The sequence below is a fragment of the Prionailurus bengalensis genome, chromosome A1 (assembly GCF_016509475.1).
Source record: "Prionailurus bengalensis isolate Pbe53 chromosome A1, Fcat_Pben_1.1_paternal_pri, whole genome shotgun sequence".
Taxonomy (NCBI): domain Eukaryota; kingdom Metazoa; phylum Chordata; class Mammalia; order Carnivora; family Felidae; genus Prionailurus; species Prionailurus bengalensis.
In genome coordinates, this window is record NC_057343.1 from 196,735,626 (window position 1) to 196,858,893 (window position 123,268).

The 123,268-nt window shown below is 47.2% G+C and overlaps 4 protein-coding genes and 1 pseudogene across 5 annotated transcripts; 2 read left to right on the top strand and 3 right to left on the bottom strand.

The window, feature by feature from the left end:
* The first annotated feature begins 3,262 nt into the window (after window positions 1–3,262).
* On the top strand, window positions 3,263–29,595 carry SLC36A3 (solute carrier family 36 member 3). Of its 2 annotated transcripts, XM_043599903.1 has the most exons (11): window positions 3,263–4,315; window positions 7,652–7,742; window positions 10,202–10,290; window positions 13,386–13,481; window positions 18,158–18,242; window positions 19,671–19,889; window positions 21,785–21,883; window positions 22,268–22,434; window positions 25,339–25,508; window positions 28,858–29,112; window positions 29,257–29,595. In XM_043599903.1, the coding sequence occupies exons 1-11, from the start codon at window positions 4,194–4,196 to the stop codon at window positions 29,343–29,345; spliced, it is 1,482 nt and encodes a 493-aa protein (XP_043455838.1). In that variant the 5' UTR covers window positions 3,263–4,193; the 3' UTR covers window positions 29,346–29,595. The 2 variants fall into 2 exon arrangements, with proteins under 2 accessions (XP_043455838.1, XP_043455754.1); XM_043599819.1 differs by lacking the exon at window positions 29,257–29,595 and having other exon boundaries at window positions 3,266–4,315; window positions 28,858–29,215.
* LOC122494646 lies at window positions 13,494–15,565 on the bottom strand (annotated as a pseudogene).
* Window positions 29,596–38,396: 8,801 nt separating the features above from the next.
* Window positions 38,397–52,941, bottom strand: GM2A (GM2 ganglioside activator). The gene is made up of 4 exons (XM_043600141.1): window positions 52,642–52,941; window positions 47,038–47,190; window positions 40,459–40,641; window positions 38,397–40,074 (listed from the first exon to the last, which is right to left on the bottom strand). Exons 1-4 carry the CDS (start codon window positions 52,729–52,731, stop codon window positions 39,919–39,921), a joined length of 582 nt encoding a protein of 193 aa, XP_043456076.1. The 5' UTR covers window positions 52,732–52,941; the 3' UTR covers window positions 38,397–39,918.
* Window positions 52,942–59,049: 6,108 nt separating this feature from the next.
* On the top strand, window positions 59,050–106,774 carry CCDC69 (coiled-coil domain containing 69). The gene is made up of 10 exons (XM_043573871.1): window positions 59,050–59,124; window positions 72,829–73,128; window positions 87,360–87,429; window positions 89,944–90,050; window positions 90,576–90,663; window positions 100,127–100,200; window positions 101,186–101,287; window positions 101,758–101,877; window positions 102,798–102,895; window positions 103,639–106,774. Exons 1-10 carry the CDS (start codon window positions 59,050–59,052, stop codon window positions 103,814–103,816), a joined length of 1,212 nt encoding a protein of 403 aa, XP_043429806.1. The 3' UTR covers window positions 103,817–106,774.
* A 534-nt stretch (window positions 106,775–107,308) lies between these two features.
* On the bottom strand, window positions 107,309–116,288 carry LOC122494782 (platelet-derived growth factor receptor-like protein). The gene is made up of 5 exons (XM_043600258.1): window positions 116,127–116,288; window positions 109,981–110,323; window positions 109,057–109,208; window positions 108,515–108,808; window positions 107,309–108,060 (listed from the first exon to the last, which is right to left on the bottom strand). Exons 1-5 carry the CDS (start codon window positions 116,182–116,184, stop codon window positions 107,906–107,908), a joined length of 1,002 nt encoding a protein of 333 aa, XP_043456193.1. The 5' UTR covers window positions 116,185–116,288; the 3' UTR covers window positions 107,309–107,905.
* Between the last annotated feature and the right edge of the window lie 6,980 nt (window positions 116,289–123,268).

Consider the following 123,268-nt stretch of genomic DNA (forward strand, 5'->3'; position numbering starts at 1 on the left):
AGGTACTTCATGAGCACTAGCCTTGCTCAGGTGGGAGGAGGGCCAGCAGGCCACACCCACATCCCATAGTCTGTCTGCAGAGTTCCTGTTGGGAGGCAGGACACTCTTAGCCTATGCAATGGTACACAACCTACCTGGCCAGGGAGCTGGCTCATCACTTCCACCCTGTACTTCTCTGTTTCATCACCAGACCCAAAGCCCTCCCACTGACTGGCTCAGAGCTGCGGCAAAGCGTCCTTCCTCTCCCTGAGCTCGCCTGTCCCACCATATTCCACCATCACCCCAACCAACCTTGCTAAGTTTAAGATTGTCCTGTTATTAAAGAACTGTCACACTCCTTGTCCAGGCACAAGCCCCTACAATGTAAGATGCTCAGGCTAATCTTATCACTTAGGCTAATCTGGCTAAAGCTCAACTTTGCAAAGAAAAAAAAAAATTTAGGGGCGCCTGGGTGGCTTGGTCGGTTAAGTGTCTCACTTCAACCTAGGTCATGATCTTGCGATTCGTGAGTTCAAGCCTCACGTCAGGCTCGGTGCTGACAGCTCGGAGCCTGGAGCCTGCTTCCAGATTCTGTGTCTCCCTCTCTCTGCCCCTCCCCTGCTCATGCTCTGTCTCTGTTTCTCAAAAATAAATAAATGTTAAAAAAAATGTTTTTGAAGAAAAAAATTTAGTAACATAGATGTAACTGATCAAAGTAAGCTAGTGAGACTCGTTAGTCATTGTCGGCAACACTAAAAAATACCAAGTATTAGAACTGTGTCTGAGTGTGAGGATATTAAGGGGTTTTTTTTTGTTTGTTTATTGGTACTGGTTTGCACACACACACACACACATACACACACACACAGGCTCTCCACCCTCTCCTCATCCCAACTGATTCTTTTAAGTTTCAGAGCTTGTGCTTGAATCAAGAATCATAGAAAACCCTTTCTTCCTTCCCTCACTGAGCACTTACTGTGTTTTACATGGGATTATCTCCCGATTAATCCTTACAACCACCCTATGAGGTATGTACTGTCATTGTCCCTATTTTCAGGTAAGGAAACAGGCTTAGAGATATGAAGTGACTTGTAGGTGATCAAGCATGCAGTGACAGTTGGGTTTAGGACTCACACAGTTGTGCACAACACCTTTGTAGGGCCCAAGAGAGGGCGCAAATGGTGGTGGTCAAAATGAAAGAGAGCAAAAACGTGTCCAGTAAAACAAGCCAGTCACCAAAAGACAAATGATGCATTGTGTCAGTTTTATGAGGTACCGGGAGTAGTCAGACTCATAAAAACTCAGAAGGGCGGGGGTGGGCTGGTGGGTGGAACAGGCGGCTGTTGAATGGGTACAGACGTTCCGTTCTGCGAGAAGAAAAGAGGGTTGGAGATCAGTTGCACAAGGCTGGGGATCATTTAGCATTACTGAACTGCACACTTAAAAATGGTTAAGAGGGTCAATTCAATGTTGCGTGTATCACAGCATTTTTTTTTTTATTACGCATTAAGTTGGTGGCGAGCTGTGTGCAAGTGCTCACGTGTGCGTGAACGAAGCACATCCAAGTGTTCACAGTTGTCTTCCCTGGATGGTGGCTGTGATTCTGTCTTCTTTTGGTAGTTTTGAGTTGTGTTTTGCTTGCTTTAAAATGAGCATGGTTTTTGTTATAACCTCTCTCTGTCTAGTTTTCTGGTTTCGTGTCATCTCCCTACTTTCCACTGAAGCGCAGACTCCTTGAAAGTGCTCCTTGCTAGCTTGCAGTGCCTGACAGGGTAGGCATACTCTAAGAAGTATTAAAGCAGCAAATACGTGCTGTAGAGGAAGGGAATTCTCAATGCGAGAACAAGCCTTTAGCGCATCAGAGGAGGGAGAAGTCTTATTCGACATTCAGAGGAAGGGAGAAGCCCTAAGAGTCAATTTTGCGGCCATACCCAGTTGCCATGGGCAGCACCTGGCCGCCATGATCTTCATACATAGCCTGTCTAGACCATCGCGAATGAACAAGCCAAGTACGGCGTGCCCGCAAGTGCGTTTTCGAGACAAGGCTTGCGTGCCCCAACTCCTTCCTTCCCGTTGTGTCAAAATTCGTGAGGTCCTCTTGACCCTTCCCCTCCTTCTATACCCTTCTATACCCCTTCTTCACACCCATCAGCACATCCTCTAAAAGTACACAGACTGGGGTGCCTCTTAAAAGTGCCTTTTAAAAGTACACAGACTGGGGTGCCTGGGTGGCTCAGCTGGGTGAGCACAACTTCAGCTCAGGTCACGATCTCACGGCTTGTGAGGTCGAGCCCTGCATCGGGCTCTCTGCTATCAGCGCAGAGCCCACTTCGGATCCTCTGTCTCCCTCTCTCTCTGCCTCTCCCCCCACTCACACTCTCTCTCAAACATGAATCAACATTTAAAAAATTAAATAAAAATAAAAGTACCCAGACTTCAGGCACTTATCATCCCTTAGCTACCGCCCTGGTCTAAACCGCACTGTTGACTAGCACCGGGCTCATTGCAGTGGCCTCCTAATTATCTCCCCGCTTTGGCCCTTGCCCTCCTTCCATCTGCTCCCAACAAATGGCCTGGAGAGATCCTGTTAAAATGCAAGTCACATCACTTCCCTTCTCAAACCCTCCATGATTCCTCATCTCAGAGTAAAAATTAAAGGCATTACAGTGGCCTACAAGTTCCTGCCCGTCCCATTCCACCCCCTTCCATTACTTCCACTTACGTTAAGTGCATCTCTGGTGTGACCATGTAATTTCTCATCCAAACCAGAAAAGAGGCACTGTTGGTAACTATGACCAGCCAATAGACACACACCAACACAGTCCTGGGCAAACCAGACATATGCCCACTCTACTCATCTCCCGTCTCCTCTGTGCATGCTGAGCCAGCCACATGGCCTTCCTACCATTCCCGAAACACCCAGGCCCTCTCCTGCCTCAGGACCTTTGTACTTACTCTTCCCTCTGCTTTAAGTTTCGCACCCAAGACATACATGAGGCATGCTCCCTCATCCCGTTCAGCCCTTTACCCAGGTGTCACTTTCTCAGTGAGGCTCTCTCTGACCACCCACTCTAGAATTGCAACCCCCCCCCCAGGGTGCCTGGGAGGCTCAGTTGGTTAAGCATCTGACTCTTGATTTCAGTTCAGGTCATGATCCCACAATTTGTCAGTTTGAGCCCCATATCGGCTCTGTGCTGACAACGCAGAACCTGCTTGGGATTCTCTCTCTCCCCCTCTCTTTCTCCCCCACTCACGCATGCACACTCTCTCAAAATAAATAAACATTTTTTAAAACTTATTTTAAAAAAAAAGAATTGCAACCCTCCCCCCAGCCAGCCCTTCCCATTCCCCTTTACTGCATCATTTTTCTCTATAGTACTTATTACCAACAATACATACTTGACATATTTATTATCTGTCTCCTCACTAGACTGTAGTCCCATGAGGGCAGAGATTGTAGTATGTTTCTACCCTAATGTATTCCCAGCAGGCGGAACAGTGCCTAGTATATCTTAGATGCCCAATAGATATATTTTAATAGACAGGTAGATATTATTGAATAAATGATTTTTTTTTTAAGTTTACTTTTGTACTCCATTCCAAATAGGCGCAGTCCACACACCCTTCCTGTACAGGAATTCTGAGCAGGTAGCACTGGGGCCCGGGAAGAGCCACTCTTCACTCCCGCCCTGGGTTGGGCCACACCTGCATCCTGGGACTGCGTCCTTATTGGCTGGGCAGCCTCCATTGTGAGGTAGCTCTGGACTCCTCCTCGCAGAGGTAGATGGGCACGGAGCCTGGCCCCACATCCAGGCACCAGGACCTGCAGTCCAATGGTGCCTTCCTCCTCCCGGGCACACTGTTCACTTTGCCCTATAACGTTAAGGGCTGAACTGAGAGGGACCGGAAGCCCAGAGGAGTCCTGGCGTGTGGCCGACCGATCGTGAAGGGCACTGAGGGTCATGCCGAGATGAGACTCTCATAAGTGCCCCCAAAGCCAGGTGAGGCCCAGTCAGCATCAGCTTCTCCTGCCACCAGCGCTCCACTGATCCGCACACTTGGGCGTCAGTCTGGGTCAGGCACCCTCGGGAAACGGGAACCAGTGTCTTGGGCCTGCAGCCCTGGTTTCTCTGGAGAAAAACCCATGGGAGGCTGGTTCAAGGCTGTTACAGGCCTTTCCCCTGAGCTGCCACCCCCGTCCCACCTTGTTGAAGATGTCACTGCTTGGAAGGGACTTCCACAGCTCCTTGGATGATGGGTCCAAGTCACTTTTGGAGAGGAACAGCAATGTCACTGCAGAGAACGTCCATCCTGCTGAGGAAGCCAGCGGCTTATCGTAAGTGGCTGTCTTGCCCTTCTAGATCTGAGGTCAAGTGCGGCTGCCTTCACAGCTCTGGGCCACATCTGCCCACTTCTGTCTTCCTAACACCTGCACCCCCATGGAACAGGAGACTCATGGAGGAAACAGGAAAGCAGAAACTAAGAAGGTTGATCCGTGCGGCTCTGGGTATTACACGTGCTTCCCGGTTGTCACCGAGAACCCAGATAGGGGAGCCATCGCCAGCATGAGCTTGATTCTAGGAACGCTTTTCTGTCGTAGGCTGGCTGCTCACTCTTCCAGTCTCCTCTGCTCTCCTCTCTTGCTACATCCACTAGTATTTATTCTCTCCCTCCCTCTCCCCTATAAACCCTCCTGGCCCCATGTCCCTACTTTCATTGCTATAAACTCAGACACATGGAACTTTTTCTTAGAACTTTATTGCCAGTTAGACTCTTATCTACTAATCAGATCAGATAACAACCTTGGGCGTAATGAGGTTGTAAGTGACCGTACCTAGTGTTGATAAGGATGTCAGGAAATGTCCTTGCTCTAGACCTTTTAGGAAGAATTAAGCTGGGACCTTTCCAGATAGCAATGTTGTAATGTATGTCAAATCCTAACACGTATTTATATAAAACATACAAATGCTACTCCTGAAACTAATACTACACTGTATGTTAACTAACTTGAATTTAAATAAATAAATTTAAAATAAACCATGCAAATACTTATTTGGTATATGCTTCCTTTGGAAGTACACACATGCACACACACACACACACACACACACACACACAACTGGCTGCAGTGGCTCCTTAGGGGTAAAAGAATTGGGAAACTGAGAGGCAGAGAGATTTATATGCACTATGTAAGGTTTCTTGGTTCTCATTTTTGTTTTACCTTTTGAGTTTCCTACTGTGTGTTACTTAGGTATTTTTAAGTGTAGATATAAATAAGTATATCCTTTGATGGATAAATACCACTTCTAGGAATTTTTCCAAATGAGATAATAACACAAGTGTGCATGATAATTTTATTGAAGCACCAATGATAATATTGACAATTTGGAAACAATAGGAGATTATTTAAATAAAATGTGATACCTATATACACAGCCATTACAAGTGATGAAGAAAGCCTATGTTGGTGGAAAGCGTGAAGGACACACTATTCATAAAATTAATATAAGATACAGTATTATAATGGCTCTCCTTGTGTAAACTTGAGTGCATTTCAAAACAGACAGAAATGCCCAGAGGAATGTTAGCCAAAATACTAACAGTGGTTACTTCCAGTTAGTGGAATTTCACTATTTTGTTTTTATAAAGGCAATGTGTCATTTTTCAAGGAAAAATAAAGTTATGCTTTTTAAAATCCCAACATGTATTTTACTCTCCAAGTCCCTGATCTAGGATGCTGTTAGCTAGGGCACATCGTTTCTCCAAAAGTTGGTCTCACTTTTTCCAAGAGATCTGATTCAACTTGGACAAGATGCTGCCGTAGGAAAGAAATGGGAGATGGAAGGACAGAGGGCAGGAAGCGGGGAGACAGAGCACATCTTTTGGAGACACTACTATCAAGTAATTGATGAAAGATAAAAAGTGGTGTTTTGTTTTGCTTTTTGCTTTGACATATTTTCCAATGATTGCAGTTATCAAGAAATAAAGTTTATAAAAATGGCCTCTTGGAAGTGAATGTATAACAGGTGCTCCCCCCCCCCCCACCATCCTCAGGTGAATAGACTGAACTAATGAAGATGCAAGAAGTCAGGGGGGGTGGTCCCAACCCTCTCCCAGGTCGGTGTTGAACTGGCCCTGACTCCCTAACCACTGAGACAAAGACCTAGAGACATGAGCACAGTCTCTAAGGGACTAGCTGTGTGACCATGCTAGGCTGCCTCTAGACAGTTCCAAGACTGCACAAGGAGGTACCTCCAAAGGCCTCCTCAAGGCACCATATTCTACAAGGAAGGGACACGTTCACCTGCTTCAACCAGCCCTTTCTTATCTGTTTTCTATCCACCCAGCTCTACTTCCCCTTCAAGGAGGCCCTTCTAGCAGGTAGGCACCATAACGTCAGACCAAAGGTGGTAGTGTCGCTGATGAGGACAAGAATGGTGATGATGATGGTGGTGGTGATGGTGATGATGCCTCACATCTTAGAAGCACTTCACGATTCCAAGATTCATCATGTCATTACCTCTTCTGATTCTTACCACTTCCCTGGGCGGTAGGAAGGGCAATAATTATTCCCTCTATCTTTCTTTTTTGGCAGATGAAGAAACAGAAGATGTAAGCAGCTAAGGGTCTTTCCAAAGTAGTAACCGAATTTCATAGGTTAATGGCAGAGCTAGAACTCAGAAATCAGTGCTCCTTACCTCTGAGTTCATTGCTCTTGCACTCAGCTTTTCATTTCAGTTCCTTCTTGATTCTCTTCTCATGATCCTGCCCCACCTTCCACCCCCCCCCCACCCCCCTGCAGTGAATGGGTGGTACCTTAGCAGAAACTGCCACCACAGGCATGGAGAGCATTTAGAACCCTGGTACCCAGCACCCTACGAGACACATAGTTAGCGTTCTGTATGCACAATAACAATTGTTACTAAATGGCATCCAATGCAGAGCATGGAACAGTTCACAGGAATATTGGTTGAGTAAACGGATGAAGGAATGAACTAGAACCAGTAAATACTCCATATAGCAGAAGTTATGTTTTTTTTTTCTAGTGAATGAATTAATAAACTGGCACCAATAATTACTCTATAAATTAAGAAAGTCATTAATTATTTCATTGTCCATCTAGATGCCAAGGCCTAGTATGTCTCAATAAAAATTATTTTAGGGGCGCCTGGGTGGCTCAGTCGGTTAAGCGTCCAACTTCAACTCAAGTCACGATCTCGCGGTCCGTGAGTTTGAGCCCCACGTCGGGCTCTGGGCTGATGGCTCGGAGCCTGGAGCCTGCTTCAGATTCTTTGTCTCCCTCTCTCTCTGCCCCTCCCCTGTTCATGCTCTGTCTCTCAAAAATAAATAAATGTTAAAAAAAATTAAAAAAATTATTTTAGTGAATAAACTGAAAGAAATCATTAGATGAATTAATGAATAAACTGATACTAGAGGCTTATCCAGAATGGTAGCAATTGTCAACCTTTTCTTTTGAGCCTATTGTGGGTTAAGTATGTGTTGAGTCACCTAAACTAGCACCAGCCCTGGATCAGATGTTCCAGAGTTCACCTCATCGGGTTTTGTCCCTCCTCCCAAAGGGTGGCAGGTGCTGAAGATGCTGGAAGGAGCCTGAGCTTTGGATCACCTTTCCCACCCACTAACCCTCTTGTCTCCCCACTCTTCCCTACAGGAGAATGCAAACTTTGATCCATTTACTGAAATGCAACATTGGCACAGGACTCCTGGGGCTTCCCCTGGCCATGAAAAATGCCGGCTTATTGGTAAGAGGGTCTGTGTGATGGAAACTAGGTTTACCCACTGTTTGGGGTGGGGGGGCGGGGAAGGCAGTAGGTCCCTAAGGTCTTTGCACTGTTTATCAATGGGCAGTTTGGAGATACTCTCTGCAATAGGAAATGTGCTTCTTGGCATCAATCCAGTGGAGTCAAATGGAGTGTGGCTGGAAGGGACAGGCCATTACTCTTTTTTGTCCCCCCAGTTTTATGGAGATATAAATGACACAGAGTACCCTATAAGTTTAAGGTGTACCACATAATGACACATACATATATTGAAAAATGCTTACGATAAGTTTAGTTAACATCATCTCTTCATGTGTATGTATATATATTATATATCATCTATTTTGCAAATTTCAAGCAAGCATACCATACACCTGTGTCAACCATGGTCATCATGTTGCACATTACATCCCCAGTACCTGTTTATCTCCTAACTGGAGGCTTGTACCTTTTGAACCCCTTCATACAACTCCCCCACCCCACCGCTATTCTTAAAGACCCACCATCCTCACACACTGGCACACAAGCTACTTTGCCACAGTCCTTCCCACTCCCTAGAACTATATCCAGCCCATTTTACTCATTTACCTTAGTAGCCTGGTCCCTGCAGATACGTGAGTCTGAGCTCTTGTTCCACACCATTATAGTGGCTGTGAGAACATGGCTTGAGAGACGAGGATGATGAAGGCTTCACCAGTCCCCTGACACCCTGTGTCACCCCACCTCTGTCTCTTTGCTTATGCTGTTCCTTCTCCCTTGGTTCTGCCTTTCGAAATCTGCCTCCTCTGTGAAACTTTACTTTTTCCTATTAAAATTAATGCCACCTTCACCTTGTGTTTTTCTAGAACTTCTATCTACCTCACCTGGAATCCTTACAGCACTCACAAAGATGAGACATAATTTTTTAGTATACCTACCTTCCTCACTTCCCTGAAAGCTCTGAGGGCAGGAACTTTCTGTTGTATTTTTACACCTCCTCACAAAACCTGCTATAGAGACAGGAACACAGGAAGTCCCAATTCATGTCTATTGAATTGGCCAAGTATACGATTTCCTGTTAGATGATGCTAATTCCTCCTTCTCTCCCAGGCCTGGTTAGTGGTCCCCATGTCAAAAGAAGGCATATCAAGACCCTGGCTTCTTCTGATATGACTTCCAATCTGTCGCAGTTCCAACCCAGAGATGAGACTCTCCCCCTTTGAAATCCTCAGGGTTCTAGAACTTCTGGAGAGTATTATTACCACATGGCCCTCAGGCAAACTGCCTTTGTCAGGGTGGTATTTGCTGTTAGCTCTTTTATCCTCTGATTTTTGCCTCCCAAGAGTCATTAGATTATTCCTCCGCCCCCCCCCCCCGACTCCCACCAGAACTTCTGACCAAGATTCATTTAAGAAATGCATATTGGGCACCTACTATGTGCATTCTTAGGTCCTCGGAATGCGCAAGTAAACGAGATCAAAGGAAGTCTCCCTTATACGGAGGCTAGTGAAATCTAGTGAATTCTAGTGAAATCTAGTGGTGTTCTTGATCTCTCATTTGTTTCTTTGTGATAATGTTACATCAGGTCATATCTATAAAGGCACAAATGTCCAGCACAGAGGAGATGAAAGAGTCCTTCTTTATGCCCTTCTGATCATATCTGGGAGATTAGAATTAACAATGAGCTGGCTCTGTTTTTTAATCTCATCACATAAATAAAAAATAGAAACTATGTGAGAATAAGATTTTATTAGCTTGACTGTAGTAATCATTTTGCTATGTAGATGTTTGTCAAATCATCATGTTGTACACCTTAAATATATACAATCTTTAAAAAAAATAAAAGGATTAATGACAAATTAGACATACAGGGGCAAGGATTCTTGACTGGGGACACGTTTGCACATACACCCCCCAAGACATTTATAGTGTCTAAGCTGTCACAACTCATGGGGAGAGAGCGTGCTACTGACACCTTTAATAGAAGCCAAGTAACATACTGAACACCCTACAATGCAAGTAGGGCCTCCACAACGAAGACTCACCTGGAAAATATCACTAATGCCCCTGTTGACAACTCTATGCTAGAGGAAGAGCACCCAGTCATAAGAGGAACCTGGGTCTTCAAGTATCTTGGAGGAGGTGAGGGCCAGGGTGTGAAAAAGGAATGAGGGATCTAGAAGGCAGAACTCAAGGCAGATGAGGAAAAGCATGGGCTGTCTGTGGAGGTGGTGCAATAGTCACGGGCAGAATCCTAGTAGAGATTGGGCAGCCACTTTGCAGTGATGCTAAGAAGTGTTCTAGAAGAACTAGAGTGTCTGGGAGCACAAGGACATTCAGGCAGGGACTTGCATCCCAGGGGCAGCTTTATGATGAGAGGGGCCCAACACCCAGACTGGGAGAGGGCCAGTTATAGGAATGATGTCTACGGCTCACTGTCCCCACTTCTTTTTCCCTTCCAGGTGGGTCCCATCAGCCTGCTGGGCATTGGGGTCCTCACCGTGCACTGCATGGTCATCCTGTTGAACTGCGCCCATCACCTCAGTCAGAGGTGAGAATCCTGCTTCTCTCTCACCCCCGTGTCAGGCCCCATCTGTGTTAAGTTTCCTTTGACCACTGACCCGGTTGACCGGCCACTTCTCCAGCCGCTGCACCTGTTGCTGTAGATTCTATAGAGCTGGTGGAGAGGATGATAAAGTCCCAACTGGAAACTCCTAAGTAAGTCCAGGCCCAGCTCTGCTAACCTGCTGGATGACTTTGTCAAGTTCCTGTACCCTTTGACCCTAACTATCCGTACCTGGCAAGATCAAAAGTGATAAAAGATGCCAGCATGCTCTAAACACTGCCATAAATATGCAAGATACTTAGGATGTCCTTCCTTCCTTCTTATCTCCTCCTGCCCAGCCTCCCCCAGCCCCAAGACACACCTTGTAAGGGTGATTTGTTCTAGGTAAGCCTCTTTTGGGACAATTTAGTAAGAGCAAAAAGCATAGTTGAAATGAATAGTTCGCAGTGGCCAGTGTCATTAATAAAGCATACATACAATACTCAGTGTTTACATATTTGAAATCCCAATGCAAAAAATAAAAAAATCCTGAAACAGAAGTCAAATACAATGAACACAAACAATGCGGAGAGTTTCGTATTTATAAACCAACAAGCCGAGGGTAATTAGTAATTCCTTACAGCCACCTGCCTGGTGGTTCTCTGTCTGCAGCACTTAGGGGCTCCCAAGATCAGAAACTCCCCCCAGGTCAGAGTAGAGAGAGACATCAACTGAAACTCCTCATAAAGCCAAATTATCAAACCCAAATAGGTGTATCTGGAGCATACATGAGTCACACCTAACTTGTAGGCCACTTTCCAGCTCGCAAAACACTTTTAAGAGCACTTAACTTATTCAGCAATTAAATGTATTGCCCAATTACACGTGCCGGGTACATGGCCAGAGCTTTAACGAGCCTTTTATTTACTCTTTACAGTAAACCTCTATGGCAGGCACTATTATTATTCCCATCTCACAGATGAGTAAACTGAGACTCGGTTGAGTTAAATGCCTGGCTCAGGGTCACATGGCAGAGCCGGTCTTCGAAGGCCGGTCTGATCTGACCCCGCTCTAACCATTTTGCGTACCTTCTCTCCCCTCAAGCCTACTGGGACAACTATATCACCATGAAGGTTTCTGACACCTCAGCCATTCACGATGGCCTTTTTCTGATTTTTTTTTTATGACTTGTTTTTTTGTTTTTTTTTTTTCTAATATAGAGGTGACAGACTGATGGCCTAAGAGCTTCCCAGTTTTTGATTTGTTTTGTTTTGGCCTGGAGATTTCACACTGGAAAAAAAAAAAAAAAAGCAAATTCCACCTTCTCCTTGCCAATTAGACAATCTGGCACCTCCGGGGTCTCATTCCGTCATTTCTCAGGGGCACCAAATCCCAAACAATCCCTCTTTGGGCGCCTGGATGGCTCAGTTGATTAAGCATCTGACTTTGGCTCAGGTTGTGATCTCACGGTTTGTGAGTTCAAGTCCCGCTTCAGGTGACCCTGCTTCTCTCTCTCCCTCCATCTCTCTTTCTCTCTGCCCCTCGCTCACTTGCACCCTCTCTCTCTCAAAAAAAAAAAAAATCACTTTCAGAACAGACCGTGGTATATGCTACTGTCTCCACTGTTCCCCCTTCTGGTGCACCAGCCCCTCTCACCATATTACTGATACCTGTCTGGCCCCATAGCTTTTGAATTTGTAACCCTCAGACTAATACGTTTGCCACTCCTATGCAGTGTGACCTCATTTGTATTTGGAATGCCAAGCACAATGAGCAATCATAAAAATAAGGATCGAGCCATGTTTCCAAAGCGTCTCCACATTCATCTGTCCCTGTCCCTTCCCCCAACCCCAGACTGCGTGTGAAAAACACTGAGGCTCAGAAGTCTAAAGAGACTTGCTCAAGGTCTCCTGGCCATCTGAGGGGGTGTGTTGGGATTTAAACCCAAGACCCAAGTCTCGGTCTCCTGCCCTCTCCCAGCTACTCCCCTCAGTCATGCAGTTAGCACTGGGGATCCGTTCCTTGGCTACCTGCTGCTCCCACTTGCTTAGAGATGGTTCCTCAGTAGGGTCTTCCCTGCCCTTAGGAAGGGCCACCTAGGGAAGAGGGATACGACAGACTGGAACTTGGGTGTCACATCCTACAGGGGTGCTGGGCAAAAGCCTAAGTACCACGTTTGCATGGGATCTGGTCTGAGGCAGGCACCTCAAATGTCCCAACATCCTCAGCAGTGGGAAGGAAGGAATAAAGTCCAGAAAAGACCATTACTGGCTTGGCCATACTCACACCCCTCTGCCCCTATTTCCTCCTCCCCCTAACTGGGTTTGCACACCTCACACCTTTCATGTCCCTGCTTTCCTGGTTTACAGACCTAAGTCAATCACAGCTACTGTTAAGTTAAAATTTTTCTTTCACTTAAATATTAGTATTTAAAGAGACAACTATAGGGGCGCCTGAGTGGCTCAGTCAGTGAAGCGTCCAACTTCGGCTCAGGTCATGATCTCACAATTCATTGGTTCAAGCCCTGCATCGGGCTCTGTGCTGACAGCTCAGAGCCTGGAGCTTGCTTCGGATTCTGTGTCTCCTCTCTCTGTACCTCCCCTGCTCACACTCTGTCTCTGTCTCTCTCTCAAAAATAAACATTAAAAAAATTTTTGTTTCAAAGACAACTACAAAAAAGAAGAGAAGGCAGACTCCTGAAAGCTTTTAAAGTGTATTATAAAATATCTCGTGGGGCGCCTGGGTGGCGCAGTCGGTTAGGCGTCCGACTTCAGCCAGGTCACGATCTCGCAGTCCGTGAGTTCGAGCCCCGCGTCAGGCTCTGGGCTGATGGCTCGGAGCCTGGAGCCTGTTTCCGATTCTGTGTCTCCCTCTCTCTCTGCCCCTCTCCCGTTCATGCTCTGTCTCTCTCTGTCCCAAAAAATAAATAAAAACGTTGAAAATAAAATAAAATAAAATAAAATATCTCGTTAATACTATTACTGGGAAATTCCCAGGATGTTCCATGTTAACACACAAATGTATAATAATGACTCACTTTGGGAGTAAATTGCACCTTTAACAAAAACGGTTCCAGTTACACGTTCTTGTCCTTTCCCTAGATGGCAAAAGACTTTTGTGAACTATGGAGAGGCCATGATGTACAGCCTAGAAACCTGCCCAAACGCCTGGCTGAGGACCCACTCGGCGTGGGGCAGGTACTACTCGTTGCTGTCCTACTGGTAGTGGTGGGCGTAGTAATAACAATGATAATCCTCACCTGATCTTCCTTTATTTTTAGTTACACAGGGCTAGGTGAATATGTTCTTACAAACCACCGAACAACCCAGGGAACCTTCCCTGAGAACTCCAGCCCCATCTTGCTCTTCATCCAATACGTATCCACTGATACATCTAGTTAGTAAATATCCCTCTGGACTTTTTCTCTGCATGTGCATGAATATACGTGTGTGAGTGGAAATGTAGATTGCATTTTGCATTTTCTTTTACACTAATTAGAACTTTTTTTTTTTTTTGGAAATTTGCTCTTTCGTCTAACGACATGTCGCTAATTTCTCTCCACGCTGGGACATAGACATCTACCTGATTATATCTATTTTTTGTGACTTAATAAAAACGTGGGATTTGTTAGTCAACTACAGTCACAGTACAATCACTGTATATTTCCCCTCCCGTATTCATCCTGCCAAACACAAAAGGGAGCATGTATCAGTATGGCTTTCGTCATGTGAATCACCACCAGGGGTCACTCCTTGGTCGGTGGAATCCCCTTTCTGAGTATCACAGTTTAGAACGACAGAATTTGAATCTTCTTTCTCAGAAGTCCCTGGCCATGGAATGACACACATGGAATGATCCAGTGGTCCAAGGGGGAGAAAATTGTCAAATTTAAGCAAGGTCCAGTGCTACTTTTCTATGTGATGCTGATACATGGTATCCAGTGCTCTTGTGGGAGTCATCCCTCTAGGATATATAGAGCTGAGCGGGCAGCACAGCCTCTGGAAGGTGCCCCAGTGGGACTTAGCTTCTGCCACTTCCTGTCATTTATATCAAGACAATGGAGATCATCATAAAATTTGTCCCCTGCTAAGCTGCTATGGATGAAGAGCTTTGTCCGTGCTGCCACCACCACATGACCATGCCAGGGGGATGGAGGTTTTCCAAGTGTCTCTGTCTGTGACCAAGTCACAGTGTTTGCCTTCAACATATGCAGCTTCACATCCCGCACGGGCTGGGCACATCTCTCTCTACCTGCAAAGACATACAGCTGGTTTCCGATGGCTATAGATGATGTGTAGAATGTTCTTGGGGATGGCAGGGGACTGGTCACCTCTGGCATGGTCCAAGTCCTAGTTTCGGGATTCAGAACTTACAGGTAATTTTGATTTCCTGACTATTCAGCACTTCTAAACACCCAGATGCTATGTATGAGGTGCCCAAGAGGGAGCAAAGCTGGCATGCTTGTAACAGGGCAAAAGGCCCTCCACGGTGGCTAAATCCCACTGGTATGTTCTCGGATCCATGGTGTGCACATCTGTGAAGCTCCTGTTTGGACCTGGCCCCCCAACAATGAAGACCTTCCCTCTCTTGGCATCACCAATGGGGGCTAAATACGAGCAGCTGTGGCCAACCTGAGGACAGGAGCTGTCTCTAGGGGTGGTGGGGGAGGGGTGGTGTCATGGTGTACCATGTTGCTTTCCTGGGCTTGTCTCCAGGCTTCAACACTGGCATCAACTCCATGGCGTCCTGTGGCAGCTTAAGATGGTCCCAGGCTTACCTGATTATTTTTTAAGGTTCACAATGTTCCTCAGTGGGGATGTGTGCCATAGTTTCATTGAAGCCTTCCCTTAATGGTGAACATTCAGGCTGTCCCTTGCTTGATGAAAGTGCCTGGTACACAAGATGTTTTTCTGTGTCTTAGCTCCTCTGATCATCTCCACAACCTTGTAGGTAGGCAGGGTGGGTCTTTATTGTCCTGGAAATATGAGATGACCAAGGCTCACAAGGAAAAAAATAACACGTCCACAAATAGATATAAGATAGTGGTTGTGCAGAAATTCGACCCAAACCTAACATTTCAGCCTTCCCCAGCAGAGCCCTTCAGGGGGTAGTGAGTCAGTATTATGGCTGCCAAGATCCCTTCTTCAGCCCCTCTCTTGGGACTCTGAGTAGGTCATCGCTCTCTTGACCAGGAGTCACTCTAATGATCAGACAGGTGAGGTCATGGGACAGTAATAATGAATGACTCACAATTGCTCATCCTTTCTCACCAAGATTTATGTTTCTGATGACACCCCAAATAAAACTTGCGAGTAAGAAGCGTCCTTAGAGACCATCGTATCCAGGCAATTCAATGGAGGAACATAAAGCCCAGATAGGGCAATAAAAGTGCCCAATGTTACCTAGGAATTTAGTGGCAGAGCAAGAACTAGAATCCAGAACACCTAGCTTCCACCCATTCCATGCACCATTTCTCTAGAGCCCCAGTAACTGCAAAAGAGTTGGGAAAATATCTTAAGCAATGATTTGTAATTTTTCGTGTGCAAAAGGGATACCTAGGAACTTGATGTAGGCAACAATCGTCAATGGATGCTCGAGCCATTAGGTGAAAGGTAACTGGGAAACTTTATAAAGAAAGACTACACTGACACCACCTGGTCCCAGGTATTAATCTTAGCATCTCATGTTTAGAAATGAGATAACCAGACACAATGTGTCTTATAATGGGATATAGTGGGGACCTGGAAATATGCTTAGCAGAGCAATAAAGAAAGACTCTCAATCTAGTCAAGCCGCTAGATCTAATATCAGTTCACAGGAAACACAGGGGATGGAGAAATATGATAACTGACATTATGAAGAAGTCATCAACCAAATCTAGTAAGTGAAACATACTATAGGATAAATTCTCTGGTGTCTTCAACCCCCACCAAAAAGTTAAAAGTTACAAGGAATAAAAGAAAGCAGAACAAAGGGAATATAGCGGTTCTAAAAACTTAAGAGACATAGTAACAAAATGCAATGTATAGACTTGTTTAGAAATCAGACGGAAGGGGCGCCTGGGTGGCTCAGTCAGTTAAACGTCTGGCTCTTGATTTTGGCTCAGGTCATGATGTCATGGTTTGTGAGACCAAGGCCCACATCAGTCTCAGTTCTACCTCTCCTTTTACCACTCAAGTTCTCTCTCTCTCTCTCTCTCTCCAAAAAATGAATAAATCAGCGGTAAAATAGATGGTTTTGAGGCAATTGGAGAAATCTGAATGTGGGCTGTTATTAAATGACACAAAGAAATTGTTATTAATTTTGCAAGTGATGATAATGGCACGTTGGATATGAACGTCCTTAAAAGCTGCATATGGAATTATTTACAGATGAAGTGCCTTAAGTTCTCTAGTTTGCTACAAATACTCCAACAAAATAAGCATGTGTGTGGTAGGGGTAAAGGGATAGATGGAAGAGGACTGGCAAAAAATTAGTAAGTATTGAAGCTGGAAGGGGCACACGAGGAGTCAGTGGATTATTGTCATTGCTTTTGCATGTGTTTGAAAATTTCCATAATAAAGAGAGAGAGAACATCTCTGTTCTGGTCTCCCATGATGCCACCGAGCTTCTGATTTGATAAGCTGATATGAGAGCCAGGAATCTGTATTTTTTGCATAAACCTCAGGCAATTCTGATACAATTGGTACTACAGAGCAGCTTTGCAAACCACTGCTCTAAACTGATCTAAGGTCCGCAGCCATCCCACGCTGAACACATCTCCAAATTTGGGACAATTGAAGAATCCAAAAAGAGTAATGACAATACAAGATTATGATACATTACATTTAAAAAATTAACGTGCAGTTTTTTGTGATACAAAATAAGAGGAAGAATGTATCTTTCTTAAATGCCAATGGATGAATTTAGAAAAAATGAGAGTTAGAAAAACATCACCCTGCAACCACTGATAAAATAGTTGATTCAGACAAGGATCATCAATGACCATTAAGACCCTTTGGTTTGAGAGGAAGGGGATATTCATACCATGTCGGTTTTACCTCTGGATTATGACAAGAGAAATGTACATCTACAATGGACAGGTCTGACGGCCTTCACCACAGTGGAGCCACAGGATACCATGTGGTTTCCAATATGATGGAAAAAGTACAAAATATCCTTATGTGTTATGCTTGCAAAAATACTTACCTGAATCTAATCATGAGGAAACAATCATCCAAGTCCACAGTGTGGACCATTCTACAACACAATTGGCCTGGACTGTTCTCCAAAAGCCAATGTCACGGAAAACCAAAAAATGTGCGTGTTCTATGTGGATAACCACTAGAAACAAAACCACATGCAATATGTAAACCATGATTAGATCCTGAATCCAAAAAATAACTAACAGCTATAAAAGACATTTTGGAGATAATTGAGCTATCTAAATTATGGACTATGTATTTGAGGATATTGAAGTTGATTTTCTGGATATTATGATCTTAAGAGGGATAGGCTGAGAGAGTCAAGGTTGAAGTGTTAGGATATCGGCAATTGACTTTCAAATGGTTCTGGAAAAAACTGCGTGTGTGAGTGTGTGTGTGTGTGTGTGTGTGTGTGTGTTTGGATGAATACATACATTCATATACACATACATATTTATATAATGCAGTTAAGGCCAAAAGTTAACAAGTGGTATATTTAGTTTAAAGGATATATGAGTGTCCATTATACCTGTCTCTCAATTGTTTCTGTGAACTTGAAAATTTCCAAAATAAAAAAATGTAGGAAAATATCACAAATAACAGCAGAAATGATCACTTCAAAAAATAAAAATAAGTGCATTTTAAAAAGTAATTTGTTTTCTCTCTCTGTCTCTTCTTTTCCGGCTCAGGTACACTGTCAGCTTCTTGCTAATCACCACCCAACTGGGATTCTGCAGTGTTTATTTCATGTTTATGGCAGACAATTTACAACAGGTAAAGAAGCTTCTTCTGGACAGAGTGGGAGAAAAACAGACACCCCTAAGGCTTCTTTAGCAAAAGCCTAGTGTTTGGATCATGGGAGAAAAGTGGCTGCATTTCCACTCCCCGATCAGACTACTTGGGAGTTCTCTCAGTCCTGGGAATCACTTTTGTAAAGGATTACTGAGAAGCCAAAGCAACATCTGAGGAGTGTAACCACGATGGAGGGAGAGGCTTGCAATTATGTCCAATCAAAAATAATTGAGAATTTGTAGCCTGAAACGTGTTGGTGAGATTCACTTAGGTATGGCAGGGTTGTCACACAGAAGGTGACTAACTGAATATAAGACAAGCAAGCTGCAATCTTGCCCTCATTGCATTCCCAAGAGGCATTATGAATCAGTCACAGCATTCTTTCTTGGCTTCATGGGCTAGAGGGAGCATAATCAGTTTTGCGCAAACAGCCAGTATGTTAGGTGAAATAGTCAAGAAGATAGATTCCACTCAGTATTCAGAGCTTTCTGACTTTTAGGGCTCTCTTTAGTTAAAGAAGATATTCTTGTGTTATCAACTCCTGTTCTCTGGGTGAATGAAAGGAAACCATGTGGCAGGAAAGAAGAGGTTGAGTTAGATCACAAAAGGACCCTTCAGCTTTGAGATTTTGATTCTAAGGGTTTCCTATTGTGACAGTCACGGGCACTACAGGTGAGGTTACCAGATTTGACAAATAAAAATATACAACTTGGGGCGCCTGGGTGGCTCAGTTGGTTAAGCGTCCGACTTCAGCTCAGGTCACGATCTCACGGTCTGTGAGTTCGAGCCCCGCGTTGGGCTCTGGGCTGATGGCCCAGAGCCTGCAGCCTGCTTCTGATTCTGTGTCTCCCTCTCTCTCTCTGCCCCTCCCCTGTTCATGCTCTGTCTCTCTCTGTCTCAAAAATAAATAAACGTTAAAAAAAAAAATTAAAAAAAAAAAAAGGGTGAGCCTGCTACATTTGGGCCCATCTAAATGTTTGGGGCGCCTGGGTGGCACAGTCGGTTAAGCGTCCGACTTCAGCCAGGTCACGATCTCGCGGTCCGTGAGTTCGAGCCCCGCGTCAGGCTCTGAGCTGATGGCTCAGAGCCTGGAGCCTGCTTCCGATTCTGTGTCTCCCTCTCTCTCTGCCCCTCCCCCGTTCATGCTCTGTCTCTCTCTGTCCCAAAAATAAATAAACGTTGAAAAAAAAAATTTTTTTTTTTAAATATACAACACACAGTTAAATTGGAATTTCAGATACGTAGCAAATATTTTTTTATTTTTTTACTATTAGTATGTCCTATGGAATATTTGGGACATCCTTTTACTAAAAAGCTGTTTGTTTATTATCTGATGTTGAAACTTCACTGGGCATCCTGTGTTTAATCTGGCAACTCTAAATACACTGCCCCGCATTGTGTCTACATCAGATGGTTGAAGAAGCCCACATGACGTCCAACAACTGCCAACCCAGGAAGTTCCTGGTGCTGGCCCCGATCCTGGACATCCGCTTCTACATGCTGACAATCCTGCCCTTCCTGATGCTGTTGGTGTTTATCCAGAACCTCAAGCTGCTGTCCATCTTCTCATCGCTGGCCAACATCACCACGCTGGGGAGCATGGCTCTGATCTTTGAGTATATCGTTCAGGTCTGTGCCTGAAACCACTGCAGGAGGGGGTTGTGAGACACCCGGGGAAGGTGAGTACCATTATGGGCAGGTGAAGGTGAGGAAGGTAACCTGCTCCGAGCAGCCTCTGCTAAAGGGACATGTGTGAACACTTCTGCCCCACGAGCTGTAAAAGCTAGTCATCATCTTCGTCATGGTCGTCGTCGTCGTCACACTGGGTAACAGTGAGTCATTCAACAATTAGTTATTGAACGCCTTCTGTGATCCAGGCATTGTGCAAATGGGGCTGGGATTCACTGGTAAGCGAAACTGATGGGGCTACCTGCCTTCATGGAGGTTACATTCATTCACGGAGATAAACCTCAACAAATAACCAACAAAAATTGTAACAATGGTAGGTTGACAAGGGACGCATATATGATAAAGAAATTTTCTTTCCTTGGTGCCAGGTTCTTTATATGTATTAGCTCATTGACTCTTTATGACGATACTATTTTGCAAGTACTACCCTTATCCTCAGTGTACAGACAAGGAAACTGATAAACTGAAAGTAATTTTTCTGCGAATTCCAACCAGTTTACCTCCCAAGCCCATGCTTTGCTATTAACACAGGCCCTGAAATTCTACCATTATAGCTTCATTTCTTTGAATCGGAAAGTCTTTGGGGCTATGTTACTTTCCTATTGCTGCTGTAACAAATCATCACAGATCTAGCCGTTCAAAACAACACAAATTTATCTTAGAGTTCTGTAGGTCTCACTGGAATAAAATCAAGGTGTCAGCCCGACTGGGTTTCTTTCTGGAAGCTTATGGGGAGAATCTGTTTTCTGGCCTGCTCCAGCTTCTAAAGGCTGTCCACATGCCTTGGGCTCATGGCCCCCTTCCTTCTCCAAAGCTAGGAATGTAAGGCTGAATCTTTCCCCTGCCACCATCTCTCTAGTTCTGTCTTCTGATTCCCTTTTCCACTTTTAAAGACCCTTGTGATTACATTGGACCCACGCAGATAATCCAGGATAATCTCTTTATTTCAAGGTCAGCTGATTAGCAACCTTAATTCGGTCTGAAAACTTAATGCTCCCTTGCCATGTAATGTAACATATTCAGAGTTTCCAGGGACTAGGATATAGACATCTTTGGGAAAGAGCCACTGTTCTGCCCGTCACAGGAGTCTATTGAATAATCATTCCCACTGCACCTGTACCAGCTACTAGACGGCACAGCCCTGGGAGCAGTGGTGAGAAAGAGGCGTTGGAGAACATGAAGACAAGAGACCTGAATTCTTATCTGGGTCATGCCCCTAACTTGCAGAATAGCCTCGGGCAACTCCCTTCCCCTCCCTCGCTCCCACTTTCCCCACATGTAAAGATGTGGGAAATCAAAATGTGGTAAATATAGACAATGTATTCCTCAAGAAGGGATGAACTTCTGATCTGTACTTCAACATGAATGAACTTTAAAGACACCGGGCTCAGCGAAATAAGCCAGTCACAAAAAAACAGATACATGATTTCACTTATATGAGGTGATGGGGGCGAGTGCAGCTGGGCAATAGGGGGTTACTATTTCATGAATAATACAAAGTTTAAGTTTGGGAGGATAAAAAAGTTCTGGAGATGGGTGGTGATGACGGTTGTAGCTCAGTGGGAAGGTACTTAATACCGCTGGATTGTACCCTTACATGTTTATAAAACGGTAAATTTTAGGCCATATATAATTTACTACAATAAAAAATAAAGAACTTCTTTTAAAAACAGGAAGGCTGATTCATCTCTAGCTATCTCTAGCTACCGTGTCTCTGTTGATGACACGTATGGCCCAGCTTTCTACCAGCTTTCTATCAACTCTCTACCAGGCAACGTTTGGGGATGACGTCTACGCCATGGCAAAACGAAGGTCCTTCTTCTACTTCCTTTCAGGAGATTCCAGATCCCAGCAACCTCCCCTTGATGGCAAGCTGGAAGACCTTCCTGCTGTTCTTTGGTACAGCCATCTTCACATTTGAAGGTGTTGGTATGGTAAGATGGATGAGGGCTCTGTGCGGCTGGTCCCTGTTGCCCTCTAGGGAAGCCAGCTTTTCCAGATATCCAGAAGTATTTATGAAGTGCAGAATGTGATCTTCTCCTGATGGGAGGGAAAATCAGGACCCACCCGCTGGGCACCAACTGCTCCATGCACCACACTAAGCCTTGAAGACTGAATGCGAATTTACTCACTAGCCTCGATGGAGTAGGGCACTCCTGGCCATAGAAAATAGAAAATAAAAAGGGGTGTGGCCCTTCTTGACCCTGGGCCACCTGGAAAAGGATGTCTGTGTCTGTGGGGGAACCTACTCCTTCACAAGGTGCCACATTTCTTACTAATTTTTTTTTTCTTTCTTTCTCAATCTCCTTTCCCCTCAGGTCTTGCCTCTCAAAAATCAGATGAGGGATCCACAGCAGTTTCCTTTTGTTCTGTACTTGGGGATGTCCCTTGTCATCACCCTCTACATCTGCCTGGGGACACTGGGCTACATGAAGTTTGGGTCAAGCACCCAAGCCAGCATCACCCTCAACTTGCCCAACTGCTGGTACGCCCATCCTTGCCTGCCTGGGGGGAGAAGGGGAGGTGAGTCATGGGATCTGAGCCTCAGCAACAGAACGTGGCATCCCCTAGGGTTATCGTTAGCACCAGATATTAACTGCTAATATTAGTATTATAATAACAGGTAGGTGTGATAATCCAGACATTGTACGTTGTCTCATTGAGTCCTCACAACAGCCCTACGAGTTACCATTATTATCATCAGCTCCATTTAATGGATGAGGAAGTTGCTCTTTGGAGAGGCTGTGTGCAACTTCCCCAGCTCACAATGTGTGTGAGAAGCTGAAACTTGAAACTGAATCTGTCCGACTCTGTGGTTTAAAGACCCTAAAATGAAACGATCTGGGAGTGTTTGGGAAACACAAACAGCAACAACAAAAAGTATAACTCCAAAACGATGACTGGAGGTCCTGGCCACAGATCACTACTCAGGCCCCCGGTTCCAGAAATGGGCCTAGGCTGCCATTGCTGTGCTCCAGCGGGGATTTAGTTTTGGAGTTTTTACATTTGATCGCTCATTTTTTTATGCATGCGTTCATTCATTCTTCCAGGTACCAATCTGGGGGGGGCTGGCACATAGCATCATCGAGCGTGAGCTATCCTCATTATTCCGGCACTATAGTGAGTGCATTGTGACTAGGCAGTCAGTATAGCCAGGTGTTTCACAGCAAAGGTTTCAAAACTAAGTAAAGGAATTTGCATCCTGGTTCTCATGTGACCCTGGACAAGCTGCCTCATCTTGCAGACCTCATTCCCATCCTCAGTAAAATGAGGATAATACTAATGCCTATTTGTCTAGGCTTGGTTACGCTCCAGTAATAAACAACTCCAAAATCTCTGTGGCTGCATACACACACACGCTTGATTCTATGCTCAAGTTGCCCGCCCCTTACGGGGTGGCTGGGGCTCAGCTCTGCACCATCCCCTCCCCAGGACACAGAATGCTGAGACAGCCACTCCCTGAAACGTTGCCATGGCAGAAAGCAGTGAATCATGCCCTTCACCATGGAGCTGCTAAAGGTTCCCTGGGAAGTGACATACATCTCTTCTGCTTGCACTTCCTTGGCCAAAACAGCTCCCAGGGCCACACCTCACTCCCGGGGGCGAAGAAGTGAAATTCTTCCAGTTGTCTGGAAGAACTGGAAGCACTGGTGAACAGCAGAAACAAATGACTGTCACATGATCTCGAAGAGTGATTGTGAGGATTAACTGGTTTAATGCACATAAAATGCTTAGAAAAGCATCTGGCACAGAGTAAGTACTCATCGAGTATTAGCGACGATCATCGCTGTGTCTTCCCGCAGCCTTGTTCTTTCATGGGGAGCGGAATGACGGGGCATTCATTTCCCACAAGGCCACAGTTGTAAAATGAGACAAATATCACCAGCCCACCCACCTCATTGTGCGGTGGTGGAATAAGGCATGGGATAATAATATGGGATTTCTTTGAAGTCACGACTTACATTACACCAGTAAGACATCATTCTAACACTCTGTTCCTGGTCAGGGCAGTTCGGGCTGCCGCTAGCTACATTGGGCAGGGCACTTTCCTTACGGGGACCTCGGCTGGAAAACGTAGCCCATGAGCACGTCACACCTGCTCTGAACCTGGCAGGCCATCAGCTTCCCCAGAGGAGTCTTAGACAAGCACCCCTTCCCAATAAGAGAAAGACCCACAGCCCAAGAAAACGATGGGCATGAGCACACAGTTCACAGGCAGATTTTTTGAATGGCATTTTATACATTTGAAAAGATCATTTGTTTCCTTCATAATAACAGAAATGCCAGGAAAAAAAAAAAAAAAACCCAGAATGGCAAAGACCAGCACACAGGCTGTGTTTTGGCAAGGATGTGGGGAAGCAAGTACTTCTATACGCTAGGACAACACAGGGGCAGTAGGTCAGTAGCTCTGAAAAGTTTAAATCGCATATACTTTTAGCCAGCATTTATACTTCTCAGGTTGTATGCTAAATGTGCATAGATATCTGTGTGCAAGGGTATACTTCCCAGCATTCTTTACCAGCAAAAGACGGGAAATAATCTAAATATCCATGATTTGAAGACTCGTCAAAAAAATTATAGTATATGCTATAGGAATACCAAGCATCTATTAAATAGAAGCCACATCTGTGTGGACGACTAGGAAACAATCTCCAAGGGGTGCCTGCGTGGCTCAGTGGGGTTAAGCGTCCAACTCTTGATCTCAGCTCAGGTCATGGCCTCCCAGGTCGTGGGACTGAGCCCTATATAGGGCTCTGTGCAAATGGCTCAGAGCCTACTTGGGATTCTCTCTCTCCTTCTCTCAGCCCCTCCCCCCGCTTGTGCAGAGTCTGCTTGGGATTCTTTCTCTCTCTGTCTCTCAAAATAAATAAAATTTAAAAAAAAGAAAGAACGCAATCTCCAAGAAATATCTAATGAACAAAAACGGAGCTTAGCATTATATAGAGGACGCGACCACGTGTGTGTAAGCGTGTATACATTTGGTATAAGCTTGTATATACACTGATTATTTCTGAAAGAGCTACAAGAAAACTGTTAGAGGAGTTGTCTATGGAAAGAAAAACTGGAGGCTGGGAGTTAAGGGTGGGAGGGAAGCTTTTCACTGCATGACTTTTGAACTAGAAACTTTATACAGATACACTTTTTTTAAGAAGTAAAAGAATAAAAGGCACAGATTCCTGAGCCGTAGGCCAGTTGAATCAGAATCTCCAGGAACGTGCACTTTTAGAAGCTTCCCAGGTGGCTCTAATGGCGGGTCGAGCCCGAGTCAATGGAAGTTAGCCAGTTCCGTGACTCAGTGACAAGGTACCAGCTTCTGAGCAATGAGCGAGTCTTGAATGGCCCTTCCCGGAGCCACATTACATTTCACGTCCTATCCATCTCTCTGCAGGCCATACCAGTCGGTCAAGCTGCTCTACTCCATTGGCATCTTCTTCACCTACGCCCTCCAGTTCCACGTGCCGGCCGACATCATCCTCCCCTTCGCCGTCTCCCAGGTGTCAGAGAGGTGGACGCTGTTTGTAGACCTGTCTGTCCGCATAGCCTTGGTCTGTCTGACCTGTGAGTAGGATAAAAGGGCACCCTTTGCCCAAAGCTGTGCCTGTGAGCCACACTGGCGTCTGTCCCACTATCACTGGCTCTGCCACTTACCTTCTTTGCGACCTTGTGCAAGACACGTCGCCTCCCTGAACCTCAACTTTCCACCTGAAAAACGGGCTTACTTAAAATTTTTTTTTCCAACGTTTATTTATTTTTTGGGGGACAGAGAGAGACAGAGCATGAACGGGGGAGGGGCAGAGAGAGAGGGAAACCCAGAATCGGAAACAGGCTCCAGGCTCTGAGCCATCAGCCTAGAGCCTGACGCGGGGCTCGAACTCACAGACGGCGAGATTGTGACCTGGCTGAAGTCGGACGCTTAACCGACTGCGCCACCCAGGCGCCCCAAAACGGGCTTACTTAGAACCATCACATGTTGCAGACATCTCTGCTGCCTACACATGGAAAGTAGACACTGGCTGGTTTATGGGAGAAAAAAAAATACCATTCATTCAATCACGCTCCTATATGCCTGCTGTATGTATGCCAGGCACCATACTGACATTGTCAAATACTCATGACAGCCTAGCGACGTAATATCACCAACAGGAGGAACTGTGGCCCAGAGAAGTTGGGTAACACACTCGGATGATAGAGCTGCTAAGTGACAGAGCTGGGGTTTGAGCCACAGGTCGTGTAGTACCTAAGTCTGTTTTCCATCACGTGCCATATTCCTTCCTATCCTAAATTAAGATCGAGACACTTATCTAAAGTGGTGTCGAACTGCAGGGGAAAACAAGAGGCTGATTTGTTATAGTCTTAGCGATCATTTTTGGGATGCAATCTTTTCTCCTCTCCCCCTCTGATCTTCCTTCCTTAATGCTTCCTTCCATTCATTTATTCACTCTTTCATCCTACATTAGGTGCTGTTGTAGATGTTTGGGAAACATCATGAACAGGCTGGGGAATGTTTTCTCTGAAGCATGTCCAGAGAAAGGAAATGAGAAAAGGTGCCCCATGAGGAAAGGGAAAAAGAACTAGGGATGTTTTTCCTAGAGAAGCAAAGCCTTGGGGAATTTCTGTATCTGTCCTTAAGGGATATCTGTCTTTAAACACCTGTGGGATACTGTGCAAGAGAGAGAGAAAATGAAGTCTTAAAGACTCCAGGAGTCAGAGTTTAAAGTTGAGGAAATCCAGTCTCGGTTCAGGGTCAGGAGAAATTGTGTAAGTCTAGGAGCCTTCTAGCAGAAGAATATGCTATCCGATGTTACGCTTCACATAAATGGAGTTCTATTGGCAGAAACAGCACTCCTGCTCGATTTAAGGTATCACAGAGTTTCCAGTATATACCCAGGACATTTGGGCCCTGTAGCTCTATTGTGTTGAGATCATTCCTAGTAGGAATGGTCTAAGTTGAAGAGAAAAACTGAGGCCACTTGAGATCAGGGAAGGCAGTGCTAGACAGAGCTGACCTTCTAATGATATGCACTGCTTCTGTTATACCATGGGTGACCACTTCCTCCTCCTTTATTCATCTGTCAGTTCCATTATTCCTTATTCATTCAACAGTCATTTGTTGAGCACCTACTATTGTGCTAGGCACCCGGGATACAATAATGAATAATAAAGCAGACATGGCGCCTGCCCTCATGAGGCTTACCGTCGAGTAAGAAACATATGCAAGGAAATAATTATAGTGCGTTGTGATCAGTGTTAAGAGGGTACATAATGATGTAACATATGATGGTTAAGATCATAAGAAGAGGATGCCCTAAAAGCACACAAAGGTCCTATGCTTTAGCCTAGGCCAGGTCAGGAAGTCCTCTCCGGTGGAATGATGGTTCAGTTAAGACCTAAGAGACAAGTAGGAGGTAGAGGAGGAGTAAAGAATGTACCATGTGTAGGAAGCACGCTATGCGCGGATCTGAGGTAAGTACTTATGGCCTCTTTGGAGAACTAAAAGCAGCGGGGAGTGATAAGACACGAAGCCAGAGGATCTGGAAGGGCCCAAGTCATCAGGGACCTTGTGCTAAAGAGACTGGGCAATGGGGAACCGTGAAAGATCTGTGAGCAGTGGGTTGGCATGACCAGATATGAACCTTCTAGAGAACTCCTGCAGTCTATCTTGCATTATAGCTTTACTATAACATATTTTCTCTGCCCTGTCAGTGTGAGCTCTCCGGGAGGACACTGAGCTTTCTCTGTGCCTTCTCCAGTAAGCAATTTATTAAATACCTGGGGAGGGAAAATTGGACAGGACCATCCCATCAGAGGGGTGATGAATTCTCAACTGCAAGAGTTGATGAGTCTCTCTCATTCTCTGTTTGGATGTGTTGCAGCAATTTCAGAAAGAGGTGATATTTTCTTCAGATCCAGGAAGCTAGTATGGGTGCTTCCCAGGGCAGTTTTTTCCCTAATTTGTTCATAGGAAAATCATATGGTTGTACAAAGTGAAGTCACATGAACTGTATGTTTGTTCACTCAAACATTATTGAAATTGGACTCGCCTGGAGGAAGAGAAGGGAATGAAAGAGAAGAGAAGAGGAGGGAGCAGACATCTAAGATTCTGACAACAAATCCATCTCTCACTTTTTATTCATTCTTGCTTGTAGACAGTAGCTGTATTTTGTAGAGTAGTATAGATTCACAGTAGATTCAGTGTCTGAGTAAGAGTTAAATGTTTATTGAGCACTTACTATATACCAAGTTCTTTCATATACAAGGGAGGCAGCATAGTGGAGCAGAAAGAGGCTTAGATAGGCATTTCAATGGATTCTCATCTCAGAGAATGTATGACCTTGGCCACATCTCATTCCCTCTAGACCTCTAGATTTCCCCATCTCTTTAATGAGAACGTAATAATAGATAAGTGGTAGAGGAGACTTTCTAACAACTATGATATGTGAAAAACCCAAAGGAGGGGTGCCACCCAGGTGCCTGGGTGGCTTAGTCAGTGAAGTGTCAGACTCTTGATTTCAGCTCAGGTCAAGATCTCACAGTTCATGGGCTCAAACCCCGTGCCGAGCTCCACGCTGACAGCATGGAGCCTGTTTGGGATTCTCTCTCTCTCTTCCACTTGTGCTCTCTCTTGCTTAAAATAAATAGATAAGCTTAAAAAAAAATAAAAGGAGAGCACCTACATTGGTCTTTAAAACAGAGGTGGGAGTCCAGAGCCACAGTGCCTGACCTACTGTTCACGTCCTCGATGGGATCTTTTCCCACTATTCCCATTTTCCCATCGTTTCCCACCATCATTTCCCAAAATGGTCGGTCAGGCATCTGTGGGGTTATCAGGCTCCAAAGAAATGGTTTGTTTCTGAGCTCCCTTCTTGCAGGAACACTCAGTGATTCTAAATTTCTTCTCTCGTTGCAGGTGTCTCAGCCATCCTCATCCCCCGCCTGGACCTGGTCATCTCCTTTGTGGGCTCCGTGAGCAGCAGCGCCCTGGCCCTCATCATCCCGCCCCTCCTGGAGCTCATCACCTTTTATCCTGAAGACATGAGCTGTGTCACCATTGCAAAGGACATCATGATCAGCATCCTGGGCCTTTTGGGGTGTGTATTCGGGACATACCAAGCCCTCTATGAGTTGATCCAACCCATCGGCCATTCCGTAGCCAACGCCACAGGTGTCTATGCATAATTATCTATTTTTATTCTAATCGCCCTCCCCTCCTCCCACCCGCAACTTGACTTCCGTTGTGGATGTTATATACGTTTGTCAAACCCCAACATCTCTATATTAATTAGCGGCATCTTTATCTTTCCGGGAGAAATGGACCTGACACAAGTCAGTACTCATACCCCTCAGGGTATGCCTTTTTTGGTTTGGGATTGCTTCGGAGGTCTTTTGTACCTATGAACCAAACCCTCATCCGACCGTTTGTACCATCAGCCTCATTTACTGGGGAAAGGAATGCCATTCACTCATGACATTCCTGGAATGCATAGATGGAAACGCAAAAGCGATTGTTTTCTCTAATCTGCAGTTGCTGCCCTTAAGGCATAAGATTTAGAAAAGTGGATATTGGGGGAAGGGGGATTTTCTATTCACATATTCTTCTTTTTTTTAAGTTTGTTTATTTTGAGGGGGGGAGAGAGATAGAGAGAGAGAGAGAGAATCTCAAGCAGGCTTGATGCTGTTAGCGCTGAGCCCAACACGGGGCTTAGTCCCACGAACTGTGAGATCATTACCTGGGCCAAGATCAAGAGTTGGATGCTTAACCAACTGAGCCACCCAGGCTCAGATGTTGTTCTAAGTGGAAGAGTCACAGACAGAACAAAAACAGAACTTAGCAGTAATTTTACCCAACCATTTGGCCCTGCCACTAATTTCCCGTGGTATCTTGGTCAAGTTCCCTCACTCACTCTCTCTGACACCGTTTTCCCATCTATGAAATGAAGGACTAGACGGATCTGTTAAGGATTCATCTAGATCTGACATTCTGAAAGAGGAAAAAAAATTAATTTATCTTTCAACCACGTGTGAAAATCAAGGTGTTTGCCATCAGCAAGACATGCTATTGCCCCGGAGATACGTGCCTACCAGAAGTAGGGTAGGGATACAAATTTATTTCTTAGCAATCTGTCGTTACGGTAACTTCCCTACGTAGAAGCACATCACCTTTCTTTTTCTTCTCTGATATCTTAAGTCCACTTACAGCCATTTAGGCTGAAGAGGCTGAGCGATTTGTGTGAAGGAGAAGGATTTCATCATGTGCAAGGACTATCGACCTACTTAAAAAAAAATACCTAGTTTGGGGAAGGGTTTTGAAAAATAGACAATCTTATACTCTGCAGATGGGGGTATACATTGTTATGGCTTTTCTGAAGGGCAATTTTACAATACATAAGTCTTCAAATGTGTAGCCCTCTGACCCATTAAACCTGGGAATTTATCCTAAGAATATTTTGTGTTTGTAAAACTTTATGCAAAAGGAGAGCTTGTATTTTGATAATAGTAAAAAGTTGGAAACAAACATCCAACGTTAGGTTAAATTATGATTTATCCCAAATAAAATGGTATGATGCCCCCAAACATTACAAAAATTCAGCTATTGATATACAAATATATTTGTGGTTGATCAGTAGGGAAAATCTGTTTTATTAAAAATAGTATGTGAGATAGGGGTGCCTGGGTGGCTCAGTCGGTTGAGCATCCGACTTCAGCTCGGGTCATGATCTCACAGTCTGTGAGTTCTAGCCCTGTGTCGGGCTCTGTGCTGACAGCTCAGAGCCTGGGGCCTGTTTCAGATTCTGTGTCTCCCTCTCTCTCTGACCCTCCCCCATTCATGCTCTGTCTCTCTCTGTCTCAAAAATAAATAAAACGTTAAAAAAAAATTTTTTTAAATAGTATGTGAGATACATAAAAACATTTATATACATGTATATATATATATATATATATATGTATATATAATGGAATATTACTCAGCCTTCAAAAAGAATGAAACCTTGCCACTTGCAACAACATGGATTGAACTAAAGTGTATTATGCTAAGTGAAATAAGTCAGTCAGAGAAAGACATATGATTTCACTTATATGTGGAATTTAGGAAACAGATGAATATGTGGGAAGGGGGAAAAAAAGAGAGAGGGAAGCAAACCATGAGAGACTCTTAATGATAGAGAACAAACTGAGAGTTGATGGAGGGAGGTGGGTGGGGAACGTGCTAAGTGGGTGGTGGGCATTAAGGAGGGATCTTGTTATATAAGGAGTGCTGGGTGTTATGTGTAAGTGACGAATCACTAAATTCTATTCCTGAACCAATATTACACTATATGTGAACTAACTAGAATGTAAATAAAATAATAAAAATTAATACTTGGAGGAAACAAAAGAAATCATCTCTTACACCAAGACCACACACACACACACACACAAAATCCAGGGTTGGTTTAACATTTGAAATCAGTGTAATTCACCGTTATTAACAAACTAGAAAAGAAAAAATAAATGATCGTCTCAATGGACACGGAAAGGCATTTGGTGAAATCCAACATCTATCCTTAATCTAAAACTCCCAGCAACTAGGAATACAAGGGGATTTCACAACCAGTAAAAAGCATCTATGAAAACCTACAGCTAATGTCATACTTGACGGAAAAAACGGAATACTTTCCCTGTAAGATCAGAAGCAAATCAGAGACTTCTGTTCAATATTGTGCCAGATATCCAGACAATGAAATTAGGCAAGAAGAAGAAGTAAACAGCATCCAGATTGGAAAGGAAGAAATAACTGTTTCTATGAAGATGGCATAATACCAACGCAGAAAATCCAATGGAATCTGCAAAATGCTACTACTAATTGGTTTACAAAGCTTCAGGATACAAGGTCAATATACAAAATCCAACTGTATTTCTCTATACTAGTTGCAAACAATCAGAAGTTGCACTTATGATTGCATCAAAAATATGCAGTAATTGGGGGTAACTCTCATGGCAGATATGAAACACCTGTTAAAAACTATAATATATAATCTTCATAAAGACTAATATATTGCTAAAAGAAATTAACACCTAAATAAGTGGAGAAATACACCTTGTTCATGACTCAGAAGACTCTGGGGTTCAGATATCAATTCTCACCAAAGTCAGCAGGCTTTTGTGTGTGTGTGTGTGTGTGTGTGTGTGTGTATAAGTTGATCAGCTGATTCTAAAATTCATTTGAAAATGTAAAGGACCTAGAATAGCCAAAATATCTTTTAAGAAGAACAAAGTTGGTGTGCTAATGTTGCCTGATTTCAAGAATTATAACAAAGATAGGGGCTGGGTGGCTTGGTCGCTTAAGTGTCCGACTTCAGCTCAGGTTATGATCTCACGGTTCATGAGTTCGAGCCCCACATCGGGCTGTCTGCTGTTGGTGCAGAACCCACTTCAGATCCTCTGTCTCCCTCTCTCTGCCCCTCCCACACTCTCGCACCCACGCATTCTCTCCTTCTCTCTCAAAAATAAATATTTTTTAAAAAAGAAAACGGATGAACATAAGGGAAGGGAAGGAAAAATATGATAAAAGCAGAGAGGAAGGCAACCCATATGAGACTCTTAAATACAGAGAACAAACAGGGTTGTTGGAGGGGAAGTGAGTGGGGGGGATGGGCTAAATGGGTGATGGGCATTTAAAAGGGCACTTGCAGGGATGGGCACCTGATGTCATATGTAAGGATGAAGCACTGGGTTATACTCCTGAAACCAACACTACACAGTATGTTAACTAACTTGACTTTAAATAAATTAATTTAAAAAAACAACACTCATATCCAGAATACATGAAGAACTCTCAAAGCCTAGCGGTAAGAAAACAACTTCATCTTTTTAAATAGGCAAAGGTTTGAACAGACCTGTTACCAAAGAAGATATATGGATGGTAAATAAACATATGAAAATAATGTTCAACATCAGTCGTAATTAGGGAAATCCAAATAAAAACCATAATGAGATACCACTATGTATTTGTTAGAAAGGCTGACCCTATTAAAAGACCGACCATAGTGGTGTTGGCAAGGATATGGAGGAACTGGAACTCCCCTAAGAGAAAAGGAAGCATATAGCTATAAAACGACTTGTACAAGCTACACGTTCTTGTACAAGCTACAATAAAGCTACATGTTCATGGTAGCTTTATCATAGTTGAAAATGCCACCTGCTCTGTAGGGACAGAAAGCATATCTAGTTGCTTAAAGGGGAAAGGGGAGGCAGAATGAGCAGCAAGTATTACAAAAGGGCATGCGGAAACTCTTCGAAGTGATGGATAATGTGTTCCCAATTTTGGGAAGATGGTTTCCCAATTCTGTGTGTCTATTTCAAAACTTACCAAGTATAGTCTCTAAGCTACACGCAGTTTAATGGTTATCAACTATACCTCAATACAGCTGTTAAAAATAAAATGTGAAGCATGATTCCATTTTGGCTCTTTTTTAAAAAGAAGTCATATGCATATAGTCAAGGAATTTTGAAGGGTATGCAGAACACAAAACATTTTGGGAATTTTCACCAAGTCGATTGACTTAAGAGTGAAATTTTATGCTTTTCTTTTCTTCTTTCTTTCTTTCTTTCTTTCTTTCATCTTTCTTTTTCTTACCTCTGTTATTGCATTTTTAACAGTGATGTATTGATTTTGGGGCGCCTGGGTGGCTCAGTTGGTTAGGCGACCAACTTCGGCTCAGGTCATAATCTCGCAGTTTGTGAGTTCAAGCCCCACGTCAGGCTCTGTGCTGACAGCTCAGAGCCTGGAGCCTGCTTCGGATTCTGTGTCTCCCCTTCTCTCTGCCCCTCCCCTGCTCACGCTCTGTGTCTCTCTGTCTCTCAGTAATAAATAAACGTTTAAAAAAAAAAAACGTGATGTATTGATTTTATAACTAAAGCAACTTCATGTGAGGGGAAAATGTAACGATTATTTGTGTCACTCTAATGGAAACACCATTTTAAAGAAACGTTTTATTGTGAGTTGTAGCAGTATATATGGAAAAGTATATAAAGCATAAGTCTATAGTGTAATGAACATGTATAGGTAACGTCACTCTTCAAAGCCACCCTCTATTACGTGATTGATGCTATGGAATCCCAGGAATCCCAGCTGGAGTTAGAGCCCTCATCCTCAGTGAATCATTATTTTTTTACCAACGGTCCAATGTCAAGCAACGACCTCTTGGAGGAGATGTAAAGTAGCTATGAAAGAGAGGGAGGTAGAGAGGAGCATCCCATCACTAAATAAGAAAGCTATAAGCCAATAATAAAATCGTTGCTCTTTTGGGACCCAGACCATGCATGAGTGTGGAGAAGGTGAGGCTTTGGGGAATATATGGAAACCTTCGCATAGAATATAGAAGAATAGGGGCGCCTGGGTGGCGCAGTCGGTTAAGCGTCCGACTTCAGCCAGGTCACGATCTCGCGGACCGTGAGTTCGAGCCCCGAGTCGGGCTCTGGGCTGATGGCTCAGAGCCTGGAGCCTGTTTCCGATTCTGTGTCTCCCTCTCTCTCTGCCCCTCCCCCGTTCATGCTCTGTCTCTCTCTGTCCCAAAAATAAATAAACGTTGAAAAAAAAATTTGAAAAAAAAAAAGAATATAGAAGAATAAAATGCAGGTAAGACCATGGTTTATGATTTCGGGGTGGGGAAGGGGATGGTCATACACCTTGTTGAGATTTTAATGGAAGCTACGGACCCTCCATAAAATTCACATAAGCGCATACATGCTAAATTTTACATGCAATTTCAGAGACAGTCACAAAGTCCATGACGTTAATAGACCCTGTGTTGCAAAATACCTCTGGAAAAAGGAATGTAAGATTTTCTGCTTCTCAGAGCATTGAACGACCTACATACAGACAGGTAGCCAATCTAACTGGCAGAGGCTTGAATGCAAAACAGAGTGCTGCAAAATCAGATTAGGGAGGTAAACTACCAGACAAGGAACCCCAGGCCACCACGTGACTCATACAACACACACTTTCTGATGGCAACTGGCACTCTGAGATCACAGGACCCAAACTGGTCATTCCAGTTGCTACAACGTAGGCTGAATTCTCCACTGCCATATGCCTTGGACCTGGTTATTGGCTGGAGGGGGGATTCCTGTCCCCCAGGACCCTCACAAATATTTCCCATTGCAGTTCTCTGCTGGACAAATATGATCAATCTTAAAATGATGGAGCTGGACTATGATTGGGGTGTAGAGTGGAAAGATATGCAACATCATTTTAAAGAGAGGCTTAATTTGGATCTTCAGCAAGCCCATTGAAAGAAAGAACTGGGATTGCTACATAGAGCCCAAGCTGAGATTGCTAAGCAGTACAAGTCCCCCCTGGGCGAGTGTGGAGGCAGCAGCAGAAGTCACCCGTGTGAAGCTGAGGCATTCAGAGTTGGCTCCAAGTGAACATTAGTGACATAAGTGCAATGGTTTTCTTTTTTAAGTTTATTTATTTTGAGAGAGAGAGAGTGCACACGCACAAGCGGGGGACAGGCAGAGAGAGGGACAGAGAGAGAATCCCAAACAAGCTCTGCACAGTCAGTGCAGAGCCCGAAGCAGGGCTCAAACCCATGAACCTCGAGATCATGACCTGAGCCAAAATCAGGAGTCAGAAGGCTGACTGAGCCACCCAGGCGCCCCAGTGCAATGGTTTATAAGCCACAGTGCCCCCTTGGAAATGACACTAAAAGGCAAATTCCTAAGGTTGGACAAGATTTGCTATTGGCAAACAATGTCCAGGCTGATCCAGCCAACATAGGAGCCTGCCCTCAAGCAATTTCCTGAGTTTAAAGATCAAAGAAAAGTGGGTGGGGGCAGAACTTTTACCTGGTACGCCAATACCACTTGAAAGTGAAATAGAGATGATAGGACTCTCGAAAGGGAAACTCTTCAGGACGACTCGAACTTAGGAAGCCAGACTTAAAGTTCAGGGGGGTAAGCCACCAGACACAGAAGCTCAGGCACCGTGTGACGAGTATAACACACTCTCTGATTGCAACCAGCACCCTGAGATCACTGACAGGACCCAAGTGGTCATTCTAGTTGCAACAACGTAGGATAAATTCTCTGCTGTCTGTGCTTCTTTGGCAAAATCTGGGACCTGGCAATTGAGACCCAACTGGACCCAGTTGCAAGGCCCCAGGTGATCTGAATCCTCCCCACCCTCCCCCACCCTCATCCCTGCCCACTCCAGCTTCATCTTGCACCTGTAGCAAATTTTCCTTCCAGTCTTAATGGTCCTTGTCCATCTCCCTAAAAGCACCATGTTCCCCCTTTGCTGCAGAGGTTCCATATATGCTGTTCCTCTCTTTACCTACTTAATTCCTCATTTTTCAGATGTCAGCTATCACTTCCCCCACGAAAACCCTCTCTGACTTCAGGCACCGACCCAGATTCTGCAGTCTCCCTTAACCTCCATTTTGGAACACATCACATATTTGCATAAATGTTTGTCTCCCTTCCTGGACTGAAGTTCCATGAGCTAGTTCTCAAAAATGGAAACTTCAGCAATATATTTTTACAAACTTTTATCTTGAAAAAGACTTTAAGGTGGCAAAAACAGTACAGAGTTCCCAATATACCTTGCACCTAGCTTTCACTAATGTTAACATCTTCCATAACCCTAGTGCAATGACCAAAGCCAAGTCATTTACAGTGGTGAAATTCTGAACTCCACTCATCTCGTGGTTGATTTTCATCCTGCTCTGGCTATGAGGAACATTATTATGGTTCTAAGAGCCACAGTTACACAAAAAGCTATAGTCAGAACTGTCCCACCCCCTTCATCCTTTACACCCTATCGTTTCTCCTTCTTGTCACAATATTCCTACCTACCCCCTGTACATAACTAATCTCTTTAGTTTCTGGCTTATCTTAGTTTCTACAAATGAGCAAACGCATTTGTATTTATTTCTACCCAACCCTTCTTTCTTACATGAAAAGTAGCACATTACACTTCTCTGTACTGTGCCTTTGCACTTAACGATATATCCTGGAAATAACTCAAAATGGATTCAAAGATCTTCCTCCTTCTTTTCTATAGCAAATAGTACTCGGTGTGGACATGCTATGTTCAGTCACTTTCTCATAGACATTTGCATTTCCAAGATTTGCAATCACAACGCTGCAGTGAATCATCTCATGCAGGTGTATTTTCGTCTTGTTGGAGATGTATCGTAAGAGGAAATTCCCAGTGCTGGCATGTTGGGTCAAAGAGCAAGCACTTTTTTTTAAGTTTGTTCATTGACTTTTGAGAGAGGCAGCAGGGGAGGGGCAGAGAGAGTGGGCAGGATCTAAAGCAGGCTGTGTGCTGACAGCTTAGAGCCCGATGCCGGGCTTGAACGCAGGAACCATGAGACCATGACCTGAGCCGAAGTCAGATGCTTCACCGACTGAGCCACCCAGGCGCCCCAAGAGTGGCGCTTTTGAAGTTTAGTTAGGTTGTCAAGGGTCATACTACTTTGCACTCCCACCAACTGTGAAGGGCCTGTTGCCCTATAGTTTTCCCAGAAGTGTGGTTGTATTTGTGTTTTCATCAGCCTGAAAAGTGATTCTTTCAGTATTGTTTTGATTTACATTTCTCTCATCATGGGCAAGTTTGCACATTTTTCATGCGCAATTTTTACATGGGCCATTTTTACATCTTAGTGTATGTGAGATAGAGAAGAGTTGTTTATTTAGGTCTTTTCTCAATTTTTTCCGTCAGGTTTTTAGTCCTTTAACTGTTTAATTCTTTATATAGTAGAAATATCAGCCCTTTGTCCATATGTGCTATAAATATTTTCTTCCAGTCTTTTGACTTTATGGTATTTCTTGCTGAGGGAATTTTCTAGGTCTATGTAGTCACATGTATCCATCTTTTACCATCTCTGGAGTTTTCACCTGTTTTTAGTACAGGTATGGTTTCATCTTCTGACTTTTAGACCCTGGATCCCTTTGGAGTTTATTCTGCATACGGTGTGAAGTGTGAATCTAATTTCAACTTTTTCCAAGTGGCTTCCCAGTCGGCACAGCACCATTTCTTAAAAATTCTCTCTTGCCTATGATTTAAGATTTCTTGCCTCCTCCCGAGAACTGGGGGAGCATTTGACCCAAGAGCCTGGCATGAAATGGAAACATTAACCAAGCTCATGAGACTCCATTCTGAGATCTGAACTAAAGAACAACTGTGAGAATAAGACCAAAAAAGGCCAACAAGGGAAAAGGCTGGAGAGGTCACCGAGTGACAGGAAAGCAAAAAAGCAAACCAAGGAAAGTTGGATGGTGATGATGCAGAACGAAGCAGAAATACCAAGCAGCTCAAGAGGCAGAAACAGAAGAGACGGTCCCCGGGATCGCCTGGGCTCCGCGACAAACCTCCCTGGCAGGAACAGCTCACCACAGACAAGCTGCTAAAATGCCGAGATGTGCTCCATGGACAAATACACGGCCAAGACAAAGGAGGAATTGTCAGCAAGTTAAAAAGGTTTATTGCCATTCCGGGCTTCAAATGAGCCCAGAAACTGGGGGTGATCTGTGGGTCAGTAAGTTGTCATGGAGGACGGGACGATGGACGAATCCAGGCACCTGATGTGAGGCCACCGTTCTTCGCTGGATCCTTGCTCTACAGAGCAGCTGCTGGTGGGTTCCAGCTCTTTCAGTGTCTGCCCCACTCACCCTGACAGCGCTCCCAGGCTGGGGCAGGCTGCCTCACGATCCCCGCGGCTCACAGCTCGGAGAGGCTGCGTCCCCGTCCCCTAGCGCTGGAAGAGGCTGCTCCGTGGGTCAGACACTATCGGTTTGTACACATGGAGGGAGGGAGAGACGGTACAGGACGAGCGGTCTCAAGACTGAAAGGGCAGGGGGAATGCAGGTTTGTACATCAGAGGTCACAAACTGGCCATCCGGGGCCAGATTTCCCCACTGACAAGTCTGTTTGGCCCTTTTGGCGTGCACAGTGTCTTAAAAAATAATTAGTTGCCAATATTTAAAAACTCTAAGATTTCATATAAAAGTCTGGATTTCTGGCCTCGCCGGGGGGTTTGGGGGGGGGGGATGGAATTGAGAATATTTGGCAATACTGGGCCCACAACATTCTCTGGTGACACCAAGTGGCCATAGTTCCATAGCAGCTGCCCCTAAGGGCTGAATGCACTCTTTCTGACTCATCCCAGGCCCCATCATCCCTGATAATATCCCAGCTCAAGACTGGACATCAGCTGCCTTGTAACAATGCATATGTGCTGCTGTAAAAAGGGAAAAAAACATGCTGGAAGCAATATGTTCCTGGTGGTCCTGGTCGCTTGTGCTTGGCCCTGTAGGCACCTGAGTTTGTAACCTATCTTAAATACATAGGAGCATTCTTAAATACCTCTCCCAGTGAAGCCTTCTGCTACATGCCCTGCCTCTCCAGGATACGCTATGTCCCACCGTTCACTGAGTAAATCTAGAAAAGAATACTGAATTAATCATAGGAGTTAATGGAGGAACCGACGGAGATGAACTACTGCAGCCCCTTCGTTGTAACAGGGGATTAGAGTAAAACACCAACTGTTAATACTCTCATTCTGTTTTGGAGTCAGTGACAAAAAAAAAAAAAAATTTAAAGAAAATCACGAAGGTACTTCAGGAAACCAAGATGGGGTCAGTCTGAGCTTGAGGGTACAAAATATATTGGTCCCGTTCCTTGACTGTTTAGAAACAGAGTTAAGCTCTTAGAAAGCCACAGGGTTGAGGAGGGAAATGGAGCGGCCAGCATGGCAGGTGCCGCGGGCTATCAAGCACTGCCCAGCTCCTCCCTAGGTTGGGGCTGCCTGGCCGCGTCTAAAATGTCGGTGGCACAGAATGATTTTCAGCAAGGGTAGTGGTGTCGTTGCAGAAATGGGCTTGAAGGGGGACAGAGAGTCAGACTTGGACCTTGGCAAATGCAAGACAGAAGAAGAGGGCCATCTTCCTCACACCCCTTCATTCTGCTGTGGCTGGTGCCACATTATTTGCCCTTCAGAGAGGCAGAGATCTTGACACAGCCCAGACGCTCCCCACCGCTGCTGAGGACCGTCTTGATGCGGTAGTGCCCAGAGCTAAGCCAGCCGGGCACCTCCAGCTGGGGCAGGGTGAAATCACTCTCCGGCAGTGAGTAGACGCCCTGCAGGAAAACCCAGGGGTCACAGGTCAGTGGCAGCCTCCTGATGGGACTCTCCTGCAGTTGCCTGTCGGACTGCAGCCACGAACCTGCTCCTCCTCCCACTCTCCCGACAAGCACGCAAGATTAGAGATCACCATAGCCCTACAGAGCACGAAGTGTGATCGCTAAAGGGCAGGGGAGGGCACACTTCAGTGCAAGTCTCCCGGTTCGAACACAGGTGGAGAAACCAAGGCTTCCGGAAGATAAGCGGTTTGGGATAGATCACACCCACTTACATCCACAGACATCTAGGTCTGCAGGAGGAGAAGGCAAGAACCCTTCTCTCCAGACCCCATGTCTTTACTCCAGCCCCAGAAATGATGCTCTCCCTCCCTGAGTACGTACTGCTTTGAAGGGACAGTGGCAGGGAAGCCCATAGGTGTGCAGGGGCTCTGGGCAGGGCTCTCCAGGGGGAATTACAGTGTCAATTATTTGGCAGAAGTCTTCATAGGTACAGCTGCCAATTTGTTCCACACATGGGACTTTGGCCCAGAAGCCAGCCACTTCTTTTTCCACAGTTAGCTCCACCTGGCGAGACAGAGTTTGAAAAACCATAAATCCCAAGGCAAACATACCAGCTCCTCTACATCTTTGAAAGGTCAGCATTTCATTTTAATCACAGAATCTCTAACTAGATGGGGTCTTGGAGATATTCGGATTCAGAAATGACAATACTGCGGCACATGTTCCATTGCTAACCTTTTCCTGTGCCTGAGGCAGATATTAATAATTGCTGTGATTTTTTTTTTTTCTCCCTGTTGACTGAACCACCGTCTTAGGTTTCTTTAGATAGTCATTTCCACTGGTTAAAGCGAACACTCGAGTTGAAATGCATTCGTCCTTGAACTGCTAACTGGCTAATTGGCATTGCTTCCTCGATCTCCCTTCTCGGCCCAACCCTGGCTTTACAACCCTCCTCTGTGGAGAACTTCAGGCGGTACCACCAGCCGATCAGAGCTGGTGACCAACATGAAACTGATTCGCTATTCTTGGATCAAACTTTCTCTGTCAAGCCATAAAGGACAGAATTTGAAACAAGAGAAATTCATAGGGAGATCACTTTGGGATTGATGTAAGGAAGATCTTACCAACCACAGCTAGGGTGCAACAGACAGAACTACCACGAGAAGTGGCGGGCTCCCTGGACCCAGCCACGGAAGGACCCCTGAGCCCAGAGAGAAGCTAGATGAGAAGATCTGTGATGCGTTTCACACCTCCACGCCATCATGATTGAACTCCTGTTCTAGAGCTTGCGGCTGACCCAGAAGTGGCCAGACCTCCAGGTGGACATGCCAGCTGAGCCTGGCCCATGCTAAACATTCACTAAGTGAGTAGTCTCTCTGGACCATGTTCGTGCCCCACCAAATGTATCAAGGGAAAACAGAAAAGGGCTGAAGGAAGCGAGCTCATTCAAGCATCTGATTCCGTATGGGCAGGAAACTACAACTTTAGGATCCCTTTCAGCTCTGACATTGTAGCATTCTATGTTCCTCAGCCTCAAGGCTTGCTTGATTTAGGGCTTTTGTTTCTAATAGACAAACCCTGGTGGGCACTTATTCCCCCAGAGCCTGCTGGGTTTTTTAGGCTGGCTCCCCAGGCTGTCAGCTATCCAACTTCCCCAGAGGTCAGGACCCAGTCCCAGGCCTAAGGGAGACGTCAATATAGCCTGTGGACAAACTCAAACTACTTCTCTGGCTGACCTCAGGCCGCTCTGCTGACACACACATTATCCCGCATGGTCCCCTCCCGGCCTTCTTTTCTGCTCTCCTGCCAAACCTGCCCCAGCCCCTTTGCACTGAAAGAGTATTTGGAAAGCTACTCCAGCCATGTCCTAGTGTTGTGCCCTGGTGGGGAGCTACTGCTCGTTTCGCCCTTTCCCTTACCGGCAAAAGCAGGGTATTTTAGAGTGCCTAGCTTTCTCACACCACCCCACCACAGAGTGAGACAATGGCTGTAAATCACTTAGTGGTGGTGCCTGAAATCCAGACGTTAACTCCTGCATGACAACCTGTCCCACCTTCTCTCTTAGCCAGTACCATCTCCCCAGCTCTTGCTTCACCAACACCCCAATGAAAATGGTTGAGCCAGATGTGCCCTGAACAAGATGAGGGGGCCAGCGGGGGCCAAGTCCTGCCTGGGGTGTTCCCCCCCAGGCTGGAAGGCTGTGGGGCTGTACCGCCAGAAGGCACCGTGCCTCCCCCAGCCAGGACAAGCACAGTACAGGAGGTACTCAGCACAGAAGGCAACAGGAGCTTTTGAGGCAGCAGCCATGCCTACCATTTGGGGATTGCAAATCATGGCTCATTTCCCAATCCCTGTTCTCAACCTACTTGCTCCTCTGGCTCAGGAAAGCAAGCAAGGCTGGGCCCTAAGTCCAGCCGTCTCTCCAGTCCAAGACTTCCTTGGCAGTTAGATAGCTCAGATAGATTACCTTAATAAACTTGTGGTCATGGGACCTGTCCTGAAAACAAGACAGACAGAGGCACTGACAGGTAAGCGAGGCAGGATCCCTGCGCCTGCTGGGGCCCGTGGGCAGGTCCCTTCCCCATCAGGCGTCCACTCCTCCAACTTAACAATGGAATATTTGGATCTCATGATCTCAAAGAGACCTACCAGTTCTGACATCCTGAGCATAAAAATTTCTTACAGGTTGAAAAGAAATTATTTCTTTTGGCTTCCACCACAGGGATAGACACACAAAGGCTCTAGATCTAGACACTCTGATAGCAACTGAAAGGGAGCCAACTGAAAGGGAGGCAGTTATAGAGGTCTCAGGCAGGGGCACTGCAGGTACATGACTTTAGTGGGTGGGGGGGGAGTCCAAACCATCCGGACTGAAAGCCATATGTCAAAAAGCCCAAAATAAGCACATATGCCAAACGAAGCAGCAATTTATGATTCCTCAGGATAGGAAAGCTAGGGTCCAGGCTGGAACTTGAGAGAGGACCCTCAGAAGGGACTTAGTATGCCAAATCCAGTGGAGCAAGTCAAAAGAGGAAAAGGGAGTTCCAGGGGTAGGTTCAGTCTTGCCCTTGGCTCATGGAATCTGGGCATCCAGCTTCTAAACACTGAAGCAGGGGCTAAGTCCATCCAGGTCCAAGATGGGACTCTGGATTAAAAAAAAAAAAAATCTACTTCAGCAAGATCAGAGGAAGAGGATGGGCTGGCTCTCCTGCTAGCAGGCTGTGTGGGCCTGGACCACTCGCTCCCTGGGCCTCAGTAACAAGGGGTAGAAGCCACTGATCTCAAGAGGCCTCCAGGTTCATAAGGGGCTACAGTCTGAGCAACTCTCCCAAGGGGGTCTCTGCCAGGCAAGGGAAAGTTCTGGAGCACTCTCCTGCAAATACACCGAGCACTAAGTCCACCTCCTTGCCAAGAAGAGTTCAGGAACAGGGAACACAACAAAAGGACACCAGCCTTGAATGTGCTAATAACTCCAGGACCCGGGGCAGGTCACACCTGAGAGTCTTTACTCCAGCCCCAGAAATGATGCTCTCCCTCCCTGAGTACGTACTGCTTTAAAGGGACAGTGGCTCACACCTGAGAGTCTCCCTTTCCCTGATCTGTAAGATGAGGCTAATCATCTTTTCTCCTACACAAGTGTTCAGAGGCTTTCATTTAATAGCTAATATGCATATACCCTGAAAAGTAAAGGAACAAAACCAAAAATAAATGCGTAAGAGAAATGTAGGGGGAAGGGAAAGGGCCAAGAGAATCTGAGCTCGGTTTTTACAAAGTGCAATGGCCCAAATTTGTAACAGGTAAGGAAAGGGGAGGTCTGTCTTAATGGCCTTTGAAGAAGGCATGAAAAGCAGGCTGGGGGCAGAAGGAGCTCACTGGCTTTTTCCTTCCATGTCAGATGCACAGCATCAGGGAAAAGCCAGCATTCTGTGTAATGGTGAGAGGAGAGCAAGCATCGTGGCACCTGCCAAAGAGCCCTACACTCCACATTCAGCAGAAGGAGCATGGAAATGGCACTTGTGTGACTCTCATAGATTATCTCTTGATAAACAGCTAAAGAAAATGCAATGATCGGGGTACCTGGGTGGCTCAGTCAGTTAAGCCTCTGACCTGCTCTAGTCATGATCTCACAGCTTGTGAGTTCAAGCCCCATGTCAGGCTCTGTGCTGACAACTCAGAGCCTGGAGCCTGCTTCAGATTTTGTGTCTCCCTCTCTCTCTGCCCCTCCCCATGCTCATGCTTTCTCCCTCTCTCAAAAATAAATAAAACATTAGAAAAAGTTGAAAAAGAAAATGCAATGATCTAGCTTGGAGAAGACTTGGAAGGAGGTACAAGGGAAGACAGGGCCCAAGAGCTGTCCACACATCCAGGGCTTCTGTCTGGGGCCACAGGAAAAGACTGACACTAACTGAACCATTAACAAGAGTTGACATGTACCGAGCAGGTCTTGTGCAAAGCACTCTATGTTATTAACACAGTAAATGCCCGTGTGAGAAGTAAGGGAGATGATTCATTTTCAGAAGTACCAAATAAAAGCTGTATTGTCTAATTAACAACAGGTTTACAACCAACTGGAAAATGTACGAACCCCTCCCCCGCCACAGTGGAGTCCCAAACCCTCCGACACTTCGCTTCCTGGTTCTTCCCCTCTCCGTTTCTTGGCTTTGCAATGAACATGCACCAAAGAACTGAAGTCTCTGCATCACCTCAAAGAATGTACATTTGTTCCAATCAGACTACTTTTTGCCTTACATGGGCATAGGCTGTAACCTCTGTAGTGCTCAGCCAATGAGGAATCAGGGGAGGGACTTGCAGGCTAGGAGATAAATTGCCTGCTGTAACCGCCCCAAGTGTGCCTCCCTGAGTGTGCCTCTCCATCAGACACCCGCTCTTGCAAGAACATTCCTTAAAGCCTCGCTGCACTGTGCTCTGAGTCTCCACGCACCCCCTTTGAGTCAGTGAGTTTACTTCTCCAGTCCACAAGCAACCTATGAGGTAGCTGTGACTCAGCCAAGTCTAAGGGCAGTTATAGACACAGATTCCAAATCAGAAACTGTTTATTTTTTTTAACTGTTCAAATATTTTTTAGAGAGAGAGAAAAAAATCTCAAGAAGGCTCCATACTCAGTGCAGAGCCTAAAGTGGGTCTCGATGCCAGAACTGTGAGATCCAAGACCTGAGCCGCAATCAAGAGTCGGACACTCAACTGACTGAGCCACCCAGGCACCTGCAGAAACCTTTTAAAGAATCAAAGCAACACTGGTGCTAGAATATCTGCAAAAGGATAATCTGAAGGGCTTATCAGAATATGGAATAAAGGCACCAATTCAAAGTAGTAAGAAGGATACAATGTATGGTATTTAAAAAGCCTTCATTGTTCTTTAAAAAAAAAAAAGCTACAAATTAAAAAAAAAAAAAAAAAAAGAAGCATGTAAATAGCCACCCCCCAAAATAGGCAACAGGCATGAACAAACTGGCTCTTCCCAGAGTAAACACAAAAGGCAAGAAAACTTATGAAAGACATTTAACCTCATTAGGAATGACATAGAATACTGGAAAACATTTTCAGAAAATGCTCAGTATCAACAAATGTGTGGAAAAAGGCAAATCCCTTGCTGGCTAGGGAATACATGGGCTCAAACATCTGAAGGCACTTGGGCAGTATGTATCTAAAGACCTAAAAAAGTCTCTGTCTAGATAGTCAGAAAAGTACAAAAAGATACATTACAAGGATAATTTCAGCAAAGGTGTTTATACCAGCCAAAAAATAAACAAAAGCCAGACAAACAAACAAAAAACCACCCCGGAAACAAACTAAATGTCTGACAATAGATTTGTTAAGTATATCAGGACAGATCTACAACAGAATATTTCTGCCAAAAAAAAAAAAAAAAAATGATGCCAAACACCATACAAAGAAGTATAGAGGGGCAACCTGTGTGGCTCAGTCATTTAAGCATTTGACTTCGGCTCAGGTCATGATCTCAAGGTTCGGGGGTTCGAGCCCCGCGTTGGGCTCTGGGCTGACAGCTCTGAGCCTGGAGCCTGCTTCAAATTCTGTATCTCCCTCTCTCTCTCCCCCTCCCCGCACAAGCTCTGTCTCTCTCTCTCAAACATAAACATTAAAAGAAAATTTAAAAAGAAACAAACAAACAAACAAACAAACAAACAACATACAGTATGATGCCCCAAAAAGCAAGTTTAACAGCACATGCCACAAAAACCCATTCGTGTGGGGAGGCTGGATGGCTCGGTTGGTTAAACATCCCACTCTTGGTCTTGGCGCAGGTCATGATATCACGGTTCATAGGTTGGAGCCCCATATTGGACTCTGCACTGACAGTGCAGGGGCTGCTTGGGATTCCCTCTCTCTCTCTCTCTCTCTCTCTCTCCCTCCCTCCCTCCCCTGCTCACGCTCTCCCTCTCTCTCTCAAAATAAATAAACATTAACAAAAAAACCATTAGTATAAATGTACATATATTTACAACTGTAGAAAACATTCTGACAATATGTAAATAGCTAATAATGACTCTCATGAGGACTGAGATTACAGGAGGACATTTACAAGAAGCATGGCTTATTTTCATACATACCCATTCAAAATATGTGTGGGGGGACAGTTCCAGAGCCGAGCCTACCAAATGTTAAAAGTGCTTATCCCTGATCACTGGGTAGTGAGATTTCAGGCGAGTTAATTTTACCCCTTTTGACCATGTGTATTTTCTAAAGGGACAACATAGTATTTACTAAGTGATATGTCTGTTTGTCCAAAACAAAACTGCCCAACTGGAGTTATCAGACAGTCTATGAATGTCCACATCCTTTGCTGCTCTGGGATTCCAGGATTGCACAATTACTCACCGTTGCCTGAGCATACATCCATCAGGACCCCTGCCAGCTGGCCCGTGGCACCTTCCCTCCAGCACCCCCTGCCCTGACCCCGCCGCCCACCCCCAAGCTCACCTTTTGAGGACTAGTGAGGGGGACTTCAGTCCGGGCCTCGACGCTAACAGTCAAGTTCCCAGGAAAGGCAATGGGGTCAGGTTCCAGAGTCAGGCTTTTGATCACGGCAGGGTCCTTCCCCTCATCACAGTTATCCCAGGAAAAGCTACTGAGCTGGGATGGCCAGGGACAATCAGACAGAAAGAAAAGAAAGGTCAGAAACAACAACAGAACAGGCTACTGATGGCATGACGTTGGGCAAGGTGCCTCCCCTCCCCGGGCTTTATCTGCAACTCCGTATCTGTAGGCCCAGGATAACGTCTGTACCCATTCTAAAAGACTCGAAAGACATCATCTCCCAAAATATGCTGTCAAGTATAAAGTACAATATACCAGACCTTGAGCTTCATATCCACCCACAGTAGGTACCTTCTCTGATTGCCCACCCCCTGACCCCAACCACCCCTCTCCAGCCAGTCTTGGTATCTCCTTAGAGGGAAGCCCCAGAGGATTCACCTTTGCAGCCCCGTGTCCAGGACCTTATTCAGGTCACACCAGTGCCCAATCCATGGCCAGGAACAATAGGAAACTTAACATAGTGGGAAAGCCCACCCTCAAGGGGTATGCAATTGGCCCAGGGAGAGACTTGGACACACATGGAGAGACCCCCAGTGGGCTGCTTGTTGATGAATCCCAATGAATGAGCTTCACCAGTCTTAACCAGTGCTTCCTTCCTCTCATCCTATTGCCCATGCCCTTCCCCATCTGGGTCACCCTCCCCGCTCTGCTGAGCCACTTCCTCTTCTTTCTCCACATCCCCCAGAGGTCTCCAGATTCCACCATCTTGTCTGGATACACATGACCACTCACTCCCCACTCCCACAGAACCCTGCCTGCTTGTCTATGATCTTTAACATTTCCTACATAGTGCAGACTCTGCTCGCCCACTCACACCCTTCCCAGCCTCCTGAAGACCACCTATGAGATACTTCAAATACTCCCACAATGCACATCCCATCTTGGAAGGAAAATCTACCACCCCCAAGCCCCCAAGCCCATCCTCCTCGTCAACACAGCCAACTGGGCTGAATGGAAACACCTAACCCAAGTTAGGCTGACAGATTCTCTCTGCCTCTGGGAAATTGAGATTAAGGCAAAAATCACTAAGAGGACTTGGGCTTTGTGCTCAACCTTTGGGATGAGGCCAGAACACCTAGACCTGTGACCCACAGCCAAGCCAAAGTTCTGGAAGAGACAAGTACTAACTGATTTCTGGAAAAGGGAACAGAAGTGTCACCCCACCTGACCCACCCACCCATCTCAGTAGACAGTATGGGGTAGAAGTGAAAGGCATGCCTCTGGAGTGAGACAGAAGGTAAATCAAAGATAGTCAAGGGGCACCTGGGTGGCTCAGTCAGTTAAGCGTCAGACTTCAGCTCAGGTCATGATCTCGCAGTTTGTGAGTTCGAGCCCCGCGTCAGGCTCTGTGCTGCCAGCTCAGAGCCTGGAACCTGCTTCAGATTCTGTGTCTCCCTCTCTCTGCCCCTCCCCTGCTCACGCTCTGTCTCTCAATAATAAATAAACGTTAAAAAAATTAAAAAAAAAAAAAAGCTTTAGTCAATAGGTGTAGCTCAACCACCACATTATGTGATTCTATAGGCCAGTTTCCCCTTTGGCACCCCAATTTCCATATCTTCTAAGTGGGGGCTGCATACTTTCTTCTCAGGGCTGTAGTCAGGATGATAGCATGCGCATAGAGCTCTTAACACAATGCCAGGCCCAAAGCATGAGCTGGCTCACTAAACAGCCATTGGATGGCCCAGCCTCCACTTCCCCCCATTAGTTTCATGAGATTCAAGTAAACTTCCCCTCACTTGAGCTTTTGGGCATTGGTTTCTGTCCCTTGGAATGAAACATCATGACATGAGGAAGAAAAGCAAAACAGGGTCTGATTCATGCCTGCATGCCCCACAGCCCCTTACACAAGGTAAGTGCCAATAAATGTTTCCTTCAATATTCATCCCACAAATATTTACGGAGCAATGATCATGGGCCCTGGGCTAAGTCTGTGTTAATAGCGGTAAACAATTAGAAATGTTCTTGCCCTGCCTTGAGGAGCTTACAGTCTAATGCCAATAAATATTACCCACTATGATTAACAGAGAGAATGTTGAGAGTAACGAATGACTTACTTAAATAGGGTGGTAAGGAAATGATACTTAAGCTGGTGGTAAGGAAATGACACTTAAGCTCATCCTGCAGGATGAGGAGTCAGCCATGTAAGTGCAGAGAAAGAATGTTCTTTCCAGGCAGAGGCAACATGGGCAAAGGCCCTGTGGTGGGAAGTTTAGCTGGTCTGGGCACTACAAGAAGGCCATTCGTTGGGCTAGATGTAGTGGATGACTGACACAGATAAGGTTGGAGGGGTGGTGAGGTCATTTAATGTAGGACCTCACAGGTTATAATTGGGACGCTGGATTTACTATAAGTGCAATGGACTCCCATCGCAAGAAAGTGCCACAGTCTGGTTTAGAGTTCAGAATGGATTGGAGAGGGACAAGTCTGGAAGGGGGAGACCAGTCAGGAGGCCACTGTCAAATCAAAGAAATGTCTGCACTTAAGAGTTGGGCTGGAGGGTAAGTTGGAGGCCTAGCCATTTTCCGGGGCTGCTTTCACAGATTCTCAGGCAACCTGAGAACTGATTCCAGGCTCGGGCAGGTGCCCTGAGTATCCTGTCGGAGCTGAGGAACTCCCTCCCTTCTCCTAAGCTCTCTGTCCTTCAGGCTCTGGGGGAGGCATAAGAACTCAGTTTCCTGGTGCCCGACTAGAGGTTTCTATGGCAATGAATTCTGCAGCTGGGTCCAGTCTCATCTGGAAAAGCAGGCGTGAAGGATTAGCAATGCCCACTGAGGGCCAAGCCTGGCACAGGGGTTCCCTCTTACCTGCGCGGGATACATTCCAAGACCCCCAGTGGATGCCTAAAATCACGGAGAGTCCTGAACCCTATATATACTGTGTCTTTTTCTATACATACTTTTTTTTAATGATATATCATACCTATGATATATCTATGATAAAATTTAACTTATAAATTAGGCACAGGAAGAGATTAACAACCTTAATAATAAAATAGAACAATTACAATAACATACCATAGTAACAGTTATGTGAATATGGTCTCTCTCCCTCAAGATATCTTATTGTACTGCACTCACCCTCCTTGTGAAGATCGGTTTGACCAAGTGCCTGTCCAATGAGATGGGAGTGAGGTGCAGGATACAGGCACTGTGATATAGCATTGGGCTACTATTTGAAGAAGGATCATCTGCTTCCAGATTGCGACTGACCGGACTAACGGACACGATGGAAAGCAAAACCATGGAGAAGGAGGTGGCGTGGGGGCGGAACACTACTGTATTTGCCATCCCCAGTAAGGGCAGCTCTGGAGGCAAAAATATGGGTGACTATCACAGACCCGGGTTCCAATCATACCTCAGCCACTCGGCGCTAGCTGAGACCATGGGTTAAGTTACCCACTTGAGGTTCGGTTTCCTCATCTATTAAATGGGCATAAGTCTATCTTCTCACAGGGCTACTGGGAGAATGAGAAGACTGTACAGAATGTAAGATCACCACTCCTCAAGGCTGGCAAACCATGGAAACATGAGACTGAGAAGCTGTCACAGGTCAGAGGAGACTGAGCACTGTGGTGCCCTGGACTGCATCCTGGAACAGGAAGAGGGCATTCATGGGAAAACTGGTAAAACCCAAATAAAGCCTAGAGTTTAGCTAATGGTGATGAGCCAATGTTGATGTCTCAGTTTGGACAAACGCGCAATGGTAACACAAGATGTTGACAGGAGGGGAAACCGGGTGAGGAGTATATGAGAACTCTGTAGTGTCTCTGCAACTTTCCTGTAAATCTAAAACTATTTTCCCAAAACAGCTTATTAGAAAACACACACACACACACACACACACACACACACAGCACAGAGTATGTGCACAATAAATGATGGTCATTATACAGTGTCACAGAGTCTATTAAGCACCTATTATATGCCCAGCATGGGACCAGACATTCTCCCCCCTGTCTAATGTGGGCCACAGCCCAGCGACATGAAACTGGTTCATGCTAGAAGAGGAAATGAAACTCAAGTTTCCAGATGCTTAAATGCTCACTATCACCCCACTGCTTTTATCTGCCCCATGGTCTCAGGCATAGGGGCTCTGAATCACATGAGCCCAGAGAAAAACAGAAAGTGCCACATGTTGTGCAATCTTAAGTGAGGCCCTATCCTCTGTGGGCCTGAGTGAGGTGAGCGAGTTCTCGGATGTCTCAGGGCCTCCCCCAGACCGCTGATCGAAAGCCCTCTGGTCTGGGATGGCATCTATGACCAAGACATATAAGACAATTGGGGATATAGGGCACGTTGGAGCTCTAGCCAGACTCCACCTCAAAGTGGTGGGCCCTGAAGCCAAGAGAAACATTCTCAACCCACATTCACAGACAAATTGTGAATCCTCCAGGCAAATAAGGCCAGGAGGTCCTTATGCCTTCATTCAACAGGCAAAATCAAATAGACCCCTTGCCCCTGGGGCAGGTTGAGGCCAAGCCCACCGGCTTAGATCACTTTCCTTGTTTAAGATTTTCAGAGCCTTTCCATTCATGAAAGCATTTCCCTTCACCCACATCCATCTAAGAAAGGTAGGCTGGTATCACCATGCCCATTTTACAGATGAGGAGACCAAGACTCAAGGAGCCCAAATGCCAGGCCCAGAGATTAGACACATAGGGGGGATGAGAAGTCAAGCCTCAATCCTATTCCACTTTTCCCTACACCACACTGTTCCTCTCCTTGCTCTAAAGCAAATATTTCCAAGGTGGTCGGAGGCAGAGAGGCTGGGACTCTCCTGAACAGCTGCCAGAGATAAGGTGTCTTGTCCATAGCTATGCAGCAAACAGGCAATGGAACTAGGCTTCTCCAGGTCTCAGAATGACAAAACTTCCCATTTTCAAGGGTCTGGAGCATGGGGTGAGTAAGAAGTGAAGGAGGAAGCCTGGAGGCTGGAGACTCTTCATGACCCATAACCACAAGCAGTGGGTCACACGACTGGATCTCTGTCACCAGAAGAACGAGTGTGGGCCTTCCTGACTCACAAACCCACCCACCCATCAGGACAAGCCGAGCCACAGCGCTGTACAGAAGGGGACAGGATGGGTGCCAGGCCTTTTTACCAGGAGTGGAAGGGGGAGGGGGCAGGTAAACAAGGATGAGGCTCTGGGCCTGGGAGCAGTTCATTTAGTCTTGCAGTTCTGCCAAATTTCACCCCGATGTTGGGAAAGAGGGCAGGAGTAGAGACGTGAGGGAGATTAACCCTTCCCCAAAGTCTGGAGCAGAATAAGGCCTAACAGCCCACCCTCACTGTACAGATGGGTTAACCGAAACTCGTAGAGAGAAAAGGACCCACTCAATCTCCCACAGTTAGTGACTCTGGGAAGCTCTGTCACAGAGAAAGAATTCTGGAAACCAGAATAGCCACCCCCATAATCCCACTCCGATCCATACACCCCCAACTGGGCCGGCATGCTGGGAGCAGCCTCGGAAAGGAGAGAGTGCTCACCTGTTTCAGGAAGAGGAACTCAGAGGCCACAGGGCTGGCGAGAAGCAGGACCAAGAGGATCAGGAGCGGAGCCTGTACCTGGGGACTCATGGCAAGCGATAGGTCTGCGCGGGCCTAACTACTAGGTCTGTGTTGGCGGCGGCGCCTTTAAATACTTGCCTTCATTTATTATGCAAAGCGGGGTATTGCTATGCAAAGCTGAGCGCTGCCACTTCCAGGTTTGCCCCTCCCTGTCTGGATCTGAGATTTCAAGGCCTGGTGGTGGACCTCTCTCTCCCGACTCCGCCCCCAAGAGGTTTCTACTTGAGCCCCTCCCACTGCGCAAGAGCGTCAAGCCCCTCCTTCTGACGGGCGTTGGCCCAGCCAGGAGCGTGGAAGGGGCGGGGCTTAGGAGCGGGGCCGGAGCGAGGGGCGGGGCGGGGCGGGGCGGGGCGGGGCTGCTGTTTCCAGACCCAGGCTTTGCCCAGCGCTGCCTTTTTGTTTTCAAACTCACGTGCATTCCTTGAGCAAATGTCACGCTCCCTGTTCCTATTACGCTTTCCTGTATCCGTTTTACGAATTTATGTGTCTTTTGAATAATTATAATCGTAATTGTAATTACTGAGAGTAAGTGCTTTAATGCATGCTAAGCACTGTTAAACATTTAATCCGTATTTTTGCCCCATTTTACCACTCAGGAAACCATACACGGTGAGGTTAGCTTTGCCAAGGTTATAGAGCTAGAAAGGGATAAAGCAAGGATTCTGCTCATATAGCCCATCAGATAAGATTTTTTTTAACTTTTTTTTTTTAACATTTATTTTTGAGACAGAGAGAGACAGAGCATGAACGGGGGAGGGCCAGAGAGAGGGAGACACAGAATCTGAAACAGGCTCCAGGCTCTGAGCTGTCAGCACAGAGCCTGACGCGGGGCTCGAACTCACGGACCACGAGATCATGACCTGAGCTGAAGTCGGCCGCTTAACCCACTGAGCCACCCAGGCGCCCCAGATAAGATTTTTTTTTAAAGGCCTGATAGTAAATATTTTAGGCTTTCAGTCCATATAACCTGTATTACAACTATTTAACTGTGCCATTATAGCTCAGGGCAGACATAGACAACACATCAACTAATGGGCATGTCTGTGTTCCAATAAAACTTTACCCATGAAAATAGCCCACAGGCCATAGTTTGCTGATCCCTGTTTTAAATTTTTTTTAATGTTTATTTATTTTTGAGAGAGAGAGAGAGACAGAATGTGAGCAGCGGAAGGGCAGAGAGAAGGAAACACAGAATTCAAAGCAGGCTCCAGGCTCTGAGCTGTCAGCACAGAGCCTGACACAGGACTCTAATTCAAGAAATGCGAGATCGTGAACTGAGCTGAAGTTGGCAGCACAAACAACTGAGCCACCCAGGCACCTCGCCCCCCCAAATTTAAATTCCAGTTACTTAACACAGTATAATACTAGTTTCAGGTGTACAATGTAGTGATTCAACACTTCTAAACAACACCCAGTGCTCCTCACAGCAGGTGCACTCCTTAACCCCCATCACCTACTTTAACCATCCCTTCACTCACCTTCCCTCTGATAAGCATCGGTTTGTTCTCTATAGGTAAGAGTCTGTTTCTTGGTTTGCCCCTCTCTGTCTTTTTTATTTCCTTTGCTCATTTGTTTTGTTTCTTAAATTCCACATGTAAGTGAAATCATATGGTATTTGTCTTTCTCTGACTGACTTATTTCACTTAGTGTAGTACTCTCTGGCTCCATCCATGTCATTGCGAATGGAAAGATTTCATTTTTTCTGTGGGTAATATTCCATTATATATATATATATATATATACACACACACATATATATATACATATATATGTATATATATATACATATATATGTATATATATATATACATATATACACACACACACACACACACACACACCACATCTTGTTTATCCATTCATCAGTCAGTGGACACTTGGGCTGTTTCCATAATTTGGCTATTGTTGATAATACTACTATAAACATTGGGGTGCATGTATCCCTTCAAATTGGTATTTTTGTATTCTTTGGGTAAATACCTAGTAGTGCAACTGCTAGATCATAGGGTCGTTCTATTTTTAACTTTTAAGGAACATCCATACTGTTTCCTAGAGTGGCTGCACCAGTTTGCATTCCCACCAAGAGTGCAAGAGGGTTCCCCTTTCTCCGCATCCTCACCAATATCAGTTGTTTAGTATTTTTCACAGAGCTAGAACAAACAATCCTAAAATTTGTATAGAACCACGAGCACCCTGGATAGCCAAAGCAATCTTGAAAAAGCCAAGCAAAGCTAGAGGCATCACAATTCCAGACTTCAACTTACCTTATGAAGCTGTAATAATCAAAACAGTATGCTCCTGGCACAAAAATAGACACATAGATTAGCGCAGCACAAAAGAAAACCCAGAAATGAACCCACAATGATACGGTCAACTAATCTTCAACAAAACAGAAAAGACTATCCAATGGGAAAAAGACTGTCTCTTCAACAAACGGTGTTGGGAAAACTGGACAGCAACATGCAAAAGAATAAAACTGGACCACTTTCTTACACCATACACAAAGATAAATGCAAAATGGATTAAAGGCCTAAATTTGAAACTTGAAACCATAAAAATCCTAGAAGAGAACACAGGCAGTAACCTCTTTGACACTGGCTGTAGCACCTTCTTTCTAGATGTATCTCCTAAGGTAAGGGAGACACAAGCAAAAATAAGCTATTGGGACTACATCAAAAGAAAAAGCTTCTGCACAACGAAGGAAACAATCAACAAAACTAAAAAGCAACTGACAGAATGGGAGAAGATATTTGCAAATGACATAGTTGGTAAATGACTAGTATCCAAAATATATAAAGAAGTTATAAAACTCAACACCCAAAAAATGAATAATCCAATTAAAAATGGGCAGAAGACATGAATAGACATTTTTCCAAAGAAGACATACAACTGGCTAGCAGACACATGAAAAGATGGTCAATATCACTCATCATCAGGGAAATGAAAATCAAAACAACAAGGAGATATTACCTCACACCTGTCAGAATGGCTAAAATTAATATATATATATATATATTTTTTTTAAACATTTTTATTTATTTTTGGGACAGAGAGAGACAGAGCATGAACGGGGGAGGGGCAGAGAGAGAGGGAGACACAGAATCAGAAACAGGCTCCAGGCTCTGAGCCGTCAGCCCAGAGCCTGACGCGGGGCTCGAACTCACGGGCCGCGAGATCGTGACCTGGCTGAAGTCGGACACTTAACCGACTGCGCCACCCAGGCGCCCCCTTTTTTTTTTTTTTTTTTTTTAAACATTTTTATTTATTTTTGGGACAGAGAGAGACAGAGCATGAACGGGGGAGGGGCAGAGAGAGAGTATATTTTTTTAATTATACACCTTCCTCCCATTCTGATAAGCTCTCCCCTCTCTCACCTAGAACAGTCTCTTCATCATACACAAGGTTACTTCCAGGCCCCTTGAGGTAGAGGACTTGTCCAATGACACAGAAGCAAAATTAGTACTCACTTCTGCTGGGGTGCCTGGGTGGCTCAGTCAGTTGAGTGTCCAACTCTTGATTTCAGCTCAGGTCACGATCCAGCTCTGGACTGAGCGTGGAGACTGCTTAAGGTTCTCTGTCTCTCGGGGCGCCTGGGTGGTTCAGTCAGTTGAGGATCTGACTCTTGATTTCGGCTCAGGTCATGATCTCACAGTTGAGAGACCCCCTCCTTGAGACACCCCCTCCTTGTACGCTCCCACTTTCTCTCTCTCTCTCAAAAATAAATTAGAAAAAAGAAGATTTATTTTCTCTCTCCCTCTGCCCCTCTCCCCACTCATGCATGCGCTCTCCCTCTAAAATTAAAAAACAAGTTGGGGCGCCTAGGTGGCGCAGTCGGTTAAGCGTCCGACTTCAGCCAGGTCACGATCTCACGGTCCGTGAGTTCGAGCCCGGCGTCAGGCTCTGGGCTGATGGCTCAGAGCCTGAAGCCTGTTTCCGATTCTGTGTCTCCCTCTCTCTCTGCCCCTCCCCTGTTCATGCTCTGTCTCTCTCTGTCCCCCAAAAAATAAATAAACGTTGAAAAAAATAAATTAATTAAATTTAAAAACAAGCAAAAAATTTTTAAAAAGTGAAAAAAAAGAACTCACTTCTAAAGCTGATCCCACAGTGGTATGAGAGATGTCCATGTGGCTGCACTCGGTGGTGGCTGTGTGGGTGATGGGTAGGGGAAATGGGTGCCAGCGCTGGTATCCCCGGGAGCCTCATTGGGAAATAGAGAGGGAGTGTGCACTGACTTTCTTCCAGCATCATTCCTTCTCCATCTTTGTACCTGCCAAAGCCCCTCAACCCCATTACCCACTTCCTCCCCACTCCTCAATACCAGGCACACTCCTTCACACAAGAACTGAATGATCTTGGGCATAAAAAGTTAATGCCACCTTGGAGGATCTCTCAATGAGTGGGCACATTCCTCATGCATGACAGTATCTGACACCTCCATTTGAAGGGCTTTGGAGATGTTGGAAGGCCACAGACACAGTGACTGGAAACCAAGACCATAACCAAAGTGGAAGGCGAAACAGGACAGCGGCTTTTCAGAGCGCTTACTTCATGTCAGGCAGACCCAGGCCTTTGTCCGGTGAGAGAGCATAGCTAAGGACCTTAACCTCTCTGGCATCAGTTTCCTCATCTGCAAAACAAAGATGATGATGATGATGGTGATGATGATGATGATGATGATGATAAACTACTTCTGGTGCTATTCATTCAACAAATAACTTACCGATTTTTTTTTAATTTTGAACACATTTTTTTAATGTTTATTTTTTTTTTGAGAGAGAGAGAGACAGAGTGAGCAGGGGAAGGGTAGAGACAGAGGGAGACACAGAATCAGAAGCAGGCTCCAGGCTCCAACCTGTCAGCACAGAGCCGGACATAAGGCTCAAACTCACAAACTGGGAGATCAGGACCTGAGTGGAAGTCAGGTGCTTACCCGACTGAGACACCCAGGCGCCTGGTAACTTACAGATTTAACAGTTGAACTATATAAAGGCCCCCACCCTTACAATCCTCCCCCATCCCAATAAAGTCTATTCCAGAAAGGCACTCCATCAGTAGATAAGGACATACACAAGATGTTGATGAGGGACCATAAGGCAAGCTGAGGGCAAAATACTAGCTAGCACCCCCACCCCCACCCCCACCCCCAGGTGGGATACATGTGATATTCCTCAGGCACTCCTGGCTGCCCAAGAACAAAGGAAAGGGAAGAAAACAAATGGTTCACTGAGGGAGATCACAGTCCTGCAGGACACAAGTCTCCATCAGTTTACAAATATCTTAGTAGATTACAAGAAAAAGGCAATCCTATCAATAGCCTAATCTCCAGAAACCTACAGTTTCCTGGAGCCCCAACATCACTTTTCCCTCCAAAGTGATATGGGGAACAAAGGCCAGAAGGAAATGGCAGTAAAATCAAATTTCCTTATAACCTGCAGCCCATTGACCAGTACTTGGGGCAAATACAGAGTAGAACATTTCTCCAGGGACCCCCTACTGTCCTAAGGTTAATGCCTTACTAGAGGAAAAACAACCTTAGCTTGACAACAGCAAGGCCTCTGGTATCTTAGGCGTCCTCTTCAGCACATCAAAGTCCTTCTGGAGGCCTCGGGTTTGCCTTTACCTCTCCAACTCCATAGTATATAACGAGTCACCCCTCACAACCCCAGGGCAGGTCTTTCTGCCCACGGGTCCTGTCCCTGAGCTTTAATAAAATCACCTTTTTACACCAAACATGTCTTCAAGAATTCTTTCTTAGCTGTCAGCTCTGAATCCCCACCATTCCAAAACCTCATCAATATCCCCAGAGTAATTATACCAGAAGACAAGAAATACAAAGTGTGGGGGGTTGCCTTCTTGAGTCTGGTAAGAAATCTCTGAGGAGGTGGACTTTGACCACCCTGGAGACAAATGAGAAACATTTGGGCTAAAAGCCAATGTGAAACTTGAACACGGCCAAGACCACCAGGCCATGGTTCCCAGGAGGGCTCTGCACCACTATCATCTAGGGAGCTTTTAAAAATCCCCATCCCCAGGCCCACACTCCAGACCAATTATATCTAAATCTCCAGCATTGGTGTATTTTTTAATTCCAGGCAATTCTAATATGTAGCTAAGATTGACATCCAGTAATGTGATGCACCAGGCAGACAACAGGTGCACACATACATAAAAGCGGCAATTATTAAAACAAGGCTCTTGTCCTTGAAGAAATCACATTCTAAGAGTGATGGGCTGGAAACACTGGAAATTGTCATCACCCTAACGTTCACGGTCATGGGCTTCCTGAAGGAGTAACAGGGTCTGAGCCCCGGAATAACATGGTCCAGGATGACCTATGTCGTGCTAGTGTGTGGTGAGAGTGAATGTCGCTGGGGACCCAGCGTGTGCATAAAGGCTGGAATGGTGAGTTCCCTGAGTGTAATGAGGAGTGCTTACTGACGTGGGGAACAAAGGCAGAAGGAAATGGTAGATGAAATTAAAGTTCCTTATAGCCGGCAGCCCACTGACAGACAAATACTTGAGGCAGGTAGAGTATGACATTCCTCTAGGAACTCCCTACTATCTTACTGTTAAAGTTTTGCTAGGGGGAGAGACAATCTTAGCTAGGCCTCCAGGATCCATGAGTCTTCTTAACATATGAAGATCCTTTTGGAAACTTCCCATTGCCTTTACCTCCCCCAACTCCCAAGTATATAATCCGTCACGCTTCACAATCCTGGGGCAGCTCTTTGTGCCCACGGGTCCTGTCCCCAGTGCTTTAATCAAACCACCTTTTTTGCACTGAAGATGTCTCAAGAATTCTTTCTCGGCCTTCAGCTCCAAACCCCAACGCTTTCCACATCACTTACCACTTCAAATGCCTATGAAGCAGGCACGGAGGCAGATGCAGAGGTCACAGACATGCAACACCAGCCTCAAACATGATTTGTTTGTAAGGTGTGTCTTAGAAATTTACTTAGTTGCCAACAAATAATGAAAACAAGTGATTCCTCATTAAATTGTGAATTTCCAACTTTTTCTGAAAAAATCAGAGAATCTGGACACACCAGCTTGCCCTCCCACAGGGCAACAGTCCATTGAAGCTGAACTGTCATTGACCCTTGAGGTGGGGTCTGGGCTCAGCAGTCTCCATGGCCCCTCTAGGCAACGCATCCCATCTCTCACTTTTGTTACAGCCTGGTCTCTGTGGGGTTTCAATCCAAGCTTAGTCTGGACATCTGGCTTTAAGCCATGGTTATTCTGGTCAGTACCGGATCATTTCAAAAAGAAGGTAAAATCATAGCTCTCATACAGATAGAAAATGAGCACACGTGAGAGATTTTGTTTAACTTGAACTCTACCGAGGGAAACAGATGTTACAACCAGAGCAAAGTCTGAAGAGCAGACACATTTGTAGAACCGGAATATTGAGATAAGTGTACAAATGGGGGCAAGAAAGGGGTGGGGAGATGGCAGAGAGAAGTCATTTATACTCCACAGGACATGCATTTACATGTCCATAGGCAGTGATGACATTCCATTGTTGTCATGAGTTACCTACAACTTTGGAGGCTATGAAAGGCACCGCACCCCCCAGAGAATCAAAAGCAGATATCAGAAGGGGATGCTCTAGGCAAGAAATAGTTTTCCATTGATGGCAAAATTTTTTCTCTAAAGGGTCAATGGCATTTCTGACTTTAGGCGACGCCTTCTAATGGGCCAGCTCCAGGCCGCACCCCTGGGCGGGATTGCAGAGGTGACAGGAGCAGCGCCTGCTTCCCACCTTGCCTGTCTGAAACCTGAGCACCTAGAGGCCTGACAATGCCCTGGGGAGCAGGGGTGGCCTGGTCAGGCAGGCCCTGCTGGGGAAGGTGCCTCCGGAGCCTCGACCAGGCCTACCTGACCTCCTTCACCAGCCTGAGTCTGAGGGCCCAGAGCTGGAGGCCCCTGTACAAAATTGCACGGCTCTGATTCCCAAAGATTTTTATCTTCTTAGAGCCTTTGCTTAGAGCTGTGATCTCCATGCTGGCACACACTGAAGTCACCTGAGGAGCTTTAAGCAAACTACCTGAGAGCTCAGGCCCAGGCTGTGCTCCAGACATCAGCATTTTTTAAAGTCCCCCAGGGGATTCCAAGGTGAAGCCAACAGTGAGAACCACTGGTCTAAAGCCGCTTTTATCTCAGGATAAAATGCAGGCAAAACACTAGGGATCTCGCTAAAAATGCAGATAATGATTCCCCAGGTCTGGGGTGGAGCTCAAGAATTTACACAAGTTCTCCACGAGTTCTCCTGGGAGACCGTGCTGCTGGCCGGGGGACCGCAAGGAGCGTAGCCAGGGTCCAGACTGATGGACGTCTCCACCACTGGGTGGCAGAGATAAGCACAGATAGTCACTATTTCCTCCCTGGGAAGGCATCTGGTGATCTTCCCCCTCCTCCTCGGTTTACTGAAACAGCTGGAAGTACAGAGCCTTGCACTCCCAGGTCCTCGTCTCTGCACCACATTCCCCCTACTGCATGCTGAGGCGGATGGATTTCATGATGCCTGAGGGCTGGTCCACATGCAGCATCCAGCTCCAGGGAGTTGGGTGAGTCCAAGCAGGCTGACCAGAAGCCTGTTCTTGGAAGAGCTTTGCTCCACCGTTCCTACCCTTCCTCCCTCCCGCTTCTCTCCCTGCTCCCCTGCTGGTCTCCAAAGTAGCCCTCAAAGATTGTTTGAGTTGAACAGACCCTGGCTGCAAACTGTCAGTAATTTTCCAACCAAGGAAAATCCCATGGACTTCACAGGAGGTCCAGGCAAGGCTGAAAAGAATCTTAACCCTCTGATAACTCCCAACGGGGGTGGGGGGCGAGGGTGGGAGTATGAGGATCTTGCCCCATCCTAGGACCTCCAGCCTGGACTCTGGGACGGGAGCTAGCAATGCACTGGCACCAGAATTTGGTTAGGCAGCACCATTGTCACAACCTCTTCAAGGGTCCTGTAGCGTTTCCAAAGCATTTCATTAGCTGTCTCGATCATTCCTTCGGCAGAGCAATGCCAGAGTCTCGGGCTCTGGGATGCAAACCTCAATCGGCCTTCACTCTAAGCACTCACCGCTGTCACGCCAGGCATCTCGCACACTGTGGCCTGCAGGGCTGGGCAGAAACCTTGGGTGAAGGTGTCGGCCGCCACCTGTAGTACATTAATCCCGCCGGCAGGGGGCGGCCGTCACCCAATCGGAGCTCCTGTTGGCAGACACCCTGGCCCAGTGGGGACAGATCTGATTTTTCAAGAGAAGCTGGAAATACAGAATTTTATGTGAATTCTTCAAATCGTCACGTATGGGCAGCTAATTCAGATCGTTATAAAAGACCTCGTGAGCTAAAAATAAGTTTGCAAGACAAGATATACCCCCAAAGAGCTGCAGTGGGCAAACTGAAGTTTGACCCCAGAGTGTGGGATCCTGACTTCACTCAAAAATGCCACGGCTTTATATCATTATTCCAACGCCCGCATTTTATGTGTGGGGAGACTGAGTTCAGAGAAAAGAAGGACTTGTCCAGGTTTGTTAGGGCAGAGCCGAGAGTAGGACTCAGGAGTCCTGACATCTGGTGCGGTCTTTCTTGCTTCAGAAGAACACCCACCAGAACCCTGGGGTCCCCAGCGAAGTGCGATCCTGTAGCTTAGAGGGCGTGCGCCGGAGAGCTGGTCCTGGCCAGGGGAGCCCTGACAGGGCTGGGGAGGTCGTCAGAGCCCAAGGGCAGGAGGGGGGGGGGCAGGAGTTTATTTTTAGCTGCCTAGAATGTGCCTGTAAGCCTTATTTAGACATCAGGCGACAGAGTGAGCTGGAGGCAGCAGGGCCAAGGGAGGAGATAGCCCCCTCCCCCTCCTGGGGCTCCTTTTACAACTGCTCTCCCCTGCCTGCCCCCTTATCATCCTTTCTGGGGGCTCTCCGCTGCTCTAAATAGCAGCTCTTGGAGGCGTGGGCGCTCTCCTGCTCCGGCTGGCTGGCTGGCTGGCTGGCTGGCTGGCTGGCTGGCTTTCTCCTCCACCTCCACCCCTCATCCCCTACTCCCCATAGTCCCGTAGAGAAATAAAGCTCTAGAGACCTAGAATGTTTTCTCTTCACCCTTCTGGGGTCACAGATCTCTTGGAGAAGCTGGAGTCATTCATCAGAGTAGGTTAGAGCTCAGGTAGGGAAGACCGATTAACATCTGCCTGATCCAGCTTATGACACGAAGCAAGTTTTTACACTCCCCCAAACTGAGTTTTCACTTTACAGTGGATGGTTCCTGATGATGAAATGTGGTAAAGGATGTGAAGACTTTAGCATATCATAACAAATCATCAGTAAGTGATAGTGATGGTGATTAAAGCTATAGACCAAGATGGAATCACTCATACACACACCATTCAAGAGGTTCATGTAACCTCTGTAGCCCATGGATCCCAATCCATCCAATTAATCCATTCATCATTTCTTGTGGTATAAAACTGACAGAGAAGAAATGGACGTATTTAATGTATATGATTCCATGAGTTTGGACATATGCATAGACCCCTGAAACCATCACCACAATCAAGGTCAATAAACATATCCATCACTTCCAAAAGTTTCCTTTGTGCTTCTTTATTTTTTTGGTTTTTGTTTCGCTCTGTTTTTGTGGTAAGAACACTTAACCTAAGATCCACACCCTGGTAACAATTGAGTGTTGTTAACTATAGGCACTATGTTGTACCACAGAGCTCTAGAAACATCTTTCTCTTCTCTGCTTCTATGACTTTGACTATTTGAGAAACCTTATGTAAGTAGCATCATTCAGTATTTGTCCTCCTGTGACTTATTTCACGAAGCGTTAGTCCTTAAGATTCATCCATGTGTCACAAGTGGCAACATTTCCTTCTATTTTTTTTAAGATTTTTAAAAATGTTTTTCAAATGTATTTTGAGAAAGAGAGAGAGCACGCGCCTGTGTGCACACACACAGATGAGGAGGGGCAGAGAGAGAGAGAGAGAGAGAGAGAGAGAATTCCAAGCAGGCTCCAAGCTGTCGGCCCAGAGCCTGACTCAGGACTCAATCTCACAAATTACAGGATCATGATGAGAGCCGAAATCAAGAGTCAGATGCTTAACAGACTGAGCCACCAGGCACCCCTAAATTTCCTTCTTTTTAAAGGCTAATATTCCACTGTATGTACGTACACACCACATTTTCTTTATCTGTTCATCTGTCAGTGGACATTTGGGCTGTTTCCATATCTTAGCTATGGCGAATAATGTTGTAATAAACATGGGTGTACAGATATCTCTTCAAGATCCTGATTTCCGGGTCACCTTGGTGGCTCAGTCAGTTAAGCACCTGACTTTGGCTTGGGTCACGATCTCCCAGTTTCTGAGTTTGAGCTCCACATCAGGCTCTGTGCTGACAGCTCAGAGCCTGGAGCCTGCTTCAGATTCTGCGTCTCCCTCTCCCTCTCTGCTCCTTCCCTGCTCTCTCTCTATCTCTCTTTCTGTCAAAAATGAATAAACATTTAAAAAAAATTTTTTTTAAGATCTTTATTTCAGTTCTTGTGGATATATATCCAGAAGTGGAATTACTGGATGATTTTACCATATTTTTAACTTTTAAAGGAAACTCCACACTGTTTTCCATAGTGTCCACACCACTTTACATCCCCACCAACAGTGTACTGGAACAAAAGTGTCTTGAATCTCAGTCTTGACTCATCTGAGGAATAACTTCTGTCTCTGAAAAGGGATCAAAACAAAGATTTCTTCCCGTGGCAATGACAATGGACCTGAGCATCCGTTCTTTCGGGACCCGTACCCCAGCAGATCCTTGCATGCTTTCTCCAACCCTCCCTACCAAAGTTAGCTTCTGTTAACATACCTCCCACAATGGGGCACTCACTCCCGGTCAAACCATACCCCCGAATCTTGGGCCAGTTGGCAGTTCTTTCCTCCCAAGGAGGCGGATTCTACATTCCAGTGTTCCTCTACCCACTGCTTCTGGTTTTCTGAGACAACTAGGAGGACTCATCATCTTCGAGTGCTCTAGACGCAAAAGTGTGTCGAGGGGGAGTGGGGTGAGCTGGAGGTTCGACCTCCTTCCAGCCTTGCCCAACGTCCAAGCCCTGCCTGAACTCGGGCTTTTCCAGAAATCCAGGTTCCCGCGGCCGCCACCCTCTGCAGCTGCTTCTTTAAGAAGTGCCAAGGGGCTGGTCCTTGCTACTGTCCTTGGATCCTGTCCAGGGCCCTGATTTAAAAGGTATTGCAACGTTTTTAAAACAAAAAAAACAAACATGTGTTGTAACCCAAGGCCCTGGTAACCACAACAGTGGTGGCTTCTAGCTGCCACCTCCCAGGCTAAGAGGGGAGGAAACAGCTCTCCGCCTACCCGAGGCACCCCTACTCTGCAGTGCCCGCCCGCCGTAGTTACCATATTATATTAGGCTGGGAGCTCCGTGAGGGCAGGGCCTGAGCTGGACCCCGGGGGCTGCAGTCCTGGACCGAAGTGCCTTTTGGACCCTCACCAGTTCTCTTAGGAACCATTCCGGGGGCTACTGGACGGCTCCAGGCCAGTGCTCTCTGTCCACTCTCCACCCGCGCCCCAGAGTGAGCGTTTATAACAGCAGTCTGATGGTGCCTCTCCCGCTGCCCACGGGACAGAGTAAAAGCAGCTTGGCTGGGCCTTCAAGGCCTCTCCTGCCTGTCTGCAACTCCTGTGCTCCCCCCCCCCCCCCCCCCCCCCCCCGTTTGCCAGCCCTCCAGCCATACTGAGGCACTGAGCCGCCCGGAAAACCCACACAGCCCTGGGCCTGAAAGGTCTTCCCCACTCTCTTTCTTCCTTTTTTTTTCTTTATTTTTTTTAAGTGTATTTGTTTATTTTGAGAGAGAGAGAGAGAGAGAGAGAGATTGTGTAAGCGGGGGAGGTGCAGAGAGAGAGGGAGAGAGGGAGAATCCCAAGCAGGGTCTCCACTGTCAGCCCAGAGCCCGACGTGGGGCTCAGACTCATGAACCCGTGTGATCAAGAGGCTCGGGGCCTAACTCCCTGAGCCACCCAGGCGGCCCCTTTTTTTTATTTTACTTTTATACATGTGTAAACTGCAAAATTATCACCACAATATGGTTAGTTACATCCATCACTTTCTTTACAAGAAGAACCCCTGCTTCATCTACGTAGCTGGCGCTCAAACATCACATCCTTGGTGAAGCCTGCTGTGTCCTGCTCTCTCCCAGGTGGAATTCGCTACTCCTGCTTCCTTCGTGGTACTTTTCCATACCCCTTGTTACATTACTTGTCTACCTGGAGCAGAGGCAGTAGCACCTTCTGCAAATGTTTTATTTAGCTTGCATGATGGGGGGGGGGGCTTATACATTAAAAAACAAAATAAGACAGAAACAGATTTCTCGTCTCTCTGTCTCTCTTTTTTTTTTTTAGTTTATTTATTTCTTTTGAGAGAGAGACAGAAAGAGAGAGAGCTCGGGAGAGGGGCAGACAGACAGGGAGAGAGAGAATCCCAAGCAGGCTCCATGCTGTCAGCTCAGAGCCTGACCCAGGGCTCAAGCCACCGTGAGACCATGACCTGAGGCGAAATCCAGAGTCAGATGCCTGGGGCGCCTGGGTGGCTCCCATCGGTTAAGTGTCAGTCTTGGGCTCAGGTCATGATCTCATGGCTTGTGGGGTTGAGCCCCACATCAGACTCTCTGCTGTCAGTGAAGAGCCTGCTTTGGATCCTCTGTCTCCCTCTCTCTCTGCCCTTCCCCCACTTGCTCTCTTTCTCTCAAAAAATAGATAAACATTAAAAAAAAAAAAAAAAAGAGTCAGATGCTTACCTGACTGAGCCATCCAGGGGCTTAGTTTCTCTTGAACACTTGGAAGTCAGGCCCTCCTGATGCCCGTCCACTGTCACATACCCATTGGTGCTCCTTGCAGATGGCTGTGTGATTTCCAATTGGCACCCCCCTCCCCACTGATGTACCTACCCAGCCCTGTAGGCATTTCAGCTTTAAGCCGTGGACCTAGATCATTCCTCTCAGATATTCTGGGTCACTCCCATTTACCAATATTTGACTTCCTTGTCCCCATAAATTCTCGTATCCCAGGAGTTCCAATATGTTGGCAAAGTGTAAACGAATGAATAGAATCGGGTCAATACAAAATACAAACGTCACAAATTCCTTTGTTAAATCATGTGTTCCAATCTTTGACTTGGAAAGCTCAGTGTCCATCCTCACCATTCTCTGACTCTCATCCCAGTTACTTTCCTGCAGGGAAGATGCTCTCACTGGAACAGAGCAAGGAGGGTAGCATCAGGGCTAGGAGGAGCAGAAGGGCAGGGATGGGGCAGTTATCAGCGAGGAAAGGGTGGCTTAAATCTTGATTACATAGCAGTACACATAGGTGGACAAGTCTTCATTGTTCAAATTAAAGAACCGGGCGCCTGGGTGGCTCAGTCATTAAGCATCTGACTTCAGCTCAGGTCATGATCTCATGGTTGTTGAGTTTCAGTCCTACATGGGGTGAGCACGAACCCTGCTTCGGGTGAGCTGGAGCCCTGCTTCAGGTAAAAATATGAGCCCTGATGGGTCCTGCCTGTCTGCCTCTCTGCCCCCCCTTTCTTTCTGCCCCTTGTGGGATATTCTCTCTCTCTCTCTCTCTCTCTCTCTCTCTCTCTCTCTCTCTCTCCTTCTGCCCTTCACTCACTTGCATCCCCCCTCTAAAATAAATAAATAAAAATAAATGAAGCAGAGTGCTAGAAATAAGCATATACAGTGAACAAGGATGTACAGCAAATATGTCTGAAGCTGAAAGGAATTGAGAACATGCAGAACGTCCAAACCGTCCTCTGATAAGGGATATGAGGGGGTCACGTAGGAGGGGCAGGCCAATTACTGACTTAGGTGCCTGGCTATTCATCTCTGATCTGGAAAGACCCCAGCTAATGTTGGAGTCCCGCTCATTCAGTTACATTTAAATCAACAAACGCTCATCAGAGGATCCTATCTAGGACTCAGTCTTAGTTCCTAGATATAAGGTGGCTCAGGGGCTGGTTCAGAACCCACAGCACAGTCCCTTGTGTTTCACACGGGCCTGGTTCAGAACCCACAGCACAGTCCCTTGTGTTTCACACGGAGAGGGCAGTACAGGTAGGGGTGACCTAGACATCAGCCCAGCCAAGGATGTCTCAAACATGGAAAATCGGGCTCACACATAGACTCACTGAGCCCTGGACCTCACTTCCTACCTCATCTCCAAACTCATGTTAAAAAATCACCGTCAGACATCAGGAGGACATAAAGGTCAAGCAACTCAAATATAAGCACACATCCAAATTGCCTGGAGGACTCGTAAAACACAGATACCTGAGTCCCACAGCCAGCATTTCTGATTCAGGTGGTCTGGGGTGGGGCCGAAGAATTTCTAACAACTTCCCAAAAGATGTGAATGCTGCTGATCCCTGAGAACCACTGATATAAAGAAATGTCCACCCCTGTCCATTGCTAATATTTCCAGAACCTAGAGCCCACTTAAAGAAGTGATCTACAATTTTCCTTAGAGAAACTCATCGTGTGACATTTTGCCTTTCCTACTCTGTATTACCGTATTGAGATCCTCGAAGACTTCCATCTGAACTCTATTGGACAGATAAAATGCTAACCAATGATTATTGACATGCATCGACTCTTGGTAAAGAAAATGGTAAAGTGAATCTTGCCTGCCGCCTCTCCCAAGGCAGCCCCAAATCCACAGGTATCCTGGGACAAGGGGCAGCTTTTCACTAATTAGCATTACTCAGGCTCCATTCTCCTTTCCAAAAACTCCCCCATCAATTAGTTCAACACAATTCAGCATAATTTTTTTTAATGTTCATTTATTTTTGAGGGAGACAGAGAGCAAGGGAGGAGCAGAGAGAGAGAGAGACAGAGGATCCGAAGCAGGCTCTGCACTCTTAGTGGGGTTCAAATTCAATAACCGTGAGATCATGACCAAAGCCAAAGTCGGGTGCTTAACCAGCTGAGCCACCCAGGCGCCCCTCAATATAATTTTTTTAAGTTTATTTATTTTGAGAGAGGAGAGAAAGAGAGTGAGCACAGCTGGGGGAGGGGCAGAGGAAAGGAGAGACAGAATTTCAAGCAGTCTCTGCACCTTCAGCTCAGAGGCTGATGTGGGGCTCAAACCCACGAGGAGGACTCCAGATGATTCCTTGAGAAACACTCTAATTGAAGCCAAAGGACTTGGGGTACCTGGTTGGCTCTGTCGGTAGAACACACTAGTCCTCAGGGTCAGGCGTTCGATCACCACCTTGGGGTAGAGCTTACTTAACAACAACAAAAAGCCTAAAGATTCAACAACTTTAGGTTTCCTCCCATTTTTTCTCTTATATATAATTTCAAGAGGAAGCTATCAAAACCAACATTTCCATCAAAGGTCTGGCAAGCCCAGGGTACTTTTCTCAGCAGAGCCTCACTTCCTATCTCCAGAACTGAAGCTGGGGTACACACAGTGTCTCCAAGAGGAAAATATTCTAAGTTCAATGTAACAAACCTTATGAATTGGTTACAAATTGCATTCTGTTGCTAGTGACAAAATGTCAATGGCAGTGGCTTAAACAAAGTTGTTGTTTATTCTATTATGTGAAAAAATTAGGAAGTAGTTGATCAAGGCTGGTATGGAGGCTCGATAAATTCATCAGAGATCAGGTTCGTTCTATCTTTTTACTCAGGGTAATAAAATGGCTGCTGGAAGTCGGCCATCATGTCTGTATTCTGGGCAGGAAAAGGGGGATCCCTCCTCCCAGCTGAGTCATTTCCCTATTAGAAGTTTTCCTGGAAGCCCCAACCAGTAATTTCCCTTGACATATCACCAGTCACCCCCAGATGCCTGGGAAGCTGGGTAAGTAGCCTGTTAGCCCACACGTTGCTGACCCAGAGAATATGATTCTGTAATTAAGGAAGCAGGAAGAATGGAAGTTGAGTAAGGTGTCTGGAAGTCTCTGCCACAATCTACAAAGTTCCAGATGGGGAAGGAGGGAGGAGACGGGAGCCATGTAACCTGCAGTGCATTAGCACACAAACTAGAACTCGGAGGAAAACTGCATGTGTGCTGAGAGAGCTGTGGAACAGGTACCACAAGGTTGTCGGGAGGAGACAGCATTTGAGCTGCTTTTTGATGTTCAGGTGAAACTATAACCCACAGAGACGGACGGTGCAGGAAGTCACTCCAGGCAGACAACACGTTTGGGGACCAACGGAGCTCAATCAGAAGAACCTGAACAAAAAAAGCTTTCAGAGCTTAAAGACATTTAGCAGCCACTGAGTTCAAAGGTTCCTAACCTGAGGGGCATCCGGGTGGCTCAATGGGTCCTACTCTTGATATCAGCTCAGGTCATGGTCTCATAGTTCATGGGTTCCAGCCCCGCGTAGGGCTCTGCTCCCCCCTGAAAAATGAATAAACTTCAAAAGGTTCTTAACCTGAGACGCACACATAGCCTTACTGCAGGGGCTTCAGGGGTCCCTGAATCACTTGAAATCCTTTTTTTTTTTAATGTTTATTTATTTTGAGAGAGAGAGAGAAAGAGTGTGTGTGAGCAGGGGAGGGGCAGAGAGAGAGGGAGAGAGAGAGAATCTGGGGGCTTGATCCCACCCCCCTGGGACCATGACCTGAACTGAAGTCAAGAGTCAGTCGCTTAACCCACTGAGCCACCCAGGCGCCCCTGAATTGCCTGAAATTCTATGCAAAACTTTTTCTACGTGGGTATACTGTCCTTCTCTCATGAAAGATGTTCAGGATAATCCCCATATTATTACTTCCAATCTTTCCCAAAAGAGCGCACCTCGTCCCCCAACTTGAACTCTACACACAACCCAGCCACCAACTCTAATTCCTCATTCCTCAACTCCCCCACCTCCACACTCTACCCTGACTGCACTCATGCTCTTCCCCCCCTCCCCGCCCCCCGCCCCGTAGTGGCTCCTCTCTGCCTCTCCTCTTCCTCTACATATGGCAAGGTAAGTAGTGGTCTCCCCATCACTGGAAGTACAAAAGCATAGACTGCACAAACACCTGCAAGGGACATTGTAAGAGACGTTTGTCTTAGATGCAAGCAGCAGAAGCCGGCCTGGGACTCTAGGACTCCTTTCAGCATGAAGGTCCTTTGGCTGTGCTATTCCTCCTGGAATTCCTCTTCCCTCTCCTTACCCACCACAGTCTCTTACCTTCTTTAATGCTAATAATTTCCCCGAGGAGTACACAACTTAACATTAGCTTTATCACCTGTTTTCTATTGTTCTCCCTCTTTTTCTATGTATAGGTGTAATGTAAGAAAAAGAAAAGGCAGATTATAACTAATTCAAGGACAAGACCTGAGTCTTCTTCCCTTTACGTTCGCTATGCCTTGTCCAAAAGGTGACCGATCATCCCAGTGGGCCCAGGACTGAGGCGACATGGGACCTTCAGAGCTAAAAGTACAGAAACACTGAGCAAACCAGGATGAGTGAGCCACCCCACTTGCCCAAGAAGAGGGCACATCGTACCTGCTCATTGATTGGTAACTACGGTAGACATTTCTGCTGTTGGCCAGTATTTCTGGTTCTCTCCTTCCGGGTATGTATTGTACTTTCCCGCCCCCTTGAAGCAGAGCATGACTATGTGACTTGCTTTGGCCAATAAAATGTGAGTGGATTTCAGGTGTGTCACTTCTGAGCAGAAGCATTTAAGACCCTTTGCACCATTCCCTTCTATATGCTCTCCTCTTGCCCTGGCGAACCCTGAAGGCATAGGGTTGAAATGACTGCATCGTAGGACAGTGCAGAATGTCTGCATACTGCAGGGCCCCCTGCCTCCCCACGTGGAGTGTGAACAAAACTTAGCTTTACTTGTGGTGAGTCACGGCAACTTATGTGTTTCATTACCACAGTAGAACCTAACCTAACCTAACCTAACCTGACTGGTACATCAACCCCTGAAAATTCCATTAGCCAACCTTATTCAAACTCAGGTTGCAAAGCAAAACACAACACAACAAACAAACAAAAACCTTGCATTCTCGTGCATGAGCAGGGGAGGGGCAGAGAGAGAGGGAGAGAGAGAGAGAGAGAGAGAGAGAGAGAGAGAGAGAGAGAATCCCAAGCAGGCTGCATGCTGTCGGTGCAGAGCAGGATATGGGACTCAGTCTCATCAGCCACGAGATCACGACCTGAGCCGAAGTGGCACACGTAACTGACTGAGCCGCCCAAGCACCCTGATAATTTCTATTTCTAACTAAGATATCTGATACTGCAGACACTGCTGATTTGGGGACCGCATTTTGTGAATCACTGTCTTATATTATTCTTCCTTCCATGAGCCTAATATCATCTGGGTCTTTAGTTTCCTTTCTTAGAGCCTGCTACAATTGGTCTTATAGTCTGTGGAGTGGGAATATGTGGTCTCATATTCTTTCCTCACTCACAACTGCGAGCTCCTTTTACGTGGCCATACCTCCCCAAGTGTCTTGGGGCCTTGTATAATTTGCTAATACACACACACACATGCACACTGATTTTCAAAGTTAGGTGTGCTTTTTCTGCACTGCCACTCCCAGAAACCTCAGCTGGTAACAAAGTGAGGGTAAATAAAAGTTCTTTTCCCCGGGCATTGACATGTGATGTCCCTTATTCCCACCGCATCTGCCCATCTGCTCCACAAGGTTGTTGTGATGGGCAACATCTATCCAGGATGGACAGAGTAGTACAGACGCTCGTGAACTGGAAAGAACTATGGACCCAGAAGTGACGAGGCATTACCACGGAACAAAGTATCATTATGTATTTGTAGGGACGTGGCTCGAAGCTTAGGTTCAGGAGTTAGAACTGGAATTTATTTGGGCTCTGGTACTTCCTAGTTTTGTGAGCTAAGGCAAATCACGTCTCTGATCCTCGTCTTCGTAACCTGTAAAGTGGAAGGAATAATACCTTCGTGGCAAGGAGATGGGAAAAAATAAAATAATATGTACAAAGTAGCCAGGGCAGACCCAGCTCCCAGTAAATGGTAGCTGTTGTGTTTACTAAGTCATTGTTTTCATTTTTCTTCCTGGCCTTGTCTCTGCCAAGGGTCGGGGAAAACATCCATTGTTCATAGGGATCTTCTCTGCCCTGGCCCAAAGTTGTCACCATTTACGGAGAGTCTGGTCACTTGCCGCGGGCGGTGCCACCGCGAACCCCGAGGCCCTGCTCTTCGGGTATTTACGGCGCGCGGCCGCCCCAGCTCCGACTCAAGTCTGCGCTTCCAGGTTCAGTTTCAGGGTCTCGCCGGCAGCCCCGGCCGGCGGGCGCGCAGCGGGCGGCGGGGCCCGGGCGGCTGGGTCCTCGGGGGCCCCCGGAGCAGGCAGGCGGCGTCCGGGAGTCCCCGGAGGAGGATGGGCTGCGGACACAGCCGGCCGAGCTGCTGCAAAGCCCCCAAAAAGGTAAAGGGCTCCGGCGGCGAAGTTTGCCTTCAGAGGGGAGGAGGGTGCGGAACCGCTCCGCCGCAGGGACTGTCGGCGCCGCCAGCCCCGCGCCGGTCCCCGCCCCGGGGTGCCAGGCGGAGGACGGCCAGAGGCCGGCGCGGAGGGAGGCGGGGAAAGCTCGGCCGGGCGACACTCTTTCCCCCACCAACCCCCCGGCCCCGGGCTGAGCCGCGCGGGGCAGCCGAGTTTAGCCACACGGCCCCCGGGCCCGGGAAGCGCAGCTAATTCCGGCTGCCTGAGTAGGGAAATGTCTAGTGCTGTGGCAGGTGCCCTCTTCCTTCGGTCTGGGCGCAGCTTCGCTGTGTGGCCACGGACTAGTGACTTGACCTCTCTGGGCCTTCCGCTTTTCCCACCGTTCGGAGGCAGATTATCTCTAAGGCCGCTACTCGCAGAATGGTCCACGGGTTTACAGCAGCGGCACCACCCGGGACCTGTTTGAAATGCAGAATCTCAGGCTCTGCCCCGGACCTGCCAAAATAGAACCTGACTTTTTTTAACGAGATACCGGGTGCTCACAACAGGCTTTAAAGTTTGAGAAGCGCCGGCCTGGAGCCTCCTCGAGGCCCCAAAGCCGGTGCATGTGGGCTGTCCTGGGGGTAGCTGGGAGGGGCCAAAGAGGGAGGAGATCTGCAGCCTGCTGCTGCTTTTCCTTTCCTTCCTGTCCCTCCCCCGAGGGGCCTCGGAGCTGGGTTAGGACCCAGGAGACTCGACTCGGGTTTCTGACAGTGGGTCCAGCTGCCCCTTGAGGTCTGACCAGCCCAGAAGGTCAGAGCCTGGGGCCGGAGGACTGTCCTCGGGGGACAGCCCCGGGCACAGAGAGGGAAGAGGGGACCCTCAAGTTCTAACTTCTCTTCCTACTACTGCCTGCCCTTCTGCCAGGTGGGGACAGGTGGTCCCATAAACTTGATGAGCCTCTGGAGACCTTGAGAGGCTCCAAGCTGCCATAAAATGTAGTTATTTTTCATAAAACTTGAATCTCCCTGCTCTCTGCTCCTGCTTTGCTAAGGCCAGACAAGCTTTCCCTGCCTTGTACCTAGTTCTAGTTCAGGAAGATGAGTTTTCCCCCCAAGTACAATGCCTCTCCCACTTTCCTTGCTCCTCCTTTATTCCTAGTTCAAAAAACCTCACCAAGCTCTGACCCAGAAAGAGTCCCGTCTTCCCTTACTCCCACAGGGAAACTGAGGCTTGCCTGAAGCAGTGGAAACAGAGGGCTGGCTGACAGGGATGGTGGGCAGATAAAGCCGAGCCTGGCTTGCGACCGGAATGAGCTGGTGATAGGTGGATGTCAGTTCTGGCTCTGCCATAAACAGGCTGTGTATCCCCGAGCAAGCCCTCAGCCCTCTCGGGGCCTCAGTTTCTCCCTCTGAGTGGAGAGGAAGAGAGATGAATGGGATGACTTCTAAGGGTCTGAGGGTCCGTGTTCTCTGAACCCGTGTCAGCATCTGAGTCTGCAAAGTGAGCCGAGTGTGATTTCCATCTAAGCAGGGACAGAAGGAGACTGGAAGAGGAGCCCTGGTCTAGGCATGACCCTTCCAACAGTGAGCATGGGTTCCCTTGCCTCCTGGCCCTTCTGAGAGCCTTACCAGCTGTCCCTGTCTGTCCTTGGTACAGCCTGAACTGGACCCTCCCGTCCCAAGCTTTGAAGGGCAAGTCAAGTCTACACAGACTATCCGGGTGGGAAAGGGCCCTGGGTACCGCCTGGGCTGATATACCCAGTACACAGATGGGAGGTTAAGGCCTGGAGAAGGGAAGGAGTAACTTAGAGCGGACCCCGGGTATCCAGCCCCCTAGTCCAGTGCTCTTTGTCCCCACCCCAACTCTGTGCTTCATGTGGCTTCTTAGTGATTCCAAAGCCCTTTGGCATCAAAGCCTTCACTCTGTGGCCTCAGGGCAGTCTGGCCTTCCTTCCCTGCCCCAGCAACACCAGGTCCCTGCCCCTGTGCGGCGGGACTTACAGGCCAGTTCTGTTTAAAGTTCATGCCTGTTTCCATCCCTGCAGGCTGTGCTCCTGCCCAATGTCTTATCCAAGGATGCTCCCAAGGCCATCCTCACAGGCTGTCAGTCCCCTGGGGGGACACGGGGCTCTAAGGATGGGAAGTGCAAAGATGAGCTCAGACTACAGAAGGGTCAGATGGAGGCAACGATGACTCACCCTTAGAGGCAGTTGACAGAGTACTCACGCTCACATCCTGCGGGCCTCGCAAAAGCCCTGGGAGCTAGGCTGAGCTGCAGGGTCTTCACCACTTCACAGGTGAGGACACCAAGGTTCAGAGAGGCGTGATGTGTCCAAAGTCATAGAGCCAGCTGGGGATAAAGCTGTGCAGCTGAGCTTGGTTTGCCGCACCCGGCCTGATGCTCATCGCCAGTACAGAGCAGGTGCTGTGGAAATATTTGAGTGAGCAAATGGGGGCAAACAAGAGCCAGGCTAAGCCAGGGTGAGCCTGGGGTGCAACAATAGTACCTCCTTCAGCCTCAAGAGATACAGGACGGCTCCTTGGATTGGGGCAAAGGATGGTGTGGGGATGCCTTGACTGAGTGCTGAAGGTTTGGGAGGAGTTACAGTCGAGGCAGAGGGAAGAGCCTGAGCCAAGGCTGAACCAGAGCCAAGGCTGAACCATGGTGGGGCTCCTTGGGGAGAGTGGAGGTGACAGGCGGCGAGGAATGAGTCCGGAACCTTCAGCGGGGACTACCCTGGCTACGGACAGGGGCTTGACCACTAGGACCTCTCTGTCCTTCCAAGTTCAGGGATGAGAGGGTTTGCTGAGTTCTGTAGTCTCCTGTGCCTGGTGGCCTTAGCTGAGAGACCCGACCTGAGGCTAAGCCACTGATTGGGACGAGTTGACATCCTGACAAATGCCTGAGTGGGGATCGCTGGCAGCTGGGTGCTCTGGAGCCATCCACACCACATGGTCCTTCCTAAACCCATCTTGACTGAGACCATGGGTGATGTGGTCATGTCCCCAGGAGGCCTTGGGCAGAGGATGGACAGAGGGGAGGGACTAAGGAAACAAATTTTCCATGGACTTGCCTGTAGAAGTGACACGGGAGTACAGAGGGACCTTCCAACCCCGATAGCTTACCAGGGGTGGGGAGGGGCTCCCAGTGCCTCGCAGTGCCCCCCCTGTGTGTGTGCCTGGCATGATGTCAGAACTGCCCAGTGCCCCGGGCTTTGGCTCTGGCCCCAGCACCTCAGCCCTGAGTAGAGTGTCAGAGAACTCACTTGGTCCTGCTCCCACAGCTGGGTCCTCAATGGGTGTCTTTCAGGAGCCCTTCATGAACACTTCCGTGTAGCAGGCCAGGAGAGAGAGAGAGGGAGGGCTGCAGAAGTGATTGACGTGGAAGAGCCCAGGCCTAGGCATAAATAATTCCGAAACAAAACCATGGACGCTAAGGGTGTGGGCTTTAGAGCTGGGTTCACACATTGTTTTCTTCCCTCGGCACAGCAGGCTCTGGGCTAGGTGCTGCTTCAGTCCTGGCTCTGTCGCAGGTCCATGAAGTGACCGTGGAAAGGACGTGGCTTCTTCGTGCCTTGGTTTCTCCATCTGTAAGATAGGCATGAGGTTAGCTGCCAGGTCATAGGGTTGTTCTAGAGATTAGATGAAAGAATGCACGCAGGAGAGTCCCTGATACACAGGCTGGCAAGTAGTGTGCTGTTGATAAGAGGGCGTGTGCATAATGTCAAAAGGGAGACCCAGTTATACTTTAAGGACATCACTGCCTGGATTGGACCCGAAGAAAGCAAACAGGGATGTGAGAGACAGGGGGACATGAATGTCCTTGGAAGGCTTTGGGGATTGGGGCAATGAAGCCTAGAGGCTGGCCGTTACCTCCAGCCCTCTGAAGCGTTGCCAAGGGGGCTTGGGGAGCAGCCTTGTTCTCTGTTGTTCCAGAAGGCAGAATTGTGACCAGTGAGGGGAAGCTAAAGGAAGCCAGATTCTACTTCTCATGGGGAAGAAAGGTAGCGAGTTCTCCGTCTCTGGAGGAGTTCAAGCAGAGGTCAGGTGACATTTTGACAACAGAAGGGGGGATTAGGACTAGCAAATATTTAGGATTCCGCTTAAGAAATCTAATTCTGATTATTACAATGTTTAAGGCAAAATTTCGGAACTTGGAAAAACAAAGAACTTTAAAAATCACTTTTAATCCCACCATTAAGACATAGCCTCTGTGTATATTTCAGTGTCATTCTATTTTCCCTACTATATATATAATATACATGAGGGTGACTATTTTTACACAATTGGGAATATATATATATTTTTCTAGAGAGTGCGCATGTGGGTACACGCAGGGGAGGGGCAGAGGGAGTGGGAGAGATTATCTTAAGCAGGCTCCACACTCAGCAGGGATCCATGACCCTGGGATCATGACCTGAGCCAGAATCGAGAGTTGGATGCTCAACCGACTGAGCCACCCCCGTGCCCCAGGAATATATTTTAAAGTGGCTATACTCTAGTTAATATTTTGCTGGGTGCATTTTTGTTAAATCGTCCACGGAAACATGATTTTTAATGGCCACCTAATATTCTGTGGATGTTCCATGGCTTATTTAACCAGTTTGGACCCTTGGTTGTTTATATGCCCTAGTCCTGTGCTCATTTTTCATGAGCATCCTTGTGTTTTCATGCTAAGGAGGGAGAGGGTGGCTTTGAGCTCAGAGGGGAGCAGAGGGACTGAGGGGTGGCTTCCTGAGACAGCTGGGTTTTGAAGGTTGGTGGAATGGGGGCTAGACAGTTGTTTTGGGGTAAGTGGGAAATAGGAAAGTCCGGGCCCCTGACATCTGGTCAGTAGGAACAGGGCAAATCTGACCTTTTAGCTTGGTTTGCTGAGGGTGGGGTGGTCGGGAGTATGAAAGGAAGCTGACTTTCCTGGGCACCGAGCCCTCTGCCCCAAGCATCATGGAGACGTTGGTGTGTATGTAGCCTCCGAGCTAATGATTTTTGCCCAATCCGTAAAATCATGCCAGCTAAAGCCCTTACGGGCTTCCATACATATGCATTCTGAAAATCTTGTGAGATTGAAAGCCAGATTTCTGTTTTATAAAGGGACATCTGTACCCTGTGACCTAAGACGATTAGAAAAATTTCTAATAATCCTTGCCTTAGAGACTCAATCTTTGGCACACATTTTCTGCACATGTACATGTTTTTAATTCTGTTCTTTTCCTTTGTAGTTGAATTCCCAGGTGGCTGGCATAGGTCTCTCAAGGGCCCCCAGCCACCTAAAGACTTGCATCTTTGCCAAAATTGGGTGTTGAGTTTGGGGCCTGTGCTTCATGTCTTTTGTTGTTGTTGTTGTTGTAAAGAGAACAGGAAAGATAAAACTTCAAATTAGTTGCCCAGAAGCAGGCTGCTATGTCGGTCAAGCTGGTGACACTCTTGGGCTGGGGCGGGGGCGGGGGGGGGGGGGGGGGGATGGCCACCTGACCTCTCAGTATTCGTAGATCAGGTAGTAAACGAGTGTCTGAAATCTGCCTAGGAAAGGGTTTCTAAGGGGCCTCGGTAAAACATTCATGTTCGAAGAAGAAACCGGGAAAAAGTAGGAACATCCTCCAATAAAAGGAAGAACCTGATGGTTGGCCCGAGTTCTGGGGGCATTTGGGGTTCCATCTTTGTCTTCTCAGTGTCCTCCACCCTCAGAGCACTGTGAACCATGCAGGATGACCTGGAGGGAGAGCAGGACCCGGAGGGAGAGCAGGGGGAGCCCCTGTGAGCACACGGTGGGCAGAGAGAAGGCGCAAGAGAGCATCCATCCTTCTTCAGTGTGTGGAGATCTAAACCTGCCCATGACCTGAAGACAAGTCACCTGGCATTTCTCGCCAGGTGAATTTTAATCCCTGAAAATCGTTGATCTTGTCGCTTTATTTTCAAACCTGAACCTTCCCGAACATCTAGGCCAGATGCCTTACAATACCTAAAACACCCCTCCCACGGCCATGCTTTCCCCCAGATAAGTGATGTACAACCTGACCTACTTCCATGTCTCCCTCTCCCCCGATGGTGGAGTTCTTTCACTGAGTGTGCCAGAACCTCGTAGACTTCCTTGCCATTTCTCCACGGCTCCACACCACCCTACCTGCTGCCGCTCCTTAAGGAAATAGCCTTGACATCAGGAAATTTATCTGTACTGGAAATTTATCTGTACCCCCCCCCCGCCCCCGCCCAACTCATGTGTACCTAGAACCTATGAATGTGACCTTATTTTGGAGATGGGATCCAGTTAGGATGAGGTCATACTGGATTAGGATGGGCCTTCATCCAATGACAGTTATCCTCATGAGAACAGGAAAATTTGGACAGGGAGAAGGCCATGCGGTAACAGAAGCAGAGATTGGAAGGATGCGGACGCACAGGCCAAGGGACACCAAGACTTGCTGGCAACTGCCAGAAGCCAGGAGAAGGAGCTAGGACGGATTCTTCCTCAGAACCTCCAGAAGGAACCCACTCACCTGACAACCTTGCTTTTGGACTTGTAACCTCCAGAACTGTGGGAGAGCACACTCCGTTTTAAGGCTCCGTCTTTGTGGTGATTTGCTGCAGCAGCCCTGGGGAGCTTGTATGTCTTCGGGTTAATGGCTCCCACCCTCGCGCTCAGCCTTCGCCCCTGCCTTGCCAGCAGTCAAGGTGGACAGCAAGAGCCCACCCTTGGACCCATGGCTCACCAGAAGAGTAGGGAGCGTGGCAAACGCGGAGGTGCTTGGACGAGGAGGCCCAGATGCTTTTGGCCACCGGCCACCAGCCACGGCACCTGCGGAGGAAAGGGCCGCCCTGGGAGTCAGCAGTGGACTGACTCCTGCCTCTTCCACTAACTTGCTGTGGGATGGCAGATAGGAGGTCCTCTCCCTGGGCCCTGGCTTCTCCATCTGTAACAGGACTGCCACGGCTGCTTTTAGGCTCAGAGAGAGATGTTTCTTCTCGTTAATTTCTTTGCACACAAGTAAAGTTTAAATACACTGTTGTGGGTTTTTTTAATTTATTTTTTATGTTTTTACTTTATTTTTGAGAGAGAGAGAGAGACAGAGACAGAGCATGAGTAGGAGAGGGGCAGAGAGACAGAGAGACACAGATTCCGAAGCAGGCTCCAGGCTCCAAGCTGTCAGCACAGAGCCCGACATGGGGCTCAAACCCACGAACCGTGAGATCATGACCTGAGCTGAAGTCGGACGCTTAACTGACTGAGCCACCCAGGCGCCCCGGAATACACTGTTGTTTAAAAAGTCCTAAGAATTAAGGTAAAACTAATGCTACCCCTCCTTGGCCACAGCAATCTCCGTCCTTTCTCTGGAGATGACAAACAAGTGCCATCAACTTGTGCTTTTCTTGGCCCTTTACTCTGTTCTTTTGTGCGCAGTAGAAATAGTTTATTTGCATATTGGTGGTCTACCAGATGCCTTTCCAACTGGGTATGTAACACGTGCTTCAGTTTTTAAACTTACAAGTGACATCGCAGAGTATTATGTATCTTAGTGTATCGAGCCAGCCTCCACTACAGACGTGAGGCTGGTTTCCAGTGTGCCTCTGTTACAAACGACTCTGCTGTGAGCGCCCTGGAGGTGCCATGTCCTCACTGACGGGCGCCTCTCTGCTAAGCCCTGCTATTGCAGGGGGGTGGGGTATGCCGCCTGTAACCTGGGGTGGCTGCTGAGGTCCCTGTCATCTTGCCCTTCCTTTTATTGCCTCCCCACGGGGGCTACTCGAGAACAGAGGGTGGTGTGAAGGGTGCAGGACACCCACCCAGGCCCTCCTGAGCAAAGGCACCTCCTTTCTTGTCCTCTGGAGAAGCCCTCGTCATGCAGGGGTTGATGGCTGAGTGTGTCAGATCACCTGCCCTGCTCTGCCCGGAGCAAACGAGTGTGACGGGATTGACACAGGATGAGGTGTCCGGATGACCTCCCTCTGCCCCTTCTTCTACATCCCAAGCGTGTCAAAACCAGAAGGACTCCGTTGTATCCCATTGCCCAACTCCGTGCCAGAAAGAGGAGGAAACAGAAGCCCAGAGAGGGTAGGGTACTTTCCCAAGGTCACACAGCAGGCACGTGGCAAACCAGGGTTTTGACTCTGAACACCCACTGGGGAGTTTGCCATTGGGTTGGGGAGCAAGGTGGCTGTCTGGCAGGGTTACCTGTGCTCTCGGCACGTCTCTTGCCCTGCCCCGGCCACTGACGTCGTTTTCTGCCCCACTCCTTCAGGGTCTCAGACTGACCCAAATGCCAGAAATGGTGCACGCTGCCGTGTCCAGCACCAGGCCCTCTAAGGTGATCAGAACTGGCAGACGCCCTGGGAAGCTGGTAGGGGGCCGGAAAAGGTAGGCTCTGGGGAGGAAGAAAAGGAATGTGGTGCATTGGAAAGCCTTTGTCTGGGCCTCAGCCTCTCTTGTCTGTGAATGAGGATGAGCTCTGCATTCAAGGCCTGCCGTGCCGACTGCCATGGTCTGACTCAGTAGTGCTGGTGCTTAAGAGGCAGGTGGTTCTGTCCTCCCCTGAGGTCTCATTCATCAGTCGATCAGATAGGAGCAGTCGAGACCACATCCGCCCCTGACTGGGGTGCTCTGGGGGCATCACAGGTGTTCAGAGAATAGGCGGTGGCCCACCAGCCCAGCCGAGTGCAGGCTGGCCCTCCTCCCTTTAGGTCGGTCGTATCACCACACTGATCTGTGTCCCCGGGGCAGTCAGTTGTGGCTGACCCCACGCTGTATGATATGAACAAATTGAACTAAATCTTCACCGCCCCAGGTACTGGGAAAATGAAATCAAATTCCGGCATTACTTTGGCAAAATACTTCTGCCCATTTTAGAGGTAGGGAAGCTGAGGCCTTTGTGTATGGTGATCAGAGCCTCTGTGATTTGGGTGGGAACGCTAATTTCTCAACCGCTCTGAACTTTTAGGCCTTGCCTTTCCTCCCGCTTCTGGAGGGGGCCCTTGGGGCCTCCACCCCCACCTCCTTCCTGCCTCTACCTCAGCCAATAGGCTTGGCCTGTGGTTGGTAAGCTTCTGAAACTACTGGTGTGGGGCCCCACCCACACTGAGTCCAGACACAGGAAAGGCAGCTCAGATACTGCAGGGACTGAGTCCCTCGAGGCCCCAAATCATCTGTCCCCTACACTTCAGCTACTGGGATCAATCTGGTGTTTGCATAAAGGAAACGGAAGGGCCTCCAGCCTCCTTGAATCCGGGTTCTCATTAGGGCTCTGCTCCCCTGCTTTGAGGCCTCTGGCAAATGCTGCCCATCCCACCACTGGGCCTCAGGTTTTCCATCTGGAAATAGGAGGTGGGGATTGGAATAAACTGTCTCCAGGGGCCCTTCCAATCCTGCCTTCTGGGTCCCAGGAAGCGTTCCTCGGCCAGAATAGGTGTGATAGAACTATGTGGCCAAGGCAAGTTAGGGGACAGGAAAGGAACAGGTAACTAAAGGGTCCTTTGGTTACTGAACTCTCTAAGCTAAGCAGGAATAACGAGGGCATATGTCATACCACTCCATCAGAAATACACAAAGTCCGAAGGCCCACGGAAAGCATGGAGTGATGGTCCCCACAGCGAGGTTAGTGATGGTCCTAAAGTGTCTTCAGGAGGCTGAGCTATCCTCAGGGCTGCCCTTGGCTTCCACTGTAGCAGGAGTCCCAAGGTGAGGAAGAGCTGGGCAGCTCCTTCTGCCTTACTCACTCTTGCCTGGTGCGGCTCACAATTTGAGGGAAGTAGACTATGGAAATTCACCTGTGCTACAAAGTACTACAACCCGGGGAATACTCAACAGAGCCCTCTGATACAATGTTAATGCTGGTGGGTTTCACATCCCATCTGCACTTTATGCTTAGCGGAGGTCTTTCCTTGCTGAACATCAAGGATACTTCACAGAATTTCAGACTGTTGGAGTTAAAGGTCCGCTGTGATCTCTCAGTCCAACCTGCGAAATGAAGGTTGCCTCTTCTTGCACGCTACCAGTGACGGAGAACTCGCTACCACCGCCAAACCCCAACCTCTAGTAAGGCAGCTTATCTCTGTTCCGGGGACAGTTCTGAAATTCTTCTTCATGCTGAACTGAAACTTCTCGAAACTTCTAGTCCTCAGCCACAGTCCTGCCCTCCAAGGCTGTGGGCCACACACTAGAGCTTCCACCTTAGGATAGTCCTGTGAGATTTGAAGGCAGTGGCCAGGTTTTCTTGTCTGTTCTTGAGGCGGACCAACTTGTTCTGTTCATAGCACCTCCCATACTTTGGTTTCGTGCCTCCTGCCACGTCTTGTCACCTCCTTCTGGATGCATTCAGTTTGTCAGTTTACCCTTCAAAATGCAAGCATATTCGAGGGGTCTCACTAGACCCGATGGGAGCTCATCTGGCACCGCCCTCCCTCTCTGCCCTGACTGTGCCACATCCCGTTACAGACCAGGTTTGCTTCAGGTTGAACCCAAGGCAGGGGTCTGGTCTGCTTGAACAAGAAGATGGGCCCCACAACCATGGTTGCTGCCAAGATATAAAGGCCCTGTTTCCAGCCTTATTAGTTGAAGGGCTGCCCTTGAGTTCAAAGGAACTGAAGAGAACACCTGTTCCAACCCTGGTGCATGACAGATAGAGAAACTGAGGACCAGAGTGGGGGACTTGCCTAATGTCTCATAGTAAAGCTGGAACCCGGGTCTCCAGGTGTCTCCCCCAGTCCTGTGTTCTCCCTACGTCCTGTGCTGCCAGCTGCCCCTCGAGCTCTCTTCTCCCAAGTTTCTCTTAACTCAGGAAACCCCACTGACCTTGCTAGCCCTCCTCCAGAGCTCAGTCCGAATGCCCCACCCCCAGCCCTGGGCCTCCCCGCTCTGCTTTTGGAAGGGGAAATTCTTGTGTTCCCCTCCCAGCTCCTGTCCTCTCCCACTGCAGGGTGAACTCTGCTCCGTGGCCTCTGAGGAGGAAGCTGCCAGAGTCCCAACCTGGGGATTTTCCATGCAGTAGTTGCTTATCAATTCCTACTCGGCCCTGGGCTCTGTGTCCCCAGGCTTTCGTGATATCCGAACCACCTGCACAGATGGGCAGATGGGAGCTTCCTGGCACGTGTACCACCCTTGGATTCTGTGGGTCTAGAACTGGGCCTGCGGGCTGCGTTAAACAAGCACTCTAGGTGGTTCTAATACGGGAGGCCCATAGGCCACATTCCTAGAAATACTGTTCTGGGCATCCTAACACACATGCCTGGACAAATCCCAAGTGGATTTCAAAAATGGTCCTGGTCCTCAAGGAGCCCCTTGGCCTAGCTGGAGAAACCTGGGTAGCCAGGTAGGTACTCACATGGGTGTCTGAACACACACTGGAGCATAGAGCTGATAGGAACTAACTCAGCCCTGGGGAGAGACCGAGGAGAAATGTTACATGAACTCAGCCCGGAAGCCTGAGAGTGTACGTCATGCTGGGATGGTCTTGAGCAGCTTGGGATGCTCTTGGACACGTGGATGTGCATATTGGGACCAGAAGTACAATAGGCCTGTTTAGTTGGGCCCAGCAAATTTGCCGATTATTTTGTAAAAATGATACTGTTCCATGTTGGCAAGGTTGCAGTGACACTGGCCTTCTTGTGTGCTTTTAGTGGGTGAGTTCTTTTAACCTTTCTGGAGGGTAGAACCCATAGCTTTGGCTATGTAAAAAAGTCAGTATGTTCACTAAAGCATAATTCGGAAATTAAAAAATGGAAATAATTCAAATACTCATGCAGATTATGCATTAAATGATTGAACTCATCCACAAGGATGTAATGTTTGAGTCATGAAAATTAATATGTGTACAGAATATTTAATGCCATGTAGTAAATGCTCATAAATATATTTGAAAAATTAAAATATCAGGAAGCATAGGTAACATTCCTTTAATGAATAAATTATTACTACTACTATAATCGGAAGAAGATGTTTACAAATATTTACTAAGGAAGGAAGGAGGCTGAGGAGGACGGTAGCCTGAGGACGGATGGTGATGAGTCTTGGATGTTATTTGACGGAGTAATCCTGGGAGTGGTTTCGTTAGGATCTGGGGACTCAAGCGCACAGTCACATCCTGCCTGTGGTCTGGAGGCTGTTCGTGGAGAAGAGTTTTTCACTTCTCTGTGGCTGTTATTTGGGAGACGACAGTTTCTCATGAGCTTTATGATCTGACTTCAGGCCAGTCTGAGGGAGATCTCCCAAAGTATTTCAGGGTCTTTGTTCTTCAGAAAGTAACAAACTCAGGCAATGTTTGAGCTCTTAGAATATGTCAGACATTATAGGTGCATTATCCCATCTAATCCTTAAAGCAACATTAGAAATCCGAGGTTTGAAGAGCCCATACAGTCACACAGGGTTTGATTTAAGATTCGAATCCAGGTCTGGGTAATTCTAGAATCCCAGAGTTCTTAACCACGCAGCTCCAGTCTCTAAAGGGCTGAGGCTTGGTTCTTTTTTTTTTTTTTTTAATGTTTATTTGATTTATTTTTGAGGCAGAGAGAACAGGGGAGAGGCAGAGGGAAAAGGGGAAAGAGGAACCCAAGCAGGCTCCATGCCGACAGCAGAGAACCCAACACAGGGCTCGAACTCAGGAACCGTGAGTTCATGACTTGAGCCGAAGTCAGACGCTTAACTGACTGAGCCACCCAGGCGCCCCAGTGCAGAGACCTGGTCCTGATGTTGATTTTGGCACAGTGTGATGGTGGCTTACCTCCCTGGGCTTCAGTGTCCTTACCTGTAATAGCCCTGCCTGTCAGGGCTATTGAGAGGATCTGAGGTCATAGGCTCTGAGTATGAACACCATGGGGATCGACTAAGACCTCCTTGCCTCTCCTTCACAAAGGAGGGAGCAGGGGCCCAGAAGAGGGAAGAGATTTATCCAGCCAGGCCTGGAATTCAGGAATTCTCAGTCCCATGAAAAACATTCCCAGATTAGTGTAACCAGTCGTGGCAACAGGGATGAGACAACCATTTATCTCCTCCTTCCTGCAGCCCAGGATAGAGAGGCTGGCTCCCGTCACTTCCCCAGATTCCTGCTTTGACAGCTTCCCTGGCTTGTTCCCTGGCCAGGCACCCCCGCTCCCCGGGGCAGGGGAGCTGAGTCTAAACAGGGTGAAAGGAAAACCTACTTGTCAGGCATACCCAGCCACTGAGCAGATTTGAGGCACCAGGGCCTAGGAGAGGTGCCAGGTTGGGTCCAGCTTGTCAGGGGCTCACAACGTACCAGGCTTTGTGCTGGGCACTGTGGGGCAGAAGCAGAAGGTTGTAGAAGCCTTCCCTTGACTTCTCTTCCTCCCCAACCAGAAGTATGCTTCCTAGCAGCGTTTCAGTCATTCTTGATTGTCAACCCATATCAACTCTCCTATTAAAAAATACGATTTATGAAACTTGATTATCTGGGTGCCACTGACACTGCTTTGGGATATAGACTTTGGCATCGGTTCCCTCCTTTGATCCGATCCAACCAATCCTGGCCAAAGTTGGTTAACGTGCCCAGAGGTATGGCTAAGATACCTGACTCTGCCAATTATCCACTAATCTGCTTTGGTTGAGCCCTAACGTCACTCGGCCTCAACTTCCTGATCTTTAAATTGGGCACATTCATATTTCCCAGGTTCATTCTGAAGATTAGCTAAGATAATATAGATAAGACATCATAGTGTCCGGTACATCCTGAGTACGGTGTCTTCCCCCCCCCCCCATCAGTCAAGGTAAGTACCCCTGCCTCCTTATAGTTGGGGGAATACCCCCCTCTAACAAAGAATAAGCATGTAAAATCATGGCTTGGACTTCTGATGCTTTGTCCCCAATATGGGGAACTTGGAAGGAAGTTGTGGTAGCCATAGGCCCTGAGAGGAAAGGGGAATTGTCTCTGAACTAGAGGTTGGGAAATTTCAGCCATAACTGGACTGAGGGTAATAGCAGGAGGTCTGGCCAAGTCCTGGGAGAAGAAAGAGGTGGGCAGGGAGGGCCCCGTGGATGGCAGCACAAACCACAAGGCTCTAAGGACAGGTCAACCAGCATCGAACTCCCCAGTGAGGGTTCGCCTGGAAATGATGAGAAATTCTGCTCTGGGAACCCCTTCCCCTTTGGCTAGTGGGGGAGGCAGCCTAAGTAACTGGATACAGGGCAGGCTCTGGCATAACTGGAAGTTCTGTCTTGCCTTTGGAAGGATCCTACACCCATCCTCACACTGACCTCTACCCTCTACCCTCACGTCATTGTTGTCTCCTTTCTTCCAGAGGCGCCGCAAACCAGATCAGCTACCCAGACCACAGCCACAGGAACTAGGTCCCCTCAATGGGGACACAGGTGAGTGGCCAGGCCTATATATGCCCTCCCCATGATCCATGAGGTTTCCTGCCTTATAACCAACAAAGGTGATATAGCTGTTTAATTATCTCATGAGACCTTAAGTAAGTTACATTAATAGGAGTATCATGTCTAAAATGAGGGAGGTGATAGTCCTGACCTGTACTGGCCTGTTCCTGGCTATTGATGCCATACCTAGAGTGCGGAGTTTATTTCTGGAAAGTACACTTTCAGAAGAATCCAGAAAAATTGGAGGGAGTACAGTGGAAGGCAGATCAGGCTGGTGAGGAATCTAGAAGCCACGTCCTATAAGGAGCAGTTAAAGGAGCAGAGGATGTTCTACCTGGAAAGAAGATACTGCAGTAAAACACAACAGTTCTCTCCAAGTGTCTGAAGTGCCCTCATAGAGAAGAAAGATAAGCCTTGTTCAGTGTGACTCAGAGGTCAGTAGAAGGGCTTCAAGGCGGCAGAAACAGGCAGGCAGAATTCAGCTCAATTTCAAAGGATTTTTTGTGTGATTGTTGTTTTAGAACCATCAGAGCTGCCTCGTAATGAAACGAGCTCTCGTCTCTGAAAGTGTCCAGTTACAGGCTGAAGACTGTCAGGGACGTTATAGATGAAGTTTAAGTTCCAGATCAGCCATGGGACCAGAATTCAGAGGTTCTGTAACCTGCATGTGCACAAGAATTACTTGGGGAACATCAAAGATACGGATTCTGGGGCCCCGCCGCCGACCAAGTAATTAAGAATCTCTGGGAGTGGGGCTGAAGACTATTGTTGGTGACGATATCTGTCTTATAAGCTTCTCCCTGGCTGGGGCCAGGTTGTGGACCAAAGTCTGGGATGCTGAGCCAAATGGTTTGTTTGAGTCTGGGGTTCTCTGTACTTGACCACTGCCATCCCCCAGGACTCAGGGCACTGACTCACTCCCCCAGTGCTGGCTTCCTGCCTGGAGCCCCATTCCGCACCTTTCTCCTCGTGCCCTTTGCCAACCCTGTCGATGGAGCTCTGCAATAATAATACTAACGTTAATAATAATACCTACCGCACCAGTAATGCCAGCCCCTCTAATGCTTGTCATGAGCAATAATGAATATCCAGAGAACATTCCATAAACAATAAAGAACATTTACTGAGCTACTTCTAAATGCCTGGCACTATGCTTCCTGCTCTTTGTGCATAAGCAGGCAGGATACGGTGGTAGTTAGGAGCGTTTGCCGTGGGGTCAGACAGTGTATTCACAGCCCTTCTCCCCAACTGTGAACTGGGTGATCCTAGACAAGTTGCATCACTTCTCTGTCTCTCAGTTTCCTCGTCTGTGAAATGGGGAGAGTGACAGTACCCACCATGTTGGGTTGTTGCGGGGACTAGGCGAGTAGTACCCATGAGGCACTTGGAACGGGACTGGCACATTCCCGGGCATGATATGCTCTCCGTATTCCTTACCTTGCTATTATTATTGCTGTTGCCATTGTTTCCTGATTTAATTATCTCAACAGCCCTGTGAGGTGGGTATTATTATTATCCTGATTTCACATATTGGGTAACTGAGGCACAGAGAGGATGGGTCATGCCCTAGGTCACACCCAGAGCCTACTGGACTCAGAGCTGCGTGGGCAGGGCGGGTTTTGGAGTTTCCCTAAGCAAGAGCGAAGCTTCCTGTTGGCGCCTCCTTCCCACTCATGGCAGCCCCTCTGCCTCCAGCTGGGGGTGGGGCCTGCTAAAGGTCAGGGGTCACACACTCAGACACCTTCAGGCCCCAGCAGGTAAAGCAGGTGATGACGCAGCCCCAGGAGAGAGAGGCAAGGCCTGGGGCAAATGGCAGAGCCACACCCTGGACAAAGCAGGAGACAGGCTGGCCTCAGCTTCATACACTGCCAGTTCTCCTGCTCCTTGAAAACAAGTTGGACAGACATCTGTACATGAAGTAAAAGCTGCCCAGTTAGTAAACCTCAGCAACTAATTTTTTTAAATGTTTATTTCCTTATTTATTTTGAGAGAGAGGAGAGAGACAGCATGAGTGGGGAAGGGGCAGAGAGAGAGAGAGAGGGAGAGAGAGAGAATCCCAAGCAGGCTCCGCATGGTCAGCACAGAGCTTGATGCAGGGGTTTGAACGTGCAAACCACGAGATCATGACCTGAGCCGAAATCATGAGTCTGACGCTTACCCGACTACGCCGCCCAGGCACCCTGCAACTAATTATTTTTTAAATTTAGATATTAGCTAGAGCAAATTGCACCTTTACGGGCTGAGTCTGGCCTGCAAGTTACCAGCTCTGCTGTAGATCCTAGAGGACAACAAAATGAGCCCACTGGCTCCTGCACTCAAGAGGGTCTCCCAAGCCAGAGAGATGTGCGGGGCTGGGGAGGCCTCTGGAGGTTGATCTCCCAACTGAAACCGTTCTTGAGGTGGACACTGGAGTTCTCATCCCTTAGCCCTGGCCTCCCACATCCTCTCTGCTGGACCCTGGCTTCTCCTCCGCTCTGTGTGCATTTTTTGCTTCCTCACTCACAGCCACAACTGTCCAGCTGTGCGCATCTGAGGAGGCTGAGCTGTGCCAGAAGGATATAACCAGAATTCTCCAGCAACACGAAGAGGACAGGAAGAAATGGGCACAACAGGTAAGTCCAGGTGACACAACCCCACCTGTGTTGAGCAGGAAAACCTCCTGCTCAGCTAACCTCGCTAAGTCCCAGAGTGAGGACCAACTTTTGATTTTGTTGTTGTAAGTATCTCTTACTCCATTACCAAGAAGGGAGTCCTTTATCTTTTGAATAAATATTTGTAACTGCTTGCATGTAATTCATTATGTACATTATATGCAATGAAAGGTCGGGAAACACTCTGATGCAGTAGAAAGACTTCCTGCCTGGAGCGGGCATCAGGGTTGGAAGACCCCTACTTGCCTTCCACCTAGACGGTTCTCTAGGAGCCCCCTTCCAAGCCCTAAAGAAGCAAAGTCAGCCACATCTGCTGTGTCTTGGAGGCCTTGTGCCCTCTCTGAACTCAGATTGTCCCCATCACGTAGACGACAGGGTGGGACTCTGATCACCAGCCTCTGCAAAGCTCCAGGGTTCCGGGAGTGGATAAGCGAGGCTGTGCTAAACCTGCTCAATCTCACGCTGCTTACCACTTTCTGTCCCCAGGTGGAGAAGGAGAGGGAGCTGGAGCTTCGAGAGAAACTAGATGAACAGCAAAGAGCCCTGGAGGGAGAGCATGAGGAGGCACTGCAAGGTAAGGATGGAAATGCTTCACTAGCATAGATGTAGAAGGGTCCTTCTTGCGCCCTCACCTCACCGAGTTCACAGGTGGTCTCCCACTGCCGCCTCCCTCCTGCCTCTAGCCCCTCCCCCTGCCTGTAGCCCCTCCCTCCTGCTATGGCCCCTCCCTCCTGCTATGGCCCCTCCCTTCTCTCACTGGCCCCTCCCTCCTGCCTCTGGTCCTTTCCTCCTACCTCTGGCTGTCCCCTCCTGCCTCTGGTCCACAAGCAGTTGGCTGCCTCCGCACTGGAGTCTTCGGGATCCTTGGACTTGTCCTTTCAGGAATGGCTTTAAAACTCTGACGCCATGCTTTGTTTAACCTTAGTTGAGACGTTTTTTCCCTTAAAATTTTAAAAGCAATTCATATTCCTTAAAGGAAATTTGAAAAATCTAGACAAATAGGAGAATTTTTAAATATCCATATTCCTTCCCTACAATGATGACAGCTCTTAAATTTTATGGTTAGGTTATTTATATGGTTAGTTATTTTTTTCAAATAGCTTTCTTTCCTTTTATATGTGATGTAACCATGATAGAAAATTTAGAATCTATGGACTAAACAATACGATCTTACAGCATAGTGGTTACGATCTCAGGCTCTGCAGCCACAGTCCCTGGGTTTGAATCCCAGCTTCCCCTCTTACTGGCTGTGCAAACTTGAAGAATTTAGTTAATCTCATTCCTAGGGTGTTTATGAGAATTAAATGATTTGTTAGACAGATAGATGGATAGGTAAAATTTAGAACAGTGCCTGATATTTCATAAGATACTTAGCAAATAATGATTAGTACTTATTTTATTATTGCAAAAATTAAAATTGTGTATAATTCTACCCAGAACCAGTCACTAGTCACTGTTACCCCTTTAATATATATCCCTTTCACTGTGTGTGTGTGTGTGTGTGTGTGTGTGTGTGTGTGTGTGTGTTTGTATACACCTGGGATATTCTTCTATACACACACACATACACTGGGGGGAGGAGATAAATTGATTTTTCTGTTTCAATAGTATTAACATCTTGTCATTTAACTTCTGTAATATAAGTTTTAGCAACTGCACAGCATTCCAATGCATACCCTTATTCATTTACTGAGCCCCATTGGTTAGGCATTTAGGTAATTTCAAACTTTTGCCACTGTTTGTAATAGCAATGATACTTACACAGTGAACTCTTTTGTAAAATCTTTGCCACATTCATGATTTTATCTTTCAAAAAACATTCTGGTAGAGTTGGTGTGGCAAAGTATATCTATCTATCTATCTATATATATATATACACACACCCATATATATATATATATACCCATATATATATATATATATATATACCCATATATATATATATATATATATATATATATATGAGTAAAATACATACAAGACTTACCATTAGTGACATTTAGTACCTTCACAGTGCCCAGCAACCATCACCCCATCCCGTTCCATCCCGTTACCCTAAAAGTAAATCTCATACCCATCAAGCAGTCACTCCCTGCACCTCCCCAACCTCCTAGCCCCTGATCCACTGGCAGCCACTGAGCCACTCTCCGGTCATGGGTTTAGTCCATTCTGGATGCTCAATAAATGGAATCATACCATCTGTGACCCCCGTGTCTGGCTTTCTTCACCCAGCATAATGTCTCCGGGTGCATCCATGGTGCACATTACATTTGCACTACATTTCTTTTTTTCCCTCCCATTTCAAAAGCTACTCCCTTCCTTTTTATGGCTGAATAATATTCTATTATCATTGGCCTGGACACACCACATTTTGTTATCCATTCATTGGTTGGACACCCTTTGGCCACTGTGCCTTGTGCCACTAGCAGACGCACCTGCTTGTACACCTGCTTTCGGTTTCCCTGGGTGTACGTCTGTCCAGAAGTAGAGTTGCTGGGTCATACAGCACATCTATGCTTAACTTTTTGAGAAACCGCCAACCTGTTTTCCACAGCAGCTGCACCACTTTGCATTCCCGCCAGCAGTGCACAAGGGTTCCAATTGCACCACATCCTCGCCCACACTTGCTATTTTCCATTGTTGTTGCTGTTGTTATTATTGCTGTCCTAGTGAGGCGTGGAGTGGTATCTCACTGCGGTTTTGATTTGCATTTCCCTAATGCCTAGTTTTGCTGAGCATCTTTACATGTGCTTTTTGACCACTTGTGTATCTTCTTTGGCGAAGGTTGCGTGTATTTTTGACGCTATTGAAACAGACCTAGAAAATGCTATACTGGTGTTTCTTTTATTCATCAGTATTTGCATGATCTTTCCCCAGAACTCTCTTTTAAAATACAGTTAGGGGGCGCCTGGGTGGCGTAGTCGGTTAAGCCTCTGAGTCTTGACCTTGGCTGAGGTCATGGTCTCACCGTTTGTGACTTCAAGCCCTGCATCAGGCTATGCACTGATATTGGGGTGCCTGGGTGGCTCAGTCAGTTAAGCGTTTGACTTCGGCTCAGGTCATGATCTCACAGTTTGTGGGTTTGAGCTCCACATTGGGCTCTGTGCTGACAGCTCAGAGCCTTGAGCCTGCTTTGGATTCTGTGTCTCTCTCTTTCTCTGCCCCTGCCCTGCTCATGCTCTCTGTCTCAAAAATAAATAAAACATTAAAAAATACAGTTAGGATTATTTTGTATGTAAAATGTTAAGATCCTGTTCTTTCCATTTGACATTGTTTCCAACATGTTTCCAAATAATCATGCTGCTTCTAAACGTTTATAAAGGTTAGACCACTGCATACATGGTTTTCCTTATTTCCCGTGAGTCTAGACATCTAGATTTTAACTACTGTAAGTAACACTGCACCAAAAGTCTTTTGCATAAATCTGTGCAGACATTTCATGTTATGTCCTTAGATTCCCAGAAATGGAATAACTAGAACAGAGGTCTGAACTTTTAAGATTCTTGAAACATATTGCAACATTAGCACAAAATGTTTTGAAATGGAATTGAAGCCCTCACCCTGGGAATTTGAAGAGTTATGTTTTAATTCCAATGTGCTGTGTGATACTGGGCCTGTCACTCAACTTCAGTTCAGTTTCTACATCTCTAGAATCTACCTTGAATCTCAATTCATTTTCTGTATCTCTACAGTGTACCTTCCCCACCTCATGATGCTATTGTGGGAAAGCAGCTTTGCTGTCTGTGCATTGCTTTGATACTATTTTTTAGCATAATAGATAGGTTGATAAGAAAATGTTACTGTTGTAAAAACCCCAGAGGAGAAGGGACTGCCTATCTTGAATTCTTCCCATCAGTCAGAATTCTTTCTTAGTTATTTCTAAATCACTTGGCTTATATAAGGTGGTACATACATGTGTATTAAATGAATGAACAAAAGCATAGTGGGAGGGGAAATACGGGATTCTATTTGTTTGAGGTGTGGTATACAGATAACTGGGAGAAACAAGTGGTGTTTTTTGTTTTTTAACATTCTGTGTATATCTTGAAGTTTTCTTTATTTTATTTTTTATTTATTTTTAATGTTTTTATTATTTGTTTTTGAGAAAGAGAGCAAGACAGAGTGTGAGCAGGGGAGGGGCAGAGAGAGGGAGACACAGAATCTGAAGCAGGCTCCAAGCTCTGAGCTGTCAGCACAGAGTCCAATGCGGGGCTTGAACTCATGAACTGTGAGATCATGACCTGAGCCGAAGTTGGATGCTTAACCGACTGAGCCACCTAGGTACCCCTGTTTTGTTTGTTGTTTTTTTTTTTCATTTTCTAAACAATGTATGTTACAAAGCAAAGCTTTTAATTTTGATGAATTCCAATTTTTTTTTCTTGTATTGATTATGCTTTTGGTGTTGTATCCTAAAAATTCTATGCCAAACCCCAGGTAACAAAGATCTTCTATGTTGTCTTCCAAAATTTGTATGGTTTTAAATTTTACATTTAGATCTATGACCCCTATAATGGTGTGATTTTTCTTCTTTGGACTGTTAATATGGTGGATTACATTGATTTGAGTTTCTTTCTTTCTTTTCTTCTTTCTTTCTTTCTTTCTTTCTTTCTTTCTTTCTTTCTTTCCTTTCCTACCTTCCTTCTTTCTTTCTTTCTTTCTCCCTTCCTTCCTTCCTTCCTTCCTTCCTTCCTTCCTTCCTTCCTTTTAGGAGTGCACACACATGTGAGTGGGGGGAGGGGCAGAGAGAGAGAGAGAGAGAGAGAGAGAGAGAGAGAATCTCAATCTCACAACTGTGAGCCGAAATCAGGAGTCAGACACTTTAACCAGCTGAGCCACCCAGGTGCCCCTGATTTGAGTTTCAAATATTGAACTAGCCTTGCCTTCCTGGCATAAGCCCTACTTGGTCGTGCTGCTATTATTACCCTTTTTTATATGTTGCTGAATTTGATTTGCTAATATTTTACTGAAGATGTTTGTGTCTGTGTACATGAGGGCAATTGTTCTGTACCATCTGCCCAGTTGAACTTTTAAAGTATGACTTGCCTAATAGAATGAGTTGAGATATGTCCCATTTTCTTCCATTTATGGAAGAAATTATATAGAATTGGTATTATATCATTTTTAAATGTTCAGTCGAATTTGTAAATGAAATCATCTGTTCTCACACATTCGTTATCCAGAAAGTATTTAAGTACAAATTAAAATTCTTTAGCAGTAATAGGAATGCCCAGGTTATGCATTTTACCTTGGGTAAATTTTGGTAGTTTGTAGTTTTTTCGGGAATTGGTACATTTCATTTAAGTTGTCGAGTTTATATGCCTGGAATTGCTCGTAGTGGTCTCTTACTATTATTTTAAATATCTTCTGTGTCTTTGGTGGTATTCCCTCTTAATTTCTTGATATTGGTAGTTGTGTATTCTCTTTTTTCTTTGTCAGTCTTGCTTAAGGTTTATCAGTTTTATTAATCCTTTCCAGAAACCAGCTTTTGGGTTCATTGATTTCTTCCCCCTATTTTCAATTTCATTGATTTCTGTTTATTTCCTTCCTTCTCCTTTTTTTTTTCTTTATACTTAGCTCTTCTTTTTATGGTATCTTAAACTAAAAGCTTAGATTATTGATTTGAGACCTTTCTCCTTTTCTAACATAAGGCTTTAGTGCTATAAATCACCCCCCACCCCAAGCACTGAATTATCTGCATCCCACAGATTAATGTTTTGTTTTTATTTTTGTTCAATTCAAAATATCTTCTGGTTTTCCTTGAGACTTCCTCTTTGGCTCATCAAACACTCATAAGTGTTTAGAGATTTATAGTTCTCTTTCTGTGACTGATTTCCAGTTTGTTTTCATTATGGTCAGAGAACATGGTTTGTATTTTGCTCATCTGATAATTTGTTAAGGTTTGTTTTATGACTCGGGATATGGTCTATCTTGTGAATGTTTCATGTGCACTTGAATAAATGTGTATTCTGCTACTGTCAGGTTGTAGTTTATAAATTAATGAAATCAGTGTGTTGACAGTGTTCAGTTCTTCTATATTGTTACTGATTTTATGCTTCTTTTTTCTAATGAATACTGAAGAGCATAGAAGTCTCCAACTATAATTGTGTCTTTGTTGCTCATTTCAGTTCTGTTAGTTTTTGCTTCATATATTTCAAAGCTCCTTTGTTATGTATATAAACAGGATTACTATGCCTTCCTGGAGAATTGACCTCTTTATCATTATGTAATGACCTTCCTCATCCCTGTAATATTCCTTATTCTTACGTGCACTTCATCTGAAATGAATACAGCCACCGCAACTTTCCTTTGATTAATATTGCTTTTTCTACCTTTTTACTTTTAATCTACCTATGACATATATTTAAAGTGAGTTTCTTTTAAATAGCACATAGTTGGGGGTATTTTTTTTTAAGATCCATTCTGACAATCCCTATCTTTTATTTAGGATGTTTAGATTATTTAGTTTAGTGTTGTTATTGATATGGTTGGATTTAGGTTGTCATTTTTGTATTTGTTTTCTGGTTGTTCTGTTTTTATCCTCTACTTTCCTTTCCCTGCTTTATTTTGGAGTATTCGAATGTTTTTTGTATTCCACTTTAACTTGTCTATGGTCTTTTAATTATATCTCCTGTATAGTTCTTTTTTTTTTAATTCTTTGCTCTTAGAATTACAAAATACTTAAGAGACAACTTAGAATTAATATTTTAAAATTTTTTTAATTTTTATTTATTTTTGAGAGACAGAGAGACAGAGCACAGGCAGGGGAAGGGCAGAGAGAGGGAGACAGAATCCAAAGCAGGCTCTAGGCTCTGAGCTGTCAGCACAGAGCTGGACGCAGGGCTTGAACCCACGAAGCATGAGACCATGACTTGAGCAGAAGTCAAACGCTTAATCGACTGAGCCACCCAGGTGGCCCCAGAATTAATATTTTGCCATGTCGAGTGGAATGCAGAAAGTTTACTATTGCGTAAGTCCCAATCCTCTCTCCTTTTTGTTGTGTTTGTCTTAGGTATTACATCTGCATACACTGAATCCCCCATCAGATAATGTTACACTGTTTACATTGACTTACCACCAATAGTAGTTTAAAGAGCACAAGGAAGAAGAGGAAGAAGAATATTACCCAGGCGTTTACCAGTTTGGTTGCTCTTCCTATAGTCCTGAAGTCTCAAGTTTTCCTCTGGTATCATTTGCTTTCTGTCTGAAGCATTTCCTTAAGCGATTCTTTTAGAAGGTCTGCAGGTGAGGAATTATTTTAGTATTTTTTCATCTGAGAATGTCTTTATTTCACCTTCTTTCCTGAGGATATTTTCACTGGCTATCAGATTCTCGATTCACCGTTCTTTTATTTCAGCCATTTTTATTTCTTATTTACGTTCTTACTTTTTCTCCTCTCCAAGGTTTCTGATAAGAAATCCACGGTCATTCTCCCTGTTGCTTTCTCTAGGTAATGCACTGTTTTTCTCTGCTTCTGTTCCAGATTTTTTCTTGGTTATTAGTTTTCAAAAATGATGTGCCTGGGTGTGGATTACTTTCAGTTTGCTTTCTTTGGGGCTCAGGGAGCGTCTTCGATCTGTAGGTTTACATTTTGCCACATGTGGGAAGCACTCAAACCATCCTTTCTTCAAACACAGTTTGTGTACTACGCTCTCTCTCTTCTCTTTCTGAGACTCTGATGCACGAATGTTAGACGTTTCCGGATTGTGTCATGGGTCCCTGAGGCTTTGTTCATTGTTGTCCAATCGTTTTATCTCTCTATTGTTCAGACTAGATAATCTCTATTGATCTATATTCAAGGTCACTGGCTTTTACCTATGTCATCTCTGTTCTGCTACTGAGCCCACCCAGGAAATTTTTGAATTTCATTTATCACATTTTTTAGTTCTAAAATTTCCTTTTGGTTCTTTTTAATAGCTTCTATGTGTTTGCTCAGGCTTTCTATCTTCCCATGCTTTTCAAGAGTATTCACCCTTACTTCATGAAGCATTTTTTATATTAAAAAAAATTTTTTTTAATGTTTATTTATTTTTGAGAGTGAGAGAGAGACAGAGTGTGAGAGGGGGAGGGGCAGAGAGAGAGGGAGACACAGAATCCAAAGCAGGCTCCGGGCTCTGAGCTGTCAGCACAGAGCCCGACACGGGGCTTGAACTCATGGACCGTGGGATCATACCTGAGCTGAAGACGGACGACCAACCAGCTGAGCCACCCAAGCACCCAGATCATGAAGCATTTTTGTATCGGGTGCCTTAAAGTCTCTGTTAATAATTCCAACATCTGTAGCATCACAGTGTTGACATCTGCTGAATATCTTTCCTCAGCCAAGTTAAGATTTTCCTGCTTTTGCCGTTTGGATTCGTATGCTGAGTAATTTTGTATTATATTCTGAAATGATGTGAATACATACGATTCTGACTCTTGTTTCAGACTGTTGGTTCCATGGTACTTTGAATTCTGGTCTTCTTCCCCCCTCTGCCTGCTACCATTTACCTTTCGCAGTCTGCAAATAACTACTCTATTCAGTCTGTCTAGGTTTCATAGCTACATTCAGTGGGACAAACTATATGGAGTTTACATTTTCCATCTTACCTGGAATCAGAACCCGTCTTTTTTTTTTTTAAGGTTTTTGGGGTTTTTGTTTTTGTTTTTGTTTTTGTTTTTTTTGAGACAGAGAGAGACAGAGCATGAATGGGGGAGGGACAGAGAGAGAGGGAGACACAGAATTGGAAGCAGGCTCCAGGCTCCAAGCCATCAGCCCAGAGCCCGACGCGGGGCTCGAACTCACGGACCGCGAGATTGTGACCTGAGCCGAAGTCGGACGCTTAACCGACTGAGCCACCCAGGCGCCCCCAGAACCCGTCTTAATAGGCAAATTAACAAATTAGGCCCGTGATTTGGAAAAAGTTAGCCTGTAGGTTTCAAACAGCTGATCTTTTCCATTTTGACAGCTCTGACACATTTATGTCACTGAACACTGTTTTTGTGTGTGTGTCACTGCCCACTGTGACGCAGGCCCATGTATACCTGGGCCTTTGGTCGTATGAAGCTCTTTTTTCCCTGTCCTCTCTGTCCTATTTCCCATCCCGCCCACTGGTTGGTCACTTCTCAGTTGTCTTCTTTCAGCGGAGACAAGGGTAGAATTTTCCATAAGGAGCTCTACAAAGGAGGAGGGATAATAAATACAACTATACTGGGGCACCTGGGTGGCTTAGTCTGACCAAGTCCAACTCTTGAGACCAGCTCAGGTCACAATCTCGTGAACCATGAGGTCACGCTCTGCACCGGACCTCCTGCTGACCACACCGGGCCTGCTTGGGGTTCTCTCTCCTCTCTTTCTCTGCTCCTCACACGACTGCTCACACACGCATGCCACTCTCTAAATAAATAAATAAATAAATAAATAAATAAATAAAACTATATTGATTGGGGGGAATCAATCAAGGGAAAGCCCTTGAGTGTCCTTTTCTCATGCCATCCTTCGGCCATCCCTTAGTGACAACTCACTTCACAGTTGAGGCAATGGGACTTTTAGGTATTCGAGGTGATATTCTCAAGGTTTCTCACTTGTGAAGAAGCAGAATCAGGGCAAGGTAGATTTCCCGGCCCCGGGGCGAAAGGTACCGACTGCAGTTTTGTGCCAGTGGTTTGATGAGTGATGATTTAACGGTTTCAAAGTTTGGGTAACCCAGCTTGCAAAACATTGGCTCTGTGCACGGTCCGTGGCGTGGTGAACAAAATGAACAAGGTCGCTGCAGGATCTTTGGGGTCTTGGCCTCAGTGAGGCGTGGGCGGCCCCACAATCTGGTAGGGTTCACGGTTCCTCCGAGGATATAATTTCTTTCCATTTCTATGAGCTTTTGTTAAATATCTCCTATATTTCTGGCACAGCTGTAAGCCCAGTAAACAAAGATTGAATAAGACCGTCCCCAGACCCCCGGCCCCTGGGGGGCCCTGCTAATCACACGGGTTCTCCCGCCCTCATGGCGCCTGCCAGAAAGCTATAGGGTGTCTGAGCTCACAGAGGTCTCCTTTCCCTGCAGTCCTCCGGGCCTCCCATGAGCAGGAGAAGGAAGCCCTCACCCACTCCTTCCAGGAGGCCAAGGCAGCCCTGCAGGTGAGAAGAGCTGGGCCATGGCAGACTCTGCCAGGGGAGGGGAGGGCCTGCGGGAAAACAGCACGGCCTCCACTTAAGTGTGAGGGACAGGGACGAGTGTCTTCCGTGTATCCAGCCCCTCCATGTGGCGACTGGGCTATCAGCTCAAGAGGACTCGCTCTGAGATTAGGGTTGGCCTGCTTTTCGAAGGACTGTTGGAGGATCTTAGAGACCTCATGGACCGGGCACCACAGTGTGACTGGGCTGGCGGGCGGAAGCACGAAGGAAGGTGTCTGAGCCAATTTGTCAGGTCAGGCACTTCCCAGAGGGATGAAATCTTAGCTGGAACCTGAAGGATGGGTTGGAATTCTTCAAATGAAGAAGGGTAAGAAGGATGCCCTAGGCAGAAAACAAAACAAAACTGTGCTTAAAGACTTGGAGAGGGGAGGGAAATACGGAGTACGTGTGGAACTGAAAGAAGTCCAAGATGCCTGGGGTGAAGGGTATGAGTGGGAGAGAGCTGAGGTTGGACAGGAGGCCAGGGCCAAACTGTGGGGCCTGGGGGCCATATCGAAGCCCTGCTCTACCCTGAAGGTAATGGGCAAGGTTGGGGTGCAGGATACTCCTGACAAGGGAGAGTAGGAGGCAGGAATGTACCCAGCAGCAGAAGGACTGGTGTGATGCCTGGCCGCAGGAGCAGCAAGAGGGAAGACTGGGAAAGTGCAGAGCCTGGCATGGTTGGGCTTTGAATGCCAAGTTAGCACCAGCCTCAAACACCGGGACATTGTCCCCAAGGGCATGGGAAGCCATTAAGGCTCTATGACGAGAGATAGGGCTGGCGTGTTTCAGGCAACGGTTGAAGCAAACCAAGCCTGCATTGTTGGGTAGGACAGAGTGAAGATAGATGGAAGAATCCTAAACTGACCCTTTTCCGGGATGCACAGAAGTCCACCTTCAGCCTTTATGAACCAGGCTTTGACCATCTCCCTCCCGCTCCCTTCTCCAGGAGACCATTGATGGACTGTCCTCACAGCTGGAGGTCTTCCAGGCCAAGATGAAGAGGGTAGAAGAGTCCATTCTGAGCCGAGACTATAAGAAGCACATCCAGGTGGGTGGCAGAGAATACTTTTCCTTCTTGAATCTCCAGGGAGGTCAGGGTCTGGGCAGCAGGAAAGGCCAGGCCTTCCTCAAGGCCAGGGCTCAGACCTGAGCCTGGAAGAAACAGGGTCCCCGTGTCACTGTGGGGAAAGAAAGACTTAGAGCACAGGGGGGATGGTAAAATGCTTAGGTTCTGGATTCAGGAGGAACGAGGTACAAAGAGCTGACCTACCACTTAGCGTGAGTGACTTACCCGATCGGCGCTGCGGTTCCTCAGCTGGGGTGGTAGTGGGGCCTTCCTCCAAGGGCGTCATTAGGCTAGAATGAGATCACGCGTAGTAAGTACTTACCGTGAGCCAAGAGAAGGAGGCGGCATGTGAGAGGCAAACAGTGATTGGGAGGCACAATGGGGAAGAGGCGGGTAGCCCCTGCCCCTCTCTCCCTGCTGGTCTGGTGAGATCACTTCGTGTCCCCATCTAGGATTACGGAAGCCCCAACCAGTTCTGGGAGCAGGAACTGGAGAGCTTACACTTTGTCATCGAGATGAAGAACGAGCGTATCCATGAGCTGGACAAGCGGCTGATCCTCATGGAAACAGTGGTGTGTGACTGGAAGGGGGGTGCTGGGAAGATACACCTCGGGCTTCTGTTTTCCGGGCATTTCCTCTGTAAAGTGTGTGGAGGGAAGGCAGTTTGAGGAGGCTCCAGCCTGGTCCACCCCAGCTTTGACCTGCCTTCCATGCTGGCCCTGGGAACGGCTGTGGCCTGTCTGTGGCCAGTCCGGGTCAAGCAGTGGCTCCTTCTCATAGGGCCTCCGTGCTTTTCTTGACTATTCATGTTTCTCTAGCTTGGGTGACACCAGGGCAGGTAACCTGGCTAATCAGGAGGGGCTGGCAGATATCCCCTGTCAGGCAGGGGCCGGGGAAGAAGCCGAGGCTGAAAAATCGGACCGACGTAGGAGGCCACAGTGAGCGAGGACAGGCCTGGGGAGTGGTGGGCGTTGGGCACACAGATGGCTTTGTCTCCAGGAGAAGGGAGGCCTTGGGAACCCGGGGCTGAGTCCAAACAGAGGTGATGTTGCTCTGGAAGGAGTCTCCCCACCCGCGTGTACCACACAGCCTGCATTCTAATCAGGCCCGTCTCAGAGAGTCCCTGGGAATTCTGTTCAACCACGCTTGTGGAATAGTATAACAGACACACGTAATTTTATTTATATAGATCATATCCTTCTGACTTTGGGAGAACCAAAAATATCCATTCTCTTATGAACTGATGGAAATGTTACGTGGGAGTGGCTGTGTTCTTTTCCTACATCTCATGTGGCAAAATCGAAAGTTGGCAGCCCTGTGTCCCCTCCTTAGTTACATACTTTTTTTAAAGTAATCTCGTTGCCTCACGAAATGTAACATCTAGTCCAGAATGAGTCGGTGTTTTCAGTGACCACAGATAAGAGGGAGGTGACGAAACACACTGTGCCATGTGAGTCGGGTGGCTTTCTGAGCTCCTTCTGATGTGTTGCAGAAAGAAAAAAATCTGATGTTGGAGGAAAAAATCACCACTTTGCAGCAGGAGAATGAGGAGCTGCATGTCCGGGGCCGCAACCAGATGGTTATGTCAAGGTAGCTGCCTCCCTGCCGCCTCTCCTCCCACCCCCACCCTTTTGGCCAAAATCTCTACTGAGGAGGGTCTCTGAGAAGCCTGGGGAATGGATTGGCAGGTAGGCCCAGGCCTTTCTGGGGAATGTCAAGAAAATGGGAGTCAAGAATCCCAAGGGACCCAGCTCTGCCTAGAAACCTGTCTCAGTGCCCTGACTGCTATCTGTCCCCATCCTGGCTGAGCAGGCTCCACGGCAAAGCCCAATACAGGAAGAGAGGACAGGAAATTTCTAGCTGAGGTGACCTAATGAATGAATGAATGTACATGAATGAATGAACTCGTTCGAAAGGCTTAGCAAATGAGAGCCTGCCTCATGGGTCAGACATAATTCGTTGAATACTTTACATATGGTCTCACCTAATCGTCATAATTACTCGAAGAGCTGGGTGCTCCTATGATCAGTCCCATTGTACCCATGAGGACGCTGAAATTTGTCAAGAGTCAATAACTTGTCCAAGGTTACACCGCTAACTAGTGGGGCGGATCTGAACCCGGAGCTGTCTGCCTGGGAGGGCCGGGCTCCACTGTCAGCCAATCGAATGAATGGCCTCCTGCACACAGGCAGAGGACAGGACGACAGGGCGGTGGGGGCCCTGGAGCGGGCTGGCGGCCCATCCGAGGAAGGCCTCCCAGAGGAATGGGTTGGTCTGTGCGGCCGCTGTCGGGCTGCTTCCCCCTGGCGACGTCGGCCCATCTCCATCCACAGGCAGCTCTCGGAGGACCTGCTTCTCGCCCGCGAGGCCCTGGAGAAGGAGTGCCAGTTGCGGCGACAGCTCCAGCAGGAGAAGGAGGAGCTGCTGTACCGGGTCCTCGGGGCCGACGCCTCCCCTGCCTTCCCTCTGGCCTCAGTCACCCCCACCGAGGTCTCCTTCCTCGCCAGCTAGGACGCAGGGCCAGGACGCCTGTGGTCACAGCGCCCTCTTGAGGATTTACCAGAGAAGACAGCGGGGGCCTCTTGTTCCATGCCCAGGAGGGGCGGAGGGCAGGAGCGAGATGGGCAGCCAGGGTGTGAGCCCAGGGAGCCCTGAGGGCTTGGGCCGTGCAGGATCACCCACCGGGCTTTGAGGCCCCAGAAGCACCTTCCCCTGAGTTGGCCCAGGAAACAAGCAAAGAGGAGTCCTTCCATCCCTCCCAGCTCTCTCCGTCCAAATCAGGGAAGTCCCGAGCTTTTCCCAGGGGCAGCCAGTGCCACTGAGGCCATCTGACGAAGAAGTGACAACCCACTGGTCCTGACTTGTCAGCTCCCCCCTTCCCCGAGATGTTCCCACCTCTGGTCGGGCCCTCCCTCAGCCTCAGGTTACCTCTCCTCTAAAACAGCCAGGGGAACCCAGCAAATGATACTTGAGTCACTACAGTGCCCCATTCTAGGATGGTGCGAGGCTCAGACCAGGGGCTGGGGGACCGGAAAGGAAGTGGCCCGCACCCTGGGAATCAACAGGGAAAGGCGGGCCGCTGGTAAGGGGGTCACTGGAGGCCCTTGGGGCTGGGGCTGGGTATGGTGTGGGGCAGGCGACTGCTCCCGGTCCCGGAGTCTTGCTCAGCCCAGGGGTTAAGCCAGAGCAACTCCTCAGCCCTCCTGGTCCCTCAGTCTCAGTGACACCCGGGTACACGCAGAGCTGGGACCTCATCCCCATACCGACAAGGAAACCAAAGTGGGGGGTGGGGCCCCCAAAACAAGGGCTAGGACCTCCTCTGTCATCCAGCTCTTCGCGTGTTGTGCTTGTTTTTCTCCCCAGGCTCCGGAAGGATCAGATGTGTGACTTAGTCTTTCTCCTCTGACCTCTACCTGCCCCACTCACTTCCGGTCCCTCTCTTACTCCTCCCTATCTTGACTCCTTCTACCACCCCTAATGCCAGGCGCCAGGACCCCGGAATGTGGCCCTCAGCTTCCCCATCCGTGCAGAGAGGCAGCTAGAGTAACCAACCTCAGCATGCCTGTCCAGCCCAGACCGTCCGTGGGTTTACTGTTCTTCTCAGGAAGCTTCAGGTCATCTGGATGCCATCATGATAACCCCTCCCCTGCACAGAGCATTTTAACTCAGTGCTCTCGGCTACACTTCCCTCCTGGTTCTTGAAGCCGGTTCTTATCCCTCTTCAGCAGCAGAGCAAACAGATCACAGGAGCCAGAGGGCCTTGCCTGAGATCCCTCAGCAATAGCCCCAGGCCCCAGGCCAGCAAGGAAGAAAAGACAATCCAGTAGAACGGAGGTTTCCTCCATCATCCCAGATCCCAGACTGCCTTCTTTATTCCCCTGGATATGGTCTGGTCTTTAGCCATGTGTAGTTCTGGGAGTTCAGATGCGACTGTTTCTCCATTTCTCCCCTAGTAGGGCTAGAGGAGTGCTGAGCTGTTTCTCCAGCCATAGGAAAACAAGGTATCTATCTGGGAGCCTTGGGAACAGCTCTGGAGAGAAGTGCACACATAGTTCTTCATGCAACTTTTCCCAAAGCTTGTCTGGGATACACTCATTCATTGCACATTAATAGGCATGACCAAGAAAAGAATCGATGGCCAAGTAATTTGAGAAACTCTAGATTCAGTCCAGTTAAACAGATCTGCAAAGTGCAGGACTTCTCAGAACCTTTAATATGGTAACGTGCACTACAAATTTCCAAGAAGGAAGCAGTGTCCAGCATTTTCTAAACTCCTGCGACCAATTTTCTACCCCAGCCTAAGCACTTCAGGCTGCAGAATGCACTTTAGAGAGCACGGTTTTGAGAGGGGCCGGGCTGGAGAAGGGGCAAGTCATGGGGAGCAGGGTTTCCCTCAAGTAACCTATGGTGGATGCAAGGAGATAAACTGTGGTCATGGTCTCACACTGGGGCAGACAAGCCGTGGAAACAATGGTATTGTGTTTATCTGGCCCCTGTGTTTTCCTGGAACAGGGAGGAGGTGGCTCCTCTCTGAGGACCTTTGCCAGTGGCAGGAATCATTGAGGAGTATGGTCTGGGCTTGGGTGACTCATCAGTGACTCTGTACTCCCTCCTGGACTTCTGGTACCCCACTGGCCCTAGCTTTGCCCAGCCTTGGAGTGGGGCCCGATGTTGGAGTGATGGCTGGCCATTAGAAGAGGTCATGGGTGGGCAGAGTCTCAGGGGTCAGTGCAAAGGCTCTTTCTGCTCTGCAGGGGACAACGGCTTGGCATAACAACACCAAGGTTCACACAGTTACCTACCCCTGTTTCTGCCCGCTGCTCCACACCAGGATGCCTGCAGCCAGGGACAGAGCTAGGAAGGGGCAGGGGACACATGAGAGCTTCTGGTTACACGGACGCGGGTGGTGGCAGTCCCCGTGCCCTGAAGGTTGGTAGCCCTGCAGGTGTAGATGCCAGAGTCCCCAGCCCGGGCCTCTTCCACATGCAGGGTACTCCCTGCCTCCTGCTGTACCTGGCCCTCTTGGCGAACGACACTGGCCCACTCGCTGACGTAGGGGGGTCGGCCCAGCTGCAGGGACAAAACATAACTGTCCATCAGCTACCCCAGGTGTCATCTCTGACTTAGGCGCCAGCAGGCAAGTAAGAGGTACTGTGTCCCTTCAGGGAAAGGGAGAGTGACTCGCCCAAGGTCACACACATATATCAGAGCACCTGAAAGGCCAGGTTCTTTGTGGGAAATGTGGGCTTCTCAAGTCCCTGGGGAGAAGCTGGGGTCTCCTATCCTACTCAAGGAGACACAGGAAGTGACTTGGCTGGGAGCAGCACCCCGTGATGTGGGTTTTGCGGCACTCTGGTTTTGTGGGGTTGTTAATGGGTGCTGCCTCCCCAGAGAAGGGGAGGTGGGGTTCTATTATGAAAATTGTTTGAGAAACACTGAGTCAAGTAAAATTAAACTGGGGAGACTCCGGCCACTGAGTCTGTCACATGTGCATGTGAGTTTTGAATCTCCGAGGCAGGCGATGGTTATAAGAGGCAGTGTTTTCCTAAAAGCACTTTTTTGGGAGGTTGGGGCTGGACTTTCTGGTATGCTACCATTCCAAGGAACATGTTTGAGGAAATGCTAGCACAGCGAAGCCATGTCTCCCAACCATGAGTGTGTTCTTTACCGCTTGCTGGGTCTCAGTTTCCATTTTTGACAAATGGGAGGATTATCCCCCATTCGTTCCCTTCTAAGGCCTCTGGGGAGCTCACCTTCACCTTGTCTTTGCTGGGTCCAGCCCACCCTCCGAGGCTCATGTCAAATCCCACTCTTCCAGGAAGGCTTTTTAAGAATTCCTGAAGTTTTCAGTGCTGGTGGATCTGCTTTTTGACCCAGGTGCTCTCCAGATGTTTGCGGGCTATGGGGCTAAGTTCTCTGAGAGGAAGGAACATCACTATCACCTCTCCAACAACCCCTTAGGAAGGTCTGGCCCACGGCAGGTGCCCAGGAGACAGCTGCTAATGTATTTTGTTCATCTCTTATTATACACACACTGGCCACAGGGACTGAGCACTTGCCTCGGCTCTGTTCTCATGAGATTTGGGCCAGTCTGGTCTCAACTCAAATGTCACCTCAGAGAAGACTCCTTGACTCTATCTTAAGGTGCTATCGCATCCGTCCTGTCGTATCCTCAGGGTAGCACTTAGTATTCTCTTGATGACCGTGTTCATTTGCCACTGTAAGCTTGCAGACAGCAGAAGCCATATCTCTTTTCGCTTCATCCTTGTGGTCTCAGCACTTAGCACAGTGTCTGGCCTGTGGTGGGTGCTCAGTAATTATTGGATAAATTAACAAAGGAACGAATTTTATACAGTAGCCTGAGAAGTAGCTCTATTTAACAAATGAGGAAACTGTAGCCCAGGAAAGGGAAGTGACTTGCCCAAGGTCACACAGAGAAGCAGTGTCGGGTTCCTCTGAATCTCAGTCAAGCAGTGGTTCCACTCTGTCATGATCGCTCCTGATCCTCCTCCTAATTCCTCACCCGCATGCTCCTGCCCAACACACCATCAGCGCGCGCACACATATGCACACACACACACACACACACACAGCCTCCTCTTACCCTCGGCTTACCTTCTGCCCTGGATATTCCCAGGTAAAGTCCACAGCAATGTCTGGCTCACCCAGAGCCGTGCAGGTCACACTGAAGTTCTCTCCCAGTTGGACTGATGTTGCTGAAGCTTGGATGGTGGGTTTGGGGGAGGATGACGGGTCTGCCATGGAGAAGATGGGAGAGAAATGGGAACAAACATGTTGAACTGATTGTTGGAACCATTGAATGAAATGAATGGGTGGAATGAGTAAGGTCCCAGAGGGGAATGGCTGGGGTGCTTGAATTGATAGGGGATGGGTAGATGATGGAACCGGTGATCTAATGGAGGACGGATGAATGGAATGGTTGGCTTGAGGGCAGATGGATGGATGGAATAGTGTGACATGATTGAGAATGAGTGGATGGACAGAAAGCCTGCACTGATGCAGTGTCGATCAGTGGCTGGCTGACTGGCTGCCTGTCTGGACAAGATGGTTGACTACGTGGGGTGTTCTTGAAAGCTGGTTGGTTATTCAGCATTCCGTGATCCACAGAACTCAAATCTGAAGTCCCTAAGAGGTATCTCTCCCCATATCCTCCCTCGCCCCGCCCACCCCAGCCCTAGGCCCACGCACACTTGATGTAGATCAGCATGTACTTGGTAGAGATTTGTCTCAAGCCACCCAGGCTCGCCAAGCAGAAGAGGGCTCCAGCCAAGGAAGCTCGGGGCCGGTGGATGGTGAAGCCCTTCTTCACGTCAAAGGAGATGTCTATCCCATCCACTGGGACTTCCTCCGGGGGGAACTCCCGACGCAGTGTCACGTGGGCCAGAGGGTTGGTCACCTGGCAGGGAAGCAGGACTGGTTGATGGCTGTGCAACTGCACCACCTTATAATAATCCTCGGTGGGGACAAAGAGTTCCTCTGGGTCTGGGAAGGAAGGAGGGAGAGAGACGAATGAGCTTGGCACAGATTAGTTGTTTCCTGATGCTCTACCACCGCCCATGAATATGAGGTCCGTCTCGGGGACTTCAAATCCCTCTTTCCCTGCCCATTCCTGCCCTGGGGTGCTTTTTCCTCTCTGGTAAGGGCTTCTAAGACTGACAGCTGAAGATCAGCCTGCTAGTTCCAGCTTTGTCATTTTGACTGACGTTCTTGGAGACCTGACTCCGGGGCACCTGTGAAGAAGATGAAGGTCTTTCCCTTGCAAGCCTCGCCTTCTGCGCCCTCGCCATCCTGGCAGTGCTGAGCCCAGCAGCTGTATTCCCCCGTGTCTGCACCCGTGGAGTTGACCAGCTGCAGCTGGCTGTGACGGCTGAAGTGCTTGATTCTGAAAGACAGGTGTGGGGCTGGGCCAGGGTGAGACAGGCAGGAGACGGGGATGGCCTGGGACACCTAGCAAGCAGCGTGGAGTCGTCTGAGAGTCCCCCTCCCCACCTTTCATCACATGGCCCACTCAGTCTTCTCCCTTCCCCACTTAGGCTGTAAGGGTTTGCTGATTGCTCGCCTGTCTCTCTGGCCTCATGCAGATCTTCTGATTGGTCCATCTAATCCCTCACAGACCTTGTCCTTGCGTCGCAAATGGCATCGCAAACGGCATCCCCCAAACTCCTTTGTTGTCCTTGGCTCCTTCCCTGTGTCTCCCTCTTCAAGCCAGTAAATGCCCTCTAAGCGACTCTACCCCCTAAAGGAGGCAGGGTTCCAGGAAATCTCACCCTAAGAGGCTGAATTGAGAAAAGGCGGACAAATCTCCTGAACCCTTTTATGTCCCAGCCTCTGCCTGATTTTCTTCTGGATCTGGGGTGAGCGATGCTGGTGGGGTCAACTCTGCCTTCATTTCTGCCTCCCCTATGACGGCGTCCCTGACATAAGGGCATCTCAGCCCAACATTCCGGCACAGATAGGTCAGACAGCCTGTCCCCCATACTACTGCCACCTTTCTCCCTGCAGGCACCATTTGCTGCCCCCAGAATTGACATCCCGGATTGTGGGAAGCCATGGCTCTCATTCTGTTAAACCGCTCCGCAACTGGTGGGTCTCGTGAGCCCATCTCACTGTTTCTTTCAGATGCCTGTAGTCAGAGGAGCTAGTCCATCGCATACCTCAGGCGTTCCTTGCCCTCCTCTTCCAGGTATACAGGCACCCTCCAGTGGACCACCTTGCCCCGGCAGCGAAGCTCCAGGGGATCCCCAGCCCGCAGGCTGAGAGAGTCCCCCACCTTCTGGAAGCGGCCCCTCCCTAACACCAGGGTCAGAATGGAGGAGGCTGGGAGGCTTGGGGCTGCAGCCTCTGTGGGAGTCTTCATCTGCAGGGTCTTCTGGCTGAGGTCTGCTTTGGGTTTTTTCCCACCTGGGGCTCCTGGGGGCTTCACGTCTCCAGGGCTGGCTGCTTTGAAGGCTCTCTTTTTCTGAGCCTTGGGAGTTCTGCCATGTTCCTGGATTTCAGCTGTGGAGAGACAGGGTGGGTTTGGGGTCACCAGCCTTCACTGTTCATCGCAAATGGGGTCCTCTCCTCACCCCAGCAGTTGATAGAACCTCAGAGCTCTGTTACCCTTTATGCTTATTACTACTACAAAGGTAATCCTCACTCTATGATAAAATACAGACAACCCTGAGAAACAGGGTTAAATTTGCCCCAAAACTTACCATCCAGAGATAACCACCATGAGTATTTAAAGCATATTTTTCCAATTTTCCATTTTTAATGCACGTATTTTGAAGAAATGGTCAAAAAATAAAATGGAACAGGATAACACATATTTTTAATAACCTACATTTTCACTTAGTAATATGTTGTGATTATCATTCCATGTCAATAAACATGTATACTAAAATATTCCAAACAATTTGCTTGGTATTTCATGGTAGGGATGTATGATGACTCATTTCTTCATTGTTGGGCATTTGGGGTTTTCTGCATTCTCAGCCAAAATAGTTCTGCAATAATCATCTTACACACCTTTGATCAGATTGCTTCCTTAGAATGAGTTCCTTCGAAATGGAACTGCGGGGAGTGGGGGAGCCATGGAGAGGAACTCACACACTTTCTTATCTAAGTGGCCACCAATATTTCAAACCCTTCTAGAGCATGCTCCAAAAGAGGTCACTTAATCTGCACTTAGGTACGTCTACTGATGGGGAGCTCAGTAGTTAGCATTATTAAATAATAAATAAATAAATGCAGTCTGGCATCTAAAAACAAAGATTCCCTAGGGAGTTATGTAGGCCACTCCAGAGCTACCACTGATGGTGCCTGCAGTGTTTCTGGGATAGCACCTGTCCCTGTCTATATATATATTTTTTATTTCATCCTCTTAATGAATGCAAAGTATTATTCTCATTTTACAGATGAGGGCTTTGGGGCTCACAGAAGCTCACTTTCCCCCGGCACTGTGCCAAGGAGTGGAAGACCTGTAACTCTGACCCAGGTCAGTCTGGCTCCAGAACCCATGGTAGCTTCACCGGCAGCATATCTTTTTTTAAAAAAAAAAATTTAATATGAAATTTATTGTCAAATTGGTTTCCATACAGCACCCAGTGCTCATCCCAACAGGTGCCCTCCTCAATGCCCATCACCCACTTTCCCCTCCCTCCCACTCCCCCTTAACATTTATTTATTATTGAGAGACAGAGAGAGACAGAGCATGAGCAGGGGAGGGGCAGAGAGAGGGGGAGACACAGAATCTGAAGCAGATTCCAGGCTCTGAGCTGTCAGCACAGAGTCCGACGCGGGGCGCGAACTCACACACCGCGAGACCATGACCTGAGCTGAAATCGAACGAACGCTTGACCGACTGAGCCACCCAGGCACCCCCGGCAGCATATCTTAGGGCTGAAGGGCTGTCCCTGCTAAAAAGACCTTTCAGACCCACTATCTTCAGCTCTTACCACTGATCCAACTTTTCTTCCCTGTGGAAGAGGAAGCAGTCATGTCCTGTGCCTGCCTACTACCCCAGCGCCCAACTGTCTCTTCACACAGAGAGGGCTGTGCAATTCGTACCAAGTTCTGAGGCTCTTTACTCTCCGTCCTGATAGTTCCCAGACACAATCTCTCATCGTGCCCACTGCTGTCACCACGCCGTCCAAATCCTGGTCAGATCTCATCTAGTCTGCTGATGTAGGAACCCAACCGGTCTTCTTGCTTCCAGTCTGACACACATCACACACCTCTTCTTAAACCATCACGGTCAGGGGCGCCTGGGCGGCTCAGCCGGGTAAGCGTCCAACTCTTGATTTCCGCTCAGGTCATGATCCCACAGTTTGTGAGTTTGAGCCCCGCGTCAGGCTCTGTGCTGACAGTTCAGAGCCTACTTACCCGCTTGTGCTCTCTCGCTCTCTCTCTCTTTTTCTCAAAATAAATAAATAAACTTTAAAAACCTCCCACATGATGGGTTATTTCACCAGTTCCAAAAGCCTCAGGCTACCCCATCCATCATGGGGGAGCAGGGGACAGGGGCAAGTGGTGGATATAATGTTTGGACAGCAGCAACAGAAAAGATCCCAATGGAGTTTAGCGATTGTCTTTTTTTTTTTTAATGGCCCCAAACCACCATCATCAACACACACAGGTACCAATGGGTAAAAACAAGACAAGATAAAGAAAGAAACCAAACCACCACGTTTAAACCTGAGTCCTCTGTTTTTCACAACTGTTAAGAAAAAACTACACATCTCTTGTGTGTGTGTCATTTACGCTCACACGACTTCTGACACCAGATTGGGGGAGGGGGTTTCCACACCAAGCAGTTCTCCGAGACACCATCTGGGTATTGCACAACTTAAGTCAGGTCTAACACTATTTGCCTGGAAAGAGCATCAGACCCCCCAGCTTAAGGTCCCCAAGACTGCCCTTCCCCCCACTTCAGATGCCAATCTCAAGTCCCAGGTTGTCACTAGTGCTTCTGACCGACTGGCTGTAAATTGGGGTTCCCATGACCCCCCAACTTGGGCTCAATAATTCACTAGCATAGCTTACAGAACTCAGGGGAACACTTATGTTTACTGGTTTATTATACAAGGGGATGACAAAGGGTAGAGATAAACATCCAGGTGGAAGGGGTTCGTAGGACAAGGGGTGCGGGAGGAGGCGTGGAGCTTCCATGGCCCCTCCCAGTGCACCAGTCTCCCAGAACCTCCACGTGTTCAGCAACCCGGAGGCTCTCCAAACCCCACCCTTTGGGGGTTTTTATGGAGGCTCCATCACAGAGGCACGATCCATCATCATCTCAGTTTCCAGACCCTCTCTCTCCCCCTTCTGGGGGATGCGAGGTGGCCCTGAAAGTTCCAAGCTTCTATTCATGGCTAGATCTTTCTGGTGTCCAGCCCCCACCCTGAAGCTCTCCAGGAGTCCACCGGCAGTCACCTCATTAGAACAAAAGCCACTCCTATCACCCAGGAAATTCCAACAGATTTAGGAACTCTGTGTCAGGAACCAGGGTCAAGGGCAAATATTAGAACAAAACATGTTCCTAGTGTTCTTACCACTTAGGAAATTGCAAAGGTTTTAGGAGCCCTGTGCCAGGAACTAGGGGCGGAGATCAATATATTCATTTTCTATTATTTCACAACGATGTAAAAGGCCTCCCTGGTGGGGACATCTATCCTGGGGGCCTTGCCTGGCCCTGGAGGGATAGGGTACTGCAATGGTTTGGGGAAGTTGTGCTAGTTTGGCAGTAGGTTTATTCTGAATTTCTTACACGGGAGAGCACTTAGTTCACAGACAATTTTTCCAAGTCACTGTCTGGTTTAATCCTTGCTATAGCCCAAAAAGTGTCCCCAGCAAGCATTATCATCCCCTTTTTACAGGTTGAGAAACTAAGCCTCAGAGAGAACAGCTAGGCTCAGTATATTAATGAGGTGACCTAGAACACTGCAGTCTGGCATCTAAAACAAAGATTCTCTAAGGAGTTATCTAGGCCACTCCAGACAAGGGGTGGGGAGCCTAGGTGAGTTCATAGAAGATGGACTTTAGAGCCAGTGGTTTAGAGCTAGGCTTTGAATCTTTGCTCTACTACAAGCTAGCTGTGTGACCTTAGCCAAGTCATATAATTTCTCTGAGCCCCATTTTCTTCATTTAGGAAATGGGAACAAAAACACCTGCCTTGCAGGACTGTTATCATATTAAATGAGATAATATATGTGAAACACTGAGTGCAGTGCCTGGCTTATAACAGAAGCTCAATAAATTGCTGTTGTCAAGAATAGTGTATCATTTCCTATTGTCCCTGTAACAAATTACCACAGACTTAGTAGTTTAAAACAGCACAAATTTAGGGGCACCTGGGTGGCCTCAGACTGGGTGGCCTCAGTTGGTTAAGCCTCAGACTTCAGCTCAGATCATGATCTCATGGTTTGTGAGTTCAAGCCCTGCATCGGGCAGTCTGCTGTTAGCACAGAACCCACTTCGGATCTCCTGTCTGTCTGTCTGTCTGTCTCTCTCCTAGCCTGATCTCTCTCTCTCAAAAATAAATAAACATTTTTTTTTAATTTTTTTTTTCAACGTTTATTTATTTTTGGGACAGAGAGAGACAGAGCATGAACGGGGGAGGGGCAGAGAGAGAGGGAGACACAGAATCGGAAACTGGCTCCAGGCTCTGAGCCATCAGCCCAGAGCCTGACGCGGGGCTCGAACTCCCGGACTGCGAGATCGTGACCTGGCTGAAGTCGGACGCTTAACCGACTGCGCCACCCAGGCGCCCCATAAACATTTTTTTAAAACCCCATTAATTTATCTATCGTCTTACGATTCTGAAGGTCAGAAGTCTAAAGTGGGTCTCGCTGGCTAAAATCAAGGTGTCTGCAGGATGCAGTCCTGCAGACTCTTAGAAAATCTGTTTCCTTGCCTTTTCTGGCTTCTAGAGGCTGCCCAGATTCCTTGGCTTATGGCCCCATTTATCCATCTTCAAAGCTAGCACTATTGGATGGAATCTTCCTCGAGCCAGCACCTCCGTGGCCCTGCCTCTTCCTCTGAGTCCCTCCTGTAGTTTCAAGGAGGCTTTTTTTAAATTTTTTTTTTAATGTTTATTTATTTTTGAGACAGAGAGAGACACAGCATGAGCAGGGAAGGGGCAGAGAGAGAGGGAGACACAGAATGTGAAGCAGGCTCCAGGCTCTGAGCTGTCAGCACAGAGCCCGACGCGGGGCTCAAACTCACGAACTGTGAGATCATGACCTGAGCCGAAGTCAGACGCTTAACCGACTGAGCCACCCAGGCGCCCCTTGGGATTACATTGGGCCACCTGAATGAATGTATAATCAGGACCACTTCCCTACATTAAGGTCAATTGATTCGCAACCTTGATTCCATTTCCAGCCTTAATGCCTCTTTGCCTTGTAAGGTTCTGGAGATAAGGACGGAGACATCTCAGACATCTCAGGAGGCTGTTTTTCTGCCTACCACAAATAGTAAACTTTTTCAAATGCAAATGTAAAGCCAAGGCTTTCAAAGCCAGACTTCCATAGATAGAGTCCTTCCAGGAAGCAGAAGCAAGCCAATCAGAGGGCAGGATAAGAGATGGTGTGGGGTACCTGCTGGTTCTCTGATCTCCCTCATTGATAGGCTGTCGTTAGAGCAGCCGGCTGGAGGTATCTCTGGGTTCTGTGTCTGGCATCCTATTTGATCTGGATGATCTGGAGTTGAAATCCAACCATGGGCTGGGTTAGAGTGCCCCCCACCAGCTGGGGCTGTGCTGGCAGAATCAGGGCCCCAAAGGACCTCCAGGAGGGTGCTGCAAACACATCTTCCTCAGAAGAGGCTCCACCTCCCAGCATGAGCACCGCTGGGCTGTGGGGGAAGCGGCTCTCTGGGAGCCATCTAGACATCCTTAGCTTTGCAGCTTCTGGGTTTGCCAAGCCAACAAGTCACCCAGGAAAAGTCGTGAAGATGTCAAGTCTCATCTCAGGACCTGGGGGTGATGACAACGATCTGAGCTGAGAAGTAGCGGGCACCCGGGAGCTGTGCAGATTGTTTCCCGTACCTTAGGTCATGTAACACCCAGGGGTGTGGAAGGGGTTTGCAAGATCACGCAGTCCATCCTTGTCGTTGTGCAGATGGGGGAGCTGAGCTCAGAGAGGAGACCCTGCCGAGGCGGCACAGACAGCCCATGGATAAGCTGAGCTTAGGGGTTCCAGTGCTCACTGTCCCCGTCCCCACCATGCTGTGAATAGGGTACTCCTGGGAAAGGCAGAGACAAGGAGGGGGGGTCTCAGGACCCATGGGGAATAAAAAGATTCGAGATTGATGTCCATACCTGAAATGACACAGATGAGCAGGCACCAGGACAACCAGCAGCAGGCTCGGGGGACCATTGTGCAGAGAACTAGAGCCAAGGTGATGTGGCACAGAGACTGCAGGGGAGAGACTGCCGGGCCGTGTGAGCAGGGACGGGGGCGGGGGGGGGGGGGGGGGGGCGGGGGAGAAGCGAGGGGGCCTGATTTCAATGGTAAATCAAAGTCCTGGCTTCTCTAGGACTCCAAACAAAATTCCTTTCTCTGGGTTCCCCCCGCCAAGGTGAATGGAGCTATTCAGAGCCCTGCTCAGGAAAAAAACAATTGTGCAGCCAGGAGGGGAGTGTCCTCAAGGGCAGACGGGGAGAGCTGGGAGGCAGCCGGAGGGGCCGCTGAAGGTCACAGAAGGGTCATGACAGGGCCTGAAGGACAGGACTACTTGAGGACACAGCAGGTGAGTGTGGCAAGGAGGGGGTGAGGCCTGAACCAGACCTAAAGCAGGGGCTGGCAGGACCAAAGCCGTGGGCTGCAGCCCACTTCTCCACAGCCCTGAGCAAAGAATGGCTTCACATTGAAAAAAATATACATATGGAACCCTTCACGAGTCCCAGTTTCAAGTGTACACGCAGCCAAAGTAGGCACTTCTCATTTTTAAATGGCTAAAAATCCATATTTGGCGATACACGAAAATGATGTAAAAGTCAAATTTCAGTGTCCATGAATCAAGCAGTATTGGAAAACGGCCACACTCACTCCGGTACGTACTGTCTGAGGCTGCTTTTACACCACCACCCAGCTGTGTACAGAGACGCGTGGCCCACAGAGCCCAAAATATTTACCGTCTGGCCCGTTGCAGAAAACGTTGGTCAACTCTTGCTCTAAAGGTTGGTATTTATAAAAAATAATTTTCTGGGGGCGCCTGGATGGCTTAGTCGGTTATGCGTCTGACTTCGGCTCAGGTCATGATCTCACGGTCCGTGGGTTCGAGCCCCACGTCGGGCTCTGTGCTAACAGTTCAGAGCCTGGAGCCTGCTTCAGATTCTGTGTCTCCCTCTCTCTGCCCCTCCCTGGCTCGCACTCTGCCTCTCTCTCTCTCTCTCTCTCTCAAAAATAAATAAACATTAAAAAAATAATTTTCTGAACTAAAAAGATGTAAATAAGATTCATTCTCAAAAAATATTCCACGTGAAGCTTAAGTTCCCTTTGACCCTCCTTCCCACTCCTCCCCCCCACCCCCCCACCCCCCCACCCCCGCTTTCCTCAGGGGTTACCGCCTGGGTGTGTGTTCTAGATCTTTTTCTGCATTGACATAAGCATATGTGTATCCACAGGGAAACGAAGGATTGTTTTGTGAATTTGTTTTTCTGTAGATGGTTTTACACCGCAAATAGTTTTCTTAAACTTGCTTTTTTCTGAACTCAACAATGTTCCGTGGCCCCCTATATGGACCTACCTTTATACTTTTTAAAGCGCTACATAATATTCTATGGCTTGGCTCTCCTGTTTATTATTCCCTTAGGAGAGGACAGGTAACCTGGTTCCATTTTTGCTATTGGAAACAATGCTACAAAGAGCAAGAACTAGCACTTCAAGCCTCAAATAGCTACATTTCCTTGAAGAAAATGCTTGTTAAATTAAAGAATGGTGGGGCGCCTGGGTGGCTCAGTCCGTTGAGCAGCCAACTTCAGCTCAGGTCATGATCTCACGGTCCGTGAGTTCGAGCCCCGCGTCGGGCTCTGTGTGACAGCTCAGAGCCTGGAGCCTGTTTCGGATTCTGTGTCTCCCTCTCTCTGACCTTCCCCCGTTCATGCTTTGTCTCTCTCTGTCTCAAAAATAAATAAACGTTAAAAAAAAAAAAAATGAAAGAATGGTATGCGACGCAGGCACGTGACTGGATGTACTCTCACTCATCCATGTTTGTGACTAAGTAAACACCACCAGGCAAGTCCCTCTAAATGTAGGCGTAAGCCTCTTGCTGAAGTTTTGTGTACCTGCTAATTACTGGTTGTAAGCAGTTGGAAAGCCTCCTGGCTTCTGGTTGAAACAGGATTCCCTCTGTACAAACTCAATGGGCATTCTTGGAAGGTAGTGTGATGGGTGGGAAGCAGCAGAGAATGGAGAGCCCGGGCGCCTGGGGCCCCATTCTCACCTTGCCACTTGCTGTATGACCTTGATCAGCCTCTTCTCTTTGGGCCTCAGTTTCCCCATCCGTTTAAGGAAGGTGTTGGACACTTAGAGCTCTGGCCTCGCAGAGCCTTAACCTCCTCTTTTCAGTGACCGAGTCCTTCAAGGAGTGGAAGGGCTCTGAGAAGTGATGGTGTAGCTTCCAGCCACGTGGGCAGAGTGCTCTCAAGGGAGGTGCTGGGAGCAGGGCAGGGCCCCACCACTTTGAACCCAAGTTCTCACTGATTGTTCCCCAGGGGAGAGATTTCACAGAGTGTCCGTGCAGCCCAACCCAAGGCCCTAGAGAATGCCCATGGCGGACTGGAACCCAACGTCCTGGGTTTGGACTGCTGGCTACCAGACGCTCTTGGAGCACCCCGTTCCCCTCTGTTCCACAGCACTTAACACAGGTTGTTATTTATCGGAATCTGTGTGATTGCGTCATGAATGTCTGGCTCCCACTCTGTAGGGCGTGAGCTCTGTGAAAGCTGGGACCAGGTCTGTATTGCTCAGCCCTTATCCCAGTCCCCTAGCACAGTGCCTGGTACTTTGTGGGCACTGGACAAACACCTGCTGAATGAATAAATGAGCTGCTCCAGCCTGGTTTCAGAAGCAGAGACAGCCTTCTCTTTAACCCAAGGGCCCAAATGGGCAAATAAGGAGGAGTGGGGAGCAGAGGGGGCGCTGTGCAAACATGCCAGACAACATCACAGAATTAGAAAGGCCATTCCCTTCCTGGGTGTCAGCCCACAGGTGGGCTGGGGATGGGAGGTGGGGAGACTCTGGAGTAGTAGGCCTTGGGGAATTGGTACTCACAGAAGCTCTGAACTGCAGAATTTATTCATTCATTCATCTGTTTCATCCATCAAATATTTACTGAGAATCTACTTTTCCAAGCAATGGAGACAGATATTAGCCCAAATCACACAAATAATGATCTAACCACCAGTTAGGACAGTGTTGTGATGGGAAAGTAGGATCCTAGGAGAGATAATGGGGAGGGGTGTATAAAGTGCACTGGAGGGGGTGCCTGGGTGGTTCAGTTGGCTGAACCTTGGCTGTGCATCTGACTCTCGATTTTGGCTCAGGTCATGATCCCAGGGTGGTGGGATCGAGCCCGCTTAGGGTTCTGAGCTGAGCAGGGAGCCTGCTTAAGATCATTGCACCATCTCTCCCTCTGCCCCTCCCCTGCTCGTGTTCTCTCTCTCTAAAATAACCAAATAAAAATAAGTAAAATAAATAAATAAATAGAAAAGTGCTCTGGAGAAAGGATTAGGAAGGAATTTCTGAAGAAGTGCTATTTTAAGGAAAATCCACAAGAATAATGAGCTTCTATTAGTAAGCTTCCAGGCTTACAAGAAGAGCCTTCATTCCATGGAAATGGAATGTTTCAATAGAATTTTGAGTGAGTCACGGGATCTTGGAATCCTAGAAAGAGAATCTCAGAGTCACAGAATCTTAACCTCACAGAATCCTGAAACAAATACTTACAGATTCTTCAACAGTAAATGGAACCTTAGAATTCAATGTTAAAGACTCAGAATCTTCACATAGAAGAACAAAGGGAATCTTTTTTTTTTCAATTTTTTTTAATGTTCATTTCTTTTTGAGAGAGAGAGAGAGAGAGTATGAGCAGGAGAGAGGCAGAGAGAGAGAGAGGGAGGGAGACACAGAATCAGAAGCAGGATCCAGGCTCTGAACTGTCAGCACAGAGCCCGACACGGGGCTCAAACCCACGAACCGTGAGATCATGACCTGAGCTGAAGTCACACGCTTATCCGACGGAGCCACCCAGGTGCCCCAAGAACAAAGGGAATCTTTTTTTTCTTTTCTTTTTTTCTTTTTCAACGTTTTTATTTATTTTTGGGACAGAGAGAGACAGAGCATGAACGGGGGAGGGGCAGAGAGAGAGGGAGACACAGAATCGGAAACAGGCTCCAGGCTCTGAGCCATCAGCCCAGAGCCCGACGCGGGGCTCGAACTCACGGACCGCGAGATCGTGACCTGGCTGAAGTCGGACGCTTAACCGACTGCGCCACCCAGGCGCCCCAGGGGAATCTTAAGAGGTAATTTACTTGCATCACCTTCTCTCTCCTATTGTACAGATAGTAACAGAACAAAACTAAAGAGTGCAGTCATAGAAGCCAGCCAGAACGCTCACTTCTTATTATTAATAGATTAGGACTCCATACATTTAGTAAATAATAATAATAATAATAATAGCAACAATGTTTACATTTACTGTCTCATTACTATGTGCTAATTGCTGCTAAGTGATTTATATCCAACACCAAACTTGTGAAGTATATATTTTATAGTACCCACATATTTAATTAAGAAAACAGAATCTCAGGGGGAATAAAAATGGTTAATGGTCACTCAGCTAGAATGCGGTAGAAACAGAACCCGTGCGGTAGAACAGCACAGTACTACACAGCTTTTTTTCTAATTACAGCTGTTTTCAAGCCTCTTCCCAGTGACCCCAGCTTTCCTGTAACTTTGCCCTTAGGAGTAAAAGTACTCTCCTGGCTTGAGTTTGCTGTGGGGTGATAAACTTCCTGGAAGATCTGTAATACACCCTCATGTCAAAGAAGCCTTCTGAAGACCTAAATGTGCTGTTAAGCCTAAAAGAAGTGAGTTTGTTTATGGGATCCAAGCGACAGTATGACATCGGGAAACTTAATTCCCGTCTGAGGTCAGGCACTAAATAGCTATGTTTTGGCAGCTAAGTGATGGAGCCTCCCTAGGTCCCAGGTTCCACGTCTCTTAGATGAGCTTCTAGGGCCTGCCTTGCCTACCTCAACGGTGGAGAGATAATGCATGCAAACATGCTTTGTGACTTATGAAATAAATGTAAGGATCCTAAGGTTCAATGGTGTCTCTTCTACCTTGTGAGTGAGAGCGTGGTTGGATCTCCCTCAGTGGAGGCCAATTTGGAAAGATGAGGAGCCTCAAAAAATATTCATTACTCTTTTATCTGGAATTCAAGTTTTAGGAAACAATCTCGGAGCCATGCTGAAAAATTCAGAATCAACCTAAATGTCTGACAACAGGCGATTAGATAAATAACTTATACTATTACCATATAATGGAATTTGATATAGTTACTTTAAATGTTTTGAAGAATATTTAATCACATAAAATATTGTTCATAACAAATTAAGGTATATCAGAGATAAAATAATATTCGCAGTAAGTTCCAGGTTTTTACAAATGAAAATATACATGAGTGGCACATAAGTGATCCATAAATGTTGCTATTATTATTATTGCTGTTGATGTTGTTATGTAATAAAAGAATGATATTAATCATAGTGTAGGCTGTCTTTGGATTATAGGATTATGGCTTTAAATTATTTTCATCTTTTGATGAACTATCTATCTTTTGATGAACTGTCTATAATGAACGCCTAATATTTTTCCAGGAGAAACAATAAAAATCATGAGAAAAGTGATTCTGTGACTTTTAAGCCTATTTTTTGTTTGCACTCTATTTCTCTATCTCTCCACCCGCTAAGAGACCTCTGCCCCAAACTAAGTGTCCTCGCATCCCTGAGACCTATAGCCAAAAATAATCTGTTTTGTGCCAAGTGGTTAGAAAGTCCTTGTGTTCTTCCCCACACAGAGGGGCAATCTCCAAGTCTTTCGGGGGAATACCGGACACTTATATAGGCCTTTCTCGTAGGGGAAGAGGGTTTTTCTGGCGTTCATATGAACAGTCCCCCTGCCCCGGGACTCCTTCCTTTAACTAAACTTAAAAGTGAGACCCATCTTTGGGCACACTCTCCTGATGGAGGCCGGCAGAACTGGGACCTGCCAGCAGGTGGCGGTATCTACCCACTTGCAGCTCTCCAGAGGGCCGCCCAGAGATTTTGAACTTTTCTCCTGAAATCAGAGAAACTACCGCCCAGAGAGAGGAGGAAGACGGTCTGAAATCCCAGTGCATTGTTCTGCCCACATCTCCACACCACACTGTCTCTCTCTCTCTCACAAACATTTTGGAAGGACCACTCCATGTAGGAAGGGGCTTGGAACAGAACCAAAAAGATGAAGTCATGTCAGTGTGTTTCCTTCCCATATTTGCCTCCTTCCAGGCTTTGTTCCCACCAGTCAGTGACAGTGTGTGACATATGCTTACTTGCTTCCTCCACAGCCCCTGGATGTTTATGTTGTTTCCTTTCTGTGTTTAAAAAATATGGTGTGGGACCTAAAAAGCTTTCTCTTTAATTCAAATTATTTTTCTTAGGACTGATTCCTAGAAATATGATGACCCGTCAAAGAAAATGAGCAGTATATTAGCCTTGTTTCTGCAGCTCAGGGAATAAGGCCCTGGGCCCAGGCACTCAAGGGGACCAGCCTTTCAATCCTGCCTCAGTCATCTGGGCTGACTTTGGGCAAATGCTGTATTTTCTCTGAACTTCAGTAATCTTTACCCCAAATTAAGGATACTAAGAGCCCCTCCACTTGTATACTAGATACTATTCTCGCTCCAAATATCGCTCCCCTCTCTCTTCCATTTCTTCACCCTCTATCTGGTCATTCCCATCAGCTCACAAATATGCTGTGATTTCACCAATCCTAAACAAAAAACAATCCAAAACTCTCCTTTTGATCCTCATCCCCCACCAGGGATGCCCCATTTCCTTTGCTGGCCTTTGTGACAAAACTCCTGGAATAAGTAGTTTGCACTTGTTATGCTCAGCCTGTTCCTCTAAGGCCCTTGTCCCCAACACTCTACGGAATCTGCTCTTCACGGGAAAAGTTGACCTTCATAATACTAAATACAGTGATGGATTCTTGGGTCTTGTCCTACTAGACCTAAGAGTAGCCTTTGGCACAACTGACCACTCCCTCCTCCTTGAAGCCCTTTCATTCACTTGGTTTCCAAAACACCACACCCCCTTGGGTTTCCTTGCACCTCACTGTGAGCTCTTTCCCAGATGCCTTTGCTGGGTCCTTCTCCTCTTTCTGATTCTTACTGTAGGAGTGACCCTTGGTTCTC

What these genes read in the sequence shown, in the direction of transcription:
- SLC36A3 (XM_043599903.1), top strand. Translation starts at nt 4,194, where the DNA reads ATGTCACTGCTTGGAAGGGACTTCCACAGCTCCTTGGATGATGGGTCC. An exon ending in ACCCACTCGGCGTGGGGCAG is followed by an intron (nt 13,482 to 18,157) that starts GTACTACTCGTT and finishes TTTCCGGCTCAG; the next exon opens with GTACACTGTCAGCTTCTTGC. An exon ending in CATTTGAAGGTGTTGGTATG is followed by an intron (nt 21,884 to 22,267) that starts GTAAGATGGATG and finishes CTTTCCCCTCAG; the next exon opens with GTCTTGCCTCTCAAAAATCA.
- GM2A (XM_043600141.1), bottom strand. Translation starts at nt 52,731, where the DNA reads ATGAGTCCCCAGGTACAGGCTCCGCTCCTGATCCTCTTGGTCCTGCTT. An exon ending in AGTTCCTCTTCCTGAAACAG is followed by an intron (nt 47,191 to 52,641) that starts GTGAGCACTCTC and finishes TGGCCATCCCAG; the next exon opens with CTCAGTAGCTTTTCCTGGGA. An exon ending in GCCACTGTCCCTTCAAAGCA is followed by an intron (nt 40,075 to 40,458) that starts GTACGTACTCAG and finishes GTTTTCCTGCAG; the next exon opens with GGCGTCTACTCACTGCCGGA.
- CCDC69 (XM_043573871.1), top strand. Translation starts at nt 59,050, where the DNA reads ATGACCTATGTCGTGCTAGTGTGTGGTGAGAGTGAATGTCGCTGGGGA. An exon ending in GCTGCAAAGCCCCCAAAAAG is followed by an intron (nt 73,129 to 87,359) that starts GTAAAGGGCTCC and finishes CCTTTCTTCCAG; the next exon opens with AGGCGCCGCAAACCAGATCA. An exon ending in AACCAGATGGTTATGTCAAG is followed by an intron (nt 102,896 to 103,638) that starts GTAGCTGCCTCC and finishes CTCCATCCACAG; the next exon opens with GCAGCTCTCGGAGGACCTGC.
- LOC122494782 (XM_043600258.1), bottom strand. Translation starts at nt 116,184, where the DNA reads ATGGTCCCCCGAGCCTGCTGCTGGTTGTCCTGGTGCCTGCTCATCTGT. An exon ending in GACCTTCATCTTCTTCACAG is followed by an intron (nt 108,809 to 109,056) that starts GTGCCCCGGAGT and finishes CTTCCTTCCCAG; the next exon opens with ACCCAGAGGAACTCTTTGTC. An exon ending in CATGCTGATCTACATCAAGT is followed by an intron (nt 108,061 to 108,514) that starts GTGCGTGGGCCT and finishes TCTCCATGGCAG; the next exon opens with ACCCGTCATCCTCCCCCAAA.